At 49.3% G+C, this 120,253-nt stretch overlaps 1 protein-coding gene and 1 pseudogene across 2 annotated transcripts; both read right to left on the minus strand.

Annotated features, from left to right (window-relative positions):
- Positions 1-28,117: 28,117 nt before the first annotated feature.
- On the minus strand, positions 28,118-67,993 carry ING4 (inhibitor of growth family member 4). 2 transcript variants are annotated; one of them, XM_063962438.1, is made up of 8 exons: positions 67,830-67,993; positions 66,301-66,372; positions 61,606-61,772; positions 32,468-32,582; positions 31,793-31,901; positions 31,515-31,659; positions 31,136-31,197; positions 28,118-30,155 (listed from the first exon to the last, which is right to left on the minus strand). In XM_063962438.1, exons 1-8 carry the CDS (start codon positions 67,864-67,866, stop codon positions 30,116-30,118), a joined length of 747 nt encoding a protein of 248 aa, XP_063818508.1. In that variant the 5' UTR covers positions 67,867-67,993; the 3' UTR covers positions 28,118-30,115. The 2 variants fall into 2 exon arrangements, with proteins under 2 accessions (XP_063818508.1, XP_063818507.1); XM_063962437.1 differs by lacking the exon at positions 67,830-67,993 and adding an exon at positions 67,747-67,825.
- Positions 67,994-84,958: 16,965 nt separating this feature from the next.
- On the minus strand, positions 84,959-85,077 carry LOC134897000 (5S ribosomal RNA; annotated as a pseudogene).
- Positions 85,078-120,253: the final 35,176 nt, after the last annotated feature.

The following is a 120,253-nucleotide window of genomic DNA, read 5'->3' on the forward strand; positions in this document are numbered from 1 at the left end:
CATATGGCCCATCGTGTCACAAGATCGCAGTTTACCAGCATTACATAACACCACTATCCTACCGTCTTTTTTTCGTGGTAGAAACATCAAAGATGTGGTGGTCCACAATGACATCAGCCAGCACACCACTTCTACAGCCACTCATTTCCTTAGCAGGAAGGGTGGCAATTACCGTTGTTTGGGCTGCACCACTTGCAGTTTCTTGGAGACTGGCAACAGTTTCTCACATCCGAGATCTGGTAAAGTATTCAAGATACAACATCCAGTTACATGTACCACGAGATTCGTGGTTTATTATATTAAATGCCCTTGCAGTCTACTATATGTGGGCAAGACTACAAGGCAAATGAAGGAACGCATGACCCAACATAGGTCCAGTATACGTGCAGCCCTTGAAGGCAAAGAATGTGATCAGCCAGTTGCTCGACATTTTAGGGATTTACACCATAATTTATCCTCCATTAGGTACCGCATCATTTATTGGGTACCCCCTTGTCCACGAGGTGGGAACAGGGGCCATATTCTACTCCAGCGAGAAGCAAGGTGGATACATCTGCTACAAACGGTCCAACCATTCGGACTGAATAAATCATTAGCACTGAATTGCTTTCTATAATGTATTCCTGCTTTGTTGTATTCAGCTCAAGTAGCAGGTTTATTGAGACCACTAAAATTACACTTGTTATGTGTGGTCCATCTTGGCTACACTGTGCGCTTTAGTTTTTCTTGTAGTGACTAATCATCCTGATTAGTGTTTTAGACAGCTCATATAGTATTTGTCATGTTAGAGACTAGCTGCTTTAGATGTGCTTCTTGGTAATGCATTTTTGTCACAGCCCTGAATTGATCTTATCACTATAGTAATATTGCATATAATTAACACAGCAGTTTTCTATATATTCAATATTTCTTGCAGTTGCACAGATAGCACAGTGTGTTATACGATTAGACTGTAGTGTTTTATCCTAGGATTCAGGGCTGTATACGCGGCTGCATCATTGCTGTTTCTTTCCGTAGTTTGTTATCACTAGTTACCATGGTGATGGTCACTCCCCTCGCCTGCAGCCTCTGTGACGGATCCTGGGCGCCAGGGCGGCTGCCTATGACGTCACATGGATTCCGGAGCGGACGGCGGCTCCCCTGTGCACACGTGGTGAGTATACAGTTAGGTATATATATGTTATGTATGTCAGTATGTTTTAAAGTCTTGATAAAGGAGCACCGCTCCGAAACGTTGGCTATTCACTTGGTTTCCTGACTATTTATTCGTATGCTGGAGTGCCATCCATTCCACCTGACTCTTCAAATAAATATATATATATATATATATATATATATAAAAATATAAAGATGTTACGATTTGAAAAAACTGGAAGAAGACCGACTGAGGGCAGCTCAAGTAGAAAGGACCACTCTACTTCAAGCTCAACAGGATGATAAAAACGTAGATAGGAGATCGACTAGACCTTTTATAACCAGATACAATTAGGAAAATGGAAAAATTGTGAAATGCCTGAAGACCCACTGGCATCTTTTGTTGAAGTATCCAATTTTGGGACCTCAGTTACCCAACAAACTGGATGTAGTATTCAGAAGAGCATCAAACCTTAAGAACATGATAGCTCCAAGTAAACTAAAACAAGCAAAAGTTATTAAAACCCAGAATAGTTTTCTACCCTTGAGATCAGGTCTTATAGCATGCAACAGGTGTATTTGCTGTAAGTTTATTGATAGAAATTTTGAAAATTCAGTTAGAAGACCACGTATAGAAGGTGTCGCCACTTGCGACTCCACATAGGTGATTTATCAAATAAGTTGTGGTTGTAATCTACGATACATAAGGAAGACCAAAAGGTGTATAAAATTGAGGATACAGGAACATCTAAGAAACATTAAAAACAAAGTGAAAAATCAAAGTCTCCCCAGACACTATCAGGAACATCACAACTCAGATACAAAATGATTTAAGTGTACCTTATTGGAACATGTTAAACTAGACTAGGGGTGTAGATAGAGATCTGGTCCTCTCTAGAAGATAATCATATTGGATCTTCACTTTTAACACCCTTATTCCACATGGCCTGAATGAAACCACTGATATGGCGGCATTCTTGTGATGGTATTGGTATAATATATATAATATATAATATGGTTGAAATTGATTGAACTTATGTGGAAAAACATAAAAATATTTATATGGTTATTTTTTCCCCCTTATCTATGATAGTAAAATTAGGGATAGTATGGTACTTCTCTGTGGTTGTGATTGTAATATTGTGGACTATATTAGAGGCATATATAAATACATTTTTGATATATACATTTTTTATAAGATCTACCTATTAACGAGCTAATTATATTATTCACTTTTTATATTAGTATATATTTTATTATTATATTTTTTTCATATTTAATATATATCTTTATGATATATATTCTATATTAATTTATTTGTTACTACGATTTCTCACTTTGAACACAGTATTACCAATTGGGTCTATATTTATTAATTAAGTTTTATGTATGCACGCATTAAATATTATTGAGTATTTTTAATAATATAAAGATTAGTAATAGTTATTTTTTGACACACGTATTCACTGTAAAAGGCTTCCGGGTATTTGGAACGCACTTCCGGCCGTGGTGGAACGCAGGCCGGAAGTTGCGAGCCCGGACCGCACAGGGTGCGATGAAGGTTGCCCAAGGGTAATGGGATTATTATTCACCAGTGGGGACATTGGGGAGGCTCCTTATTGGGCCACTAAGCGGAGTTTAAGTATAACTCTGGTTCTTCTTAGATTGGCTACGAGCGGCCATTTACGGATGTTGGAACGCACTTCCGCCGGCGTTGGAACGCAAGCCGGAAGTGCGCCGGATAGCGGACTCATCGTCTATTAACGGGAGATCGTACATTAAGAAGGATAATCTAACCCTTCTTCCTGTCCCTATTGAGGATGGGTTAGGGCAGAGGTTCCCAAACTGTGTGCCGTGGCACCCTGGGGTGGCTCGGGACACTTGCAGGGGTGCCCTGGGTTGGTGGTCCAGGACCAATTCAAATTATTCTTGGTCAATATAATGGGCAAAACCAGTGCTGGTGGCTGCCAGTCATAAAATATGTGGCCAAACAGAAGCAAATCTTGTCCCTCACCACACAACTGACCCTAAGGATGACATATAAATGCAATCTACTTAATGTAATATTTCTTTCTAAATTTCTCAATAAGAAATTTTTGGCATAGGGGTGCCGTGAAAAAAAAAATCTGATATTCTAGGGCGCCGTGATTCAAAAAAGTTTGGAAACCACTGGGCTAGGGAGTAAAGTTTATAGTTGCGTTTCTACTGCTTTGGTTAGGCCACGGCCACTAAGACATTGTTATCAGACAGTGATGAATTATGGGTAGATATCTTAATGTTCGGGATATGATCTATATGCTTGGTTCTTTGGTGTTATTAATATTGTTAGCTTGGGTATGCCCCTTTATAAACATCTGGAGTTCTGTGGTTTGTTTACAAGTTCTAAACTATATTATAATATTTAATTGTACCAGACCAATAGGATTATTAGAGGAAGTGAGGTAATCGCTGGTCCTCTATATAATCCCAGTCTGAGCGTTGTCTCTCAGTTCCAGTTTGACATCCAAGTGAACAACAGTGAGGAGGTAAGCACTCTGAGTAGTTGTGTATTTTTTGTTTACTATTGAGAAAGTCACTACAGTACTCTTGTATAGTCCACAATTGACCGAATAATAAGTGAATGTAATAGAAGTTTTCACCTGGATGGAATGTATTCCCTTATAGTTGATGTAAATTTTCAGTGTTTTTTTGCCTGGTAATGACTGCTTCAAACCTGTTTTCATAGTTATTTTATATGCACTGTATTTAATACTGGGATATACTGGAATATTCGTTGTTAATCCCCAATTGAGGTATGTTATATATGTTTATATTCTAGAAAAGAGGTGAAATACTTTAAAAAAACTTTTATTGAAGCAGTGTAATACAATGTACACTAATGTATTTTAAAGAGACAGTACATATAAGAAGTACATCCAAGATTCTGATACATATCATTGAGAGATTAAAATACATGCAAGGACTACAAACATATCTGACAGTAAATCAAATACAAAGCAGGAAGGGTCAGGAGTCATGGTTGTCAATTTGAAATTGTCAGATAGTAACTGGAGGATCTTGAAGGAACACCCTAGTTTCATGCCATATGGAATTACAAAAACAACGTATAATGGCCTCTTTGGTGGATCTGGGTAATATCTCAATAAAACTTTCCCATGTGGCAAAAAAAAATGTCAGTGCAAGACTCTTTTTGAAGTGAGGCCTCCAACAAGTCCATGTGACAAATAAAGAACAGTTTATCTTTAAACATGTCTGAAGTAGGTATTGAACTTTTTATCCACATGTGTAAAATTGATTTTCGTGCGGCTGAGGATATTGCCAAAAGCAACTTCTTAACTTCTCTAGCAGCACGAGTAGCATGAGGCAGTAGGTCAAAAATTGCCCACTCAGGTGTGAGGGGAGCATAATTAACTAGATGTTATGATGCAAAACGCCAGACCTCCAACCAGAACCTCCTAAGCAGGGGGCAAGCCCAGAAGCAGTGGTAGAGGTCGGCGTCCTGTTGTCCACATTTAGGAAACCGGGTCTTCTAAAAGGCCCATTAAAAATCCTCTATGGGGGGGAGATGTAAGAACGGTGAGAAATATTAAGATACATCTCTGTGTACTTGCCTGCAGGGAATGTAGTGATTGAAAATTGTAACATTTTAAGTAAAACATCTACAGTGAGAGATGGAAAGTGTTCTAACCATTGAGCTATTCCAGTTTTAAAGGAAGAATGGTCCACCACTGACCTAGGACACTTACAATATGAGGAAATGGCTCCTCTAAATATAGGTGATTGTAGGAGCATCTTATCCAGAGGGTTGTCCCAATCACTTGCTGCTATTAGTTTGGACACTGTGCTCACATAGGCCCTCATTCCGAGTTGTTCGCTCGCAAACTGCTTTTAGCAGCATTGCACACGCTAAGCCGCCGCCTACTGGGAGTGAATCTTAGCTTAGCAAAATTGCGAACAAAAGATTCTCAAAATTGTGAATAGAAATTTCTTTGCAGTTTCTGAGTAGCTCCAGACTTACTCGGCAACTGCGATCAGTTCAGTCAGTTTCGTTCCTGGTTTGACGTCACAAACACACCCAGCGTTCGCCCAGACACTCCCCCGCTTCTCCAGCCACTCCCGCGTTTTTCCCAGAAACGGCAGCGTTTTTTCACACACTCCCATAAAACGGCCAGTTTCCGCCCAGAAACACCCACTTCCTGTCAATCACACAACGATCACCAGAACGAAGAAAAAACCTCGTAATGCCGTGAGTAAAATACCAAACTTCTTAGCAAATTTACTTGGCGCAGCGCGAACATTGCGCATGCGCAGTTTGCAAAAAATCGCTGCGATGCAATGAAAAAGAACGAGCGAACAACTCGGAATGAGGGCCATAGTGTTGAGCCTGAAGGAAAGCAAACTCCTGAGGCCCAATAAATGTATATTTGGCCACAGCCTCCATATAGAGAAGTGGTTTGTGGGAGGTGGGATTCATTAGTTGACCTATACGTCGAAGCCATTCCAAGTTCCACGTAGTAAATGGGTGATTGGCTTCCCCATTTTGGAAGTTTGGGTTCTGTAGGAAGGGTAGATGAATGGAGAAGTATTGGTTTCATTTATGTTTGTGTCGCAACAACAGCCACACTTTTCTAGTATTTATAAGGAGGGGATTATTAAGCACATGTGAAGGTACTTTTGTGTCTGTCGTGTGTAGAAAAGCTATCAACGATAGTTGAGGCATAAAACTCTGTTCTAATGGGATCTGGTCTCTAGGTTGACAAGACTAATGGGCCCTACTCACTGGCCGAGGTGCCCGACGGCCGACGAGCGACCCGGCGGCGGGGGGGGCAGTGACGGGGGGAGTGAAGCTTCTTCACTCCCCCCGTCACCCGGCTCCATAGACGTGCAGGCAAATATGGACGAGATCGTCCATATTGGCCTGCATGCACAGCCGACAGGAGACCAGCGATGAACGAGCGCGGGGACGCGCATCGTTCATCGCTTAAGTCTCCACACTGAAAGATATGAACGAGATCTCGTTCATTTATGAACGAGATCGTTCATATCTTTCAAAATATCGGCCAGTGTGTAGGGCCCATTAGGTCGACAGTGTCTAGGTCGACCACTATTGGTCAACAGTAAGTAGGTCGACATGGTTTCTAGGTCGACAGGGACTCTATGTCGACATGTAGTAGGTCGACATGAGTTTTTTCACTTTTTTTGGTGTCGTTTTCTCCGTACAGTGATGGGGAACCCCAATTAGTGCACCCTCGCATTGGCAAGGAAGGAATAACCTCTGCCTTTTTTGTATTTATTTGGCCGAAAGGAGTGCATCTGAAAGTGGTGAGCTTTCTTTTATTGTGGAGGAACATAAGGCAAAAATGACGACTTACCCGCGGTAGCAGTAGATACCAAATCAGTGAGACCCTCACCAAACAAGACACTACCTTTATACGGGAGAGACTCCATAGCTTTCTTGGAGTCAGCATCAGCATTCCTTTGATGAATCCACAATGCTCATCTAGCTGAAATTGCCAAGGCATTGGCTCTTGATCCCAAAATGCCAATATATCTCGGTGCCTCCTTTAGGTAGGCCGCAGCGTCCCCGATATAACCCAGTGTTAACAGGATGCTATCCCTATCTAGGGTATCTATATCAGATGACAAGTTATCTGCCCATTTTTCAATAGCAGTACTCACCCACGCCGATGCAATGGTTGGTCTGAGCAGTGGCGACGTAAATGGATTTTAACGTAGTCTCCTGTCTACGATCCGCAGGATCCTTAAGGGCTGCCGTGTCAGGAGACGGTAAAGCCACCTTTTTAGACAACCGTGATAGAGCCTTGTCCACAATGGGAGATGATTCCCACTTATCTCTATCCCCAGAGGGGAACGGATACGCCACCTGAATCCTTTTGGGAATCAGAAACTTTTTGTCAGGATTTTCCCACATTTTTTCAAAAAAGGTATTCAGTTCATGAGAGGGAGGAAATGTTACCTTAGGTTTCTTTCCCTTAACATACAGACCCTAGTATCAGGAACAGCAGGGTCCTCCGTGATATGTAACACGTCTTTTATTGCCACAATCATGTACTGGATGTTCTCTGCCAATTTTGGGTCGAATTTGGCATCACTATAGTCGACACTGGAGTCAGTGTCCGTGTTGGTATCTGTCTCTGCCAACTGAGCAAATGCACGTTTATGTGACCCCGAACGGGTCTGGACCTGTGATAACACATCCTCCACAGATTTCTTCCATGTCTGGTTCTGAGATTCAGATTTATCTAATCTCTTATTAATAAGAGCCACATTAGCATTCAACACATTTACCCAATCAGGAGTCGGCGGTGCCGACAGGGTCACTCCCACAGCCGTTTCTGTCCCTACCACAGTCTCCTCCTGGGAAGAGCACTCAGCCTCAGACATGCCGGCACATGTGTACCGACACCCACAGACACACTGGGCAAATAGGGGACAGACCCACAGTAAAGCCTGTCAGAGAAACACAGAGGGAGTTTTCCAGCTCACAACCCAGCGCTCAATCCCAGATCTGAAACTCTAATATAAAGCCCCAGACCAGTAGCGCTTTTATATTTGCACAAAATTATGTGCCGCCCCCCCCCCCCCCCCCCCATTTTGCACCCTGTTACTTTTACAGCAGTGTTTGGAGGAGAGGACCAGCGTCTCTGCAGCTTTGAAGAGAAAATGGCACTGGTGAGAGCTGTGAGGGCTACCCCTTAATGGCGCGCTTCAGCAACGCTATTTTCTTAATATATATTACTGGCGGGGGTTCGGATCTTGTGCCCAGGCACTCCAATCCACTCTTGCCAGCCTCAAAAAGAGGATTTTATGCTGCCCAGGGCGCCCCCCCCCCCCCCCCCGCGCCCTGCAGTGCCGCTGTGTGTGGGAGCATGGCGCGCAGCGCGATCGCTGTGTGGTACCTCAGAAAGCCGTCACTGAAGTCTTCTGATCTTCTACTCGCCTGTCTTCTGACTTCTGGCTCTGCAAGGGGGGTGACGGCGGGCTCTGGGAGTGAACCCCTAGGCGTACCTAGCGATCAGACCCTCAGGAGCTAATGGTGTCCTGTAGCCAAGAAGCAGAGCCTTTAAACTCATTAGAAGTAGGTCTAACTTCTCTCCCCTAAGTCCCACGATGCAGGGAGACCGTTGCAAGCAGCCTCCCTGAAAATAAAAAACCTAACAAAGTATTTTCAGAGAAACTCAGTAGAGCTCCCCTGTGTGTGACCAGTCTCCCTGGGCACAATTCTAAAACTGGAGTCTGGAGGAGGGGCATAGAGGAAGGAGCCGGTTCACACCTCTTCAAAGTCTTAAAGTGCCCATGTCTCCTGCGGATCCCGTCTATACCCCATGGTTCTTGAATTGTCCCCAGCATCTAGGACGTATGAGAAAACGAGTTTTATGGTAAGAACTTACCGTTGTTAAAACTCTTTCTGCGAGGTACGAGTATTGAAGGCATAGAACCTTATGAACGTGTTCCCGGAGGACCACGTAGCCGCCTTGCACAATTGGTCAAGGGTCGCACCACGTTGGGCCGCCCAAGAAGGTCCAACAGACCGAGTAGAATGGGCCATAATGTGAGCAGGAGCTGACAGACCAGCCTTCACATAAGCATGTGCAATCACCATTCTAATCCACCGTGCCAGGGTCTGCTTGTGAGAAGGCCAGCCACGTTTGCGAAATCCAAACAAAACAAAGAGAAAAATCAGATTTTCGAATAGAAGCAGTTCTCTTCACATAGGTACGGAGAGCCCGTACCACATCCAAAGACCGCTCTTTGGGAGACAAATCAGGAGAGACAAAGGCCGGAACCACAATCTCCTGATTAAGGTGCAACGAGGACACCACCTTCGGTAAATAAACGGGACGAGTCCGAAGTACCGCCGGGTCACGGTAAAAAATCAGATATGGGGAACTACAGGAAAGGGCACCCAAATCCGACACTCTTCTAGCCGAGGCAATAGCCAGCAAGAACACCACCTTAAGGGAAAGCCACTTAAGGTCAGCTGAACCAAGGGGTTCAAATGGAGGCTCCTGCAACGCCTCCAAAACCACCGACAAGTCCCAAGGAGCCACAGGCGGGACAAAGGGAGGTTGGATACGCAACACACCCTGAGTGAAAGTATGAACATCAGGTAAAGTCGCAATTGTTCTCTGAAACCACACCGACAAGGCAGAAATATGAACCTTGATGGAGGTCAGACGCAGGCCTAAATCCAGGCCCTGTTGCAGAAAAGACAAAACTTTGGCCGTACTAAACTTGGAAGCGTCATAATTGTTAGATGCGCACCAAACAAAGTAGGAATGCCAGACCCTATGGTAAATCCGAGCAGAAGCCGGTTTCCGGGCCCGCAACATAATTTTAATGACCTCTTCAGAAAAACCCTTAGCCCTCAAGACGGAAGCTTCAAGAGCCACGCCGTCGAAGACAGCCGTCGTAGACACAGGGGCCCTGAACGAGGAGGTCTGGGCGTTGTGGAAGAAGAATTGGACGCTCTCACGATAGGCGCTGCAGGTCTGAGAACCAGTGCCGTCTGGGCCACGCTGGAGCTATGAGAAGCAGAATTCCTCTTTCTTGCTTGAACTTCCGAATTACCCTGGACAGGAGTGACACCGAAGGGAACACGTACGGCAGCCGAAACCTCCACGGTACCGCCAGCGCATCCACGAATGCTGCTTGAGGATCCCTTGTCCTTGCTCCGAAGACCGGAACCTTGTGATTGTGTCGAGACGCCATCAGATCTACGTCTGGAAGACCCCACTTTTCCACTAGGAGTTGAAACACTTCTGGATGGAGGCTCCACTCGCCGGCATGCACGTCCTGACGACTGAGAAAGTCCGCTTCCCAATTCAGGACACCCGGAATGACGATTGCCGATATGGCCGGTAGATGGCGTTCCGCCCAATGTAGAATCCGTGAGACTTCCTTCATTGCTAAACGACTTTGAGTGCCGCCTTGATGATTTATGTAAGCCACTGTGGTGGCGTTGTCCGACTGCACTTGAACAGGACGGTTCTGAATTAAATGCTGGGCCAGGTTCAATGCATTGAAGACTGCCCGCAATTCCAGAATGTTGATCGAGAGGCGAGATTCCTCCTTGGTCCACCGACCCTGAAGGGAGTGTTGCTCCAGCACCGCGCCCCAACCTCTTAGACTGGCATCTGTCGTCAGCAGGACCCAGTTGGATATCCAGAAGGGACGGCCCCTGCACAATTGTTGGTCCTGGAGCCACCAGAGCAGCGACAGACGGACCTCCGGAGTCAATTAGATCATTTGAGACCTGATCTGGTGAGGCAGGCCGTCCCACTTGGCTAGAATCAGCCTCTGGAGGGGGCAAGAATGGAATTGAGCATACTTCACCATGTCGAATGCTGATACCATGAGGCCCAGCACATGCATCGCCGAATGTATCGACACTTGCGGACGAGAAAGGAAGCAACGAATCCTGTCCTGAAGCTTCAGGACCTTCTCCTGACACAAGAACAGCCTCTGGTTGTGAGTGTCCAACAGCGCTCCCAGGTGCACCATGCTCTGAGCAGGAATCAGGGAGGATTTCTTCCAGTTAATGAGCCAACCGTGGGCTTGTAGAAACCGGACCGTCATGTCCAGATGACGAAGGAGAAGTTCTGGGGAATTTGCCAGGATTAACAAGTCGTCCAGATACGGCAGTATCCTGACCCCTTGACAGCGGAGTACCACCGTCATCACCGCCATAACTTTTGTGAAGACTCGCTGAGCCATTGTTAAACCAAAAGGTAATACCCGAAACTGGTAATGGAGGTTGCCAATAGCAAACCTCAGGTATTGCTGATGTGACGCTGCTATAGGAATATGCAGGTAAGCATCCTGTATGTCCAGGGAGACCATGTAGTTCCCAGGTTCCAAGTCCAGAACTATAGAGCGAAGGGTTTCCATACGGAACTTGGAAACCTTCACAAACCTGTTCAATGCCTTGAGGTTGAGAATGGGCCGGGAGGACCCATTCGGTTTCGGGACTAGAAACAGCGGAGAATAGTACCCCCGGCCCCTTTGCGCAAGAGGCACCTGTACTACGACTCCTGTATCCAGGAGGGTCTGTACCACCGAATGCAGAGTGTTTGCCTTCGTCTGGTCCAACGGGACGTCTGTCTGGCAAAATCGATGAGGGGGTCAGTTTTTGAAGGCTATGGCGTAACCTCGAGTGACAACTTCCCGTACCCAGGCATCTGAAGTGGTCTTCAACCATTCCTGGGTATACCCTAGAAGCCGGCCCCCCACACTGGGATCCCCCAGGGGGAGGCCCGCCCCGTCATGCGGCAGGATTATCGGTCTTGGAAGCTGGCTGACGGGCCGCCCAGGCTCTTTTTGGCTTCGGCTTACCAGGTTTGAAAGTGCGGGCCTGCTTGTTGTATGCCTGGCCTTTTGCTTTACCTGAAGGACGAAAGGGGGCGAAAGGAAGTACCTTTAGCCTTCGACACAGAAGGAGCGGTACTTGGCAGACAGGCAGTTTTGGCAGTAGCCAAGTCAGCCACTATCTTATTTAAATCCTCCCCAAACAGAATTTCTCTATCGTCCTAAGTGGATGCTGGGGTTCCTGAAAGGACCATGGGGAATAGCGGCTCCGCAGGAGACAGGGCACAAAAAGTAAAGCTTTTACAGGTCAGGTGGTGTGCACTGGCTCCTCCCCCCATGACCCTCCTCCAGACTCCAGTTAGATTTTTGTGCCCGGCCGAGAAGGGTGCAATTCTAGGTGGCTCTCATAAAGAGCTGCTTAGAGAAGTTTAGCTTAGGTTTTTTATTTTACAGTGATTCCTGCTGGCAACAGGATCACTGCAACGAGGGACAGAGGGGAGAAGAAGTGAACTCACCTGCGTGCAGGATGGATTGGCTTCTTGGCTACTGGACATGAAGCTCCAGAGGGACGATCACAGGTACAGCCTGGATGGTCACCGGAGCCTCGCCGCCGGCCCCCTCGCAGATGCTGAAGCAAGAAGAGGTCCAGAATCGGCGGCTGAAGACTCCTGCAGTCTTCTAAAGGTAGCGCACAGCACTGCAGCTGTGCGCCATTTTCCTCTCAGCACACTTCACACGGCAGTCACTGAGGGTGCAGGGCGCTGGGGGGGGGCGCCCTGGGAGGCAAATGTAAACCTATATAAGGCTAAAAATACCTCACATATAGCCCCCAGAGGCTATATGGAGATATTTAACCCCTGCCTAAATACAATAAATAGCGGGAGACGAGCCCGCCGAAAAAGGGGCGGGGCCTATCTCCTCAGCACACAGCGCCATTTTCTCTCACAGAAAGGCTGGAGAGAAGGCTCCCAGGCTCTCCCCTGCACTGCACTACAGAAACAGGGTTTAAACAGAGAGGGGGGGCACTAAATTGGCGACATAAATATATTAAAGATGCTATAAGGGAGAAACACTTATATAAGGTTGTCCCTATGTAATTATAGCGTTTTTTTGGTGTGTGCTGGCAAACTCTCCCTCTGTCTCTCCAAAGGGCTAGTGGGGTCCTGTCCTCTGTCAGAGCATTCCCGGTGTGTGTGCTGTGTGTCGGTACGTGTGTGTCGACATGTATGAGGACGATGTTGGAGGAGGCGGAGCAATTGCCTATGATGGTGATGTCACTCTCTAGGGAGTCGACACCGGTATGGATGGCTTATTTAGGGAATTACGTGAGAATGTCAACACGCTGCAAGGTCGGTTGACGACATGAGACGGCCGACAAACAATTAGTACCGGTCCAGGCGTCTCAGAAACACCGTCAGGGGTTTTTAATAACGCCCATTTACCTCAGTCGGTCGACACAGACACAGACACCGACACTGAATCCAGTGTCGACGGTGAATAAACAAACGTATTCCTTATTAGGGCCACACGTTAAGGGCAATGAAGGAGGTGTTACATATTTCTGATACTACAAGTACCACAAAAAAGGGTATTATGTGGGAGTGAAAAAACTACCTGTAGTTTTTCCTGAATCAGATAAAATAAAATAAAGTGTGTGATGATGCGTGGGTTTACCCCGATAGCAAATATTGGCGTTATACCCTTTCCCGCCAGAAGTTAGGGCGCGTTGGGAATGAATAAGGCGCTCACACGCTTATCAAGTGGCGTTACCGTCGCCAGATACGGCCGCCCTCAAGGAGCCAGCTGATAGGCAGCTGGAAAAATATCCTAAAAAGTATATACACACATAAGGTGGTTATACTGCGACCAGCGATCGCCATCAGCCTGGAGATGCAGTGCTGGGTTGGCTTGGTCGGTTTCCCTGACTGAAAATATTTGATTGATATAGAGCATTTAATAGGATGCATTATATATTTATGTATGCGAGATGCACAGAGGGATATGTGCACTCTGGCATCAAAATAAGTGCGTGATCCATATCTCCCAGAAGATGTCATGGACACGACAGTGGTCAGGTGATACATATCCCATACGACACATGGAAGTATGGCCGTATAAAGGGAAAGAGTTATTTGGGGTCGGTCCAACGGACCTGGGGGTCTCGGCAACAGCTGGAAATCCAACCTTTTTACCCCAAGTTACATCTCAGCAGAAACAGACACCGTCTTTTCAGCCTCAATCCTTCCGTTCCCATGAGGGCAAGCGGGCAAAAGGCCAGTCATATCTGCCCAGACATAGAGGAAAGGGAAGTAGACTGCAGCAGACAGCTCCTTCCCAGGAAAGGAAGCCTTCCACCGCGTCTGCCAAGTCCCCAGCATGACGCTGGGGCCGTGTAAGCGGACTCAGGTTAGGTGGGGGTGTAGTCTCAAGAGTCTCAACGCGCAGTGGGATCACTCGCAAGTTGACCCCTGGATCGTACTAGTATTATCCCAGGGGTACAGATTGGAGAGTCGAGACATCTTTTCCTCGCAGGTTCCTGAAGTCTGCGTTACCAACGGCTCCCCCCAACAGGGAGGCAGTATTGGGAAAAATTCACAAGCTGTATTTCCAGCAGGTGATAATCAAAGTACCCCTCCTACAACAAGGAAAAGGGTATTAGTCTTCCACACTATATGGTGGTACTGAAGCCAGACGGCTTGGTGAGACATAGTCTAAATCTGAAATCTTTGAACACTTACATAAAGGTTCAAATCAAGATGGAGTCACTCAGAGCAGTGATAGCGAACCGGAAAGAAGGGGACTATATGGTGTCCCTGGACATCAAGGATTACCTCCATGTCCAAATTTGCCCTTCTCAACAAGGGTACATCGGGTTCGTGATACAGAACTGTCAATATCAGTTTCAAAAGTTGCCGTTGAATTATCCACGGCACCCCGGGCCTTTACCAAGGTAATGGCCGAAAAGATGACTCTCTTCAAAGAAAAGGGCATCTTAATTATCCCTTACTTGGACGATATCCTGAAAGGGGCAAGTTCCAGAGAACAGTTGGAGGTCGGAAAAGAACTATCTAAAGTAGTTCTACGATAGCACGAGTGGATTCTAAATATTCCAAAAATCGCAGCTGTGTTTTCCGATGATACGTCTGCTGTTCCCAGGAATGATTCTGGGCATAGTCCAGAAAAAGGTATTTCTCCTGGAGGGGAAAGCCAGGGAGTTATCCGACCTAGTCAGAAACCTCCTAAAACCAGGCCAAGTATCAGTGCATTAATGCACAGGAGGCCTGGGAAAAATGGTGGCTTCTTACGAAGCGATTCCATTCGGCAGATCTCACGCAAAACATTTTCAGGGAGATTTGCTGGACGAATGGTCCGGATCGCATCTTCAGATGCATCAGCGGATAACCCTGTCTCCAAGGACAAGGGTATCTCTTCTGTGGTGGTTGCAGGAGGCTCATCTACTGGAGGGCCGCAGATTCGGCATACAGGATTGGATCCTGGTGACCACGGACGCCAGCCTGAGAGGCTGGGGAGCAGTCACACAGGGAAGAAACTTCCAGGGAGTGTGGACGAGCCTGGAAAAGTCTCTTCACATAAACATTCTGGAACTAAGAGCAATCTACAATGCTCTAAACCAGGCGGAACCTCTGCTTCAAGGAAGACCGGTGTTGATCCAGTCGGACAACATCTCGGCAGTCGCCCATGTAAACAGACAGGGCGGCACAAGAAGCAGGAGTGCAATGGCAGAAGCTGCCAGGATCCTTCGCTGGGCGGAGAATCACGTGATAGCATTGTCAGCAGTATTCATCCCGGACGTGGACAACTGGGAAGCAGACTTCCTCAGCAGACACGATCTTCACCCGGGAGAGTGGGGACTTCATTCAGAAGTTTTCCTCATGATAATAAACCGTTGGGAAAAACCAATGGTGGACATGATGGCGTCTCGCCTCAACAAAAAACTGGACAGGTATTGCGCCAGGTCAAGAGATCCGCAGGCAATAGCTGTGGATGCGCTGGTAACACCTTGGGTGTACCAGTCGGTATATGTGTTTCCTCCTCTGCCTCTCATACCAAAGGTATTGAGGATTATACGGCAAAGAGGAGTAAGAACGATACTAGTGGCTCCGGATTGGCCAAGAAGGACTTGGTACCCGGAACTTCAAGAGATGGTCACGGACGATCCGTGGCCTCTACCTCTGAGAAGGGACCTGCCTCAGCAGGGTCCTTGTCTTTTTCAAGACTTACCGCGGCTGCGTTTGACGGCATGGCGGTTGAACGCCAGATTCTAAAAGAAAAAGGCATTCCTGAAGAAGTCATTCCTACCTTGATTAAGGCAAGGAAAGAAGTCACCGCAAAGCATTATCACCGCATTTGGCGGAAATATGTGGCATGGTGCGAGGGTCGGAATGCTCCGACGAAGGAATTTCAACTGGGTCGTTTCCTACATTTCCTGCAATCAGGATTGTCTATGGGTCTCAAATTGGGATCTATTAAGGTTCAAATTTCGGCCCTGTCTATATTCTTCCAAAAAGAATTGGCCTCAGTTCCTGAGGTCCAGACTTTTGTCAAAGGAGTACTGCATATACAGCCTCCTGTGGTGCCTCCGGTGGCACCGTGGGATCTAAATGTAGTTTTAGATTTCCTCAAATCCCATTGGTTTGAACCACTTAAGAAGGTGGATTTGAAATATCTCACATGGAAAGTGACTATGTTACTGGCCCTGGCTTCGGCCAGGAGAGTATCAGAACTGGCGGCTTTATCTTATAAAAGTCCTTATTTAAGTTTCCATTCAGATAGGGCAGAGCTGCGGACGCGTCCGCATTTTCTCCCGAAGGTGGTGTCAGCGTTTCACCTGAACCAGCCTATTGTAGTGCCTGCGGCTACAAACGACTTGGAAGACTCCAAGTTGTTGGACGTTGTCAGAGCTTTAAAGATATACATTTCAAGGACGGCTGGAGTCAGAAAATCTGACTCGCTGTTTATACTGTATGCACCCAACAAGTTGGGTGCACCTGCTTCTAAGCAGTCGATTGCTCGTTGGATTTGTAACACGATTCAACTTGCACATTCTGTGGCAGGCCTACCACAGCCTAATTCTGTTAAGGCCCATTCCACAAGGAAGGTGGGCTCATCCTGGGCGGCTGCCCGAGGGGTCTCGGCATTACAACTCTGCCGAGCAGCTACGTGGTCAGGGGAGAACACGTTTGTAAAATTTTACAAATTTGATACCCTGGCAAAAGAGGACCTGGAGTTCTCTCATTCGGTGCTGCAGAGTCATCCGCACTCTCCCGCCCGTTTGGGAGCTTTGGTATAATCCCCATGGTCCTTTCAGGAACCCCAGCATCCACTTAGGACGATAGAGAAAATAAGAATTTACTTACCGATAATTCTATTTCTCGGAGTCCGTAGTGGATGCTGGGCGCCCATCCCAAGTGCGGATTATCTGCAAGACTTGTACATAGTTATTGTTAACTATTTCGGGTTATTTTGTTTAGGGAGCCATCTTTCAGAGGCTCCTCTGTTATCATACTGTTAACTGGGTTTAGATCACAAGTTGTACGGTGTGATTGGTGTGGCTGGTATGAGTCTTACCCGGGATTCAAAATCCTCCCTTATTGTGTACGCTCGTCCGGGCACAGTACCTAACTGGAGTCTGGAGGAGGGTCATGGGGGGAGGAGCCAGTGCACACCACCTGACCTGTAAAAGCTTTACTTTTTGTGCCCTGTCTCCTGCGGAGCCGCTATTCCCCATGGTCCTTTCAGGAACCCCAGCATCCACTACGGACTCCGAGAAATAGAATTATCGGTAAGTAAATTCTTATTATCTCCCTTGAAAGGGAGTACCTCCAGGGTTTTTCTAGAGTCCAGATCCACAAACCAGGATCTCAGCCACAATATCCGGCGAGCCAGGACTGACGTTGTAGAGGCCTTATCTGCTAGGATACCGGCATCAGAAGTTGCCTCTTTAATATAGCGAGAAGCTGTGACAATATAAGACAAGCATTGTCTAGCATGGTCAGAGGAGATTTCAGCTTGTAACTCCAAGGCCCATGCTTCAATAGCCTCTGCAGCCCATGTAGCTGCAATAGTGGGCCTTTGTGCAGCACCCGTGAGGGTGTAAATCGCTTTTAGACAACCCTCCATACGTTTATCGGTAGGCTCTTTTAGAGACGTGACGGTAGTGACAGGCAGAGCTGAGGAAACCACCATCCTGGCCACATGTGAGTCCACTGGAGGAGGCGTTTGCCAATTCTTAGACAGCTCTGGCGCGAGGGGATAGCGAGCCAGCATCTTCTTTTGAGGCACAAACTTCGTACCCGGGTTTTCGCAGGGTTCCTGACGTATATCTACTTGGTGATCAGAGTGAGGTAAAACTTGTTTAACCACCTTCTGACGCTTGAACCTATCAGGTTTCTTAGGAGGGACGGATGGCTCGGGATCATCCGTAAGTTGTAGAATTAACTTAATAGCCTCCAGAAGATCAGGAACATCCACATGTGAATCACCCTCCCCATCAGCCGTATCTGAGTCAGAACCTGTGGGGTCAGTGTAAGTGCAGTCTTCATCAGACGAGGTGTCAGTGACAGCAGTGGATTGTGAGGAGACAAGCGCTCGCTTAGAGGACCCCTTGGACTTAGGCGAGCGATGGTCAGACTTTTTAGTGGTCAGGGACTGGTTCAACTTCTTTAACTGAGCAGATAAATCGTCCGCCCACGGCGGATTAGCTGCAGGGACCACATACGGTTGTACCAGCATCGGGGGTCCCATAGGGGGTGTTAGTTTATGAACTAGCGTATGCAGAAGCGTGGAAAAAGCGGCCCATGGTGGGTCATTATGTGCCTCCGTTGCCACAGTCCCACTGGGAGGCAAGGTGCCCCCAGAACCAGAGCCCACAGCTGCTATATTCTCCTCATAGTGATCTGTGGCGTCAGCAACACCGGCAGTGTGTTCAGCCCCAGAACCGTTACCCTCAGAAGCAGACATGATATAATTTGCTGTAGCAGGTAACACAGTACAATTGGCAGCAGCACAATACCTCGTATCCCAAACCCCTGCGCAGTGTAGTCTGCACAAGCAGGGATACAGGAGAGATATGGTGACTAAATCACAGAGAAAAATACGTATTAGAGTCTATCTTTGTGAAAAACCTATATCAATATAAAACCTGACGCACCAAGCCCCCTCAGGTTATAGAATATAGGGATAGCAAGTTGAGTGAAAGACACTAAATGGACACCACTCAGCTATCAAATGCACACAGATAGTCACAGTTTGTACAATGCAGAGGTTATTACTAACAATAATACTGCACTGGACTAGCTTATATATATATATATATATATATATATATATAGCTATATAGGCAATAGATATAACACTACACAGTAAGAACTGGATGTATATCACAGGGTAATTGTACTAGAAAACCCTGACTAAATGCACTCTTAACTAGCACTGACTGAAAAGGCAGGTAGAATACTTAAATGTCATGTAAAGGCACAGCGTTGACAACCAGGCGGCTTTACATAGGAGGATTTGCCCAAGCAGTCCCAGGAACAGTGAAGCTGAGGAATAATGGCGCCCAGACACTGACAGGGAGTGAGGGAGAGACAGATATGCAGCTCCAGGGCGGGAACATTTGCGGGAAATGGCGCCCTGGGGCTGGGGGAGGGGCTTCAGGTCTAAGCCTTATCCCCCTGCTGGCAAAACCACCGGGTACTGCGGGCTCTTAGTAAATTTGTTTTGAGAGAAAACCTGACCTGCGCCCATGCCCTGGTGATCTAGTGGGATCGCCTGTACTGCCACAGTGTCCACTGCCAGCGCGCGCGGCCCGTCTCCCACTGACCGCGCCGGATCGCAATAAAGACCGGGTCCCGCAAGTGGGACCCACTCACCACCTCCCGAAGAGCGGCCACGCGATCCTGGAGAGCCCCAGCCGTGTGTGTCTAACATGAAAAAAACCGGAGCCTCCGCTGTAGGTACTCGGCAACCATGGCTCGGGAGTGTACAGCGCCGCTGGGGAGAGCTGGAGCTGCAGCAGTGAATGTCTCCTGACGTTTACCACCGCTGCTGCCCTTGAAGTCTTCACTTTTTCTTCAGAAAAAAGCTCTTCTTAGGGCTGCCTGGAGCAGCCCCTCTGTTAAGTGCCTGCTTACTGCAGCACCAACTACAAAACTGAGCTCCTGTGCAGGGAGGCGGGGTTATAGAGGAGGCGGCACTGTGCATTCTGGGAACAGTCAAAGCTTTGAGCCTGTTGGTGCCTCGGATCATGATCCTACTCTACACCCCCATTGTCCATCCTTGTGGAGCCCAGTGTACCCCGCAGCAGAAATAAACAATAAACACGTAATAAAAGAACATTTTCAAGTGCAAAATCAATATAAAATTAACATCTCAAGGGAGACATGGTGAAGAGTAAATTATAGGACCTAACCATTGAAGAGAGGGTCACAAATGCAATACATCATAGAAAAGCATTTAAGGTCCTCAACGATTAGGTGACCTAGTAGAGGGGGAAGCCGGTGAGCTCAGAGGAGTAGATGAGGGTAAGAAGTGTTTGCGAGCATCATCTGGGTCATCAGATATTAGGGTACGCCCGTTGTCTGTGACCCGCACTTTAGCCGGGTACAATAATGCAAAGCGTTTTTGTGAGTACAGAGAGAATATCTTTGGCAGTTTGAGACATAGGGACTGGGTGTTCCATTTGGTAAGTGGAATCGGAATCCGCAGCCATATTTACTGCAGACTATGGATTCTGGGAGGAGGAATTACTTTGTTTATGAGATTTTGTCCTCCTGACCATATTATCTAAGGTGTTCTTATTTAAGAATTTCTCCATTAACCAGTAAGGTTAGCAAAATAAACCAAGAAAAGGCAAGGTTGGGCTCACAGCTAAATGATTCTAATACACGAGTTACATTGTTAGGAAGTGAAAGGGGGGAGCGTGCGTTCCAGGTGGAACACACAAGCTATATTGTAAATAAATTATATTTTATAGAGCCACAGCCAAATAAAAAACAGCAGTATAAGTATCTTAATAACGTAGGAGAGCTAATAATGTTAAAATATGGGTGCCAATTAGAGGTATATTTTGTGCACAGTATGAACCAATCACATTCCACCACAGGGTATAAATACCGGTATCCGTTCAGATGGTCGACCATGTTATGGTCGATAGTCATTAGGTCGACCACTATTGGTTGACATTGACATGGTCGACATGGACGCATGGTCGACACATGAAAATGGTCGACACATAAAAAGGTCGACATGAGTTTTTTTACTTTTTTTTCTTTTGGGGAACTTTTCCATACTTTATGATCCACGTGGACTACGATTGGAACGGTAATCTGTGCCGAGCGAAGCGAAGGCACCATGCGAGGGGACGCGGTGCACTAATTGGGGTTCCCAGTCACTTTACGCAAAAAATGACACCAAAAAAAGTTAAAAAACTCATGTCAACCTTTTCATGTGTCGACCTTTCATGTGTTGACCATTTTCATGTGTCGACCATGTGTCCATGTCGACCATGTCAACGTCGACCAATAGTGGTCGACCTAATGACTGTCGACCATAACATGGTCGACCATTCATACCGGAACCATAAATACCCTGGGACCTCTGAATCCACCACACACCTGGAAAAAGGCTCTCACGAGACGAAACGCCTTGGTGGCATCTGGGACAGACTGCGGCACACTAAATACGGAGAAAGGGACGCCTGAACAGCGGTGAAAGGGTGCTGACATCCCGGGCGGTACCTCAGTAACAACATATAAAACGCTGACAGGTGGGCTTCTGTTGACACCCTACTTTATTTGGTACGCATGCTCTACCTAGAGAATTGTGGTGGATTATATTTTCGTGTTGTATTTTGATTTACATGGAAGTTATTACATGTTATTTTAATTTGAATAAACTGTATTACACTATTATCTCCAATCTCTGCTCTGTTTGAGGAAAGTGGATAAGGGGAGAATAGTAGCCTAAAGAAGAGTAGGCCATCCCTAAATGCTGACGGGTGGGCATCTGATGACACCCCTCTAAATCTGGTACGCATATTTCATTCTGAATCTGTGGTGGATTTTATTGTCCTCGATCTATACGAGATCTGGATTTGTGGTTGATTTCACCTGGGCTTTTTCTATCGGACAGTACAACTGTTGAATAAACTGTACTGCACTATTATCCCAATTTTTTTGCTTTGTTTGAGGAAAATGGCTGAAGGTAGAACATTAGCCTAAAGAAGAATAGGCCAACAACAAACGCGGAAGGGTGGGCATCTGTTGTCACCCCACTAAATCCGGTATGCGCACTCTACTCAGAATTTGTGGTGGATTTTATTTTCTGACATTCTATTAAGGCTACTCTGGGATTTGTATCTGTGGTGGATTTCATCTGGGCATTCTTTATCGGGCAGCACATCTAAACTGTACTTCACTATTATCTCCAACCATTTGTTTTGTTTGAGGATTACGGACAAGGGACACTCTAATCCAAAAAAGGTTTTGACACTGACTGACCGCTGAAGATCCCCGGGTGTCCAAAAATTACAAGTTGTTTCAGAAGGGGCGCACATCTGCCATTTTGTATTTATTAAGGTGTACCTATAAAATGTGCACGGTTTGCGGTGCACTCAGACCCCTGGGTCTAGGGGGGCCACACATCCTGCAGCCATATAATTATACTTAACGCTCCGTCAGCCGACCACTAGATGCGGAAACCACAGGGAAAATGGCTGCTGCAGGCATTTACCCGGTGATACGCACAGCAGAGAGGTCCTTGGGAACAAGGCATGTTCTTGGAGACCAGTGCATACGCAGTAGACTCTTGCACAATGCTCCACCAGAGAGGAAGGAGCCCGTGTACTCTTAAACTGCCCCGGTAGGAGGAACGGAGGGCACCTGTCTGCAATCATTAGCACTCACATCCCGCCCTGTGTAAGATGCACAGATAACGTGCGTCAGGCATTAGCAGGTGTTTAACTGAAAGTATATACGTTGTGGTGGGACAATAATGGAGTGATGGGGGGACCAAATAGCCAGCGCAATACCACTGGCTGACCCCTGACACTTGACCCTGGAGCCCACCCTATGCACAGCCAGACATTAGGTTACGCCTTTTCTGGAGATAGTTATTATGCTTTTTTAGCCATGAACCTGCTGTGGTAAAACTACGAATTGAATGTATATTTAAAGAAACTGAAGGGTAAATAGATGCAAATATGAAAATGATTGGACCAAGTAAAGGTGCATATTCACTTGCAGAGAAAATGAGCGACATCGCTCTTTTCCCCCCTTCCTGAGCAACGTCGCTCATTTTCTCTGCAAGTGTGTATGCCGCCAGTGACGATCGATGCGTGGCCCCGCGGGTCGGCAACGATCCTCGCTGTTGACAGTGCATGCATGCTTAATCTGGACTGTCGTCCAGGAGCTGCATGCATGGCCGGCCGCTGCGTGATGTCACTGAGCAATATGAATGGTCGTATCGCTCAGTGTGTACGGACAGCTGCCGACTGCCCGGCCTGGGAGTGGAAACACCAGATGACGTCGCTCGTAGAGTGATTGTGTAGTGTGTATGCAGCTTTAGACCATACTTATGTATTTATGTGTAGCTTGTATTGTTATTCTGAATGCATCTTGTTCTCTGCACACCAATGGTTTTGAGAATATATTAATCTGTTAGATATTTGGATATAAATAAAGTGAAGCTGTAGCATTTTTCCTTGCATTAAAAACTGCACATGAAATACCAGCAAGTGGATTAATTGGAAAGATTTCCACGCACTAAGCATTGTGTGGCAATGTAGGGCACTTTGACTATTTATAGACAGTCACTAGAATGTCAGACCCACATCGATTTACTGATCAATGCAACGGTGCTATATCATTTACATGTCCTCCCTGGGGAGCGTTCATGCAATCAAAACAGCAGGGACAGATAAGGGATGGTGCGCCCCCTTGTGTTGCCAAAGAGTAATCTAATAGCGTATGTATTATGGAGAACATTTAATGCAACGTAAACCTGCACAAAGCATCTTACACACTCATTTATTAATGAAGACTGACAATTACTACTACTTGCTATTAATGTAATCAATGTTATTTTGTTTCTTTTGCCACGTTTCTTTTAAATGTGAATACTCTATATAGAATGTGCTAATAATAAGATTTTATTAATAATGGGGTTTTCCAGGTATGAATCCATAAAAGGATCAATATTATTACTACCAGTTATTGACAAAACTGATGATTGGCATTGTGCACGCTGATCAGCCAGAGACACTCAATCTATGAAACACATGACGGGCCGCTCCTGTGATGTCTCTTCCAGAGGCAGTCTGGAGCTTGGTAGTAAGGACTTACGATTTTTACGCGCCATGCGCTACGGCACTCGTCGGCCCTGTTATGTAGCTTGTATGGCATACCGCTTTGTGCCGGAGCTGCTGTTGCCCTATATGCTACCACCACAATAGCAGCACTTAGTGATCAGGAAGCACTGACCTGGAAAAGTGGTATCCTATAACAGCGCCATGCTGACCGTCCCTGAGCTCTCCAGTACAACCCATTCTACGGCTTATGCGTCTCTATAAAGATTGCATGGTTTCACGAATGAAGCACTTGATAGCAATAGACGTAGCTGAAACAGCCAAATATACTAATTAATAAAGGCGTCCGCTGGATTTTAGCCATGTAGCTTATATTTAAGGCTGCAATGATCCCTTTCCAGTAGCTGGATCCAAATATACCGTGCCTCTTGTGCCGTGCCAGAAATGCATGCCCTTATTGCAGTTTTGTTTGTGGTGAAACGCGTTACTGACACCATTTCTTGCTGTAATCTTTCCTTCTTGAGAAATAATTTCAGAAATGAATAAAGTAAGCAACTGAACACTTATCCAGAGTATAGATTGTATAAAAGTTACTATAAAGCCTTTATCGACTTTGTAACGCTAGATGCCCACTGGAACTATATATCTATTGTAATAGTTGGAGTGGGGTGGTGCGGCAGCCTGAAGAATTAAATGGCAGCTACAGAGCCATCCGTAAAACTTGTACGAGAGGGAAATTATTCCTTTCCACAACAAATTGTGGATGTGAACCCCCCCCCCCCCCCCTTCCCGAAAAAAAACAAAAACAAAGCCCAAAACAAATACAGTTAAACGCAGTAGCAGTAATCCCCTTCTGAAAAGTTTACAAACATATAATATTGGTCTAGGAGTCAGTCGCTAAAACCTCCATGCTCACAAACCCTGAGAGTAGGGCCAGAAAGTTTCTGGTGCTCACGAGCAGGGCCCCTCTCTAACATCCGCACCCTCATCATCAACCTCATATGTGCACGTGTGATGTTACAAATAATCGATAATTATTGCCAACCGCATCAAAGGGTTCCTTCCAAATTTGATTAACTCGGATCAGGTTGGATTCGTCCCTGGTCGCGAGGCCAGACAACACTACTAAAGTGTTGGATCTTACATATGTGGCATCAGGACGCAAGTCCCCAACTATTCTTCTTTCTACAGATGCAGAGAAGGCATTCGACAGGGTAGATTGGGACTTTCTTCTAGGAGTTCTGGAGCACTTGGGCTTGGGTCCAGGTGGTCTCCAAAAAATCTGAGCCTTGTTCACAAACCCTTCTGCCCGTGTCGACGGAGAGCTCTCGGACCCGAAATGTATTTCGAATGGCACTTGTCAGGGCTGTCCCTTATCTCCACTGATATTTGTTTTGTGCATGAAGCCTCTGGCGAGGGCCATTCGACAAAATGTGAATATCAGGGGATTGATGGTGGGTGATAGGGAACACAAACTTGCACTATTCGCAGATGATCTTTTAGCTGTAGTATCCCATCCTTTGACCTCGATCCCCAATCTCCTTCTGAAATTTTGACGATATAGTGCCTTAATTTTAAAATCAATTTATCTAAATCTGTAGCTTTAAATCTTACTTTAGACACAACTAGTCTTTAAGTACTTCACATGGCATCCGACACAACTTAAATATCTGGGAGGTTTTTTTGAAGAGGGCCATTTCTCAGATTTTTTTCCTCTAACTTCCCTCCTTTACTGACTAAACTTCAAACTGATCTTTCCTCCTGGGGTGCCAAACTAATTTCATGGGTTGGAGTTATTAAAATGAATATTTTACCTAGGGTACTCTACCTCCTTCAAACTTTACCTTAGAGATGGGTAGCTCACTACTGAGCCGCTCTTTTGAGCCGGCCCTACTAAGTGAGCCGTGAGCCTTTTCAAGTGAGCGGCGGTTCACTGACAGACTGTGTCTGTCTGTGTGATGAGATTATGAGAAGAAGAACTGACTCGCTCCCGGCAGGAAGTGGGACAGAGCCGGCGCAGTGAGCGGTGGTTCTTCACTGAGTCAGTGCTCACTTGAAATGGCTCACAGCTCACTCGTTTCAGGCAGGAGAACAGTCAGAGATTCAGCACTCACAGCACAGCAGCCAGGGATCATACTGTGTAATATCACAGTATCTATCTAGGAGATTCAGTGCACCAGCTGCTGTATAAACATACAGAATAGATAAGATGTCATAAAAACTGGAGCATTATCTGGAGTTTGCCAAAAAAAACCTATGCTTATAGTTGCATTATAGTCCTTGCCTAAATTAGAGATGGGTAGCTCACTATTGAGCTGGCGCAGTGAGCGGCAGTTCTTCACCGACACTGACTCAGTAAAGAACCGCTGCTCACTGCGCCGGCTCTGTTCCACTTCCTGCCTGTGAGCCATTCAAAAGAACCAACTCTTTTCCGTGAGCTGAACCGTTCAGAGCCGCTCACTGAAAAGAGCCGAGTTGCACACCTCTTCTTTACCTATTGCCATTCCACGTACCTGGTTTGATGCCCTCCAACCAAAAATCAGGGATTTTATATGGGCGGGACGAAAGCCTAGGTTCAAGCATGAAATTCTTTATAGAAGAAAACACTTGGGGGGCCTTGAATTACCACATTTTCTCTCCTACTACCAAGCAGTGCTTCTTTCTAGAATAATGGACTGGGGACGTCAGACAGACAGTAAACAATGGGTAGAAATTGAATTGGCTTCACTCCCATCCTCACACTCGGACTTGCCCTGGCTTTCATCGTTTCCTGTTACCTCTCATCCCTTAATAGGGCCCACTTTTATCTTTTGGCATCGTTTACGTTCTCAGCCCCTCTTATGCCGTTGTTTGGGAACCCAGCTTTTCTCGCCGGGAATGGGGAATTCGTCATTTAGGCAATGGCGTATCAAAGGTATACCGAGAGTAGACCAGCTAGTAGATTCGTCTGGCATATTAAGTTTTCCTTCAGTCCAAGCTCGCTGGGATTTACAAAATAACGATATGGAAATATCTGCAAATTAAACACTTTTTGACGGGTTTGTGCACACTTGTTGACTGCAGGCGGTCAATGACCCCATTTGAGAACTTGTGCCTCTCCCAAGCATATCCGCAACATACTCTCTCAAATATTCGATCAGGCTTTTACCTCAAAACCCAAATTTATGGTGGATTGGGAATCTGATTTGAATGGCCTGATAGGTGAGGATGATTGGCCCGAGATATTCAGGAATACGTTCTCTGCATCTGTTAGCGTGTTGGTGGTGGAGACCCATTATAAAGTCCTCTCCTGCTGGTACCGCTGTCCTAGTCTGTTAGCCAAAATGTATCCTGGGGTCCCGAGTGTCTGTTGGAGATGTTCAAGGGCGGTCGGAACCCCATTGCATATCTGGTGGGACTGCCCCCCTTCTTAAACCTTTTTGGCTCAAAGTAAAGGAAACGGCCAGCGCTATCCTACAGGAAAACCTGCCCTTTTGCCCCAGTTTTTGGTTGTTGAATCTTTTGCGTAAACCCAGATCTCATTATAAAAAAAACTTTGCTCCGCCATATTCCAAGTGCTTCCAAAGCCGTTATTCCAGTACACTGGAAGTCTCGTGTTATTCCCTGGATGTCTGAATGGTGCACGCGCTTAGACCGCTGCATGGCCATGGCTGATCTTGTTTCCTCCCTTGCATCCAAAAACCAAGCTTTAACTGTCACTTGGCTTCCGTGGCTGGAATATAAAGAAACAGACCACTACAAATCCATACAATAGGTATCGCTACTATGTCTAAAGGCTCCTTTGGTGTGATTCTCTCCCCCCCGACAGGATAATACGATTTGGCCCTGAGACAGGAGTTGTGAGGTTTTCTCTTTCTCTTTTCCTTTCTTCGTCTTTTTTCCCCCAATCTGTTCCTACTGCACTATACTTCTTTTGGTATATATATTATTTTATATGTTTCTGGTGTTTCTGTTGGTTTAAGAGTGCTGCTTACAAGATAGAAGACCTATTTTACATTGAAATTGGTTATAACTATGGACAGTTTGCTAGACACTACTTCTCTACATGAGATATTCTGTTTGTGATATTACTGTATATGACATAGTTATACAGTTATATTTCTTTTGTGAAGCAGAATTTAAAACTAAAATTATTTGCAAAAATTAAAAAAAAATCGATAATTATGACAAACCAGCTTCTGATGTACAGGATTTTTTTTTTTTTACCAAAATGTTGCAAAGACCAATAAATAAGCAAAAGGGAGGTGAGCTCCAACACGCAGGAATATTAACTCATTACATTTATACTGCGACACTCAGGGGGTACCAGTAATAATGACACAGCGCGCAATCGTTTACTATTAATTTATTTATGTTACCAGTAAGTCAGGAAAAAAACAAACATACATCGGACTGTAGAGTTGGCGCATGGAAAGAAATTAATGCGGGGGGCTATGGAGAGGAAGGGAGAGCTCACTCCATTATACAGGGACATACAAAATAGTGTTTTGTGATGAATACAGTGAAAGGCAGGTAAGACTTTGGCAGTCCAGTTGACCAAGCATCATATGTGGCTGAGCAGCAGATCCAAAGGTTTCCTACCCCAAAATAAATAACAGTAGGCCTCTCAGACACACGCAGCGCTCATAGTAACAGATGCATGCACACGCGCACTCACACTCCTGGCAATGCAAATTTTATAGGAGAGCATGCACAGCCCAACCTCACTTGTTACTGTAGTGTAAACATTTGGTATATAAATTCCAAGTACAAATAAAGGAAGACCGATAACTCAGCACCAAAATTCAGTAGTGGGAAAAGGCTGGGGGTCCAGGTCCGGAGAGAGAGGGAATGTAAGGGACCCGACCAGGTAAACGTGGGAGGGAAGGAAAAAGGCCCAGGTTAAAAGATAAAAGGGAAGAGAAGGAAAAATGAATGAAAATGTTATGCCTATACCACTGTAACGTACTTTGTATACAATGTATTCATAAATGTCACCAGGCGGGGCCACCCATACTCCTACTTTTGTTGTGCGCTGTTGATTATGTACTATGCCTCAAGGATGAGCGTCTATATGCAAGCTGAAGGCTAGAATCTTTTTTAGCAGACATGCTGGAGCCACACACCACAGGGTTCCTGCAAGTGAGCTGTGGACTGGTGTGAAGTGAAGTCAGTGGGAAGCACCTGGAGAAAAGGGGAATAAAAACACTCTAATGCAGGGCAGAGGGGTCTCTCTTCGGGATATTGCTGATTAGGAGTCACTACTCCGGTCAAACCGGTGTAGGATTGTACATGTGTGGACACTAAAGCCTCCGCAGTCTGTTTTAGTTCAGTCACTAGAAAGCGAGTAGAGCAGTGAAGAGCGTGGCTCAGTAGCTTAACTAGGTGATTTAGTTAACCCATGCTAAGGTAACCATTACCCCGGTATCCTGACAAGTGGATGGGAGCAATAAGGGATAGGGGGGCGAAGGGGGAGGAGCCAGCTGTGAATATTATTTTTTTCATTAATTCATTGTGCCACCCCGGTCTGCAATCTTCACACCCCAGCTGTCTAGATCTCCAGTGTCCCCTAGTGGATGATAGAAAAAGAAGGGCAGTGGGTGGGAGAGACAATGAAGAGATCCAGGTTAATACAGAGAAGGCTCCACATGGAATCAGGAGGGAACTCTATTGGCACCTGTAGTATTGATTAGCGTTTTGTACGCTGCAGTTTATTGTACTTTACATTCCTGTTTTAGCTCTCATTGTATAGATGTAAGTGTAAGTCCAGAGTGGTACAAAGATGGAAACAGAAGGTGGGACAGCTGGGGGCAGTGAGGTGAATGAGTGGCACACATTATATTATTAGGAAATAGAAAAATATTTCTGGAAAATTCACTTGGTAGAGAGTACGAAGCAACATCTAGAAGAGGGGCAGCCAACGTCCAGCTGCTGTGGAACTACACAATGGCAGGACACGCAGGCATGTGTAGTTCCAGAGCAGTTGGGAGAGCGACACATGGTGAGAAGTCACGGACAGCTGGGAAAGATTAGAAGAGAAAGTAACCGCAAAGCCATGTCTACAATAGAATGTGGCGAGCAGAAACGCAAAGCTAGAAGTGGGAAGAGGAAGAGCAATTGGCACATGAAGAGTACAGAATGATGAGGCTGCTGTCCAATAACCATCCCAAACATACCGGGCGTTTCCCTCCCCATACACAGCCATATGACAGACCCTGGGAAGAAATGTCTAATACTGTCATTAACACGAAATGTAACTTGTCCTCCTAGGAAACACAAAGAGATGTAGGTACCAGCCTCTCCCACATTCTCTCTGCCCTCCCCCATAGGGAGCCTTTGATGGGTATCTCATTTCTTCTTTCTCTCTTGAGTACAGCGTGGACAGTACCTGCGTGAGAAAGAGAGATTGATGGGAACACAGTGACAGTGAAAGGTATATAGAGGATGAGGCTGATGGAGGACAACAGAGAAGAGAAAGAAGTTCAATTATATGAAGAGCCACCACAAAACTGGCATGTAAGGAGGGCAAAGAGACAACAATAGATCAAAAAGATGGGTGTGGTGGTCCCGAGGAGCTAGCAAGACAGAGGGGGCAGTGGCACTAAGGAGGAGCTAGCAAGACAGAGAGGGCAGTGGCACTAAGGAGGAGCCAGCAAGACAGAGAGGGCAGTGGCACTAAGGAAGCGCCTGCAAGACAGGGCGGTGGCACTAAGAAGATAGCAAGACAGGGTAGTGGCACTATAGAGAAGCTAGCAAGACAGGACGGTGGCACTAAAAAGAAGCTAGCAAGACAGGACGGTGGCACTAAAAAGAAGCTAGCAAGACAGGACGGTGGCACTAAAAAGAAGCTAGCAAGACAGGACGGTGGCACTAAGGAGGCGCTGGCAAGACAGTGCGGCGGCACTAAGGAGGCGCTGGCAAGACAGTGCGGCGGCACTAAGGAGGCGCTGGCAAGACAGTGCGGCGGCACTAAGAAGGCGCTGGCAAGACAGTGCGGCGGCACTAAGGAGGCGCTGGCAAGACAGTGCGGCGGCACTAAGGAGGCGCTGGCAATACAGTGCGGCGGCACTAAGGAGGCGCTGGCAATACAGTGCGGCGGCACTAAGGAGGCGCTGGCAAGACAGTGCGGCGGCACTAAGGAGGCGCTGGCAAGACAGTGCGGCGGCACTAAGGAGGCGCTGGCAAGACAGTGCGGCGGCACTAAGGAGGCGCTGGCAAGACAGGGTGGTGGCACTAAGGAGGAGCTGGCAAGACAGGGTGGTGGCACTAAGGAGGAGCAAGGGAGTATGTGGAGGATACACAGTAGTGGTTTTGCGTATGAGACATTAAAATGGGAAACATCACATCATCACTGGAGAAACAACTAACCATTTCCCACGGGGTTTTGTTGCAAGTCCAACGCAGGCAAAATGAAACCATTCAATTGAACACTGAGGGAATGAAGTGGATGTAAGTGTGAGCACAACTACCATAAGCACAATAGGTCATTATACATTTCACAAGCTCTACTGAGAGAGACAGAGAGGAGACTGCGAATGAGTCCTCTCACGTCCAATTAGCAGAGGATGGAGACACAGGATGCCAAAGCACCAACGACATTCAATTAATTATAGTTATATGGAGAAGAAACTATGGGTTCTACAACATAATATATATAGCCAGAATAGATACGGGATTAATTAGTTTACCGGCCACTGGACACATGCTCACACCCAATAAGAGTCACTACAGATACAAATACACTCACATCTGGGTTATCACAGCCGATCATCTCTCCATAGGACACTTGATGGCACAGGCAGTATGTAGGTTCATTGGGGTCCACAGGCATGTCCAGCACATCAGACGGGTGCACCTTCCCAAAATTAGTAGCAGGAGCCCCATATTCCACCCTGCGAAGAAAGACAGAGGAACGCATTGCTGCAATGTACTTAAGCATACTTTTCCCACTGCCATATCCAAGGATTGATTCCACCCAAAGTCAATGAAAGCCTCTATTATGCCCCAAGAAAATAGATCACTTACGTCTGAACCAGTTTGATCTTCTTCTGCCCACTCTTTGCTGTCTCATCATCTGAGTTCTTCACCTTTGACCTGACCTTTGGGACTTTCTTCTCCTTTTGACCTCTGCCTTCTGCAGGAAGGATAATCAGAGTGTTATCCCAATGTAGGGACAGGAACAAAGGGGTGTAGGGGCCAGATCTGGGGGTAAGAAAAAAGAAGTGATGGTTTATTGGGAAAGCTTGAGGGCTAAGAATGCTAGAGTTCGATATGCCCCATGGTGGAAGCTCAATCTGTAGGTCTTGACAAAGGCTAAAACAACGGTTAGACAAAGAATACAGGGCCATAGATATATATCAGGAAGAAGGTCAGAGATACATGGAGGTGACGAGTAACGTACATACACCGACAGAACAACCAGTAGGATGCAGATAACTAGACAGATGTGGCCATGAAAAAATTAGAAATTGCGGGGTCAAAAAGCAAAGCAGTCATGGCGGAGATACAGAGGAGATCCGGGAGGATGGGGAAAAAAACCTAAATAGTTCCAGAGCAAGAATTTATTAGTCTGGGAAAAGGATATACAGCAGCGGGGTGGTGATAGAACACAGAGAACCCATGAAAGGTGAAGCGGAGGTTTTAGGATAAGTCTTGGGGCAGGTAAAGAGACTAGCCAGGGGGTGGGGGTCAGCCGCTCACTCTTTTTGCCTTTGCTAGAGCAGCTGTCATAATCACTGGATTCAATGTGTTTCTCCTTCAGATCAGCTTCAAACCGAGCAAGGTCTGTGTCCAACCTCCGAATGTGTTTGTCTACCTGGGGAGAGAGGAGAAGATGAAACATGGGAGGCCAAATGGAACCTATCTAGACTCCGTCCCTTCCTCAAGTGTGAGGTTACTAAAATCCGTTATTTGTGCCTTTGTCATCTCTCTTTGGTCTACCTCTCTCAGACATCCTGATTGCAGCAGATCATCTTATCTTTATATTCATCACTAGGAGTCAACCGCTCCTGACCTTAACTCCTCACATTAATCTTCAAAGCATTTTAATTAGAAATAGGAAAATAAGATTTTAAACCTACCGGTAAATCTTTTTCTCGTAGTCCGTAGAGGATGCTGGGGACTCCGTAAGGACCATGGGGAATAGACGGGCTCCGCAGGAGATAGGGCACTTTAAGAAAGACTTTGGATTCTGGGTGTGCACTGGCTCCTCCCTCTATGCCCCTCCTCTAGACCTCAGCTAGGGAAACTGTGCCCAGAGGAGACGGACAGTACGAGGAAAGGATTTTAGTTAATCCGAGGGCAAGATTCATACCAGCCACACCAATCATACCGTATAACCCAGTTAACAGCATGAACAACAACATAGTCTCGGTTCAAACCGATGAAACTATAACATAACCCTTATGTAAGCAATAACTATATACAAGTCTTGGAGAAGAAGTCCGCACTTGGGACGGGCGCCCAGCATCCTCTACGGACTACGAGAAATAGATTTACCGGTAAGTAAAATCTTATTTTCTCTAACGTCCTAGAGGATGTTGGGGATTCCGTAAGGACCATGGGGATTATACCAAAGCTCACAAACGGGCGGGAGAGTGCGGATGACTCTGCAGCACCGAATGTGCAAACAGGAGGTCCTCCTCAGCCAGGGTATCAAACATAGAACTTTGCAAAGGTGTTTGACCCCGACCAAGTAGCAGCTCGGCATAGTTGTAGTGCCGAGACCCCTCGGGCAGCCGCCCAAGAAGAGCCCACCTTCCTAGTGGAATGGGCCCTAACCGATTTAGGCAATGGCAATCCTGCCGTAGAATGCGCCTGCTGAATCGTGTTACAGATCCAGCGAGCAGTAGTCTGCTTTGAAGCATACAGAACAAACAGAGCTTCAGTATTCCTGATCCTAGCTGTTCTGGTCACATAAAACTTCAAAGCCCTGACCACATCCAGGGACTCAGAATCCTCCAAGTCCTGTGTAGCCACAGGCACGACAATAGGTTGATTCATATGAAAAGATGAGACCACTTTTGGCAGAAACTGAGGACGCGTCATCAACTCTGCCCTATCCACGTGAAAAACCAGGTAGGGGCTTTTATGTGATAAAGCCGCCAATTCCGAAACACGCCTTGCCGAAGCCAAGGCCAACAACATGACCACTTTCCAAGTGAGATATTTCAACTCCACTCTTTTGAGTGGCTCAAACCAAGGTGACCTGAGGAAACTTAATACCACATTAAGATCCCACGGCGCCACCGGAGGTACAAAAGGAGGCTGAATATGCAGCACCCCCTTCACGAATGTCTGTACTTCAGGAAGAGAAGCCAATTCTTTTTGAAAGAAAATGGACAAGGCCGAAATTTGGACCTTTATGGACCCTAATTTTAGGCCCAAATCCACTCCTGTTTGCAGGAAGTGAAGCAGACGACCCAAATGGAACTCCTCCGTAGGAGCAGCCCTGGCCTCACACCAAGAAACATATTTTCGCCATATACGGTAATAATGTTTCAATGTCACGTCCTTCCTAGCCTTTATTAGCGTAGGAATGACCTCCTCCGGAATACCTTTTTCCGCTAGGATCCGGCGTTCAACCGCCATGCCGTCAAACGCAGCTGCGGTAAGTCTTGGAACAGACCGGGCCCCTGCTGCAGCAGGTCCTGTCTTAGAGGAAGAGGCCACGGATCTTCTGTGAGCAACTCTTGCAGATCCGGATACCAAGTCCTTCGTGGCCAATCTGGAACAATGAGGATTGTTCTGACTCTGCTTAGTCTTATTATTCTCAACACCTTGGGTATGAGAGGCAGAGGAGGGAACACATAGACCGACCTGAACACCCAAGGTGTCACTAGAGCGTCCACCGCTACCGCCTGAGGGTCTCTTGACCTGGCGCAATACCGCTTTAACTTTTTGTTGAGACGGGACGCCATCATGTCTGAGGCAGTCCCCCCCGACCCACGATCTGTGCGAAGACTTCTGGATGAAGTCCCCACTCTCCCGGATGCAGGTCGTGTCTGCTGAGGTAGTCCGCTTCCCAGTTGTCCACCCCCGGGATGAATACTGCTGCTAGGGCGCTTACATGGCCTTCCGCCCAGCGAAGAATCCTGGTCGTTTCTGCCATGGCCACTCTGCTCCTTGTGCCGCCTTGGCAGTTTACATGAGCCACTGCTGTGACATTGTCCGACTGAATCAGAACCGGTTTGTTCCGAAGCAATGCCTCCGCTTGGCGTAGGGCGTTGTATATGGCCCTCAACTCCAGGACGTTGATGTGGAGACAAGTCTCTAGATTTGACCAGAGACCTTGGAAATTTCTTCCCAGTGTGACTGCTCCCCAACCTCAGAGGCTTGCGTCCGTGGTCACCAGGATCCAGTCCTGAATTCCAAACCTGCAGCCTTCTAGGAGGTGAGCACTGTGCAGCCACCACAGGAGAGATACTCTGGCTCTGGAAGACAGGGTGATCCTTTGATGCATTTGTAAATGGGACCCGGACCATTTGTCCAGTAGATCCCATTGAAAGGTCCTCGCATGGAACCCTCCGAAGGGGATGGCCTCGTACGATGCCACCATCTTCCCCAGGACACGCGTGCAGTGATGCACTGAAACCTTTTTTAGCTTTAATAGGTTCCTGACCAGGGCTATGAGCTCCTGAGCCTTTTCCATCGGAAGAAAAAAACTTTTTCTGGTCTGTGTCTAGAATCAGACCCAGAAAGGTCAGGCGCGTTGTAGGGACTAGCTGGGACTTCGGTGTATTGAGAATCCAGCCGTGCCTTTGCAACATTCTCACCAACAGCGACACGCTGTCCAGCAACTTCTCCCGAGATCTCACCTTTATGAGGAGATCGTCCAAGTATGGAATAATGGTGACCCCCTGCTTGCGCAGGAACACCATCATTTCCGCCATTACCTTGGTGAAAATTCTCGGGGCTGTGGAAAGCCCAAACGGCAACGTCTGAAATTGGTAATGAGAGTCCTGTACTGCAAATCTCAGGAACGCCTGGTGAGGAGGGAAAATCGGAACATGAAGGTATGCATCCTTTATGTCCAGGGACACCATCCAATCCCCCCCCTCCAGGCTGGCGATGACCGCTATGAGCGATTCCATCTTGAACTTTTTCAAGTACAAGTTCAGGGATTTTAGATTCGAAATGGGCCTGACCGAACCGTCCGGTTTCGGGACCACAAACAGGGTTGAGTAATACCCCTTTCCTTGCTGGAGATGAGGAACTTTGACTATCACCTGTTGAAGATACAATTTTTGAATTGCAGTCAACACTAACTCCCTCTCTGACGGGGAAGCTGGCAGAGCCGATTTGAAAAACCGGCGAAGAGGCACGTCTTCGAATTCCAGCCTGTATCCCTGAGAAAATAGGATTTTGGTACTTACCAGGTAAATCCTTTTCTTTGAATCCATAGGGGGCACTGGAGTACTCTTGGGATATGGACGGGCTTCCGTAGGAACAGCACTGAATATTTAAATTTAGAACACTCCACCCCTCCATATCCCCGAGTACCTCTCAGTGTTTTTTACTGAGCCGAACAGGAACTATAGAGATGTTGACAATGGAGTATTACATATAACATAACTGACAATAACGAAGTTAACACATAACGTTACTGACAACTAAACAGTTGACACCCTAACCAGCACTTGTAATTTGAACCAGTCGGTGAAAGTGTGTTACCATAAGATCCTCAGAACTCACCACAACTAGGTAAAACTGCTCTGGGTGGGCGTCCAGTGCCCCCTATGGATTCAAAGAAAAGGATTTACCTGGTAAGTACCAAAATCCTATTTTCTTCATCATCCACTAGGGGTCACTGGAGTACTCTTGGGACGTACCAAAGCTTCCCCCGTGGGCGGGAGAGCTGTTTGGCACTTGTAACACTAGGCGGCCAAAGCTAGATGCTGATGCCGCAAACGTATCAAACTTGTAAAAGCGCACAAACGTGTGCACTGAAGACCATGTAGCCGCACGGCAAAGCTGCGTCGTAGAAGCTCCCCGACCAGCTGCCCATGAAGTTCCCACAGAACGTGTGGAATGAGCGGTTACTGACGTAGGCGGTTGTAACCTAGCATGAAGGTAAGCCTGACGTATGGTCAGTTTTATCCATCTGGATAAGGTTTGTTTAGACGCTGGCCAACCCATCTTGGCCGCATCATAGAGAACAAACAACGTTCGGGATACATAAACGCGTAATGCGCGTACCACATCCAGAGTTCCAGAATGTGCTGTCAACACAGGAACTACTATTGGTTGATTGATGTGAAAAGATGACACTACCTTTGGTAAGAAAGCGGGATTCGTCCGAAGTTCCGCTCTGTCATCATGAAACACCAAATACGGTGACTTGCATGACAAGGCACCCAAATCCGAAACACGCCTTGCCGAAGCTAAGGCTAGAAGAAAAATTGTTTTCCAAGTGAGAAACTTTATATCCACTTGCTGTAAGGGTTCAAAATATGAAGACTGTAAGAACTCTAAAACCAGATTCAAGTCCCATGGCGCTGTAGGTGGAATGAATGGAGGCTGTACTCTGAGGACACCTTGGAGAAAAGTGCGTATAGACGGCAATAGAGCCAATCGTCTTTGAAAGTAAATTGACAACGCAGATACCTGCACCTTCAGTGTAGATAAACGCAGGCCTCCATCTAACCCTGTTTGTAGAAACAACAAAAGGCGGCATAACTTGAAAGATGCTGTCGGAAACTTCCGAGTTTCACACCAACCTATATAGGCACGCCATATTCTGTAATAATGAGCTGCCGTAACCGACTTCCTAGCTCGTAACATGGTTGGTATAACCGAATCTGGAATGCCCTCTCTTCTTAAGAGGGCGGTCTCAACAGCCACCCCGTCAAACGCAGCCGCGCTAAATCGGGGTAAAGGAACGGACCTTGTTGTAACAGGTCTGGACGTAGTGGGAGCGGCCAAGGATCGTCTGCAAGTAGTCCTTGGAGATCCGAGAACCAAGCTCTCCGAGGCCAATGAGGCGCCACTAGTATGACTGTGACCGACTCTCTTTTGATCCGTTGTAGCACCAGAGGGAGCAACGGAAACGGTGGAAACAGATACACAAGACTGTACGGCCACGCGACAGTGAGAGCATCCACCGCCACTGCCTTTGGATCTCTTGTTCTGGACACATACTGGAACGTTTGGTGATTGTGTCGAGACGCCATCAGGTCCACCTGAGGATAACCCCATCGCTGAACCAACATGTGAAACACTTCTGGATTTAATGCCCATTCGCCTGGATGAAAATCCCGACGACTGAGATAATCCGCTTCCCAGTTGTCCACTCCCGGAATGAACACGGCCGACAATATCACCTGGTGGCATTCCGCCCAATTGAGGATTCGAGCTACTTCCCGCATTGCCATGCGGCTTCTCGTTCCTCCTTGTTTGTTGATGTATGCGACCGCCGTCGCATTGTCTGACTGCACTTGGACAGGCTGAGAGCGAAGCATGTGCACTGCTTGTCGTAGCGCATTGTAAATTGCGCGGAGTTCCAGGACATTTATAGACAGCAATTTTTCGTGATCCGCCCAGAGACCCTGGAGCTGACAATTTTGAATTACCGCTCCCCAACCTCTGAGACTGGCGTCCGTAGTTAGAATTATCCAATTCCAGCCTCCGAACCGTCTTCCTGCGGTTAAATTGTGTTCCTTGAGCCACCAGAGCAGAGATACTCTTGCTCTTGGCGACAACCTCACCCTGTGGTGAATCTGCAGATGCGAGCCCGACCACTGGGCAAGCACATTCAGTTGAAATGGACGAGAGTGAAATCTTCCGAACTGAAGCGCCTCGAAAGCTGCCACCATTGTGCCTAAGAGGCGAATGCACAAGTGTACCGACACTGTGCGTGGCTTGAGCACTAATTGTACGAGATGGCGTAGAATTTGTACTTTCTGCTGTGGTAGGTAAATTCTTTGATTGACCGTATCGAGAATCATACCTAGGAACTGAAGGCGTTGAGACGGAATTAGATGTGATTTCTTGAAATTGACAATCCAACCGTGGTGAACCAGTACATCGTATGTTAGCAGCGCATGTTGGAGAAGTATCTGTTGAGACGGAGCTTTGATGAGCAGATCGTCTAAATATGGAACTATTGTCACTCCTAGGGATCTGAGATGAGCTATCATCACAGACATCACTTTGGTGAATACCCGAGGCGCTGATGACAGGCCAAACGGTAGAGCCTGAAACTGGTAATGGTTCTGGCGTATTGCAAACCGTAAGAATTTCTGATGAGGCTGCCAAATTGGAATGTGTAAGTACGCATCCTTGAGGTCTAGCGCAATCATAAATTCCTTTGGCTCTAAACCCGCAATCACCGAACGCAGAGACTCCATCTTGAATCTGTAGTAAGTTACGTACTGATTGAGCCCCTTTAAGTTCAATATTGGTCTGACTGAGCCATCCGGCTTCGGTACCACAAACAGACTTGAATAATAAGCCTGACCCTGTTGGTGTACAGGGACCGGAATCAAAACTGCCGAATCCAGTAGGGACTGAATGGCAATTTGCAGAACCGTCCTCTTGTCGTCCGACAGAGGCAATCCTGTCTTGAAAAACCGCAGCGGCGGAAGACAGTCGAACTCTATTTTGTAACCTTTTAACACTAAATTGCGGATCCACCCATCCGCGGATGTGTGGAACCACGCCAAATGGAACGTCTGAAGGCGTGCTCCCACAATCGGAGAACCGAGATGGGCTGGTAGCCCGTCATGCCACTGGCTTGTCGGTAACCTTAGCGTCCTGGCGAGTTGTGTTGGTTTGTTGGAAACCACGTCCGCGACCACGTCTAGCAGGCGTGGCTGATCCTCTGCCACGTCCTCGAAAGGGCTGAGGTCTAAAGGATTTGAACGAAGGTCCAGCGTACCTTCTTCTTGATACCGGTGGAGGCAATGGTAAGAAAACAGACTTACCTCCCGTAGCCTCAGCAATCCATGCGTCCAATTCAGGACCAAACAACTTCTTGCCATCGTAAGGCAACGCCTCTATACCTCGTTTGACCTCTGCCTCCGCATGATAAGCACGCAGCCAGAGTGCTCTTCGTGCCGTAACTAGCGACGATGAAATACGAGAAGTGAGCTGACAGACGTCAGTAGACGCTGTACAGAGATACTCTACAGCCTCAATCATTTGATTTACAAGAATTATCAGGTTTTCGTCATGTAAAGCAGATTTGAGTTCTATAAGCCATATTATGAGCGCCTTAGTGACCCAAATGCCAACCAATCCAGGTCTCAGCATCACACCTGCTGCTACATACATGGATTTTAGCATAGTTTCTATCTTGCGATCTGAAGGATCTTTAAGCGTAGTAGCTGCTGGCACTGGTATGGTTAATTTCTTGGTAAGCTTTGACACTGAAGAATCAACTACTGGTGGATTCTCCCATGTACATGTTACCGAGTCTGGAAACGGGTAACTAGACTTAAATCTGAGAGGTATAGAAAACCGTTTATCTGGATTCTGTCGTGTTTCTACTAACATCTGATTAAGAGATTCCGACACAGGAAAACTTATTGGAGTTTTTTTGTCGTTTAGTAAATACGACCTGATCATTTGTGAGAGGCTCCTCAGTTTCAGTAAACTTCAGAGACTGACGTACCGCTCTGATGAGATCATCAATGCCGGAACTGTTAAAATCCTCGCCATCTGACTCCACTTCGCCCTCCTCACCCTCATCTTGTTCCGTGAGGTCTGGCATGGAATCGTCAGAATGCAACATAGCAGACACTGGAAAATCATAAGACATATGAAATTTATCCCGTTTACCCAAAATGGATTTGGACCTTACGCAAGGCTGAGACGCCTCCGGTAGTTCTGGCGGTCTCACCCTAGACTCAGATCTTACCGTTTCCCGCTCCTGACGAGCGGCGGTCAATTCTGATTGTAACCTATCCAGTACATTTACTAACATACCCCACGGAGGGTCCGGTGAGGAAATTGGTTGTAAAACAGGAGCAGAAAATAAGAATTTACTTACCGATAATTCTATTTCTCGGAGTCCGTAGTGGATGCTGGGGTTCCTGAAAGGACCATGGGGGATAGCGGCTCCGCAGGAGACAGGGCACAAAAAAGTAAAGCTTTAGGATCAGGTGGTGTGCACTGGCTCCTCCCCCTATGACCCTCCTCCAAGCCAGTTAGGTACTGTGCCCGGACGAGCGTACACAATAAGGGAGGAATTTTGAATCCCGGGTAAGACTCATACCAGCCACACCAATCACACCGTACAACTTGTGATCTAAACCCAGTTAACAGTATGATAACAGCGGAGCCTCTGAAAAGATGGCTCACAACAATAATAACCCGATTTTTGTAACTATGTACAAGTATTGCAGATAATCCGCACTTGGGATGGGCGCCCAGCATCCACTACGGACTCCGAGAAATAGAATTATCGGTAAGTAAATTCTTATTTTCTCTATCGTCCTAGTGGATGCTGGGGTTCCTGAAAGGACCATGGGGATTATACCAAAGCTCCCAAACGGGCGGGAGAGTGCGGATGACTCTGCAGCACCGAATGAGAGAACTCCAGGTCCTCTTTTGCCAGGATATCAAATTTGTAGAAATTTACAAACGTGTTCTCCCCTGACCACGTAGCTGCTCGGCAGAGTTGTAATGCCGAGACCTCTCGGGCAGCCGCCCAAGATGAGCCCACCTTCCTTGTGGAATGGGCCTTAACCGATTTAGACTGTGGCAGGCCTGCCTCAGAATGTGCAAGTTGAATTGTGTTACAAATCCAACGAGCAATCGACTGCTTAGAAGCAGGCGCACCCAACTTGTTGGGTGCATACAGTATAAACAGCGAGTCAGATTTTCTGACTCCAGCTGTCCTGGAACATATTTTCAGGGCCCTGACAACTTCTAGCAACTTGGAGTCCTCCAAGTCCCTAGTAGGTGCAAGGCACCACAATAAGCTGGTTCAGGTGAAACACTGACACCCCCTTAGGGAGAGAACTGGGGACGAGTCCGCAGCTCTGCCCTGTCCGAATGGACAAACAGATATGGGCTTTTTTGAGAAAAAACCACCAATTTGACACTCGCCTGGTCCAGGCCCGGGCCAAGAGCATGGTCACTTTTTATGTGAGATGCTTCAAATCCACATATTTGACTGGTTTTAAACCAATGTGATTTGAGGAATCCCAGAACTACGTTGAGATCCCACAGTGCCACTGGAGGCACAAAAAGGGGTTTTGTATATGCAATACTCCCTTGACAAACTTCTGGACTTCAGGAACTGAAGCCAATTCTTTCTGGAAGAAAATTTACAGGGCCGAATTTGAACCTTAATGGACCCCAATTTGAGGCCCATAGACACTCCTGTTTGCAGGAAATGCAGGAAACGACCGAGTTGAAATTTCTTTGTGGGGCCTTCCTGGCCTCACACCACGCAACATATTTTCGCCACACGTGGTGATAATGTTGTGCGGTCACCTCCTTTCTGGCTTTGACCAGGGTAGGAATGACCTCTTCCGGAATGCCTTTTTTCCCTTAGGATCCGGCTTTCCATCTCCATGCCGACAAACGCAGCTGCGGTAAGTCTTGGAACAGACATGGTACTTGCTGAAGCAAGTCCCTTCTTAGCGGCAGAGGCCATAAGACCTCTGTAAGCATCTCTTGAAGTTCCGGGTACCAAGTCCTCCTTGGCCAATCCGGAGCCATGAGTATAGTTCTTACTCCTCTACGTCTTATAATTCTCAGCACCTTAGGTATGAGAAGCAGAGGAGGGAACACATACACCGACTGGTACACCCACGGTGTTACCAGAACGTCCACATCTATTGCCTGAGGGTCTCTTGACCTGGCGCAATACCTGTCCCGTTTTTTGTTCAGACGGGACGCCATCATGTCCACCTTTGGTATTACCCAACGGTTTACAAACATGTGGAAAAAAAAAACTTCTCAATGAAGTTTCCACTCTCCCGGGTGGAGGTCGTGCTGAGGAAGTCTGCTTCCCAGTTTCCATTCCCGGGATGAAAAACTGCTGACAGTGTTATCACATGATTTTCCGCCCAGCGAAAAGTCCTTGCAGTTTCTGCCATTGCCCTCCTGCTTCTTGTGTCGCCCTGTCTGTTTACGTGGGCGACTGCCGTGATGTTTTTCCCACTGGATCAATACCGGCTGACCTTGAAGCAGAGGTCTTGCTAAGCTTAGAGCATTATAAATTTACCCTTAGCTCCAGTATATTTATGTGGAGAAAAGTCTCCATACTTGATCACACTCCCTGGAAATTTTTCCCTTGTGTGACTGCTCCCCAGCCTCTCAGGCTGGGCTCCGTGGTTACCAGCATCCAATCCTGAATGCCGAATCTGCGGCCCTCTAGAAGATGAGCACTCTATAACCACCACAGAAGAGACACCCTTGTCCTTGGATATTGGGTTATCCGCTGATGCATCTGAAGATGCGATCCGGACCATTTGTCCAGCAGATCCCACTGAAAAGTTCTTACGTGAACTCTGCCGAATGGAATTGCTTCGTAGGAAGCCACCATTTTTACCAGGACCCTTGTGCAATGATGCACTGTTTTTAGGAGGTTCCTGACTTGCTCGGATAACTCCCTGGCTTTCTCTTCCGGGAGAAACACCTTTTTCTGGACTGTGTCCAGAATCATCCCTAGGCACAGCAGACGTGTCGTCGGGATCAGCTGCGATTTTGGAATATTTAGAATCCACCCGTGCTGATTGTAGCAGTATCCGAGATAGTGCTACTCCGACCTCCAACTGTTCCCTGGACTATGCCCCTATCAGGAGATCGTCCAAGTAAGGGATAATTTAGACGCCTTTTCTTCGAAGAAGAATCATCAATTCGGCCATTACCTTGGTAAAGACCCCGGGGTGCCGTGGACAATCCAAACGGCAGCGTCTGAAACTGATAGTGACAGTTCTGCACCACGAACCTGAGGTACCCTTAGTGAGAAGGGCAAATTTGGGACATAGAGGTAAGCATCCCTGATGTCCCGGGACACTATATAGTCCCCTTCTTCCTGGTTCGTTATCACTGCTCTGAGTGACTTCATCTTAATTTGAACCTTTGTAAGTGTTCAAAAAAAATTTTTTAGAATAAGTCTCACCTAGCCTTCTGGCTTCAGTACCACAATATAGTGTGGAATAATACCCCTTTTCTGTAGTAGGAGGGGTAATTTAATTGTCACCTGCTGGGAATACAGCTTGTGAATTTTTTCCCATACTACCTCCTTGTCGGAGGGAGACTTGGTAAAGCAGACTTCAGGAGCCTGCGAAGGGGAAACGTCTCGACATTCCCATCTGTACCCCCGGGATACTACTTGTAGGATCCAGGGGTCCTGTACGGTCTCAGCGCCATGCTGAGAACTTGTCAGACGCGGTGAAACGCTTCTGTTCCTGGGAATAGGCTGCCTGCTGCAGTCTTCTTCCCTTTCCTCTATCCCTGGGCAGATATGATCTTATAGGGACGAGAGGACTGAGGCTGAAAAGACGGTGTCTTTTTCTGCAGAGATGTGACTTAGGGTAAAAAACGGTGGATTTTCCAGCAGTTGCCGTGACCACCAGGTCCGATGGACCGACCCCAAACAAGTCCTCTTCCTTTATACGGCCATACTGTGCCGTTTGGAATCTGCATCACCTGACCACTGTCGTGTCCATAACATCTTCTGGCAGTTATGGACATCGCGTTTATTCATGATGCCAGAGTGCAAATATCCCTCTGTGCATCTCGCATATATAGAAATGCTCTATAGTCAATAAAATACTGTCCCTGTCAAGGGTATCAATATTTTTAGTCAGGGAATCCGACCAAGCCACCCTAGCTCTGCACATCCAGGCTGAGGCGATCGCTGGCCGCAGTATAACACCAGTATGTGTGTATATACTTTTTATTATATTTTCCAGCCTTGTCAGCTGGTCCTTGAGGACGGCCCTATCTATAGACGGTACCGCCACTTGTTTTGATAAGCGTGTGAGCGCCTTATCCACCTTAAGGGGTGTTTCCCAACGCGCCCTAACTTCTGGCGGGAAAGGGTATACCGCCCATATTTTCTATCGGGGGGAACCCACGCATCATCACACACTTTATTTAATTTATCTGATTCAGGAAAAACTATGGTAGTTTTTTCACATCCCACATAATACCCTCTTTTGTGGTACTTGTAGTATCAGAAATACGTAACACCTCCTTCATTGCCTTTAACGTGTGGCCCTAATAAGGAATACGTTTGTTTATTCACCGTCGACACTGGATTCAGTGTCCCTGTCTGTGTCTGTGTCGACCGACTAAAGTAAACGGGCGTTTTAAAACCCTTGACGGTGTTTTTGAGACGTCTGGACCGTACTAATTGTTTGTCGGCCGTCTCATGTCGTCAACCGACCTTGCAGCGTGTTGACATTATCACGTAATTTCCTAAATAAGCCATCCATTCCGGTGTCGACTCCCTAGAGAATGACATCACCATTACAGGCAATTGCTCCGCCTCCTCACCAACATCGTCCTCCTACCTGTCGACACACACGTACCGACACACAGCACACACACAGGGAATGCTCTGATAGAGGACAGGACCCACTAGCCCTTTGGAGAGACAGAGGGAGAGTTTGCCAGCACACACCAAAAACGCTATAATTATATAGGGACAACCTTATATAAGTGTTTTCCCTTATAGCATCTTAATATATATATAAGCATATCGCCAAATTAGTGCCCCCCCTCTCTGTTTTAACCCTGTTTCTGTAGTGCAGTGCAGGGGAGAGCCTGGGAGCCTTCCCTCCAGCCTTTCTGTGAGGGAAAATGGCGCTGTGTGCTGAGGAGATAGGCCCCGCCCCTTTTTCGGCGGCCTCGTCTCCCGCTCTTAACGGATTCTGGCAGGGGTTAAATATCTCCATATAGCCTCCGGAGGCTATATGTGAGGTATTTTTAGCCAAAATAGGTATTCATTTTGCCTCCCAGGGCGCCCCCCTCCCAGCGCCCTGCACCCTCAGTGACTGCCGTGTGAAGTGTGCTGAGAGGAAAATGGCGCACAGCTGCAGTGCTGTGCGCTACCTTTAGAAGACTGAGGAGTCTTCTGCCGCCGATTCTGGACCTCTTCTTACTTCAGCATCTGCAAGGGGGCCGGCGGCAAGGCTCCGGTGACCATCCAGGCTGTACCTGTGATCGTCCCTCTGGAGCTGATGTCCAGTAGCCAAGAAGCCAATCCATCCTGCACGCAGGTGAGTTCACTTCTTCTCCCCTAAGTCCCTCGTTGCAGTGATCCTGTTGCCAGCAGGACTCACTGTAAAATAAAAAACCTAAGCTAAACTTTCCTAAGCAGCTCTTTAGGAGAGCCACCTAGATTGCACCCTTCTCGGCCGGGCACAAAAATCTAACTGGCTTGGAGGAGGGTCATAGGGGGAGGAGCCAGTGCACACCACCTGATCCTAAAGCTTTACTTTTTTGTGCCCTGTCTCCTGCGGAGCCGCTATCCCCCATGGTCCTTTCAGGAACCCCAGCATCCACTAGGACGATAGAGAAATGGTATTCTGAACCGAATTCACAAAACATACTGTACATGTGGTAGATCCATCCGGTAATACACTGTTACAGACTTTGCAATTATGCTTTTTAGTTTTTGCTGGTGCCTTACTCATTATGGCGACAGACAAAACAATACACAAACACAGACACTTGCACGACTCAGTAAAATAGCAGTAAGGTGTCTCTGTATATAAATCTGGCCAAGTGCAGTACACGTGGCCAGTACTATGAAATGTGATCCCAAATTCCCACTAACACCCCTGCGCCTCCGGTGGAGTAGAGATGTAGTACTGGAACGTTCTGGAATCACAGAGGAAAACACAGGAAGCATGGTTAAACATGGCTGCCATGCATGCTTACACATATAATCCTAGTGCTGGTTACAAACTTCACTGATTATAACCCTGCAAATAACCCTGCAGCCTATCATCTGGTGCTGCAGTATTTCTTATGCCGCTTATTGCCCCCTTATTTATTTATTTATTGCCCCCCCCTGCCTCACCCTTGTGTAATGGCTGCCTGCTCTTTCCGAATCAGAGCAGCGGCAGCGCAGCGTGTGGGGCCCCAGCGGGTATCGCCGAGCGCTGTGTCTGAGCCCGGGTGAGCAGCGCGTCAACCAGCGGTGGGACCCGGAGCAGTAGCGGCGGCCGGCTCCGTGAGCGAGAGAGCTGCGGCGCCGGCACCCTCTGAGCGGCAGATCAGCGGCGGCCTGTGTGCGGAAGAACTGCTGTGGCCGTCGCCATGTGGGGAGGGCGGCTGAGTGGGGAGAGCAGCGGCGGGACGGGCGGCTAAGTGGAGCGAGCAGTGGCGCTTAACAATGTCCCCACACCTCGGGGCGGCAGCGGGAGCTGACCGCCCCGTTCACATATCCTGCAGCTTGTGAGGAGGCTCCGACGGGGCTTCTGAACAAGCGCCGGCCAGCCTGTGCAGGAGGATCTGTGTGTGGCTGTGAGGGAGCTCTTTCAGAGAGGCCCGACACGCCCCTGCTGCTATCAGCAGCTGTACTATCCCTGACCCTGCCTTTTGGAAGGGGGAAAGGGATGTAAAATAGAAAGAATAAAATCAAATAAAAATAAAAATTCTTCAACGTAATCGTGACTTGTGTCACAGAGCTGTTGCTACGTCGAGCACAGAAAAAACACTGAGAGGTACTCGGGGATATGGAGGGGTGGAGTGTTCTAAATTTAAATATTCAGTGCTGTTCCTACGGAAGCCCGTCCATATCCCAAGAGTACTCCAGTGACCCCTAGTGGATGATAAAGAAACAATCTCTATAGCCCAGGGATCCACCAGTGAGTGAACCAAGACCTGGCTGAAAAATCGAAGACATGCCCCCACTTGAGCCGACTCCCCCCGGGAAGCCCCAGCGTCATGCGGTGGATTTTGAAGATGTAGGGGAGGACTTCTGCTCCTGGGAACTAGCTGCATGCAGCTTTTTTCCCTTGCCTTTTCCTCTGGCAAGGAAGGACGATCCCCGTACCTTCTTGCTTTTATTGGAACGAAATGACTGCATTTGATAATGAGGTGCCTTTTTAGTATGCTGCGGGGGGACATAAGGTAAGAAATTCGATTTACCGGCCGTAGCAGTAAAGACAAGGTCCGTGAGGCCTTCTCCAAACAACTCCTCCCCCTTGTAAGGCAACGACTCCATATGCCGCTTTGAGTCGGCATCCCCCGTCCACTATCGAGTCCACAAGAGTCGCCTAGCAGAAATAGACATAGCATTTATTCTGGAGCTTAGTAAACAAATGTCTCTTTGAGCATCCCTCATATATAAAGCAGCATCTTTGATATGCTCTAGGGTCATTAGAATGGTATCCTTATCTAGGGTGTCAAGTTCCGTAGATAAGGAATCTGTCCATGCTGCGACAGCACTACAAACCCAGGCCGATGCCATAGCCGGTCTAACGATAGTACCTGAATGTGTGTAAATGTGCTTCATGGTAATTTCCTGCTTACGATCAGCAGGATCCTTGAGGGAAGCCGTATCCTGCGAAGGCAGTGCCACCTTCTTGGATAAGCGTGTCAGCGCCTTGTCTACCTTAGGCGAAGATTCCAATCGTATCCTGTCCTTTTGTGGAAAGGGATACGCCATAAGATTCCTTTTGGGAACTTGTAGTCTCCTATCTGGAGATTCCCAAGCCTTTTCGCACAAGTCGCTTAGCTCAAATGAGGACGGAAAAGTGACCTTAGGCTTTTTCCCTTTATACATGTGTACCCTCGTGTCAGGGACAGGGGGTTCCTCAGTGATATGCAAAACCTCTTTAATGGCCATAATCATGTAACGAATGCCTTTTGCCACCTTTGGTTGCAATTTTGCATCCTCATAATCGACACAAGAGTCAGTATCTGTGTCAGTGATCTAGTGCGTATTTGAGACCCCGACGGTCCTGGTGCCACAGGGACAGGCATGGTCTGACTACCTGACTGATCCCTAGCTTCAGCCTTGTCTAACCGTTTATGCAGTAAATTTACATTTGCATTCAAGACATTCCACATATCCACCCAGTCCGGTGTCGGCATTGCCGACGGCGACCTGACAATCATGCACTCCCCCTCCTCCTTAGGTGAGCCTTCCTCGTCAAACATGTCGACACACACGTACCGACACTTCACACACACAGGGAATCTCTTTTCTGAAGACAGGTTCCCCTTGAGGCCCTTGGAGAGACAGAGAGAGTATGCCAGCACACACCCCAGCGCTATATAACCCTGGAGAAAAACACAGACTGTTTACCCAGTAGCGCTGCTTAATGTGTAAACGCCAATAATGTGCCCCCCCCTCTACTTTAAAACCCCCTTACACCGTGTGCCAAGCAGGGGAGAGTCCGGGGAGCTTCCTCTCAGCGGTGCTGTGGAGAGAAAATGGCGCTGGTGAGTGCTGAGGGAGAAGCCCCGCCCCCTCGGCGGCGGGCTTCTGTCCCGCTCAAACTTACTAAAAAATGGCGGGGGCTCTTTTATATACATGTACAGTGCCCACCTGTACATGTATATAGACTTTTGCCATATGAGAGGTGTTTTATTGCTGCCCAGGGCGCCCCCCCCCTGCGCCCATACAGTGACCGGAGTGTGTGAGGTGTAAGGGAGCAATGACGCACAGCTGCGGTGCTGTGCGTTACCTCAGTGAAGCACCGAAGGCTTCTGCCGCCTTAGACGTCTTCTGACTTTGTTTCTTCTGGCTCTGTGAGAACGGCGGCGCGGCTCTTGGGGTGAACGCCCAGGACGAACCTGTGTTCACTCCCTCTGGAGCTAATGTGTCCAGTAGCCGAGGAAGCAGAGTCTATCTTAGACAAGAAGGTCTGCCCCTCTCTCCTAAGTTCCTCGATGCAGGGAGCCTGTTGCCAGCAGTGCTCCCTGAAAAAGAGAAAAAAATCCAAACAAAAATGCTTTCTAAGCAGGAAACTCAGGAGAGCTCCCTGCAGTGCACCCATTCTCCTCTGGGCACAGTCTAAAACTGAGGTCTGGAGGAGGGGCATAGAGGGAGGAGCCAGTGCACACCCAGAATCCAAAGTCTTTCTTAAAGTGCCCTATCTCCTGCGGAGCCCGTCTATTCCCCATGGTCCTTACGGAGTCCCCAGCATCCTCTAGGACGTTAGAGAAAACTATAACATAACCCTTATGTAAGCAAAACTATATACAAGTCTTGCAGAAGTAGTCCGCACTTGGGACGGGCGCCCAGCATCCTCTACGGACTACGAGAAAAAGATTTACCGGTAGGTTTAAAATCTTATTTTCTCTAACGTCCTAGAGGATGCTGGGGACTCCGTAAGGACCATGGGGATTATACCAAAGCTCCCAAACGGGCGTGAGAGTGCGGATGACTCTGCAGCACCGATTGAGCAAACAGGAGGTCCTCCTCAGCCAGGGTATCAAACTTATAGAACTTTGCAAAGGTGTTTGAACCCGACCAAGTAGCAGCTCGGCATAGTTGCAGTGCCGAGACCCCTCGGGCAGACGCCCAAGACGAGCCCACCTTCCTAGTGGAATGGGCCTTAACAGATTTTGGTAACGGCAATCCAGCCGTAGAATGCGCCTGCTGAATCGTGTTACAGATCCAGCGAGCAATAGTCTGCTTTGAAGCAGGGGCGCCAACCTTGTTGGCCGCATATAGGACAAACAGTGCTTCTGTTTTTCTGACTCTAGCCGTTCTGGCCAAGTAAATTTTCAAAGCCCTGACTACATCAAGGGACTCTGAATCCTCCAAGTCTCGCGTAGCCACAGGCACAACAATAGGTTGGTTCATATGAAAAGATGACACCCCGCAATTCCGCTCTATCCATATGGAAAACTAGATAGGGGCTTTTATGAGACAAAGCCGCCAATTCCGATACTCGCCTAGCCGAAGCCAAGGCTAACAACATGACCACTTTCCAAGTGAGATATTTCAACTCCACCGTTTTAAGTGGTTCAAACCAGTGTGACTTAAGGAAACTCAACACCACGTTAAGGTCCCAAGGTGCCACCGGAGGTACAAAAGGAGGCTGAATATGCAGCACTCCCTTTACAAAAGTCTGTACTTCTGGGAGAGAAGCCAAATCCTTTTGAAAGAAGATGGATAAGGCCGAAATCTGAACCTTAATGGAGGCTAATTTTAGGCCCAAATTCACTCTAGTTTGTAGGAAGTGAAGGAAACGGCCCAGATGGAATTCTTCCGGAGGAGCATTCCTGGCTTCACACCAAGCAACATATTTTCGCCATATACGGTGATAACGTTTAGCTGTCACGTCCTTCCTAGCCTTTATCAGAGTAGGAATGACCTCATCCGGAATGCCCTTTTCCGCTAGGATCCGGCGTTCAACCGCCATGCCGTCAAACGCAGTCGCGGTAAGTCTTGGAACAGACAGGGCCCCTGTTGCAACAGGTCCTGTCGTAGAGGAAGAGGCCATGGATCTTCTGTGAGCATTTCCAGTAGATCCGGATACCAGGTCCTTCGTGGCCAATCTGGAACGATGAGAATTGTCTGTACTCCTCTTGTCCTTATTATTCTCAACACCTTTGGGATGAGAGGAAGAAACACATGGACCGACTGGAACACCCACGGTGTCACTAGGGCGTCTACAGCTACCGCCTGAGGGTCTTTTGATCTGGCGCAATACCTCTGCAGCTTTTTGTTGAGGCGGGATGCCATCATGTCTATCTGGGGCAGTCCCCACTGACTTGCAATCTGTGCGAAGACTTCCTGATGAAGTCCCCACTCTCCTGGATGCAGGTCGTGCCTGCTGAGGAAGTCTGCTTCCCAGTTGTCCACTCCGGAATGAACACTGCTGACAATACTCTTACATGATTTTCCGCCCAGCGAAGAATCCTGGCGGCTTCCGCCATTCTGCTCCTTGTGCCGCCCTGGCGGTTTACATGAGCCACTGCGGTGATGTTGTCTGACTGGATCAGAACTGGTCGGTCGCGCAGTAAGGTCTCCGCTTGACGTAGGGCGTTGTATATGGCCCTCAGTTCCAGGATGTTGATGTGAAGACAAGTCTCTTGACTTGACCAAAGACCTTGGAAGTTTCTTCCCTGCGTGACTGCTCCCCAACCTCGGAGGCTAGCGTCCGTGGTCACCAGGATCCAGTCCTGAATGCCGAACCTGCTTCCCTCTAGAAGGTGACCACTCTGCAGCCACCACAGGAGAGATACCCTGGCTCTGGGGGACAGGGTGATCAACCGATGCATTTGTAGATGTGACCCGGACCACTTGTCCAATAGGTCCCATTGGAAAGTCCTCGCATGGAACCTGCCGAAGGGAATGGCTTTGTATGATGCCACCATCTTTCCCAGGACTCGAGTGAAGTGGTGCACTGACACCTGTTTTGGCTTCAATAAGTTCCTGACCAGAGTCATGAGTTCCTGAGCTTTTTCTATAGGAAGATAAGCCTTTTTCTGGTCTGTATCCAGAATCAAGCCCAAGAAAGTCAGACGAGTTGTAGGAACCTACTGCGACTTCGGGATATTGAGAATCCCGCCGAATCCTTCAGTGAAAGTGACACACTGTTCAGTAACTGCTCTCTTGATCTCGCTTTTATGAGATCATCGTCCAAGTACGGGATAATTGTGACACCTTGCTTGCACAGGAGCACCATCATTTCCACCATTACCATGGTGAAAATTCTCGGGGCCGTGGAAAGCCCAAACGGCAACGTCTGAAATTGGTAATGACAATCCTGTACCGCAAATCTCAGGTACGCCTGATGAGGTGGATAAATGGGAACATGAAGGTATGCATCCTTTATGTTCAGAGATACCATAAAATCCCCCCCTTCCAGGCTGGCGATGACCGCTCTGAGCGATTCCATCTTGAACCTCTTCAAGTGTAGGTTCAGGGATTTTAAATTTAAAATGGGTCTGACCGAACCGTCCGGTTTCGGGACCACAAATAGGGTTGAGTAATATCCCCTCCCTTGTTGAAGCAGGGGAACCTTGACCACCACCTGTTGAAGATACAATTCACAAATTGTATTTAACACTATCTCCCTTTCCGGGGGAGAAGCTGGTAGGGCCGATTTGAAAAACCGGCGCGGAGGCACCTCTTCGAATTCCAGCTAACCCTGGGAAACAATTTCTATTACCCAGGGATCCACCTGTGAGTGAACCCAGATGTGGCTGAAAAGTCGAAGACGTGTCCCCACTGGGGCGGACTCCTGTAGCGGAGCCCCAGCGTCATGCGGTGGATTTTGTAGAGGCCGGGGAGGACTTCTGTTCCTGGGAACTAGCTGTGTTGTGCAGCTTTTTTCCTCTGCCCTTACCTCTGGCAAGAAAGGACGCACCTCGTACTTTCTTGTTTCTTTGTGATCGAAAGGACTGCATTTGGTAATGTGGTGCTTTCTTAGGGTGTGTACACACGGTGAGATCCCTGCTATGTTCGATTTTGACTATGCGATTTCCCTTGAACTCCCCCAGAGCACAGATTGTACAGATTTTGACTATCTGTACTTGAGATTTTGTCTATGTACGATTTTGACTAAGTGGCAATTTTGACTATACTTTGTACTAGATTGTACACTAGATAGTCAAGATTGACTTGCCTGCACAGTCTATCTAGCCCTACGATACAGACCCCACGGGAGCGCGCATCGGGATCTAATCTGTATCGCAAGCTGCCTAGCACCATGAGATATGCACTAACTTTTCATAAGATTTTGACTATATAGTCAAAATCTCACAGATTTATCTCACAGTGTAGAAAATTTGATTTACCAGCTGTAGCTGTGGAGACCAGGTCCGAGAGACCTTCCCCAAACAATTCCTCACCCTTGTAAGGTAAAACCTCCATATGCCTATTTGAGTCGGCATCACCTGTCCATTGCCGGGTCCATAGGACTCGTCTAGCAGAAATGGACATCGCGTTGACTCTAGAACCCAGTAGACTAATGTCTCTTTGAGCATCTCTCATATATAAGACCGCATCTTTTATATGCCCCAGGGTCAATAAAATGGTATCCTTATCTAGGATTTCAATATCCGCTGATAAGGTATCTGTCCATGCTGCTACCGCGCTACAAACCCAGGCCGACGCAATCGCCGGTCTGAGTAAGGTACCAGAATGTGTGTAAATGGACTTCAAGATAACCTCCTGCTTGCGGTCAGCAGGGTCCCTGAGGGTAGCCATATCTTGGGATGGCAGCGCTACCTTTTTGGATAAGCGTGTTAATGCCTTATCCACCCTAGGGGAGGATTCTCACCGTATCCTGTCCGTTGGCGGGAAAGGATACGCCATAAGAATCCTTTTCGGAATCTGCAGTTTTTTGTCTGGAGATTCCCAAGCTTTTTCACATAATTCATTCAACTCATGTGAGGGGGGGAAAGGTGACCTCAGGCTTCTTCCCCTTATACATGTGTACCCTCGTGTCAGGGACAGGGGGTTCCTCTGTGATATGCAAAACATCTTTTATTGCAATGATCATATATCGAATACATTTAGCCACTTTTGGTTGCAATTTTGCATCATCGTAGTCGACACTGGAGTCAGAATCCGTGTCGGTATCTGTGTCTACAATTTGGGATAGTGGGCGCTTTTGAAACCCCGCAGGCCCCTGCGACATAGGGACAGACATGGGTTGACTCCTGGCTGTTCCCTAGCTTCAGCTTTGTCTAATCTTTTGTGCAATAAATTTACATTAGCACTTAAAACCTTCCACATATCCATCCAGTCAGGTGTTGTCGTGGTCGACAGAGACACCACACTCATTCTATCCTCCTCCCCCTGAAAGCCTTCTACCTCAGACATGTCGACACACGCGTACCGACACACCACTCAGGGAATCCTCTTATCTGAAGACAGTTCCCCCACAAGGCCCTTTGGAGAGACAGAGAGAGTATGCCAGCACACACCCAGCGCTATATGACCCAGGAAAAAACACTATATAAATATATGTTTACCCAGAAGCGCTGTTTGTACATGTATAAATGCGCCAAATTATGTGCCCCCCCCCCCCTTCTTCAAAACCCTCTTTCACCGTAGTTAAGCAGGGGAGAGTCCGGGGAGCTTCCTCTCAGCGCTGTGCTGTAGAGAAAATGGCACTGGTGAGTGCTGAGGGAGAATCCCCGCCCCCTCGGCGGCGGGCTTCTGTCCCGCTCAAATATACTGAAACTGGCGGGGGCTCATTATATATACAGTGCCCAACTGTATATATGTCTATTTTTGCCAGAAAGAAGTTTATATGCTGCCCAGGGCGCCCCCCCTGCACCCTTAAGGTGACTGCCGTGTGTGAGGTGTATGGGAGCAATGGCGCACAGCTTCACCGCTGTGCGTTACCTCAGTGAAGATCATGAAGACTTCTTTTCTTCTCATACTCACCCGGCTTCTATCTTCCGGCTCTGTGAGGAGGACGGACGGCGAGGGTGAGACCTGCGTACCGATCCCTCTGGAGCTAATGGTGTCCAGTAGCCCAAGAAGCAGAGCCTTGAAACTCACAGGAGTAGGTCTGCTTCTCTCCCCTCAGTCCCTCGATGCAGGGAGTCTGTTGCCAGCAGGCTCCCTGAAAATAAAAAACCTAACAAAATACTTTGACAGGAAACTCAGGAGAGCTCCCTGTAATGCACCCAGTCTCTTCTGGGCACAGTAGTAAACGGAGGTCTGTAGGAGGGGCATAGAGGGAGGAGCCAGTGCACACCCATACCTAAAGTCTTTCTTGGGGTGCCCATGTCTCCTGCGGAGCCCGTCTATCCCCATGGTCCTTACGGAGTCCCCAGCATCCTCTAGGACGTTAGAGAAAGTATAATATGGGAAGGATTAGGAGGAGCTTGTGCTGTCACTTTTCAGCGCCCACTCTTCCAGCACCACCTATACCACAATGTCACCCATTGTATGAGAGAAATAATTCTTAGATTGTAAATTGGGCAGGGCCATCTTCACCTTGTTTCACATCGCTCTGTGCATTTAGTTGTTCTCATGATTCCCTTTAGGTGCAGCAATGTGTATTATATTAGATCCCCCCCCCCCTCCCCCCATTAATACAGTATCTGATTGGAAAGGACCAATCAGGTGCTAGATTAGGCGAGTCTTTCAAAGCACTGAGGAGGTGGGGCACTACGGAAAGGACTGTCCAAAGGTGACAGCAAAGATCCATTTCATAAGCAATGGATAATAGGATTACAAAATTACACCACATAATTATATTTAACCAAATAATAAATAAGAATTTACTCACCGGTAATTCTATTTCTCGTAGTCCGTAGTGGATGCTGGGAACTCCGTAAGGACCATGGGGAATAGCTAGCTCCCAAGGAGGCTGGGCACTCTAGAAAGATTTATGACTACCTGGTGTGCTCTGGCTCCTCCCACTATGACCCTCCTCCAAGCCTCAGTTAGGACACTGTGCCCGGACGAGCAGACATAATAAGGAAGGATTTAGAATCCCGGGTAAGACTCATACCAGCCACACCAATCACACCGTACAACTCGTGATACTATATCCAGTTTGACAGTATGAAAACAACTGAGCCTCTCAACAGATGGCTCAACAATAACCCTTTAGTTAACAATAACTATTTACAAGTATTGCAGACAATCCGCACTTGGGATGGGCGCCCAGCATCCACTACGGACTACGAGAAATAGAATTACCGGTGAGTAAATTCTTATTTTCTCTAACGTCCTAGTGGATGCTGGGAACTCCGTAAGGACCATGGGGATTATACCAAAGCTCCCAAACGGGCGGGAGAGTGCGGATGACTCTGTAGCACCGAATGAGAGAATTCCAGGTCCTCCTCAGCCAGAGTATCAAATTTGTAGAATTTTGCAAACGTGTTTGCCCCGACCAAGTAGCTGCTCGGCAAAGTTGTAAAGCCGAGACCCCTCGGGCAGCCACCCAAGATGAGCCCACCTTCCTTGTGGAATGGGCATTTACAGATTTTGGCTGTGGCATGCCTGCCACAGAATGTGCAAGCTGAATTGTACTACAAATCCAGCGAGCAATAGACTGCTTAGAAGCAGGAGCACCCAGCTTGTTGGGTGCATACAGGATAAACAGCGAGTCAGATTTTCTGACTCCAGACGTCCTGGAAACATATATTTTCAGGGCCCTGACAACGTCTAGCAACTTGGAGTCCTCCAAATCCTTAGTAGCCGCAGGCACCACAATAGGCTGGTTCAGGTGAAACGCTGACACCACCTTAGGGAGAAACTGGGGACGAGTCCTCAATTCTGCCCTATCCATATGGAAAATCAGATAAGGGCTTTTACATGATAAAGCCGCCAATTCTGACACTCGCCTGGCTGAAGCCAGGGCCAATAACATGACCACTTTCCACGTGAGATATTTCAGATCCACGGTTTTTAGTGGCTCAAACCAATGTGATTTTAAGAAACTCAACATCACGTTGAGATCCCAAGGTGCCACAGGAGGCACAAATGGGGGCTGAATATGCAGCACTCCTTTCACAAATGTCTGAACTTCAGGTACTGAAGCTAGTTCTGTACTTTAATGGCGCCTAGTTTTAGGCCCATATTCACTCCTGCTTGCAGGAAATGCAGAAATCGACCTAGTTGAAATTCCTCTGTTGGGGCCTTTTTGGCCTCGCACCATGCAACATATTTCCGCCATATGCGGTGATAATGCTTTGCCGTAACATCTTTCCTGGCCTTAATAAGCGTAGGAATGACTTCTTCCGGAATACCCTTTTCCTTTAGGATCCGGTGTTCAACCGCCATGCCGTCAAACGCAGCCGCGGTAAGTCTTGGAACAGACAGGGCCCCTGCTGAAGCAGGTCCTGTCTGAGCGGCAGAGGCCATGGGTCCTCTGATATCATTTCCTCAAGTTCCGGGTACCAAGTCCTTCTTGGCCAATCCGGAACCACGAGTATCGTTCTTACTCCTCGCCATCTTATTATTCTCAGTACCTTTGGTATGAGAGGCAGAGTAGGGAAACACATAAACCGACTGGTACACCCACGGTGTCACTAGAGCGTCCACAGCTATCGCCTGAGGGTCCCTTGACCTGGCGCAATATCTCTTTAGCTTTTTGTTGAGGCGGGACGCCATCATGTCCACCTGTGGCCTTTCCCAACGGTTTACCAACAGCAGGAAGACTTCTGGATGAAGTCCCCACTCTCCCGGGTGTAGGTCGTGCCTGCTGAGAAAGTCTGCTTCCCAGTTGTCCACTCCCGGAATGAACACTGCTGACAGTGCTAGTACGTGATTTTCCGCCCATCGGAGAATCCTTGTGGCTTCTGCCATCGCCATCCTGCTTCTTGTGCCGCCCTGTCGGGTCACATGGGCGACTGCCGTGATGTTGTCTGACTGTATCAGTACCGGCTGGTTTTGAAGCAGGGGTCTTGCCTGACTTAGGGCATTGTAAATGGCCCTCAGTTCCAGAATTTATATGTAGGGAAGTCTCCTGACTTGACCATAGGCCCTGGAAGTTTCTTCCCTGTGTGACTGCTCCCCAGCCTTGAAGGCTGGCATCCGTGGTCACCAGGACCCAGTCCTGTATGCCGAAACTGCGGCCCTCTAGAAGATGAGCACCCTGCATCCACCACAGTAGAGACACCCTGGTCCTTGGAGACAGGGTTATCATTGGATGCATTTGAAGATGCGATCCCGACCACTTATCTAAGAGGTCTCACTGGAAGGTCCTCGCATGGAACCTGCCGAATGGAATTGCTTCGTATGAAGCCACCATTTTTCCCAGGACTCGTGTGCAACGATGCACCGATACCCTTTTTGGTTTTAGGAGGTCTCTGACTAGAGATGACAGCTCCTTGGCTTTCTCCTGCGGGAGAAACACTTTTTTCTGTTCTGTGTCCAAAATCATCCCCAGGAACAGTAAGCGAGTGGAAGGAACCAGTTGTGACTTTGGAATGTTCAGAATCCAGCCATGCTGTTGTAGCACCTCCTGAGATAGTGCTACTCCGACCAGTAACTGCTCCCTGGACCTTGCCTTTATAAGGAGATCGTCCAAGTATGGGATAAATAAAAACTCCCTTTTTTTTTGAAGGAGTATCATCATTTCTGCCAATTACCTTGGTAAACACCCTCGGTGCCGTGGACAGTCCAAACGGTAGTGTCTGGAATTGGTAATGGCAAACCTGTACCACAATCTGGAGGTACTCCTGGTGAGGAAGGTAAATAGGGACATGCAGGTAAGCATCCTTGATGTCCAGGGATACCATGTAATCCCCCTCGTCCAGGCTTGCAATAACCGCCCTGAGCGATTCCATCTTGAACTTTGTTATGTAAGTGTTCAAGGATTTCCATTTTAAAATGGGTCTCACCGAACCGGCTGGTTTCGGTACCACAAACAGTGTGGAATAGTAACCCCGTCCTTGTTGAAGTAGGGGCACCTTGACTATCACCTGCTGGGAATACAGCTTGTGAATTGCCTCTAGCACAGCCTCCCTGCCTGAGGGAGTTGTCGGCAAGGCAGATTTGAGTAAACGGCAGGGGGGAGACGCCTCGACTTCCAGCTTGTACCCCTGAGATACTACTTGAAGGATACAGGGATCCACCTGTGAGCGAGCCCACTGATCGCTGAAATTTTTGAGGCGGCCCCCCACCGTACCTGGCTACGCCTGTGGAGCCCCCGCGTCATGCGGTGGACTCAGAGGAAGCAGGGGAAGAATTTTGATTCTGGGGACTGGCTGTTGGTGCAGCTTTTTCCCTCTTCCCTCGTTTGACCTTTTTTGAAGCCGAAAGGACTGTACCTGATAATACAGTGCGTTTCTTAGGCTGTGAGGAAACCTGAGGTAAAATATTTTCATCCCAGCTGTTGCTGTGGATACGAGGTCCCAGAGACCATCCCCAACCAATTCCTCACCCTTATAAGGCTCTATGTGCCTTTTAAAGTCAGCATCACCTGTCCAGTGTCGGGTCTCCAATACCCTCCTGACAGAATGGACATTGCAATAATTCAGGATGCCAGCCGGCAAAATATTCCTCTGTGCATCCCTCATATATAAGACGACGTCTTATGTTCGCAAAATAGTATCCCTGTTTGAAAGGGGTACAGACCACGCTGCAGCAGTCTGCAGGTCTCAGTCTAGTACCTGAGTGTGTAATTACAGACTTCAGGATAGCCTCCTGCTATTTATCAGCAGGTACCTTCAAAGTGGCCGTATCCTAAGACGGCAGTGCCACCTTGACAAACGTGTGAGCGCCTTATCCACCCTAGGGGATATCTCCCAGCGTAACTTATCCTCTGGCGGGAAAGGGTACGCCATCAGTAACTTGTTAGAAATTACCAGTTTCTTATCGGGGAAACCCACGCTTTTTCACACTTCATTCACTCATTTGATGGGGGGACAAAACACTGCCTGCTTTTTCTCCCCACACATAAAACCCTTTGTTTTTAGTGGTACTTGGGTTAATGTCAGAAATGTGTAACACATTTTATATTGCCGGGATCATGTAACGGATGTTCCTAGTGGATTGTGTATATGTCTCAACCTCGTCGACACTGGAGTCAGACTCCGTGTCGACATCTGTGTCTGCCATCTGAGGGAGCGTTGATGGCCTTTGAGACGTCTAGGCAGGCGCGGGCTGAGAAGCCGGCTGTCCCATAGCTGTTACGTCATCCAGCCTTTTATGTAAGGAGTTGACACTGTCGGTTAATACCTTCCACCTATCCATCCACTCTGGTGTCGGCCCACAGGGGCGACATCTCATTTATCGGCATCTGCTCCGCCTCCACATAAGTCTCCTCATCAAACCTGTCGACACAGCCGTACCGACACACCGCACACACACAAGGAATGCTCCAATGAGGACAGGACCCACAAAAGCCCTTTGGGGGGACAGAGTGAGAGTATGCCAGCACACACCAGAGCGCTATATAATGCAGGGACTAACTGAGTTATGTCCCCTATAGCTGCTTTTATATAATTTATACTGCGCCTAAATTTAGTGCCCCCCCTCTCTGTTTTAACCCTGTTCTGTAGTGTAGACTGCAGGGGAGAGCCAGGGAGCTTCCCTCCAACAGAGCTGTGAGGGAAAAATGGCGCCAGTGTGCTGAGGAGATAGGCTCCGCCCCTTTTTCGCGGCCTTTTCTCCCGCATTTTTATGGAATCTGGCAGGGGTTAATATACATCCATATAGCCCTGGGGGTTATATGTGATGTATTTTTGCCAGCCAAGGTGTTTTTATTGCAGCTCAGGGCGCCCCCCCCCAGCGCCCTGCACCCTCAGTGACCGGAGTGTGAAGTGTGCATGAGGAGCAATGGCGCACAGCTGCAGTGCTGTGCGCTACCTTGGTGAAGACTGATGTCTTCTGCCGCCGTTTTTCCGGACCTCTTCTTGCTTCTGGCTCTGTAAGGGGGACGGCGGCGCGGCTCCGGGACCGAACACCAAGGACTGGGCCTGCGGTCGATCCCTCTGGAGCTAATGGTGTCCAGTAGCCTAAGAAGCCCAATCCGGCTGCAAGCAGGCGAGTTCGCTTCTTCTCCCCTTAGTCCCTCGCTGCAGTGAGCCTGTTGCCAGCAGGTCTCACTGAAAATAAAAAACCTAAATCTATACTTTCTTTCTAAGGGCTCAGGAGAGCCCCTAGTGTGCATCCAACCTCGGCCGGGCACAAGATCTAACTGAGGCTTGGAGGAGGGTCATAGTGGGAGGAGCCAGTGCACACCAGGTAGTCATAAATCTTTCTAGAGTGCCCAGCCTCCTTCGGAGCCCGCTATTCCCCATGGTCCTTACGGAGTTCCCAGCATCCACTAGGACGTTAGAGAAATAATATTTATTCATAAAGCGCATTTTTCCAAAAAGGACTCAAAGGTGGGAATTCAATTGTTTCTCCCCGCAGCCACCACTAGATGGCTGCTGCACAATCACAACCCCCACGGCAGTAGTGTCCTGCAGCTTGCATGGAGGAGATATAGAATGACGTGTGAGGGATACCGGGTGGGCTGTACCTGCAGCACGTGACTCACCATCTCATACGTCTGCATGGCCAGCTGCACCTTGTCATCACCATACTCCTTGCACTTGCCGTACGCTTCCTGCACTTGTCTGAGGAGCTGCAGCTTTTCCTCTGCGCTCAGAGTGCGGGCACCGCTCATATACTGGCAGGACAGGCGGTCTATATGACATTTCAGATCTGTCAGAATGAATAAAAGGTTCACAGAGTCACTGAGCAAGAACAGTCAAGTTATAGAAAAAGTCAGTTTTATTACTTCATAAAGTGTGCGCTCAGTTTGCGATTCCCTGTGAACTCACTGACAACAGACAATCCCCAGGGCACACCATGCACAGGTCAGTGAGAGCGGGCAGTCACTAGGACACGCTAGGTGCAAGTCAATGAGAGCGGGCAGTCACCAGGGCATGCCACGCACAAGTCAGTAATGAGAGCGGGCAGTCACCAGGGCACGTCACGCGAAGGTCTGTGAAAGCCGGCAGTCACCAGGGCACGTCACGCGCAGGTCAGTCAGAGCGGGCAGTCACCAGGGCACGACACGGGCAGGTCAGTCAGAGCGGGCAGTCACCAGGGCACGTTTATGGGCAGGTCAGTCAGAGCGGGCAGTCACCAGGGCTAGTCATGCGCAGGTCAGTGAGAGCAGGCAGTCACCAGGGCACGTCATAGGCAGGTCAGTGAGAGCGGGCAGTGACCTGGGCACGTCATGCGCAGGTCAGTGAGAGCAGGCAGTCACCAGGGCACGTCATGCACAGGTCAGAGAGAGGTCAGCGAAATCGGGCAGTCACCAGGGCACGTCATGCGCAGGTCAGAGAGAGCAGGCAGTCACCAGGGCACGTCATGCACAGGTCAGTGAGAGAGGTCAGCGAAATCGGGCAGTCACCAGGGCACGTCATGCGCAGGTCAGCGAGAGCGGGCAGTCACCCGGGCACGTCATGCGCAGGTCAGTGAGAGTTGTCAGTCAGAGCGGGCAGTCACCAGGGCACGTCATGCGCAGGTCAGCGAGAGCGGGCAGTCACCAGGGCACGTCATGCGCAGGTCAGCGAGAGCGGGCAGTCACCAGGGCACGTCATGCGCAGGTCAGCGAGAGCGGGCAGTCACCAGGGCACGTCATGCGCAGGTCAGTGAGAGCGGGCAGTCACCAGGGCACGTCATGCGCAGGTCAGTGAGAGCAGGCAGTCACCAGGGCACGTCATGCACAGGTCAGTGAGAGAGGTCAGCGAAATCGGGCAGTCACCAGGGCACGTCATGCGCAGGTCAGAGAGAGCAGGCAGTCACCAGGGCACGTCATGCACAGGTCAGTGAGAGAGGTCAGCGAAATCGGGCAGTCACCAGGGCACGTCATGCGCAGGTCAGCGAGAGCGGGCAGTCACCCGGGCACGTCATGCGCAGGTCAGTGAGAGTTGTCAGTCAGAGCGGGCAGTCACCAGGGCACGTCATGCGCAGGTCAGCGAGAGCGGGCAGTCACCAGGGCACGTCATGCGCAGGTCAGCGAGAGCGGGCAGTCACCAGGGCACGTCATGCGCAGGTCAGCGAGAGCGGGCAGTCACCAGGGCACGTCATGCGCAGGTCAGTGAGAGCGGGCAGTCACCAGGGCACGTCATGCGCAGGTCAGTGCGAGTGGGCAGTCACCAGGGCACGCTATGCGCAGGTCAGTGAGAGCGGGCAGTCACCAGGGCACGTCATGCGCAGGTCAGTGCGAGTGGGCAGTCACCAGGGCACGCCATGCGCAGGTCAGTGAGAGCGGGCAGTCACCAGGGCACGTCATGCACAGGTCAGTCAGAGCGGGCAGTCACCAGGGCACGTCATGCGCAGGTCAGCGAGAGCAGGCAGTCACCAGGGCACGCAATGTGTGGGTCAGTAATGAGAGCGGGCAGTCACCAGGACAAGTCATGCACAGGTCAGAGAGAGCGGGCAGTCACCAGGGCACGTCATGCGCAGGTCAGTGAGAGCAGGCAGTCACCAGGGCACATCATGTGCAGGTCAGTGAGAGCGGGCAGTGACCTGGGCACGTCATGAGCGGGCAGTGACCTGGGCACGTCATGCGCAGGTCAGTGAGAGTGGTCAGTCAGAGCGGGCAGTCACTAGGGCACATCATGCGCAGGTCAGTAAGAGCGGGCAGTCACAGCGGGTAGTCACTAGGGCACGTCATGCGCAGGTCAGTGAGAGCGGGCAGTCACCAGGGCACACCGTGCACAGGTCAGTGAGAGCGGGCAATCCCCAGGGTACACCATGCACACGTCAGTGAGAGCGGGCAATCCCCAGGGCACACCATGCACACGTCAGTGAGAGCGGGCAATCCCCAGGGCACGTCACGCGCAGGTCAGTGAGAGAGGAAAGTCACCAGGGCACGTCACGCGCAGGTCTGTGAAAGCCGGCAGTCACCAGGGCACGTCACGCGCAGGTCAGTAAGAGCGGGCAGTCACCAGGGCACGTTCATGGGCAGGTCAGTCAGAGCGGGCAGTCACCACGGCACGTCATGCGCAGGTCAGTGAGAGCGGGCAGTCACCAGGGCACGTCATGCGCAGGTCAGCGAGAGCGGGCAGTCACCAGGGCACGTCATGCGCAGGTCAGCGAGAGCGGGCAGTCACCAGGGCACGTCATGCGCAGGTCAGTGAGAGCGGGCAGTCACCAGGGCACGTCATGCGCAGGTCAGTGCGAGTGGGCAGTCACCAGGGCACGCCATGCGCAGGTCAGTGAGAGCGGGCAGTCACCAGGGCACGTCATGCGCAGGTCAGTGCGAGTGGGCAGTCACCAGGGCACGCCATGCGCAGGTCAGTGAGAGCGGGCAGTCACCAGGGCACGTCATGCACAGGTCAGTCAGAGCGGGCAGTCACCAGGGCACGTCATGCGCAGGTCAGCGAGAGCAGGCAGTCACCAGGGCACGCAATGTGTGGGTCAGTAATGAGAGCGGGCAGTCACCAGGACAAGTCATGCACAGGTCAGAGAGAGCGGGCAGTCACCAGGGCACGTCATGCGCAGGTCAGTGAGAGCAGGCAGTCACCAGGGCACATCATGTGCAGGTCAGTGAGAGCGGGCAGTGACCTGGGCACGTCATGAGCGGGCAGTGACCTGGGCACGTCGTGCGCAGGTCAGTGAGAGTGGTCAGTCAGAGCGGGCAGTCACTAGGGCACATCATGCGCAGGTCAGTAAGAGCGGGCAGTCACAGCGGGTAGTCACTAGGGCACGTCATGCGCAGGTCAGTGAGAGCGGGCAGTCACCAGGGCACACCGTGCACAGGTCAGTGAGAGCGGGCAATCCCCAGGGTACACCATGCACACGTCAGTGAGAGCGGGCAATCCCCAGGGCACACCATGCACACGTCAGTGAGAGCGGGCAATCCCCAGGGCACGTCACGCGCAGGTCAGTGAGAGAGGAAAGTCACCAGGGCACGTCACGCGCAGGTCTGTGAAAGCCGGCAGTCACCAGGGCACGTCACGCGCAGGTCAGTAAGAGCGGGCAGTCACCAGGGCACGTTCATGGGCAGGTCAGTCAGAGCGGGCAGTCACCACGGCACGTCATGCGCAGGTCAGTGAGAGCAGGCAGTCACCAGGGCACGTCATGGGCAGGTCAGTGAGAGCAGGCAGTGACCTGGGCACGTCATGCGCAGGTCAGTGAGAGCGGGCAGTCACCAGGGCACGTCATGGGCAGGTCAGTCAGAGCGGTCAGTAACCAGGGCACGTCATGCGCAGGTCAGTGAGAACGGGCAGTAACCAGGGCACACCATGCACAGGTCAGTGAAAGCAGGCAATTCCCAGGACACACCATGCAAAGGTCAGTGAGAGCGGGCAGTCACTAGGACAAGCCACGTGCAAGTCAGTGAGAGCGGGTAGTCACCAGGGCACACCATGTGTGGGTCAGTAATGAGAGCGGGCAGTCACCAGGGCACGTCATGCGCAGGTCAGTAATGAGAGCGGGCAGTCACCAGGGCACGTCATGCGCAGGTCAGAGAGAGCGGGCAGTCACCAGGGCACGTCATGCACAGGTCAGTGAGAGAGGTCAGTGAGAGAGGTCAGTGAAAGCGGGCAGTCACCAGGGCACGTCATGCGCAGGTCAGCGAGAGCGGGCAGTCACCCGGGCACGTCATGCGCAGGTCAGTCAGGGCGGGCAGTCACCAGGGCACGTCATGCGCAGGTCAGTGAGGGCGGGCAGTCACCAGGGCACGTCATGCGCAGGTCAGTGAGGGCGGGCAGTCACCAGGGCACGTCATGCGCAGGTCAGTGAGAGCGGGCAGTCACCAGGGCACGTCATGCGCAGGTCAGTGAGAGCGGGCAGTCACCAGGGCACGTCATGCGCAGGTCAGTGAGAGCGGGCAGTCACCAGGGCACGTCATGCGCAGGTCAGTGAGAGCGGGCAGTCACCAGGGCACGTCATGCGCAGGTCAGTGAGAGCGGGCAGTCACCAGGGCACACCATGCACAGGTCAGTGAGAGCGGGCAGTCACTAGGACACACCATGCACAGGTCAGTGAGAGCGGGCAGTCACTAGGACACACCATGCACAGGTCAGTGAGAGCGGGGAGTCACCAGAACACACCATGTGCAGGTCAACGCGAGCAGGCAGTCACCAGGACACATCAGGTGCAGCTTCAGTGAGAGTAGGCAGTCTTCTGCCATACTACATGCAGGTAAGTGGGTGTAGTCCAGTGTGTAGGTAAGTGACAGCAAATGCTCCATAAGCAGAAACATAGCAAATGAACAGACGTCCACACCCACCTTCTGTTCTCTGGTCCAGGTCTCTCATCAACTGGAAGTTTCTTTGCAGCTCAAATGGCAAATTTTCAATACCTGTGAAGGATTATCGGTCATCATATATGCCCATGTCACCCAATTAAACCTCCACCCTTTCTGTCAGACCCTTATAGGATTTCTACAAGACAGCCCACTTGATACCACACCCTTACGTGCCTAACAAGATAATCCCTCCCACCTACCCTGCATACTAGTCATCTTGATAGATCACCTCTCTACATTCTGGTCTTAATAAATAACCTTCTCTACGCCAGCCTATAGGAAATCACCCCCTCCCTCCCTCCATGCCTGCCAGCCCACCTGGAGATCTGCCCCTCTATCCATGTCAGTCCCCAGGATATCCGCCACCTTTCTCCATGCCCAGAATGCCATCACCTCCTCTCCCCATGCCATCCCGCCAGATATCCCTTACCCCTCAATGTGCCAGCTGCCCGGGCACCCCATCTCAATGCCAGCCTCCCAGGATATCCCTTCTCTGTATGCTAGTACCCAGGACACCCCAGCTCTTGCATGTCAGTCCCCAGGAAACCCCACTCTTTCTGCATGCCAGTGCCCAGGATACCGACACTCTTTCTCCATGCAAGTCCCCAGGATACCCCACTTTCTGCTACCGACACCCTTTCTCCATGCCAGTGCCCAGGATACCACACTTTTTCTGCATGCCAGTCCCCGGGATACCCCACTCTTTCTGCATGCCAGTCCCCGGGATACCCCTCTTTCTGCATGCCAGTCCCCAGGATATCCCACTTTTTCTGCATTCCAGTTCATAAATAACATCACCTTATCTCTCCATGCCAGTTCCCAGGATATCTCCCCCCTCCCCCTCTATGCCAGCAGCCAGGCTAACCCCCCTCTCTCCATGCCAGCACCCAGGATAACCCCCTTCTCCATGCCAGCACCCTGGATAACCCCCCTCTTTCCATGCCAGCACCCAGGATAACCCCCCTCTTTCCATGCCAGCACCCAGGATAACCCCCCTCTTTCCATGCCAGCACCCAGGCTAACCCCCCTCTCTCCATGCCAGCACCCAGGCTAACCCTCCTCTCTCCATGCCAGCACCCAGGCTAACCCTCCTCTCTCCATGCCAGCACCCAGGCTAACCCTCCTCTCTCCATGCCAGCACCCAGGCTAACCCCCCTCTCTCCATGCCAGCACCCAGGCTAACCCCCCTCTCTCCATGCCAGCATCCAGGCTAACCCCCCTCTCTCCATGCCAGCATCCAGGCTAACCCCCCCCTCTCTCCATGCCAGCACCCAGGCTAACCCCCCTCTCTCCATGCCAGCATCCAGGCTAACCCCCCCTCTCTCCATGCCAGCACCCAGGCTAACCCCCCTCTCTCCATGCCAGCACTCCGCACATATAAGGTGCTCAATATGTCTCTCAGGGCTCCAGCTCATCCCTAACACTAACATGTAGTCAGATCACCGTGTACAGAACACATTCCCGTCCGACCACTCCACACAGGACCCGTCCTCTCACTACCCATCGCTTACTGTCCAGATAATGCTCCAGGTACATGCCAGCCGCCATCTTCAGCGACAAAGGGGCGACTTCCGTCCAGCGGACTCAGCGTCTCTCTGGCGTTTTCCCCGTCGCCATCTTGACTGTGGCGCGAGACATGATCCCCGCTCCAGCCACTGAACGGCAGTTGCAGGGTCGTGGCCACTAGAGGCCACAGCGCCGCCCGACGTGCTTGCCCCTTCTACAGGAGGCGGGACGCCATTTTGCCAGAGACCGTGGTCCATGGCTGCAGTCATTGTTCCACAATCCGCACAATGCATTGAGTAGGGTTCCCGAATCTACTAGTCCACAGGTTCTCAAACTCGGTCCTCAAGACCCCACACAGTGCATGTTTTGCAGGTCTCCTCACAGAATCGCAAGTGAAATAATTAGCTCCACCTGTGGACCTTTTAAAATGTGTCTGTGAGTAATTAATACACCTGTGCACTTGCTGGGTTACCTGCAAAACATGCACTGTGTGGGGTCCTGAGGACCGAGTTTGAGAACCCCTGTACTAGTCAGTCAGCAGTAATGAGTATATTTATTTCAGGGCCGGTTCGGCCCGGGCAGGAAAAGGGGCGTGGCCAAATACAGGGGCGTGGTCAGTTACGCCCCCTGTACATTGCTAGCGCCGCTTGAATGCTGAGCGGTGCGCGATGACGTCATCGCACCGCACAGCAAAAGGTCCTCTCCACGAACGGAAACTAAACGCTGTGAGTCTAGTTCCCTTCGTGGAGAGGACCTTTGCTGTGCGGTGCGCGATGACGTCATCGCGCACCGCTCAGCAAAGTTACTCTCCACGAAGGGAAACTAGACGCATAGCGTCTAGTTCCCTTCACAGTAGGCGGACTGGGACGTGGTGGTAGCCACGCTTGATAGGTGGTGCTAGACACGCCCATTGGGTGGTGTTAGACATGTCCAATAGGCGGTGCTAAACACGCCCTTCTAATCGTGCACCCCCTAATAAAATGTCCTGCGCACGCCTATGTAGGGGCCCATGATTAGAGCTGTGGCCAGCCTCCAAAGTGGGTGTGGCCAGCAACCACAGAGGTTTGGCTAACCATTATAGAGTACCTCAGGCATGTCCAAACTGCGGCCCTCCAGCTTTTGTGAAACTACATATCCCAGCATGCCCTGATAGAGTTTTGCTGTCAGAGAATGCTAAAGCTGTGTCAGTGTATGCTGGGATGTGTATTTTCTCAACAGCTGGAGGGCCGCAGTTTGGACATGCCTGGAGTACCTGGTCTGGACTCCTTGATAATTTATATAGTAATTAATGCTAGTGCATGCATGATAATGTGCCAGATTAATGACAACAATGTACTGTAGAGAATACATCATAATCCTATGCAGTATAAGGTAACATATGTATAATATATAATGCAAGTGCACAGTCTAGAACCTGATCCCTAGAGCAGGAGTGGCCCCCAGGCAGAGGGGCCTACCGGTGGTTTCCCCTGTACCCCTGTGGGCCAGTCCGAGTCTGGCGCTGGGTTGTGAACTGGCTGCTCCTAAACTGTGTCCCTCTGACAGATTTTACTGTGGGTCTGTCCCCTATAAGTCCCAGTGTGTCTGTGAGTGTGTTGTACACGTGTGTAAGACATGTCTGAGGCAGGGAGTTCCTCCCCGGAGGAAACCATTTTAGGGACACAGAGTTGTAATGTGGTGGCGCTGCCGGCACACCACGAGCCTGCATGGGTGAAAGAAATACGTGATAGTATGCATCATATCAATAGGAGATTCGATACGTCTGAATCTCATGCTGAGTGCTGGAGAAAATCTGTGGAGGATGTGATTTTTCAGGGCTCTGTTCTTCCATCCGCAGGCGACCCCTCTGGGTCACATAAGAGACCATTTGATCATATTGTGCATACTGATACCGACATGGACACTGATTCTTGTGTCGACGATACGGACTCCAGAGATATAGATCATAAATTGGCAAAAAATATACAATATATGATTGTAGCTATAAGGGAAGTTCTGGAAGCCACTCCTGTACCTCAGGAGAAGGCTTATTTCTATAAAGAAAAGAAATCTAAGGTCACTTTCCCGCCCTTCCCACAAGCTTAATACTCTCTTTGAAGGGATGTGGGTGAATCCCGAAAATAAATTTCGTATTCCCCTAGAGAATTCAGATAGCTTATCCTTTCCCGGGGGAGGACAGGAAAAAATGGGAGTCACCCCCTGTGTTAGACAGTGCTCTGTCCAGGTTGCAAAGAAGGTAATTCTCCCTGCACCTGGCACGGCTTCACTAAAGGAGACGGCAGACCGCAAAATGGAGACTACATTGAAATCCATTTATGTTGCAAATGGTACGCTACTCAGACCCACAATTGCTTGCGCATGGGTGAGTCGTGCTATTGGAAAATGGTCAGAAAGCGTGTCATCAAAAATTGACACGATTGATAAAGATGAGATACTTCTTAAGTTAGGGAATATCAAAGACGCTGCCGCCTACATGCTAGAAGCGATGAAAGATATAGGACTCTTGAGTTCACAAGCCGCTACCATAGCAGTATCGGCTCGGCGGGCGTTGTGGATTCGCCAGTGGAACGCGGATGCTGATTCCAAAAGAAATATGGAGGCTCTTCCATATAAAGGTGTGGCCTTATTTGGCGATGGACTGGATGCGTTAGTCTCGGCGGCTACCGCAGGTAAGTCGACATTTTTGCCCTATGCGCCTGCACCGGCAAAAAAGACATATCACCCTCACATGCAGTCCTTTCGGCCCAGTAAATACAAAAAAGCGAGAGGTACCGCCTTCTTTGCAGGTAGGGGAAGGGGAAAGGGAAAGAAGCCCACAGCGGCTCCAGGTTCCCAGGAGCAGAAGTCTACCCCTACTTCTGCCAAATCTACAGCATGACGCTGGGGCTCCCTTGCGGGAGGCCGCTCGGGTGGGGGCACGTATAAAACTGTTCAGTCAGGGTTGGATTCAATCTGGCCTAGATCCTTGGGTTTTACAAATCGTGTCCCAGGGGTACAAACTGGAGTTTCAAGACGTTCCCCCATGCCGATTTCTGCTGCGGGGTACACTGGGCTCCACAAGGAATGACATAGGGGTGTAGAGTAGGATCTTGATCCGAGGCACCAACAGGCTCAAAAGCTTTGACTGTTCCCAGAATGCATAGTGCTGCCTCCTCTATAACCCCGCCTCCCTGCACAGGAGCTCAGTTTTGTAGTTGGTGCTGCAGATAGCAGGCACATAACAGAGGGGCTGCTCTGGGCAGCCCTAAGAAGAGCTTTTTGAAGAAAAGTGAAGACTTCAAGGGCTGTAGCAGTGTGTATATGTCTAGTGACATTCACTGCTGCAGCTCTATCTCTCCCCAGCGGCACTGTACACTCCCGAGCCCTGGTTGCCGGGTAACTACAGCAGGAGGCTCCGGTTTTCTTCTGGTCAGGCACACACGACGGGGGCTCTTTGAGATCGCGTGGCCACGCTTCGGGAGGTGGTGAGTGGGTCCCGCTCACGGGACCCGTGCCTTATCGCGATCCGGCGCGGCCGGTGGGAGGCGGGCCGCGTGCGCTGGACACTGTGGCAGTACAGGCGATCCCACTAGATCACCAGGGCATGGGTGCAGGTCAGGTTTTCCCTTAAAACCTTTTTAGTAGCCCACAGTACCTGGTGGTTTTGCCAGCAGAGGGGATAAGGCTTAGACCTGGAGCCCCTCCCCCAGCCCCAGGGCGCCATTTCCAGCAAATGTTCCCGCCCTGGAGCTGCATATCTGTCTCTCCCTCACTCCCTGTTAGTGTTTGGGCGCCATTTCTCTCAGCTACACTGTTCCTGGGACTGCTTGGGCAAATCCTCCTGTGTAAAGCCGCCTGGTTGTCAGCGCTGTGACTTTACATGACACTTAAGTATTCTACATGTCACTTAGACATTGTTCGTTAAGAAAGAGTGCATTTAGTCAAGGTTCTCTGGTACAAGTACCCTGTGATATACATCCAGTTCTTACTGTGCAGTGTTATATCTATTGACTACATAGCTATATATAAGCTGGTCCAGTGCAGTATTATTGTTAGTAATAACCTCTGCATTGTTTAACTGTGACTATCTGTGTGTGCATTAGCTTGCTGAGTGGTTTCCATTTCGTGTCTCTCAACTTGCTATCCCTATATTCTATAACCTGAGGGGGCTTGGTGCTTCAGGTTTTATGATTATATAGGATTTTCACAAGATATACCTGAACCCGCTCATCTCTACTTAATACGTATTTTTCTCTGTGATTTTAGTCACTATATCTCTCCTGTATCTCTGCTTGTGCTGACTACACTGTGCAGGGGTTTGGGTAAGAGGTATTGTGCTGCTGACAATTGTACTGTGTTACCTGATACTGCAAGTTATATCATGTCTGCTTCTGAAGGTAACGGTTCTGGGGATGAACACACTGCCGGTGTTGCTGACGCCACAGATTCCTGTGAGGAGAATATAGCAGCTGTGGGCTCTGGTTCTGGGGGCTCCTTGCCCCCCAGTGGAACTGTTGCAACGGGGGTACAGAATGACCCACCGTGGGCTACTTTCTCTGACATCCTAAGTGGATGCTGGGACTCCGTAAGGACCATGGGGAATAGCGGCTCCGCAGGAGACTGGGCACAACTATAAAGAAAGCTTTAGGTCTAACTGGTGTGCACTGGCTCCTCCCACTATGACCCTCCTCCAGACTTCAGTTAGAATCTTGTGCCCGGCTGAGCTGGATGCACACTAGGGGCTCTCCTGAGCTCCTAGAAAGAAAGTATATTTTAGGTTTTTTATTTTACAGTGAGATCTGCTGGCAACAGACTCACTGCAGCGAGGGACTAAGGGGAGAAGAAGCGAGCCTACCTAACTGGTGGTAGCTTGGGCTTCTTAGGCTACTGGACACCATTAGCTCCAGAGGGATCGAACACAGGACCCGACCTCGATCGTTCGGTCCCGGAGCCGCGCTGCCGGCCCCCTTACAGAGCCAGAAGCATGAAGTGTTCCGGAAAATCGGCGGTAGAAGACTTCTGTCTTCAACAAGGTAGCGCACAGCACTGCAGCTGTGCGCCATTGCTCCTCATGCACACCTCACACTCCGGTCACTGACAGGTGCAGGGCGCTGGGGGGGGGGGGGCGCTCTGAGGGCAATATTATACACCTTGGCTGACAAATCTACACCATATATAGTCAGGAAGGCTATATAGGTGTAAAAATACCCCTGCCAGAATTCCAGAAAAAGCGGGAGAAGTCCGCCGGAAAAGGGGCGGGGCCATCTCCCTCGGCACACAATGGCGCCATTTTTCCCTCACAGCTCCGCTGGAAGGACGCTCCCTGGCTCTCCCCTGCAGTGTCAAGCTACATAAGGGTAAAAAAGAGAGTGGGGGGCACTAATGTAGGCGCAGTATATATATAATATAAGCAGCTATAAGGGAAAAAACACTCATTTATAGTGGGATCCCTGTGTTATATAGCGCTCTGGTGTGTGCTGGCATACTCTCTCTCTGTCTCCCCAAAGGGCTTTGTGGGGTCCTGTCCTCTGTCAGAGCATTCCCTATGTGTATGCGGTGTGTCGGTACGGCTGTGTCGACATGTTTGATGAGGAGGCTTATGTGGAGGCGGAGCAGATGCCGATAAATGTGATGTCACCCCCTGCGGGGTCGACACCTGAGTGGATGGTTCTGTGGAAGGTATTACGCGACAGTGTCGACTCCTTGCATAAAAGGTTTGACGACATACCAAATATGGGACAGCCGGCTTCTCAGCCTGTGCCTGCCCAGGCGTCTCAAAAGCCATCAGGGGCTCTAAAACGCCCGCTACCTCAGATGGCAGACACGGATACTGACTCCAGTGTCGACGACGATGAGACTAATGTATCTTCCAATAGGGCCACACGTTATATGATTGAGGCAATGAAAAATGTGTTGCATATTTCTGATGTTACCCCGGGTACCACAAAAAAGGGTATTATGTTTGGAGAGAAAAAACTACCAGTTGTTTTTCCTCCATCTGAGGAATTAAATGAAGTGTGTGAAGAAGCGTGGGCTTCCCCCGATAAGAAACTGGTAATTTCTAAGAGGTTACTAATGGCGTACCCTTTCCCGCCAGAGGATAGGTCACCTTGGAAAACATCCCCTAGGGTGGATAAAGCGCTCACACGCTTGTCAAAGAAGGTGGCACTACCGTCTCCGGATACGGCCGCCCTGAAGGAATCTGCTGATAGAAAGCAGGAGGCTATCCTGAAGTCTATATATACACACACAGGTGTTATACTGAGACCAGCTATTGCTTCAGCATGGATGTGCAGTGCTGCAGCTGCGTGGTCAGATTCCCTGTCGGAAAATATTGATACCCTAGACAGGGACACTATATTGCTAACAGTAGAGCATATTAAAGACGCACTCTTATACATGAGGGATGCACAGAGGGATATTTGCCGGCTGGCATCTAAAATAAGTGCAATGTCCATTTCTGCCAGGAGAGGGTTATGGACTCGGCAGTGGACAGGAGATGCAGATTCTAAAAGGCACATGGAAGTTTTGCCTTATAAGGGTGAGGAGTTGTTCGGGGATGGTCTCTCGGACCTCGTTTCCACAGCAACAGCTGGGAAGTCTACATTTTTACCCCATGTTCCCTCACAGCCAAAGAAAGCACCGTATTATCAGGTACAGTCCTTTCGGCCCAATAAGGGCAAGCGGGTTAAAGGCGCGTCCTTTCTGCCCAGAGGCAGAGGAAGAGGTAAAAAGCTGAAGCATATAGCCAGTTCCCAGGAGCAAAAGTCCTCCCCCGCTTCCTCTAAGTCCACAGCATGACGCTGGGGCTCCACAGGCGGAGCCAGGTACGGTGGGGGCCCGTCTCAAAAATTTCAGCGATCAGTGGGCTCGCTCACGGTTGGATCCCTGGATCTTTCAAGTAGTATCTCAGGGGTACAAGCTGGAATTCGAGACGTCTCCCCCCCGCCGTTTCCTCAAATCTGCCTTGCCAACAACTCCCTCAGGCAGGGAGGCAGTGTTAGAGGCAATTCACAAGCTGTATTCCCAGCAGGTGATAGTAAAGGTGCCCCTACTTCAACAAGGACGGGGTTACTATTCCACAATGTTTGTGGTACCGAAACCGGACGGTTCGGTGAGACCCATTTTAAATTTGAAATCCTTGAACACGTATATAAAAAAATTCAAGTTCAAGATGGAATCGCTCAGGGCGGTTATTGCAAGCCTGGACAGGGAGATTACATGGTATCACTGGACATCAAGGATGCTTACCTGCATGTCCCCATTTACCATCCTCACCAGGAGTACCTCAGATTTGTGGTACAGGATTGTCATTACCAATTCCAGACGTTGCCGTTCGGTCTATCCACGGCTCCGAGGGTCTTTACCAAGGTAATGGCCGAAATGATGATACTCCTTCGAAAGAAGGGAGTTTTAATTATCCCGTACTTGGACGATCTCCTGATAAAGGCGAGGTCCAGGGAGCAGTTGTTGGTCGGGGTAGCACTATCTCGGGAGGTGCTACAACAGCACGGCTGGATTCTAAATATTCCAAAGTCACAGCTGGTCCCTACGACACGTCTACTGTTCCTGGGGATGGTTCTGGACACAGAACAGAAAAAAGTGTTTCTCCCGGAGGAGAAGGCCAAGGAGCTGTCATCTCTAGTCAGAGGCCTCCTAAAACCAAAACAGGTGTCGGTGCATCACTGCACGCGGATCCTGGGAAAGATGGTAGCTTCCTACGAAGCAATTCCATTCGGCAGGTTCCATGCAAGAACCTTTCAGTGGGACCTGTTGGACAAGTGGTCCAGATCGCATCTTCAGATGCATCGGCTGATAACCCTGTCTCCAAGGACCAGGGTGTCTCTGCTGTGGTGGCTGCAAAGTGCTCATCTTCAAGAGGGCCGCAGATTCGGCATACAGGACTGGGTCCTGGTGACCACGGATGCCAGCCTTCGAGACTGGGGGGCAGTCACACAGGGAAGAAACTTCCAAGGACTATGGTCAAGTCAGGAGACTTCCCTGCACATAAATATTCTGGAGCTGAGGGCCATTTACAATGCCCTAAGTCAGGCAAAACTCCTGCTTCAAAACCAGCCGGTACTGATCCAGTCAGACAACATCACGGCGGTCGCCCATGTAAACCGACAGGGCGGCACGAGAAGCAGGACGGCGATGGCAGAAGCCACAAGGATTCTCCGATGGGCGGAAAATCACGTGTTAGCACTGTCAGCAGTGTTCATTCCGGGAGTGGACAACTGGGAAGCAGACTTCCTCAGCAGGCACGACCTCCACCCGGGAGAGTGGGGACTTCATCCAGAAGTCTTCCAACTGATTGTAAACCGTTGGGAAAGGCCACAGGTGGACATGATGGCGTCCCGCCTAAACAAAAAGCTAGAAAGATATTGCGCCAGGTCAAGAGACCCGCAGGCGATAGCTGTGGACGCTCTAGTGACACCGTGGGTGTACCGGTCGGTTTATGTGTTCCCTCCTCTTCCTCTCATACGAAAGGTACTGAGGATAATAAGGAGAAGAGGAGTAAGAACTATGGCCCTCATTCCGAGTTGTTCGCTCGCAAGGCGAATGTAGCAGAGTTACACACGCTAAGCCGCCGCCTACTGGGAGTGAATCTAAACATCTTAAATGTGCGACCGATGTATTCGCAATATTGCGATCAAAACCGAGTTAGCAGTTTCTGAGTAACTCCAGACTTACTCTGCCTGTGCGATCAATTCAGTGCTTTTCGGTCCCGGCTGACGTCATAAACACACCCAGCGTTCGCCCAAGCACTCCCACCGTTTCTCCAGACACGCCTGCGTTTTTTCCGGAAACGGTAGCGTTTCCTGCCACACGCCCCTAAAACGCCGTACATCCGCCCAGTAACACCCATTTCCTGTCAATCACAATGCGTTCTCCGGAGCGACGAAAAAGCCGTGAGTAAAATTACTTTCTTCTTAGTAAAGTTACTTGACGCATGCGCAGTGCGAACATTACGCATGCGCACTAAGAGAATTCTCACTGCGATGCGATGAAAAATACCGAGCGAACAACTCGGAATGAGGGCCTATACTCATTGTTCCGGATTGGCCAAGAAGAGCTTGGTACCCGGAACTTCAAGAAATGATGTCAGAGGACCCATGGCCTCTGCCGCTCAGACAGGACCTGCTGCAGCAGGGGCCCTGTCTGTTCCAAGACTTACCGCGGCTGCGTTTGACGGCATGGCGGTTGAACACCGGATCCTGAAGGAAAAGGGCATTCCGGAGGAAGTCATTCCTACGCTGATTAAAGCTAGGAAAGAAGTAACCGCAAACCATTATCACCGCATATGGCGAAAATATGTTGCGTGGTGTGAGGCCAGGAAGGCCCCAACGGAGGAATTTCAGCTGGGCCGTTTCCTGCACTTCCTACAGTCAGGGGTGACTATGGGCCTAAAATTGGGTTCCATTAAGGTCCAGATTTCGGCTCTATCGATTTTCTTCCAGAGAGAACTGGCTTCACTACCTGAAGTTCAGACTTTTGTTAAGGGAGTGCTGCATATTCAGCCCCCTTTTGTGCCTCCAGTGGCACCTTGGGATCTCAACGTGGTGTTGGATTTCCTAAAGTCACATTGGTTTGAGCCACTTAAAACCGTGGAATTGAAGTATCTCACGTGGAAAGTGGTCATGTTGTTGGCCTTGGCTTCGGCCAGGCGTGTATCAGAATTGGCGGCTTTGTCATGTAAAAGCCCTTATCTGATTTTCCATATGGATAGGGCAGAATTGAGGACTCGTCCCCAGTTTCTTCCTAAAGTGGTATCAGCTTTTCATCTGAACCAACCTATCGTGGTGCCTGCGGCTACTACAGACTTGGAGGCTTCCAAGTTGTTGGACGTAGTCAGGGCCCTGAAAATCTATGTTTCCAGGACAGCTGGAGTCAGAAAGACTGACTCGCTATTTATCTTGTATGCGCCCAACAAGTTGGGTGCACCTGCTTCAAAGCAGACTATTGCTCGCTGGATCTGTAGTACGATTCAGCTTGCACATTCTGCGGCTGGACTGCCGCATCCTAAATCAGTGAAAGCCCATTCCACGAGGAAGGTGGGCTCTTCTTGGGCGGCTGCCCGAGGGGTCTCGGCTTTACAACTTTGCCGAGCAGCTACTTGGTCGGGGTCAAACACATTTGCTAAATTCTACAAGTTTGACACCCTGGCTGAGGAGGACCTAGAGTTTGCCCATTCGGTGCTGCAGAGTCATCCGCACTCTCCCGCCCGTTTGGGAGCTTTGGTATAATCCCCATGGTCCTTACGGAGTCCCAGCATCCACTTAGGACGTCAGAGAAAATAAGAATTTACTCACCGGTAATTCTATTTCTCGTAGTCCGTAGTGGATGCTGGGCGCCCATCCCAAGTGCGGATTGTCTGCAATACTTGTATATAGTTATTATTTAACTAAAGGGTTATTGTTGAGCCATCTGTTGAGAGGCTCAGTTGTTGTCATACTGTTAACTGGGTATTGTATCACGAGTTATACGGTGTGATTGGTGTGGCTGGTATGAGTCTTACCCGGGATTCAAAATCCTTCCTTATTGTGTCAGCTCTTCCGGGCACAGTATCCTAACTGAAGTCTGGAGGAGGGTCATAGTGGGAGGAGCCAGTGCACACCAGTTAGACCTAAAGCTTTCTTTATAATTGTGCCCAGTCTCCTGCGGAGCCGCTATTCCCCATGGTCCTTACGGAGTCCCAGCATCCACTACGGACTACGAGAAATAGAATTACCGGTGAGTAAATTCTTATTTTCTCCACGCTTCTACATACGCTAGTTACTAAACTAACACCCCCTATGGGACCCCCTATGCCGGTGCAACCGTATGTGGTCCCCGCAGCTAACCCGCCGTGGGCGGATAATTTGTCTGCTCAATTGAAGAAGTTGAACCAGTCCTTGACTACTAAAAAGTCTGACCCTCGCTCGCCTAAGACCAAGGAGTCCTCTAAGCGAGCTCTTATCTCCTCACAATCCACTGCTGTCACTGACACCTCGTCTGATGAAGATGGCGCTTACACTGACCCCACAGATTCTGACACCGATACTGCTGATGGGGAGGGTAGTTCACATGTGGATGTTCCTGATCTTTTGGAGGCTATTAAATTAATTTTACAGATTATGGATGATCCCGAGCCATCCGCCCCTCCTAAGAAACCAGATAGTTTCAAGCGTCAGAAGGTAGTTAAACAAGTTTTACCTCACACTGACCACCTAGTGGATATACGTCAGGAACCCTGGGGAAACCCGGGAAAGAAGTTTGTGCCTCAAAAGAAGATGCTGGCTCGCTATCCCATCGCGCCAGAGCTGTCTAAAAATTGGGAAACGCCTCCTGCAGTAGACTCACATGTGGCTAGGATGGTGGTTTCCTCAGCTCTACCTGTCACTACCGTCACATCTCTAAAAGAGCCTACGGATAAACGTGTGGAGGGTTGTCTGAAAGCGATTTACACCCTCACGGGTGCTGCACAAAGGCCCACTATTGCAGCAACATGGGCTGCAGAGGCTATTGAAGCATGGGTCCTAGAGTTAGAAGCTGAAATCTCTTCTGACCATGGTAGACAATGCTTGTCATATATTGTCATAGCTTCTCACTATATTAAAGTGGCGGCTTCTGATGCCGGTATCCTAGCAGCCAAGGCCTCTACTACTTCAGTCCTGGCTCACCGGATATTGTGGCTGAGATCCTGGTCTGTGGATCTGGACTCTAGAAAAACCCTGGAGGTACTCCCTTTCAAGGGAGATATTCTGTTTGGGGAGGACTTAAATTAGATAGTGGCAGACTTGGCTACTGCCAAAACTGCCTGTCTGCCAAGTACCGCTCCTTCTGTGTCTAATGCTAAAGGTACTTCCTTTCGCCCTTCAGGTAAAGCAAAAGGTCAGGCGTACAACAAGCAGGCCCGCACTTCCAAACCTGGTAAGCCGAAGCCCAAAAGAGCCTGGGCTGCCCGTCAGCCAGCTTCCAAGACCGATAAGCCTGCCGCATGACGGGGCGGGCCTCCCCCTGGGGGATCCCAGGGTGGGGGGGCCGGCTTCTAGGGTATACCCAGGAATGGTTGAAGACCACTTCAGATGCCTAGGTACGGGAAGTCATCACTCGAGGTTACGCCATAGCCTTCAAAAACCGGCACCCTCATCGATTTTGCCGGACAGACGTCCCGTTGGACCAGACAAAGGCAAACACTCTACATTCGGTGGTACAGACCCTCCTGGATACAGGAGTCGTAGTACAGGTGCCTCTTGCTCAGAGGGGTCGGGGGTACTATTTTCCGCTGTTTCTGGTCCCGAACCCGAATGGGTCCTCCCGGCCCATTCTCAACCTCAAGGCATTGAACAGGTTTGTGAAGATTTCCAAGTTCCGTATGGAAACCCTTCGCTCTATAGTTCTGGCCTTGGAACCTGGGGACTACATGTCTCCCTGGACATACAGGATGCTTACCTGCATATTCCTATAGCAGTGTCACATCAGCAATACCTGAGGTTTGCGATTGGCAACCTCCATGACCAGTTTCGGGCTTTCCCTTTTGGTTTAACTACGGCTTCACGAGTCTTCTAAATATAAAATACAATAAAAACATATGAACAAAATTTAAATGTGTCAACACCTTGATCATGAGATGTATAAGCTGCAAATTCTCAATCTGCTTGTTGAGAATGGGAACCACAGAGTCCAGAATTGATGTAATTGGAGTGTCCACAGTTCCAGATAAACAGCCGATTAGTGTGTGGCTTATAATGAGTGTCTTGAGAGATTTTCACAGACAGGTGGGCGACTGAATCAATGTAAATTGGATTACCTTCTCCTAGGGCTGGTCCGTACCGAGCGTCCTCGGTATTGCGGTCCTGCAATGCCCAGTGTCCGTCTGCGCGGCAAGGAGATGACTGTGTGATAACCAGGCAAGCAGCGGTAAATAGTGTAGTTTCAGCCGCGTTCTGAGAGAAGATGTCAGAAGCCGTGCACGGGGCCGATGCGTGGGGCTGGAACGGCCAGATGGCTCTGCGAGCAATTCACTGCCTGATCCGTGGTGGTCTCCACAATATACTGAGAAGAGTAGCTGACGGCCGTATGTTGAGCCGAGAAGTGCAGCCGGTGTGGAGCCGGGATGTCTGTGGTTCAGTGGGCAGTCTGAGCCAAGATGTGAGGCCGGTGTGGAACCGGGATGTCCGTGGCTCAGTGTGCAGCTTGCTACCTGATAGGTAGAATGATCAAGGTGTGCAAAGAGGCGGGGTCCTGACGCGTTTCGTCACAGATCATGTGACTTTGTCAAAGGTATATCCAGCCTCAGAAGTGATCAGTATTTAAAGCATCAGTGTAACAATCAACATGTGTCAATAATTAGATAATTAATCAATCTAATGCAAAACCAGGTATACGTCAGCTCATGGGGATTTCACTCTCTGATGGTACAGATAATTATAAGCCCTAAATTCAATAGACCTAATGTAAAGAATAAATATAAACTAAATATGAAGGGATAAGGGATAATAAAATAAGATTTTACTCACCGGTAAATCTATTTCTCGTAGTCCGTAGTGGATGCTGGGAACTCCGTAAGGACCATGGGGAATAGCGGCTCCGCAGGAGACTGGGCACAACTAAAGAAAGCTTTAGGTCACCTGGTGTGCACTGGCTCCTCCCACTATGACCCTCCTCCAAGCCTCAGTTAGGACACTGTGCCCGGACGAGCTGACATAATAAGGAAGGATTTTGAATCCCGGGTAAGACTCATACCAGCCACACCAATCACACCGTATAACTCGTGATACTATACCCAGTTAACAGTATGAATATAACTGAGCCTCTCAACAGATGGCTCAACAATAACCCTTTAGTTAGGCAATAACTATATACAAGTATTGCAGACAATCCGCACTTGGGATGGGCGCCCAGCATCCACTACGGACTACGAGAAATAGATTTACCGGTGAGTAAAATCTTATTTTCTCTGACGTCCTAGTGGATGCTGGGAACTCCGTAAGGACCATGGGGATTATACCAAAGCTCCCAAACGGGCGGGAGAGTGCGGATGACTCTGCAGCACCGAATGAGAGAACTCCAGGTCCTCCTCAGCCAGGGTATCAATTTTGTAGAATTTAGCAAACGTGTTTGCCCCTGACCAAGTTGCAGCTCGGCAAAGTTGGAAAGCCGAGACCCCTCGGGCAGCTGCCCAAGATGAGCCCACCTTCCTTGTGGAATGGGCTTTTACAGATTTTGGCTGCGGTAGTCCAGCCGCAGAATGCGCCAGCTGAATTGTGCTACAAATCCAGCGAGCAATAGTCTGCTTAGAAGCAGGAGCACCCAGTTTGCTGGGTGCATACAGGATAAACAGCGAGTCAGTTCTCCTGACTCTAGCCGTCCTGGAAACATAATTTTTCAAGGGCCTGACTACGTCCAGTAACTTGGAATCCTCCAAGTCCCTAGTAGCCGCAGGCACTACAATAGTTGGTTCAAGTGAAAAGCTGATATCACCTTAGGGAGAAACTGGGGACGAGTCCTCAATTCTGCCCTATCCATATGGAAAATCAGATAAGGACTTTTATATGACAAAGCCGCCAATTCTGATACACGCCTGGCCGAAGCCAAGGCCAATAACATGACCACTTTCCGCGTGAGATATTTTAGATCCACGGTTTTTAGTGGCTCACACCAATGTGATTTTAAGAAACTCAACACCACGTTGAGAACCCAAGGTGCCACTGGAGGCACAACCGGGGGCTGAATATGCAGCACTCCTTTTACAATGTCTGAACTTCAGGTACTGAAGCTAGTTCTTTTTGGAAGAAAATCGACAGAGCCGAGATCTGTACCTTAATGGAGCCTAATTTTAGGCCCATAGACACTCCTGCTTGTAGGAAATGCAGAAATCGACCTAGTTGAAATTCCTCTGTTGGGGCCTTTTTGGCCTCACACCAAGCAACATATTTTCGCCATATGCGGTGATAATGTTTTGCAGTTACATCTTTCCTGGCTTGAATCAGCGTAGGAATGACTTCCTCCGGAATGCCCTTTTCCTTTAGGATCCGGCGTTCAACCGCCATGCCGTCAAAACGTAGCCGCGGTAAGTCTTGGAACAGACAGGGCCCCTGCTGCCGCAGGTCCTGTCTGAGCGGCAGAGGCCATGGGTCCTCTGATATAATTTCTTGAAGTTCTGGGTACCAAGCTCTTCTTGGCCAATCCGGAACCACGAGTATCGTTCTTACTCCTCGCCTTCCTATTATTCTCAGTACCTTTTGTATGAGAGGCAGAGGGAGGAACACATAAACCGACTGGTACACCCACGGTGTTACCAGAGCGTCCACAGCAATCGCCTGAGGGTCCTTTGACCTGGCGCAATATCTTTTATAGCGTTTTGTTGAGGCGGAACGCCATCATGTCCACCTGTGGCCTTTCCCAATGGTGTACAATCCTTTGGAAGACTTCTGGATGAAATCCCCACTCTCCCGGGTGGAGGTCGTGTCCGCTGAGATCTGCTTTCCAGTCGTCCACTCCGGGAATGAACACTGCTGACAGTGTTAACACATGATTTTCCGCCCATCGGAGAATCCTTGTGGCTTCTGCCATCGCCATCCTGCTTCTTGTGCCGCCCCGTTGGTTTACATGGGCGACTGCCGTGATGTTGTCTGATTGGATCAGTACCGGCTGGTTTTGAAGCAGAGGCCTTGCCTGACTCAGGGCATTGTAAATGGCCCTCAGTTCCAGAATATTTATGTGTAGGGAAGTCACTTGACTTGACCAAAGTCCCTGGAAGTTTTTTTTCCTGTGTGACTGCCCCCCAGCCTCAAAGGCTGGCATCCATGGTCACTAGGACCTAGTCCTGTATGCCGAACCTGCGGCCCTCTTGCATGGAACCTGCCGAATGGGATTGCTTCGTAGGAAGCTACCATTTTTTCCCCAGGACTCGCGTGCAATGATGCACCGATACCTGTTTTTGCTTCAGGAGGTCTCTGACTAGAGATGACAGTTCCTTGGCTTTCTCCTCCGGGAGAAACACTTATTTCTGTTCTGTGTCCAGAACCATCCCCAGGAACAGTAGACGTGTCGTAGGAACCAGCTGTGACTTTGGACTGTTTAGAATCCAACCGTGCTGTTGTAGCACTTTCCAAAATAGTGCTACCCCGACTAGCAACTGCTCCTTGGACCTTGCCCTTATAAGGATATTGTCCAAGTACGGGATCATTAAAAACTTGGTAAACACCCTCGGTGCCATGTACAGTCCAAACGGCAGTGTCTGGACTTGGTAATGGTAATCCTGTACCACAAATCTGAGGTACTCCTGGCGAGGATGGTAAATGGGGACATGCAGGTAAGCATCCTTGATGTCCCGGGATCCCATGTAATCCCCCTCGTCCAGGCTTGCAATAACCGCCCTGAGCGATTCCATCTTGAACTTGAATTTTTTTATGTATGTGTTCAAGGATTTTAAATAAAAAATGGGTCTCACCGAACCATGCGGTTTCGGTACCCCAAACCGTGTGGAATAGTAACCCCGTCCTTGTTGAAGTAGGGGCACCTTGAGTATTTGTATTGGGAGAAATACCGCACTGGTGGATAGAATATAATGAAATAAATCAAAAACAGCCAAAATTCGTAGATATAAGGAAACGCTAAGTTTTCAAATATGGTTTGGCGGTGCACCCAGAGTCAATGAAACTGTAAGGAAACAATGAGGAGAAAAAAGAGACTCTTTTGTGGGCGCACTCTTTACTATTAAGACAATAATGTAGATATTATATAATTAGAATACGGAGAAAATCTAGATATAAAATATAACTTTTATTAGCATCATAGAATAAAAGGGTGTATAGTCGTCAAATAAGGTGACATTCCAATGTATACAAAAATTATTATTATGTTGATCCTCAGTAACACAAACTGATAATATGTAAATAATTGTACAAATAGTAACAGGTCAATGCTAAAATTAGCATAATTGGTCCCGATTGCATAAATCTGGTAGGAATGCCATGAAAGATAAATGAAATATAACGCCTAAGGAAGATTCTAGGGCTGCCTCAGCTGGTTGGTCCTATGACCGTGCCAAATCTAATTGTAGTGGTAATTTGCTCGCTGATTAAACAAAGAATAGAACAGGTGAAGAAAAGATAGCAGTGTGAATCTGCTGTCAGCGTTAGACTCAGAGCGTGATGGACAAATGTAAGCTCTACAACACCGGGTATTCCTCAATGGTCACCCACTTGAGTACTGACCCAGCCCGACACTGATTAGCTTCCAAGATCGGACGGTTTCGGGCGTTTACAGTGTGGTATGATAGTAGAGGATTGCAGATGACAGCGAGGGCTCTGGAATCACTGATGAGAGTTCACTAAATATTTGGTAGAAAGATAAAGATGGATCTGCTGCCAATGTTAGACAGGGGTGACCCCTGAATCAGTGGTGAGAGTCCACGAAAAAGAAATAAAGGATGAAAAGCCGATAATGGTACCAATCAACTGTACATGCAAATTAGTATATACATACCAGTTTATTACAACTGGAGTTACTGTTATGTATACACATTAACAAATGATAGAGAGTGAAGAATTCTTCACCCGAGTACAATAAACCCAGTAACAGAATTTTGAAACTGTAACAGTAAGGTTGCCAGTGCTCCCTGTTTGAGCTCAAAAGAGGAATAAATTATACTTTATAATTGTTGCTGATATTGGGTCACCCAGGACCCACTAACCTAAAGATCTGGAAATGCAAAGGAACATGGTATAAGGCTTTTAAATGTAACAGCAATGTTGCAAAATGCTCCCTGTTTGTGTTGAAAAGGGAAAAAAGATACTTTGTAATTATTGCAGGAATCACAATCACAAAGGACCCGCAAATCTATGGATATAACTAACGTGTATCCAATAGTGAATGAATAACATTAAGTTGTATCAATTAAACTAGATGAAGAATGGATAATAAATAGATATATAGTTAAATAAATAAATATATACATAAATGAATTTCTCCGTATTCTAATTATATAATATCTACATTATTGTCTTAATAGTAAAGAGTGCGCCCACAAAAGAGTCTCTTTTTTCTCCTCATTGGCACCTTGAGTATTACCTGCTGGGAATACAGCTTATTAATTGCCTCTAGCGCAGCCTCCCTGCCTGAGGGAGTTGTCGGCAAGGCATATTTGAGGAAACGGCGGGGGGGAGACATCTCGAATTCCAGCTTGTACCCCTGAAATACTACTTGAATGAAACAGGGATCCACCTGTGAGCGAGCCCACTGATCGCTGAAATTTTTGAGACGGCCCCCCACCGTACCTGGCTACACCTGTGGAGCCCCCGCGTCATGCTGTGGACTCAGAGGAAGCGAGAGAAGAATTTTGATTCTGGGAACAGGCTGACTGGTGCAGCTTTTTCCCTCTCCCCATGTCTCTGTACAGAAAGGAAGCGCCTTTGACCCGCTTGCTTTTCTGAAGCCGAAAGGACTGTACCTGTACCTGTGAGGAAACCTGAGGTAATGGATACGAGGTCCCAGAGACCATCCCCAAATAATTCCTCACCCTTATAAGGCAGAGTCTCTATGCGCCTTTTAAAGTCAGCATCACCTGTCCAGTGACAGGTCTCTAATACCCTCCTGACAGAATGGTCATTACATTCATTTTGGATGCCAGCCGGCAAAATATCCCTCTGTGCATCCCTCATATATAAGACGACGTGTTTAATATGTTCTCATGTGTGACAGGGTCACCGACCACGCTGCAGCAGCACGATCTGCAGGTCTCAGTCTAGTACCTGAGTGTATAAATACAGACTTCAGGATAGCCTTTTTATCAACAGGTACCTTCAAAGTGGCCGTTCCTAAAACGGCAGTGCCACCTTTTTTGACAACCGTGTGAGCGCCTTATCCACCCTAAGGGATATCTCCCAACGTGACCTATCCTCTGGCGGGAAAGGGTACGCCATCAGTAACTTTTTAGAAATTACCAGTTTCTTATCGGGGGGAACCCACGCTTTTCACACACTTCATTCATTCATCTGATGGGGGAACAAAACACTGCCTGCTTTTTCTCCCCAAACATAAAACCCTTTTTTTTTTTTTTTTTTTAGTGGTACTTGGGTTAATGTCAGAAATGTGTAACACATTTTTTATTGCCGGGATTAAGTCACGGATGTTCCTAGTGGATTGTGTATATGTCTCAACCTTGTCGACACTGGAGTCAGACTCCGTGTCAACATCTGTGTCTGCCATCTGAGTGAGCGGGCGTTTTTTGAGCCCCTGATGGCCTTTGAGACGCCTGGGCAGGCGCGGACTGAGAAGCCGGCTGTCCCACAGCTGTTACGTCATCCACCCTTTTATGTAAGGAGTTGACACTGTCGGTTAATACCTTTCACCTAACCATCCACTCTGGTGTCGGCCCCACAGGGGGCGACATCACATTTATCGGCATCTGCTCCGTCACCATATAAGCCTCCTCATTAAACATGTCGACACAGCTGTACCGACACACCGCACACACACAGGGAATGCTCTGACTGAGGACAGGACCCCACAAAGCCCTTTGGGGAGACAGAGAGAGAGTATGCCAGCACACACCAGAGCGCTATATAATGTGGGGATTAACACTATAACTGAGTGAAATTTCCCCAATAGCTGCTTGTATATATAATATTGCGCCTAAATTTAGTGCCCCCCCTCTCTTTTTAACCCTTTGAGCCTGAAAACTACAAGGGAGAGCCTGGGGAGCTTTCTTCCAGCTGCACTGTGAAGAGAAAATGGCGCCAGTGTGTCTGAGGGAGATAGCTCCGCCCCTTTTCGCGGACTTTTCTCCCGCTTTTTTCTGGATTCTGGCAGGGGTATTTACCACATATATAGCCTCTGGGGCTATATATTATGGTATTTTTGCCAGCCAAGGTGTTAATATTGCTGCTCAGGGCGCCCCCCCCCCCCAGCGCCCTGCACCCTCAGTGACCGGAGTGTGAGATGTACATGAGGAGCAATGGCGCACAGCTGCAGTGCTGTGCGCTACCTTGGTGAAGACTGATGTCTTCTGCCGCCGATTTTCCGGACCTCTTCTTGCTTCTGGCTCTGTAAGGGGGACGGCGGCGCGGCTCCGGGACCGAACACCAAGGACTGGGCCTGCGGTCGATCCCTCTGGAGCTAATGGTGTCCAGTAGCCTAAGAAGCCCAATCCGGCTGCAAGCAGGCGAGTTCGCTTCTTCTCCCCTTAGTCCCTCGCTGCAGTGAGCCTGTTGCCAGCAGGTCTCACTGAAAATAAAAAACCTAAATCTATACTTTCTTTCTAAGGGCTCAGGAGAGCCCCTAGTGTGCATCCAACCTCGGCCGGGCACAAAATCTAACTGGGGCTTGGAGGAGGGTCATAGTGGGAGGAGCCAGTGCACACCAGGTGACCTAAAGCTTTCTTTAGTTGTGCCCAGTCTCCTGCGGAGCCGCTATTCCCCATGGTCCTTACGGAGTTCCCAGCATCCACTAGGACATCAGAGAAATAATGAATACACATAATTAAGGAAATAAATAAATCACAGATAGAGATGACATGCCTGTCTGAGTGTACATAAATAGCCATTAATAAAAGATTATACAACAAACATAGATAAACATAATAACACCAACAATAAAAGGAAAAAAACGAGATACAGGTAATGAATTTCCATAGCCTGTATTAAAATTAATATAATGGAATATGTAATGATATAAAATTGTATAGGAATTTTATGGTGATGTTGGGCATCGAACACCCTATCAGGCTGAAATGTATTAACATCTACAGTCAGAGAGTCAACCGCATATCCATTGCGCCACAGGGCTCTTAAATAAGTTCCACTGGAGGGGATGGTGTAAGTAGTTAAAAATAACTAATATATATAGCAACTATGTGCCAGAATCCCAAAAATAAAAAATATAAAGATAATAATAATAAAAATGAATATAAAAGTGAATAGAAATACCATGTCTATCTGAGTGTACATGATTAGCCATTAATAATAGATAATAGATTGTATACCAAATATTAGTGAACATAATAATGATAACGAGAGAGACGGAATCCAGAAAAATTTCTATGACTTATATCGGAATTATTATAACAGGAAAGTGAACGATGATGATGAATATATAAAAATTTGTAGTGGTGTCGGAAATCAGACACCCAGAATCGAACACCCAGTCAAACTGGAATAGATTGAAATCTATGATAAGAGAATCGACCATATATACATTGCGCCACTGGCGCTCTCAGATGAACTCCACTAGAAGGAATGAAATTAACTAATATATGTAAAACAACTGTGTCTCAAAATCAAATTAATGATATATAGAGAATGTATATATAAACCGTAGGGTATTAACATAGATCCATTTCAATGGATTCATTGAGTCCTTCAGGGGTAAGGGTCCTAAGTTTATGAATCCAATAATTTTCTCTAAGGCAGAGTTTCCAGTATCTATCACCACCACGAGGGGTGGGGAGTATGGTCTCAATGCCAATGAGTTTAATGTCTTCAGGATTCTTATGATGTATTTCTGAAAAATGACGGGAGACACTGTGAAAAAGAAACCCTTTAAGAATGTTACGTCTGTGTTCTAGGAATCTAATGCGTAGTTTACGTGTAGTTCTACCTACATATATGAGATTACAGCTGCAGACCAGCGTATCTGGACGACTTGTTAATCCTGGCAAATTCCCCAGAACTTCTCCTACGTCATCTGGATAGGACTGTCCGGTTTCTACAAGCCCACGGGTGGCTCATCAACTGGAAGAAATCCTCCCTGGTCCCTGCTCAGAGCATGGTGCACCTGGGAGCGCTATTGGACACTCACAACCAGCGGTTGTACTTGTCTCAGGAGAAAGTCCTGAAGCTTCAGGACAGGATTCGTTGCTTCCTTTCTCGTCCACAAGTGTCGATACAGTCGGCGATGCAGGTGCTGGGCCTCATGGTGTCAGCATTCGACATGGTGGAGTATGCTCAATTCCATTCTCGCCCCCTCCAGAGGCTGATTCTAGCCAAGTAGGACGGCCTGCCTCACCGGATCAGGTCTCATATGATCTCATTGACTCCGGAGGTCCGTCTGTCGCTGCACTAGTGGTTCCAGGACCAGCGATTGTGCAGGGGCCGTCCCTTCTGTATATCCGACTGGGTCCTATTGATGACAGATGCCAGTCTAAGAGGTTGGGGCGCGGTGCTGGAGCAACACTCCCTTCAGGGTCAGTGGACCAAAGAGGAATCTCTCCTCTCGATCAACATTCTGGAACTGCGGGCGGTCTTCAATGCGTTGAACCTGGCCCAGCATTTAATTCAGAACCGTCCTGTTCAAGTACAGTCGGACAACGCCACCACAGTGACTTACATAAATCATCAAGGCGGCACTCAAAGTCGTTTGGCAATGAACGAAGTCTCACGGATTCTATATTGGGCGGAACGCCATCTACCGGCCATATCGGCAATATTCATTCCGGGAGTCCTGAATTGGGAAGCGGACTTTCTCAGTCGTCAGGACGTACACGCCGGAGAGTGGGGCCTCCATCCAGAAGTGTTTCAACTCCTAGTGGAAAAGTGGGGCCTTCCAGACGTAGATCTGATGGCGCCTCAACACAATCACAAGGTTCCGGTCTTCGGAGCAAGGACAAGCGATCCTCAAGCAGCATTCGTAGATGCGTTAGCGGTGCCGTGGAGGTTTCGGCTGCCGTACATGTTCCCTCCGGTGTCACTCCTGCCCAGGGTAATTCGGAAGTTCAAGCAAGAAAGAGGAATTCTGCTTCTCATAGCTCCAGCGTGGCCCAGACGGCACTGGTTCTCAGACCTGCAGGGCCTATCGTCAGAGCGTCCAATTCTACTTCCACAATGCCCAGACCTCCTCGTTCAGGGCCCCTGTGTCTACCAAGACCTAGCCCGGCTGTCTTTGACGGCGTGGCTCTTGAAGCTTCAGTCTTGAGGGCTAAAGGGTTTTCTGAGGCTGTCATTCAAACTATATTGCGGGCCCGGAAACCGGCTTCTGCTCAGATTTACTATAGGGTCTGGCATTCTTACTTTGTTTGGTGTGCATCTAACCATTATGACGCTTCCAAGTTTAGTATAGCCAAGTTGTTAGCCTTTCTTCAGCAGGGCTTGGACTTAGGTCTGCGTTTGGCCTCCCTCAAGGTTCAAATATCTGGTTTCAGAGAAAGATTGCGACCTTACCTGATGTGCATACCTTCACTCAGGGTGTGTTGCGTATCCAACCCCCCTATGTCCCGCCTGTGGCTCCTTGGGACTTGTCGGTGGTTTTGGAGGCGTTACAAGAGTCTCCGTTTGAACCTCTTGGTTCAGCTGATCTTAAAGGGCTTTCCCTTAAGGTGGTGTTTCTGCTGGCTATTGCTTCAGCTAGAAGAGTGTCGGATTTGGGTGCCTTGTCTTGTAGTTCCCCATATCTGATATTTCACCGTGACCAGGCGGTTCTTAGGACTCGTCCCGGATATTTACCTAAGGTGGTTTCTTCGTTCCACCTTAAACAGGAGATTGTAGTTCCGGCACTTGTTTCTCCTGATCTGTCTACCAAAGAGCGGACTTTGGATGTGGTACAGGCTCTCCGTATCTATGTGAATAGAACTGCTTCTATTAGGAAATCTGATTCTCTCTTTGTGCTGTTTGGATTTCACAAACGGGGCTGGCCTGCTCACAAGCAAACTTTGGCCAGATGGATTAGAATGGTGATTGCACATGCTTATGTGAGGGCTGGTCTATCAGCTCCTGCTCACATTACAACCCATTCTACTCGGTCTGTTGGACCTTCTTGGGCGGCCCGCCGTGGTGCGACCCTTGAACAATTGTGCAAGGCGGCTATGTGGTCCTCTGTGAACACGTTCATAAGGTTCTATGCCTTAGATACTGCCGCTTCCCAGGATGCTTCCTTGGTAAAGCAGATATTGAAACCATCAAGTGTGTCGATCCATCGGTGCATTTGGTTGTTGGGGAAGATGGTGGCGGCCTACGAGGCCATACAGTTTGGCAGGTTCCATGCCAGAGTATTCCAGTGGGACCTGTTGGACAAGTGGTCGGGATCCCACTTACACATGCACCGGAAGATAGTCCTGTCGTCAAAAGCCAGGATTTCACTCCTGTGGTGGCTACACAGTTCGCACCTACTAGAGGGACTCAGGTTCGGGATTCAGGACTGGGTCCTGGGTAGCCACGGATGCGAGTCTCCGAGGCTGGGGAGCTGTCACTTAGGGGGAAAGCTTCCAAGGAAAATGGTCAAGTCAGGAAGCCTGCCTTCACATAAACGTGCTGGACTTGAGAGCCATTTACAACGGCCTTCTACAAGCGGTACATCTTCAAGATCATCCCGTGCAGATCCAGTCGGACAATGTAACAGCAGTCGCGTACATAAACAGGCAGGGCGGAACGAAAAGCAGAGCGGCAATGGGAGAGGTGACAAATATCCTCCGCTGGGCAGACAGGCATGTACAAGCTCTGTCGGCAATATTCATTCCGGGAGTAGACAACTGGGAAGCAGACTTCCTCAGCAGACACGATCTCCATCCAGGAGAGTGGGGCCTCCACCAAGAAGTATTCGCAGAGGTGACAAGTCTTTGGGGAGTTCCTCAAGTAGACATGATGGCATCTCGTCTCAACAAGAAGCTTCAGAGATATTGTTCCAGGTCGAGAGACCATTAAGCAATAGCGGTGGATGTGCTAGTGACCCACTGGGTATTCCGGTCAGTGTATGTCTTCCCTCCACTTCCGCTGATCCCAAAAGTTCTCAGGATCATAAGAACAAGGGTTCGAGCAATCTTCATTGCCCCGGACTGGCCAAGGAGGGCTTGGTACCCAGATCTTCAGCAGTTGCTCATGGAAGATCCTCGGCCTCTTCCACTTCACGAGGACCTGCTGCAGCAGGGGCCGTGCGTGTATCAAGACTTACCGCGGCTACATTTGACGGCATGGCTGTTGAGCGCCGGAACCTAGCCCGAAAGGGTATTCCGAAAGAAGTCATTCCAACACTTATTCAGGCCAGGAAAGGAGTAACGTCGAAACATTACCACGTATTTGGAGAAAATATGTGCCTTCGTGTGAATCCAAGAAGGCTCCTACGGAAGAGTTTCACTTGGGACGTTTTCTCCATTTTCTGCAGGCTGGTGTGGAGGCGGGCCTCCGATTGGGGTCAATCAAGGTCCAGATTTCGGCCTTGTCAGTGTTTTTCCAAAAACAATTGGCCTCTCTTCCAGAGGTTCAGACCTTCGTGAAAGGGGTTCTGCACATCCAGCCTCCATTTGTGCACCATGGGACCTTAATGTGGTGTTGCAGTTCCTTCATTCGGATTGGTGTGAGCCTCTACGAGAGATAGAGTTGAGGTTTCTCACTTAGAAAGTGTTGATGCTTTTGGCATTGGCATCCGCACGGTGGGTGTCTGAATTGGGGACCTTGTCTCACAAGAGCCCTTACCTGATCTTCCATGAAGATAGGGCAGAGTTGAGAACTCGCCACCATTTTCTTCCAAAGGTGGTTTCATCTTTCCACAATAACCAACCTATTGTGGTGCCAGTAGTTACTGACACGTTCACTGAATCAAAGTCTCTAGATGTGGTTAGAGCTTTGAAGATTTAGGTCGCTAGAACAGCTCGAATTCGGAAAACAGAGTCTTTGTTTGTCCTGTATGCTCCCAACAAGATTGGGTGTCCTGACCAAGTAGCTGCTCGGCAACTCTGCAATGCCGAGACACCCCGGGCAGCCGCCCAGGACAAACCCACTTTCCTTGTAGAGTGGGCCTTTACCGAACTTGGTAACGGCAATCCTGCCATGGAATGAGCGTGCTGAATGGTACCTCTGATCCAGCGCACAATAGTCTGCTTAGAAGCAGGACATCCAATCTTGTTGGGGTCATAAAGAACAAACAAAGCTTCAGTTTTCCTAATCCGAGCCGTTCTTGCAACATAAGTCCTCAACGCTCTGACGACATCCAAGGACTTAGAAATGGCTGAGGTGTCAGAAGTCACTGGCACCACAACAGGTTGGTTGTTATGGAAAGTAGACACAACCTTTGGAAGAAAGTGCTGACGTGTTCACAGTTCAGCCCTATGTTCATGAAAGATTAAGTAAGGACTCTTGTGAGACAGAGCTCCTAACTCAGACACTCGTCTGCCTGATGCCAAGGCCAACAGCATGACCACTTTCCAAGTGAGAAACTTCAACACCTCTTGCAGAGGCTCAAACCAGTCCAATTTAAGGAACTGCAACACCACATTAAGATCCCATGGCGCCGCAGGAGGCACAAAGGGAGGTTGGATGCGCAGAACCCCCTTCACAAACGTCTGGACCTCAGGAAGGGAAGCCAACTGTTTCTGAAAGAAAATGGACAAGGACGAAATTTGGACCTTGATAGACCCGGCCTAATCTTAAGCCAGCATCCACACCCGCCTGTAGAAATAGGAGAAGACGTCCTAATTTAAACTCCACCGCAGGAGACTTCTTGGATTCACACCAAGATACATATTTTCTCCAAATACGATGGTAATGTTTGGATGTTACCCCTTTCCTGGCCAGAATAAGTGTGGGAATGACTTAATTGGGAATACCCTTACGGGCTAGGATTTGGCGCTCAACAGCCATGCCGTCAATCGCAGCCGCAGTAAGTCTTGATTGTCACGATCCGGGTAACTGGACATCAGTATTTACCTTTCAGGTGTCTCCTGAGGCTGGCCCAGCGTTCCAGGGTGGGATCCTATCTGCATTGTCGGCGTGTGGGATGCCGATGTCTTCACTTCACATCTCCTCCCTGTGATCCCGCAGCGCTGTCACAGCAGCCTCATAAGTTTAGATTCCAAGAATGGCGCCTCCGCTGCCATTACTACTGTTTCTCATGTGGAATATTCAAAGATAGCGTCTCCTGCCCTCCGCGGCCTCCGCCGCCATTACTACTGTTCCCACATGGAATCACAAACACACTTTCCCTCCAAAGGCTAACAAGGGCGCATTCATGTTTTTCCAGTCACATGTTGTTGATTCATCCTATCCGCTGCGCTCTGGACTCTGCTTAATCAGCCAGCCAATTCCTGCTTCCCAGCAGGTATATATATCCTGTTCCTGGGCTGGAAAGATGTCAGTGCTTCAGTTGTCAAACCCTGTGATACAAGTCTCTCCTGTTTGTGTTTGTTCAGCTTTGTTCCAGGTTTTCCAGCTCCTGTGTTCAGCTCCACTAGAGACCCGCACCAGCTACCATCTGGCGATGCAGCCTGACTCTGCAAGTGTTCCAGCATTGCATCCAGCTATTGGCAGTGATCCAGTACCGGCTTCCAGCGGTGCTTTACCTTGCCAGTCATCATCGGTGTTCCGCCATCGATCTCGTCATCATCGTTGTAACATCATCGATAGCCAGTCACCATCGGTGTTCCATCATCGATCTCTCCAGTCACCATCGGTGTTCCATCATCAATCTCTCCAGTCACCATCGGTGTTCCATCATCGATCTCTTCAGTCACCATCGGTGTTCCATCATCGATATCTCCAGTCACCATCGGTGTTCCATCATCGATCTCTCCAGTCACCATCGGTGTTCCATCATCGATCTCCAGTCACCATCGGTGCTCTGTCATCGACCCCCAGCATCACCAGTGTTCTTCAATTGATCTTCTGCTACATTGGTGTTTTAACTTCAATTTACAGTTCTGTATTGGTGCTCCTTCCTGCGAACTCTCATCAGTGAGTTCAGTAGCACCCTCACCACCTGTGTCGGTTCCATCCGGCATTCCTGGCAGTTCATAAGTGCTCACCTCATTCAGCATTCTATCAGCATCTCCAGGTTCCAGTGTGTCATCTGCTGGTCATTTCCTACGCATATCATCTATCCAGCGGATAGCTGTTTGTTTCTGGACTTATCATCTCCAGGTCTTCTAAGACGGTATAGTGTGATACCATTCTCAACAGCATCCTATTATTCCTGTAGCTAAGGAACTGTATTGCTAATATCATGCTTCAACTCCATATTGCTGAGCACCACTGTCTTCCTTGAGCTGTCAATGTGCAAGTGAACTGTGTTTAATAACCATCTTAAACTTTTACAACGTTGTCTTGGTCACGCCTTTGGGCATCTATGGTAAAGGTTCCCTGCATGTCCAAAATCCTATACTGCCTCCCAGGTTCACATATACCGCAGCCCCTACAACGGAGGCTTCCTCTGGTCAGCACCAACCCTCAGTTGTAACATTGATAAACAAACGGCCCCTGCTGAAGCAGGTCCTCGTGAAGAGGAAGAGGCTGAGGATCTTCCAGTAATAACGCCTGAAGATCTGGATACCAAGCCCTCCTTGGCCAGTATGGGGCAATGAGAATTGCTCGAACCCTTGTTCTTCTGATGATCTTGAGAACTTTTGGTATTAGTGGAAGTGGAGGGAACAGATACACTGACTGAAACACCCACTGGGTCACCAGTGCATCCACTGCTATTGCTCGTGGGTCTCTCGACCTGGAACAATATTTCTGAAGCTTCTTGTTAAGACGTGATGCCATCATATCTACTTGAGGAACGCCCCAACGATCTGCTACCTCTGCAAAGACTTCTGGGTGGAGGCCCCATTCTCCTGGATGGAGAGTGTGTCTGCTGAGGAAGTCTGCTTCCCAGTTGTCCTCTCCAGGAATGAAAATTGCAGACAGAGCTTTTGCATGTCTTTCTGCCCAGAGGAGTATCTTTGTCACCACTGCCATTGCCGCTCTGCTTTTTGTTCCGCCCTGGCGGTTTATGTAAGCTGCTGCCGTTACATTGTCTGACTGGATCTGTATGGGACGACCTTGAAGAAGGTTTGCCGCTTGATGAAGGCTGTTGTACACAACTCTCAATTCCAGAATGTTTATGTGAAGGAGTACTTCTTGACTTGACCATCGTCCTTGGAAGCTTTCCCCTTGCGTGACTGCTCCCCAACCTCGGAGGCTTACATCTGTGGTCACCAGGATCCAAATCTGAATCCCGAACCTGCGTCCCTCCAGGAGGTGAGAACTTTGAAGTCACCACATGAGTGAAATACTGGCTTTTGTTGACAGGATTATCCTCCGGTGCATGTGTAGGTGCGATCCGGACCACTTGTCCAGTACGTCCCCCATTGGAACACCCTGGCATGGAATCGGCCAAATTGTAGAGCCTCGTAGGTCGCAACCATCTTCCCCAGCAGGCGGATGCACTGATGGATCGATACGTGTGCTGGTTTTAAAACTTGTTTGACCATCCTCTAGTTTTCCAGAGCCTTTTCCACCGGTAGGAATACTTTCTGTGCTTCCGTGTCCAATATCATTCCCAGAAATGATAACCTAATTGTGGGTTCCAATTGTGATTTTGGAAGGTTTATGATCCAACCGTGCTGTTGAAGCACCGTCAGGGAAAGTGCAATGTTCTGCACTAGTTTCTCCCTGGATCTCACTTTTATGAGGAGATCGTCCAAGTATGGGATGACTGACTCCTTTCTTGCGAAGAAGAACCATCATCTCCGCCATCACCTTGGTGAATATTCTCGGAGCCGTGGAGAGCCCGAAAGGCAATGTTTGGAACTGGTAGTGGCAGTCCTGCACCGCAAACCTCAGGTATACCTGATGCGACGGGTAGATGGGAACATGTAAATAAGCATCTTTGATGTCCATCGATACCAGAAATTCCTTTTCCTCCAAGCTGGAGATCACCGCTCTCAGGTATTCCATCTTGAATTTGAACCTTTTCAAATAAAGGTTCAGAGTCTTTAGGTTTAAAATCGGTCTGACCGAGCCATCCGGTTTCGGCACTACAAACAGGCTTGAATAAAACCCTTTTTCCTGTTGTGACTCAGGAACTATGGAAATTACGTTGTTTTGACATAATTTCTGTATTGCGTTCAGCACTTTTGCTCTGTCCTAAACAGAAGTTTGTAAGGCTGATTTGAAAAATCGGCAATGGGGGAAGGTCCTGAAATTCCAATTTGTACCCTTGGGATACTATCTGCAATACCCAAGGATCCAGATCTGAGTGAACCCAGACCTGTCTGAAAGACAGTAGACGTGCCCCCACCCGATCGTACTCCCGCAGGGGAGCCCCAGCGTCATGCTGAAGTTTTAGCAGAAGTAGCTGTTGACTTCTGCTCCTGCGAGCCTGATGGTGTTGTAGATTTTTTTTACCTCTTCCTCGCCCTCTTCCTGCGAAGAAGGGGGTACCCTTTGCCTTTTTGGGCCGAAAGGATTGCATCGTGTGAGAATGAAATCCTTTCCTAGGTGAAGCAGCGCGGAAGGCAGAAATGCTGACTTGCCTGATGTAGTTGTTGAAATCATGGCATCCAGCTTGTCTCCAAAGAGGGCTTCTCCATGGTAATATTTTTTGATTCCACATCAGCATTCCATTGGTAGATTCACAGCGCCCTGCGGGCTGAAATCGCCATAGCGGAGGATCTTGAACTCAGCAACCCAATATCCTTCATAGCTTCAACTAAGTAACCTGCAGCATCTTTGATATGGCCGAGAGTTAGGACTATTTCATCCCTGTCAACTGTGTCTATGTTAACAAGCAAGTTGTCAGACCATTTTTCCACAGCGTTACCTACCCACGCACAAGCAATGGTGGGCCTGAGCACCGTTCCGTTAGCCGTTTATATGGATTTTAGGGTTGTTTTTTAAACATAGTTTTTATACGTTGGATCACAGAAAGCAGCAGAAACCAACATATAGCACATACAACATAGAACAGTACTAAAACAGTCTAGGAGTTGGTATATAAAGAGAAGACTAAAAAGAACAAAAATTATCCGTTTTTGACCCATAAAGTGGGCAGTATAAGACAAAAAGCATGGCAGTTAGCTAAGAGGCCAACTGATGTAGATTAGAGAGTAAAAAAGAAGGTAGTAGAGAAGAGGGAAAGAGGAGAGTGGGAGATATATAAGAGCAGGATAGGGTAGAATAAGATCCCCGGGGGGGGGGGGGGGGGGGGGTGGTTCCATTAGGCGTAGCACATGGTATTACTAATTAAAAGGCGAGGGAGCATGTTGGGTGGACAACCATGGACTCCAAATTTTATCAAACGACTTAGAGGAACAGTTTACGATACGTCATGTAGTCCATACGGTAGACGTACCAGATGCGGGCGATTATAGATTGCATGGAGGGCGGAGCGGGATTTTTCCAGTCTGCGGCCACAATTGACATGTCAGTGCAGAGACTATATGACGCAACAGTTTATTTTGAGATTTCGATAACATTGGCAGGTTTAAGGGGAGGAGAATATATTTAGGATCGTAAGGAACAGAAGTCTGCAGTAAGCTAGAAATAAGATCAATCACGTCTTTCCACACAGTCACTATTTTAGGGCATGACCACCATATATGAAGAAAGGAGCCCTCTGCGCCACATCCTCTCCAACAGCTATCCGATGTATCCAGGTACATTCTGCTTAAACGAGTTGGTACATAATACCATCTATATAATAGTTTATAAACATTTTCTTTAATTCTAACGCATATGGAGCTAGAAGCTGCGTTATCCCAGACTTCAGACCATTCCTCATCATCTAAAGTTGAACCCAGATCCAATTCCCATGCTCTCTCATGAGGATCACGTTGAGAGGATGGTTCCCCATTGAGAGTGGTATATAAGAGAGAAATTAGGCCATTGGTAGAATGACGCCGGAGACATACTGCCTCGAACGTAGTAAGGGGTCTGCTAGAGAGAACGTGGCTCATTGAGGAATGAAAGTGCCTAAGTTGCAAGAATTGATAAAAATGTCTGGAGGGGATGTCCGTATCTTCCTGAATCTTGGAAAATTGAAGAAAACTAGAATCTTTGGTGATATCATTCAGGTACAATATACCTCTATCCTGCCAAGGGGCAAATAATGGCTATTGTGTACCGGGGGAAATGCAGGGTTATGTAGTATTGGTATGATGGGGGAGGGGGTTGGGGCCAAGCCAAATTTCCTATTGGCAAAGTCCCAAACCGTTAGTGAGCGGGAAACTATGGGGTGGGACTACACATTTCGAGGGCGGCAGGATTTCGTGAGCCAAAGAAGAGAAGAGAGAGTAAAGAGACCTAATTCAGCAGCTTCTATAGATACCCAGACCCTTCGAGACTCGGGGTTGCACCATTGTACACATTGTGAGAGTTGCGTAGCTAAATAATATCTTTTAAAATCCGGGATGCCCAGACCGCCACTACATGTGGGGCGCTGTAATAATTTTAGTCGAACTCGGGGACGCTTATTTGCCCAAATAAATTGCGATGTGTGAAACTGTAAGAATTTAAAGGCAGATGGAGGGATAAAAATCGGTAGGGTTTGAAATAGATATAGTATCCGAGGGAGCACGTTCTTCTTCACTGAGTTCACCCTACCTATCCATGAGATAAAGAGGTTGGACCAAGAAGACAGATCTGATTTAATTTGGTCTAAAAGTCTAGGGAAATTAGCTTGGTAAAGTTGATGATGGCTATGCGTTTAAAAAATGCCTAGGTATTTAATTTTTTGTTTGTGCCATTGAAATGGAAAGGAATTTTCCAAATTGAGCCTAATCGGGCCAGGGATGTAAAAATTCAGCACTTCAGTTTTACTCGCGTTGATTTTATAACCGGAATGTTTGGAGTAGAGATCAATTTCAGAAAGAAGTGGTTGCAACGACTGAGTTGGGGATCCAAGGGATAAGAGAACATAGGGGGTCATTCCGAGTTGTTCGCTCGGTAAATTACTTTGCATCGCAGCGATTTTCCGCTTAGTGCGCATGCGCAATGTTCGCACTGCGACTGCGCCAAGTAAATTTGCTATGCATTTAGGAATTTTACTCACGGTTTTTTCTTCGTTCTGGTGATTGTAATGTGATTGACAGGAAGTGGGTGTTTCTGGGCAGAAACTGGCCGTTTTATGGGTGTGTGAAAAAACGCTACCGTTTCTGGGAAAAACGCGGGAGTGGCTGGAGAAACGGAGGAGTGTCTGGGCGAACGCTGGGTGTGTTTGTGACGTCAAACCAGGAACGACAAGCACTGAACTGATCGCAGATGCCGAGTAAGTTTCGAGTTACTCAGAAACTGCACAGAGATGTCTTATCGCAACATTGCGAATCTTTCGTTCGCAATTTTAAGAAGCTAAGATTCACTCCCAGTAGGCGGCGGCTTAGCGTGTGCAAAGCTGCTAAAAGCAGCTTGCGAGCGAACAACTCGGAATGACCCCCATAGTCAGCATACAAAACAATTTTATGTTCAGAAGGGCCCACCCGCACCCCAGCTATATCCGTATTAGCACGGATCCTAGCTGCCAGCGGTTCCATTACCAAGGCAAACAGCAAGGGGGAGAGTGGGCATCCCTGTCTGGTGCCATTAGTGATTCCGAAAGTAGAGGAGGTGAGGCGATTAACAAAGACTGTGGCAGTAGGGGATCTATAAAGCGCCTAGACACCTTCCAAAAATTTGCCAGAGAAGCCCATCCTTCTGAGTACCGAGAAAGCGAAGGACCAAGATATCCTATCAAAAGCTTTCTCGGCATCCAGTGCTAGTAACAATGATGGTAGCTTTTGTTTATGAATAGAATAAATTAAATCTATGGCTCTCCTGGTATTATCGGAGGCCTGACGGCCAGAGATATAGCCCACTTGGTCTGGGTGTATCAACTGTGTGAGTAGGGGAGCCAAGCGGTTGGCCAAAATTTTTGCATAAATCTTAAGGTCAACATTCAGTAATGAGATCGGGCGATAATTGGAACATTGCGTGGGATCTCTCTCTGGTTTCGGAATCACCACGATTGCAGCTTGCACCGTTGCCGGCGCAAACGATGCTCCCTCTAGAACAGTATTAAAAAGCGAAGTGAGATAAGGGGCTAATTCCGTAGTGAATGTTTTGTAATATTGGGCGGTGAAGCCATCTGGGCCAGGCGCAGCCGACGACTGCATAGATTTGATAGCAGCAACCGTCTCCTCCAACGAGATATTCTCATTGAGAAGAGAAATCTGCCGCTTCGTCAGGCACGGTAAGGGGGTGTCCAATAAGTATGAACATACTCCCTCTGGACCGGCAGAGGAGAGAGGAGGGACAGGGAGATTATACAAGGAGCTATAAAAGCTCCGGAATTCCTCTACCATCAGTTTAGGGTCATAAGTGAGCGCATTTAATGTATCAGAGTGCAGTTTTTCTATCATTCCAGTAGCTCGTTTACTTCTCAGCTTATTGGCTAAGAGGCTGTCTATTTTATCTGCTTTATCATAGAATTTTTGACCGAGCTTCTGTAGTATAGCTGCTGCTCTTCGTGACAAAAGAGTATTCAACTGCCCCTTGAGGTTGTCTATCTGGGACAGTAGAGGATCACTCGGGGCATTCTTGTCTTGAGCTAAGAGCGCAGAAATTTGAGATTCCAATGAGGAAATTTCCTGTACTGCTTTCTTACGTATGGCTGAGGCCTTAGAAATAAAATGACCACGAATAGTGGCTTTGTGTGCCTCCCAAACAAGACTAGGAGAAACTTCCGGGGAGATATTCTCCTCAAAAAAATATTTTAGGGTTGATTTGGTGTCTGAGAGAGTGGAGGGATGCGCAAGAAGGGTGTCGTCTAGGCGCCATTTGCGTGCCGTATTGGGGGTTCTGTAGAGTTCCAATCGAATATATACCGCTGCATGGTCTGTCCACGAACAGGGAGTGATGCCTGCATCAGAAATCAATGTCGTGAGTGATTGAGAAACATGGATCATATCTATACGAGAGTAGTGCTGGTGAGGTGCGGAGAAATGGGTGTAGTCCCTAGCAGTGGAATGTTTAAGACGCCAGGTGTCATGTAGATTAAGTCTTGCAAGGGAGGATGTTAAAGTGAGAGAGGTTTCAGTTGGGGATGCGTCTTTCTTGCTCTTCGGGGGGTTGGATTTATCCAAGAGAGGATCTAGCACAGTATTAAAGTCCCCACCTAGAGTAATATGGCCCTGCGCTACTCTATGAATATGTAGAAAAAGGGTGCGAAAAAAACGTGATTGATCCTGATTAGGGGCGTATACTGACACCAGTGTGAGGATTTCTGTGCGAAGCGTGCCGACTACTATGATATATCGGCCTTCAGGGTCAGCAATGGTAGTAGTATGTACAAATGGGATGTTACGGTGAATCAATATAGCAACCCCCCGTTTTTTACAGTCAGCAGAAGCAAAAAAAGTTTGGGTAAACTGTTTACCTTGAAGCCTAGAGTGTGTACCAGTGAAGTGGGTCTCCTGGAGGAAAACCACATCTGCCTTTTCTCTCCGACAGGCGGATAACGTCACTGTACGTTTCTTGGGAGAGTTAAGCCCGTTAACATTCACAGAAAACACTTTAAGCGCCATGTGATACCAAGGAATGGTAAAGAATCAATAGAAACCCATCCCGAGGAAGAAAAGAAAAGAAGGAAAAAAAGGAACAGCAAGAAATCAGGAGCAGAGATGCAGACAACGAGAAAGTAATAAAGGACCAATACGGGAAAAAACCCTGAAACGGAGGGCCCCATTCAAGGACCGCTGCACAGTTATTAAACTATTAAACATTAATACTCTAAACAACAATTAAAGGGAGCACGGGGGTAGCGGGAACAAAAATAACCCAATACAGGAGAAGCAGGTCCGCCCGGACCACGGTAGTGGAATGGCCGAAAATTCAGCAAGATAACCCAAAACATACAGTAAAAAGAAAAACGTACTGTGTCATAAAGAAGGGGGGGGGGGGGGGGAGACGGAGGGGTAGGGGGGTGAAGGCAAAAGAAGGGGAGGGGGGAAGGGGAAAAAAAAAAGGGGGGGGGCAAAGGGGAATAAGGCGACAAGAGCAAGCTCAACGTAATAACATAAAACTAAGCATAACACATAACAAACATTAAAGTTTGGTAAGCAATATCAGAACTAATAATCATTCGCAAGGGGAGAAATAAATAAATAAATAAATAAAAATAAAAAATAATAAAATAAAAAGGACAACAACAGGGAGACCAGAGTCTCCACCCGTCAGCATAGAACATGGTATAGGGGGATACATCCCTAAAACAGTGAGAACTATCTGATTAGCTCTGAAAGTGTCCGCTAAGATCAAGGGGGGTCATTAGTGCCGTTGCGATGACGAGTTACCCTTGTCCATTCAGGGGGAGGAATCATGGGGCGTTTTGGCCCAGAGCAGGAGGCAGTCTCACCATCATCTAACGGGATAGGGAGGAGACCAAGTTTAGCCAACAAATCCTGACCCTGAGTCAAAGTTTTAACGGAGTGAGTGGAGTTGTTCGCCGTAACCTGTAACATAAAAGGAAATCCCCATCTATAGCGAATTTGATGCTGTCGTAGTATCCTAGTAACTGGTTGTAGATCTCGTCGTTTTTGAATGGTAGACGGGGCCAGATCCAGAAAAACCTGCAGTTGCATATCTCGGAAATCGATAACTGGGGAGTCTCGAACCGACATGAGGATCCGTTCCTTTGAGCGAAAATAATGTAGACGAACTATAACATCCCTGGGCGGTTGAGACGGAGCAGGCTTCGCCCGGAGCGCTCTATGAGCTCTATCACAAAGACAGTCGCCATCCGAGAGATCAGGCAATACGTGTTGAAACAAGTCTTTCAAAAAGGATGGTAGAGCGGAGCTAAGAATTGACTCCGCCACGTTGCGTATGCGCAAATTATTGCGACGGGAGCGATTCTCTTGATCTTCTTGACGTTCTTTGAGATCCTCCATCTCATCGTGAAGTCTAGAGAGTTCCGAGTCAAGACGTTGCTGAGAGCGGCAGAGGTCATCCGTCTTAGATTCAAGAGCGTCTGTACGAGTACCAAGGCCCGTAAGATCAGACTTGAAGTCGGCAATAGCCGTGGAGAGTTCTTGTTTAAAGGCAGATTGAACCCCCTCGAGTAAACTGGTCATAACTGCTTGGATCTGCGGATCTATACCCGTCTCAGAAGAACAGGGGGAGGAAGGAGAGTCCGTAAGCAAAGCAGGCGGAGGGCCCTTAGATTTCGAGCCAAAAAAATTTGTGGGGGCCTGTGTGTTTTTCTTATTTTTTTGCGCCATTACGGAGGATTGATAGGGCAGACGGGGAATCACAAATGTAAAAGGAGACACAGATGTTGCTTGTAAGAAGTATGTTAAGTAGAAAATGGGAAAGGCATAAAGAAACCCACCGCGGTCCAGGTAGGACAATTCGTGCTACTAGGCGAGCATTCCGGGTAGATGAAGGGCAGTCAGTGCCCTAGGTAGTAGGCGGCTGCAGTGTCGCCCCTGAACTTGTTTCTCCACTGGCCAGGAGGAGCAAAAACTGTCAGAGGTGGGAATAGGGATCAATAAACGCACCGGAATCTCCTCAGGGCAGTCAACAGATAGTTAGCATCGCCAAAGATGGGTGGTTGCAGTGTGGTCCAGGGGTCGTTTCCTTGCAGGTCAGAGGGAGCAAGGACCTTGTGGCGCCAGGGGGGAGAAACAAGAGCCCCACTATTGAAACTGCAATATAGCTGTCAGCAAGCAGCACAGGGAGCCAGCAGCTGCAGTGTATGCCAGAGCTGTGCTCCTCTCAGGGCGGCTGGCAATGCAATGTGACCCAAAGACCTGCTGTCCCTTAGAGCAGCCGTCAGGCAGGGTGAAGCACCAGGAGCAAGTGGCAGCTATGTGGCTCCGGCGCTTATCTCCCACCCGCCGAAGAGAGCAGGGACTATGCAGCGCTGGGGAGAGCGGCTTTATCAGCGCTGAGATGATCCCGGCACCAGCGGCGATCCCTTCACCCCAGCAAACCTGCGGGCCCCGGCCGGGTTGTGATCCCGTATGATGTCGCGGGATCTTGTAGCTCCGTCCTCCCGTTTAGAAATGGCCGCCGCACTCACAGGCACCCGGGGCCTTAGAGCAGGGACCACAGGGCCGGCGTCCACAGTGTTTCCTTGCAGTCGGGCACGGGTTCAGCAGCGGGGATCACGGTACCCGAGGGTCTAGTCGCCGGCGTCCGCAGCACCCCCGGTGGCAGGTAATCGAGGTCCCGGCCTGATGCCGTCGAACAGGCCGCAACCCGCAGGAGCCGGGAAACCGGCTCCCCGATTCCGCAGCTGGAGTCCACCAACACCAGAGGGGTCTAGTGTATATGAGCACAGTCGTGGGGGGCCACAAAGCAGGGGCAATAAACTGTATAAAGGGGGATTCAGAAGCCCAATCTCAGGAGCACTCTGAGAGTGCTTCCTATCCGTTCAGCCACCAAGCCACCCCCCCCCATCCTTTAGGGTTGTTTCTAATTTACGGTCAGCTGGATCTTTTAAAGAGGCTGAACCAGGGGCAGGCAAAACTATTTTCTTAGACAGCCGAGAAACTGAGGTGTCTATCATTGGGGGTGTCTCCCATTTGTGCCTGTCTTCCTCAGGGAAATGGTACGCTACACGTATCCTTCTGGGAAGGGTACATTTCTTCTTAGGGTTAGGCCAGGATTCTTCAAAGAACACATTCAAATCCTTTGAAGGAGGAAAAGTCACAACCTGCTTTTTATTTAATTTAAAATAATCCTTTTCCTCAGGGACAAGTGTTGTTTCAGGAAACCCCAACACTTCCTTTATAGCAACTATCATACATTGTATGCTTTTGGCTAATTTGGGGTCTACCCCTCTCAAATCCCCAGTGTCGACGTCAGAGTCGGAATCTGTGTCTGTGTCCCCTTGCATTATCTGGGCCAAAGACCTTTTCTGGGAACTGGATGGGACCCGAGTGGATGATATGGAGGGGTCAGTAAACAGTGCATCCTCCACAGACTGCCTCCAATATTTAGTCTGTTGTTCAGACTCAGAGAATTTTGACATATTCTTTTGCAACATTCTCACCCACTCCGGCTCCTTCTGAGAGGGAAGGGCCACCACATTACCCTCTTGTGCATCTAAAATGGGTTCTTCCTGGGAAGAACCCTCCCCAATGTCTGACATGTTACACACTTGTATATACACACACACACACACACACACACACACACGGGAGCTATTGGGGACAGACCCACACTAAAGTTTGTCAGAGACACACAGAGGGATATGCCAGTCCACACACTGCGCCTTATTGTGAATTGTGGAAATATTACCCACTTACAGCGCATATTCCAATAATAGGCCCACAGACCTAATTATAATGAACACACTGCCCCTTTTATAACACCCTGTACTTGTATCAGCGTTGTCATGAGGAGAAACAGCGTCCAGGAGCTTCACACTGGAGTTTCTGCAGGAGAAAATGGCACCCAGTGAGTGTTCTGGCAAGTCTGAGAAGCCCCGCCCTTCAGCCTCAGCAATGTAATATTTATACTGGCTGGGGATGGCACATCAGCGGCTGTGCATGTATGTACCCTTTTTGCCAGTGAGAGTAAGGTTTTAAAACATGCCCTCAGAATGCACCCCGCGCTCTGCATCCTTGTGCTGAGAGACATGGCGCGCAGTATCCCGCCGCTGCGCGTGTACCTGTATGCCGCCAACGATGACCGGAGGATCCCCTCTCTGCAGGACTCCGGTAATATACTCACCAGCCTTCTGACTTCTGCCTCTGTTAGGGGGTGGCGGCAGTGCTGTGGGAGTGAACGCTGGCCAGGCTTGGGGTGTGTTCAGTACCCTTCAGGAGCTAATGGTGTCCTGTCAGTGGAAGCAGAACCATTAACTAATTGAGAAGTTGGTTCCTACTTCCCCCCCTAAGTCCCACGAAGCAGGGAAGCTGTTGCCAGCAGCTTCCCTGTAAAATAAAAACCCTAAGAAAGTCTTTTGCCAGCAAAGCTCTGTAGAGCTCCAGTAGTGTGCATCCAGTCTCCTGGGCACATTTTCTAAACTGAGGTCTGGAGGAGGGGCATAGAGGGAGGAGCCAGTTCACACTGTTGAAAAGTCTTAAAGTGCCGAAGGCTCCTGCGGAAGTCTATACCCCATGGTACTAAAATGGACCCCAGCATCCACTAAGACGTAGGAGAAATTTAATTTATAATTTTTTTGTTTTGCACCAAATTTAGCAACAGCTCTGCAACATTTTATTGCCCCTGGAGAGGCGTCAGGAATACAGGTAAGATCTCCGACATCTTTGGCTAGCAAAACCATACCTGTGAGCTCTACATTGAATACGGCTCAACAAACCTGCCTTATAAAACACCACGTAATGTTGGCCAGCAGAATGGATTTGCACATAATATATATTTTACAGTGCAGCCACCTTGCTGCATAATCGATGGGTGGGGATAAGAGTTGGTGCTTTGCCCAATCAATGTGACCTCTATTTGGATTGGATCGCACACTGAGCGATGTCATCCTCCAAAAGACCAGGTGATCAATGCCGTCATAAATTGTCTGCGTCGCATTAGACAACCAGGTCTATGCCCTGCACCTTTCTTTGTGATTTATCCTGTAAAATAAACCTAGGTTGTCTAATCTGTAACCAGTTGATCGTTATAGGACTCTTACGTGTCCTGGGTTTAAAGGGGCAAAATACAAAACCAGGCACGGCATCTTCCCGAAAGTGCTACATAGTAAATGTACCCTTTAGACCAGGGGTGTCAAACTCAAATTCATCGGGGGCCGCATCAGCAGTTTGGTCCCCATCAAAGGGCCGGTTGTATCTGTAGGTCTATCCAAAATTTACCGCTCCACCTGCCTTATATGTGCCCAGCCATCTGCCCCCTTTTAAAGTGCCCAGCCATGTGCCCCCTTTTATAGTGCCCAGCCATGTGCCCCCTTTTATAGTGCACAGGTCCCCATTTTACACATTGCGGCAGGCACAGGTCCCCATTTTACACATTGCGGCAGGCACAGGTCCCCATTTTACACATAGCGGCAGGTACAGGTCCCCATTTTACACATTGCGGCAGGCACAGGTCCCCATTTTACACATAGCGGCAGGTACAGGTCCCCATTTTACACATTGTGGCAGGCACAGGTCCCCATTTTACACATTGTGGCAGGCACAGGTCCCCATTTTACACATTGCGGCAGGCACAGGTCCCCATTTTACACATAGCGGCAGGTACAGGTCCCCATTTTACACATTGTGGCAGGCACAGGTCCCCATTTTACACATTGTGGCAGGCACAGGTCCCCATTTTACACATAGCGGCAGGTACAGGTCCCCATTTTACACATTGTGGCAGGCACAGGTCCCCATTTTACACATTGTGGCAGGCACAGGTCCCCATTTTACACATAGCGGCAGGTACAGGTCCCCATTTTACACATAGCGGCAGGTACAGGTCCCCATTTTACACATTGTGGCAGGCACAGGTCCCCATTTTACACATTGTGGCAGGCACAGGTCCCCATTTTACACATAGCGGCAGGTACAGGTCCCCATTTTACACATTGTGGCAGGCACAGGTCCCCATTTTACACATTGTGGCAGGCACAGGTCCCCATTTTACACATTGTGGCAGGCACAGGTCCCCATTTTACACATAGCGGCAGGTACAGGTCCCCATTTTACACATAGCGGCAGGTACAGGTCCCCATTTTACACATAGCGGCAGGTACAGGTCCCCATTTTACACATTGTGGCAGGTGGTGGAAGGAGGGAGAGAGAGAGAAAGAGAGGAAGGGAGAGGGGCTGACTTACATTTGAAGCGGTTCTCGCCGCTCTTCAGCCGCCTCTCCCTCCTCGTCTGCGCGGCTCCCTTCTCCCTCCTCCGACGGGGTTTCGTTGAATGACGCGTTTGCGCCGTGACGTCACGACGCAATCGCGTCATTCCGCGAAACCCCGCCCCCCCCCGAGCTGGGCACTCGGGAGAAGGGGGTTTCATGGCGGCGGCACCGCGGGCCATCAGACGAGGTCTGGCGGGCCGGATTTGGCCCGCGGGCCTTGTCTTTGACACCCCTGCTTTAGACTGTGTCACTAGCCCCTTAGTAGGGATCAGTACGGGATCCCGTCGGTCGGAACACCGATCGGCACAATCCCGACAGGGGGGCGAGCGCAAAGCAGCCCTTTGCGGGCACGCTGCGCTCGCCACGCTGCGGGCATGGTGCCTCGCCACGCTGCATGGACACCCACAGAGGGAGAATATGTCGGGATTGTGCCGGTAGGGATCCCGGTGTTGGTATTTCGACCGCCGGGATTCCGTCCGGTGGGATCTTGAGCGCATCCCCCTTAGTAAGCCAGTTCCTATCTATACAATGTTGTTAGGGCAGGTAACACAGGACCAAATCATAATTGGGTGCAAGACTCAAACTGCAGAGACTCCGGCAATTTTAGAGCGCCGACTGGTTTTAAATGATTACGCATAACCACCTCAAATTTGACATAAGCAATTGCAACAACCACATAATGTACCTTCTTGTTGTTTACAGGACTTCCAGTAAAAGATGGACTCTAGGTGGCAGCACTGAGAACACACCATTGATATTAGGCGATTGCTTCTGCAACTTTATGCAAATACCTCCACAAGCAGTTCCCTGGTGTACAGCCGTGCGTCTCAGTGTGGATCAAGACGCCCTCCTTGAGCAGCTTTAGTCGTGCAGATTGTCCGTCAGCGTGTGGCCTCCAATGTGAGCCATTATACATCTGTGTTCACAACCAGTTCAGCATCATGCCTCTCCCATAACACATCAATAAGACGGTACATCTCCGAGCAAACTGTGTCCATCATCCATATTTTAGGCCCAGCGTGTTTATTTGTACTTTAGCTGCCCTACAAGACTCTGAGGCCAGTGAGATAAGTTGCATTCATTAATGAAGGCTAAAGGCCATTACTGCTTGTCGACTGGCATGCACTGCACACCTTAATGCCTGACGTACATGACACAGATTGCAAATCTTCACACGCTCTATAATGGAGTACCTGCACACTGTACATCAGGGGGTGCAACTAGCCGCCATCATACATGTGCACATACAAAACTGCGGATGAACCAGAGAACTGAAGATGCTAGTTGGGAACTTTCTTTACAGGAAAATGGAAGTAATAACAGTAGAGTATGAAGGGGGGGGGGGGGGGGGGACTGGATGAAGTGGTGTGATGACATTGGGTGCTGCCGACACAGTGACAGTAACAGCCAGATCATACAGCTGGGGGTTCCATGAGAGACATGTGTTTTATAGAAATAAAAGGTCTCTGCCCAAAATAAAATAATGCAGTGGCTAAATAAGCAAAGGACAGAATATTTAACATTATGGCTTAAAAGGCTCACAAGCGCTAATCAGAGGTTACTCATTATTCTGCTGTTCTAAAGCATCAAGCGTCGATCGTCAGCTGTACCGCCTCTCCCTCATTTCACATACGGCTGCCGCTCACACATCCTACACACGTCACAGGGACCCGCTCCCTCCACCTGCACACGGGGAAGGGCCCCACTTACTCCACCTGTCCATGCCGTTGGACAGGCCGTTGCCACATGCACAAGCTATCAAAGGGCACCGCTTCCTCCACCTGCCCATGCCATAAAGAACTCACTCCTGTCACCTGCGCATTCCACGGGGGCCCCACTCCCGGCCCCTGCCCCTACCACTGCCACCAGCATACGCCATAGGGTTCCTCTTCCACCACCTGTGGAAGCCCACATGCACATGTCACAGGGCCTCTCTCCCTCCACACGCCACAGGGACCAGCTCCCGCCATCTTTACACGCCACAGGGACCTGCTCCCGCCTACCTTCACACGCCACAGGGACCTGCTCCCGCCACCTTCACACGCCACAGGGACCAGCTTCCACCTACCTTCACACGCCACAGGGACCAGCTCTCGCCTACCTTCACACGCCACAGGGACCTGCTCCCGCCATCTTTACACGCCACAGGGACCTGCTTCCGCCTACCTTCACACGCCACAGGGACCTGCTCCCGCCACCTTCACACGCCACAGGGACCAGCTCCCACCTACCTTCACACGCCACATGGACCAGCTCCCGCCTACCTTCACACGCCACAGGGACCTGCTCTCGCCTACCTTCACACGCCACAGGGACCAGCTCCCACCTACCTTCACACGCCACAGGGAGCAGCTCCCGCCACAGGTACCTGCTCCTGCCACCTTCACACGCCACAGGGACCTGCCCCCGCTACCTTCACACGCCACAGGGACCTGCCCCCGCCTACCTTCACACGCCACAGGGACCTGCTCCCGCTACCTTCACACGCCACAGGGACCTGCTCCCGCTTACCTTCACACGCCACAGGGACCTGCTCCCGCCTACCTTCACACGCCACAGGGACCTGCTCCCGCCTACCTTCACACGCCACAGGGACCTGCTCCCGCCTACCTTCACACGCCACAGGGACCTGCTCCCGCCTACCTTCACACGCCACAGGGACCTGCTACCGCCTACCTTCACACACCACAGGGACCTGCCCCCGCTACTTTCACACGCCACAGGTACCTGCTCTCGCCTACCTTCACACACCACAGGGACCTGCCCCCGCTACCTTCACACGCCACAGGGACCTGCCCCCGCTACCTTCACACGCCACAGGGATCTGCCCCCGCCACCTTCACACGCCACAGGGACCTGCTCTCGCCTACCTTCACACGCCACAGGGACCTGCTCCCGCTACCTTCACACGCCACAGGGACCTGCCCCCGCTACCTTCACACGCCACAGGGACCTGCCCCCGCCACCTTCACACGCCACAGGGATCTGCCCCCGCCACCTTCACACGCCACAGGGACCTGCCCCCGCCACCTTCACACGCCACAGGGATCTGCCCCCGCCACCTTCACACGCCACAGGGACCTGCTCCCGCCTACCTTCACACGCCACAGGGACCTGCCCCCGCTACCTTCACACGCCACAGGGACCTGCCCCCGCTACCTTCACACGCCACAGGGATCTGCCCCCGCCACCTTCACACGCCACAGGGACCTGCCCCCGCTACCTTCACACGCCACAGGGATCTGCCCCCGCCACCTTCACACGCCACAGGGACCTGCCCCCGCCACCTTCACACGCCACAGGGATCTGCCCCCGCCACCTTCACACGCCACAGGGACCTGCTCCCGCCACCTTCACACGCCACAGGGACCTGCTCCCGCTTACCTTCACACGCCACAGGGACCTGCTCCCGCCTACCTTCACACGCCACAGGGACCTGCTCCCGCCTACCTTCACACGCCACAGGGACCTGCTCCCGCCTACCTTCACACGCCACAGGGACCTGCTCCCGCCTACCTTCACACGCCACAGGGACCTGCTACCGCCTACCTTCACACGCCACAGGGACCTGCCCCCGCTACTTTCACACGCCACAGGTACCTGCTCTCGCCTACCTTCACACACCACTGGGACCTGCCCCCGCTACCTTCACACGCCACAGGGACCTGCCCCCGCTACCTTCACACGCCACAGGGATCTGCCCCCGCCACCTTCACACGCCACAGGGACCTGCTCTCGCCTACCTTCACACGCCACAGGGACCTGCTCCCGCCTACCTTCACACGCCACAGGGACCTGCTCCCGCCTACCTTCACACGCCACAGGGACCTGCTCCCGCCTACCTTCACACGCCACAGGGACCTGCTCCCGCCTACCTTCACACGCCACAGGGACCTGCTCCCGCCTACCTTCACACGCCACAGGGACCTGCTCCCGCCTACCTTCACACGCCACAGGGACCTGCTCCCGCCTACCTTCACACGCCACAGGGACCTGCTCCCGCCTACCTTCACACGCCACAGGGACCTGCTCCCGCCATCTTTACACGCCACAGGGACCTGCTCCCGCCTACCTTCACACGCCACAGGGACCTGCTCCCGCCACCTTCACACGCCACAGGGACCTGCTCCCGCCACCTTCACACGCCACAGGGACCTGCCCCCGCTACCTTCACACGCCACAGGGACCTGCCCCCGCTACCTTCACACGCCACAGGGACCTGCCCCCGCCTCCTTCACACGCCACAGGGACCTGCTCTCGCCACCTTCACACGCCACAGGGACCTGCTCCCGCCACCTTCACACGCCACAGGGACCTGCCCCCGCTACCTTCACACGCCACAGGGACCTGCCCCCGCTACCTTCACACGCCACAGGGATCTGCCCCCGCCACCTTCACACGCCACAGGGACCTGCCCCCGCTACCTTCACACGCCACAGGGATCTGCCCCCGCCACCTTCACACGCCACAGGGACCTGCTCCCGCCTACCTTCACACGCCACAGGGACCTGCCCCCGCTACCTTCACACGCCACAGGGACCTGCCCCCGCTACCTTCACACGCCACAGGGATCTGCCCCCGCCACCTTCACACGCCACAGGGACCTGCCCCCGCTACCTTCACACGCCACAGGGATCTGCCCCCGCCACCTTCACACGCCACAGGGACCTGCCCCTGCTACCTTCACACGCCACAGGGATCTGCCCCCGCCACCTTCACACGCCACAGGGACCTGCTCCCGCCTACCTTCACACGCCACAGGGACCTGCCCCCGCTACCTTCACACGCCACAGGAACCTGCTCCCGCCACCTTCACACGCCACAGGCAGAAACTCCTGCCACCTGTACAAACCACAGGGACCCGCTCCCTTCACATGCCACAGGGACAAACCCCTGCCACCTGCACGCGCCACAGGGCCCTTCTTCCATCACCTGCACACACCACAGGGACCCGCTCTCGCTACCAGCACGTGCAGCCACAGGGCCTCAAACAATTCCTCCATTTAAGAAGCATAACATTACTTGCCAGCTGCACAGAATTTATAAAACACCATGTATGTGGAGGTTTATTTGCATACAGTATTCTAAACAATGGGAACAGGAGAGTACTCCAGTAAAGTTGGAAGGAGGTAGATGAAAGCCTCGCACCTCACAGCAGCAGATGGCGGATTTAAAAAAAAAGTATATATAAAAAAAATAAAAAAAAAAAAAATAAGAATTTACTCACCGGTAATTCTATTTCTCGTAGTCCGTAGTGGATGCTGGGAACTCCGTAAGGACCATGGGGAATAGCGGGCTCCGAAGGAGGCTGGGCACTCTAGAAAGATCTTAGACTACCTGGTGTGCACTGGCTCCTCCCACTATGACCCTCCTCCAAGCCTCAGTTAGGTACTGTGCCCGGACGAGCGTACACAATAAGGAAGGATTTTGAATCCCGGGTAAGACTCATACCAGCCACACCAATCACACCGTACAACTCGTGATATGAAACACAGTTAACAGTATGAAACAATAGAGCCTCTCAACAGATGGCTCAACAATAACCCGATTTAGTTAACAATAACTATGTACAAGTATTGCAGATAAACCGCACTTGGGATGGGCGCCCAGCATCCACTACGGACTACGAGAAATAGAATTACCGGTGAGTAAATTCTTATTTTCTCTAACGTCCTAGTGGATGCTGGGAACTCCGTAAGGACCATGGGGATTATACCAAAGCTCCCAAACGGGCGGGAGAGTGCGGATGACTCTGCAGCACCGAATGAGAGAACTCCAGGTCCTCCTCAGCCAGGGTATCAAATTTGTAGAATTTTGCAAACGTGTTTGCCCCTGACCAAGTAGCAGCCGCCCAAGATGAGCCCACCTTCCTTGTGGAATGGGCATTGACAGATTTTGGCTGTGGCAGGCCTGCCACAGTATGTGCAAGCTGAATTGTACTACAAATCCAACGAGCAATAGTCTGCTTAGAAGCAGGAGCACCCAGCTTGTTAGGTGCATATAGGATAAACAGCGAGTCAGATTTTCTGACTCTAGCCGTTCTGGAAACATATATTTTCAGTGCCCTGACAACGTCTAGCAACTTGGAGTCCTCCAAGTCCCTAGTAGCCTAGGCACCACAATAGGCTGGTTCAGGTGAAACGCTGACACCACCTTTGGGAGAAACTGGGGACGAGTCCTCAATTCTGCCCTATCCATATGGAAAATCAAATAAGGGCTTTTACAAGACAAAGCCGCCAACTTTGATACTCGCCTGGCAGAAGCCAAGGCCAATAACATAACCACCTTCCACGTGAGATATTTCAGATCCACGGTTTTTAGTGGTTCAAACCAATGTGATTTTAAGAAACTCAACACCACGTTGAGATCCCAAGGTGCCACAGGAGGCACAAACGGGGGCTGACTCTGCAGCACTCCTTTTATAAATGTCTGAACTTCAGGTACTGAAGCTAGTTCTTTTTGAAAGAAAATCGACAGAGCCGAGATCTGTACCTTAATGGAACCCAATTTAAGGCCCATAGTCACTCCTGCTTGCAGGAAATGCAGAAATCGACCTAGTTGAAATTCCTCTGTTGGGGCCCTTTCGGCCTCACACCATGCAACATATTTTCGCCATATGCGGTGATAATGAGTTGCTGTAACCTCTTTCCTGGCTTTAGTAAGCGTAGGAATGACTTCCTCCGGAATGCCCTTTTCCTTCAGGATCCGGCGTTCAACCGCCATGCCGACAAACGCAGCCGCGGTAAGTCTTGGAACAGACAGGGCCCCTGCTGCCGCAGGTCCTGTCTGAGTGGCAGAGGCCATGGGTCCTCTGATATAAATTCTTGAAGTTCTGGGTACCAAGCTCTTCTTGGCCATCCACGAGTATCGTTCTTACTCCTCGCCTTCTTATTATTCTCAGTACCTTTGGTATGAGAGGCAGAGGGGAGAACACATAAACCGACTGGTACACCCACGGTGTTACCAGAGCGTCCATAGCTATCGCCTGAGGGTCCCTTGACCCGGTGCAATATCTTTTATAGCTTTTTGTTGAGGCGGGACGCCATCATGTCCATCTGTGGCCTTTCCCAATGGTGTACAATCCTATTGGAAGACTTCTGGAGGAAGTCCCCATTCTCCCGGGTGGAGGTCGTGTCTGTTGAGAAGATCTGCTTCCCAGTTGTCCACTCCGGGAATGAACACTGCTGACAGTGCTAACACATGATTTTCCGCCTATCGGAGAATCCTTGTGGCTTCTGCCATCGCCATCCTGCTTCTTGTGCCGCCCTGTTGGTTTACATGGGCGACTGCCGTGATGTTGTCTGATTGGATCAGTACCGGCTGGTTTTGAAGCAGAGGCCTTGCCGGCCTCAGGGCATTGTAAATGGCCCTCAGGTCCAGAATATTTATGTGTAGGGAAATAACCTGACTTGACCAAAGTCCCTGGAAATTTCTTCCCTGTGTGACTGCCTCCCAGCCTCAAAGGCTGGAATCCATGGTCACTAGGACCTAGTCCTGTATGCCGAACCTGCGGCCCTCTTGAAGATGGGCACTCTGCAGCCACCACAGTAGAGCTACCCTGGTCCTTGGAGACAGGGTTATCAGCCTATGCATCGGAAGATGCGATCCGGACCACTTGTCCAACAGGTCCCTCTGAAAAGTTCTTGTATGGAACCTGCCTAATGGGATTGCTTCGTAGGAAGCTACCATTTTTCCCAGGACTCGCGTGCAATGATGCACCGCTACCTATTTTGGCTTCAGGAGGTCTCTGACTAGAGATGACAACTCCTTGGCTTTCTCCTCCGGGAGAAACACTATTTCTGGTTTATGTCCAGAACCATCCCCAGGAACAGTAGACGTGTCATAGGAACCAGCTGTGACTTTGGACTGTTTAGAATCCAACCATGCTGTTGTAGCACTTTCCAAAATAGTGCTACCCCGACTACCAACTGCTCCTTGGACCTCGCCCTTATAACGAGATTGTCCAAGTACGGGATAATTACAACTCCCTTTTTTTGAAGGAGTATCAACATTTCGGCCATTACCTTGATAAAACACCCTCGTTGCCATGTACAGTCCAAACGGCAGTGTCTGGACTTGGTAATGGTAATCCTGTACCACAAATCTGAGGTACTCCTGGCGAGGATGGTAAATGGGGACATGCAGGTAAGCATCCTTGATGTCCCAGGATACCATGTAATCCCCCTCGTCCAGGCTTGGAATAACCGCCCTGAGCGATTCCATCTTAAACTTGAATTTTTGTGTTCAAGGATTTTAAATATAAAATGGGTCACACCGAACCATGCGGTTTCGGTACCCCAACCCGTGTGGAATAGTAACCCCGTCCTTGTTGAAGTAGGGGCACCTTGAGTATTACCTGCTGGGAATACCGCTTATTAATTGCCTCTAGCACAGCCTCCCTGCCTGAGGGAGTTGTCCGCAAGGCATATTTTAGGAAACGGCTGGGGGGAGACATCTCGAATTCCAGCTTGTACCCCTGAAATACTACTTGAAAGAAACAGGGATCCACCTGTGAGCGAGCCCACTAATTGCTGAAATTTTTGAGACGGCCCCCCACCGTACCTGGCTACACCTGTGGAGCACCCGCGTCATGGTGTGGCCTCACAGGAGGCGGGGGAAGAATCTTGATTCTGGGAACAGGCTGACTGGTGCAGCTTTTTTCCCTCTACCCTTGTCTCTGTACAGAAAGGAAGCGCCATTTGTTTCTGAAGCCGAAAGGACTGTACCTTTGTCTGTGAGGAAACCTGAGGTAAAATTATTTCTTCCCAGCAGTTGCTGTGGATACGAGGTCCCAGAGACCATCCCCAAATAATTCCTCACCCTTATAAGGCTCTCTATGCGCTTTTTAAGTCAGCATCACCTGTCCAGTGACAGGTCTCTAATACCCTCCTGACAGAATGGACATTACATTTATTTTGGATGCCAGCCGGCAAAATATCCCTCTGTGCATCCCCCATATATAAGACGACGTCTTTAATATGTTTTTATGTTTGCCAACTAGTATCCCTGTTTGACAGGGTCACCGACCACGCTGCAGCAGCACTATCTGCAGGTCTCAGTCTAGTACCTGAGTGTGTAAATACAGACTTCAGGATAGCCTCCTGTTTTTTATCAACAGGTACCTATTAAAGTGGCCGTATCCTAAGACGGCAGTGCCACCTTTTTTGACAAACGTGTGAGCGCCTTATCCACCCTAGGGGATATCTCCCAGCGTAACTTATCCACCTGGCGGGAAAGGGTACGCCATCAGTAACTTTTTATAAATTACCAGTTTCTTAACGGGGGAACCCACGCTTTCACACACTTCATTTATTCATCTGATGGGGGAACAAAACACTGCCTGTTTTTTCTCCCCAAACCTAAAACCCATTTTTAGAGGTGCTTGGGTCAAAGTCAGAAATGTATAACACATTTTTTATTGCCGGGATCACGTCACGGATGTTCCTAGTGGATTGTGTATATGTCTCCACCTTGTCGACACTGGAGTCAGACTCCGTGTCGACATCTGTGTCTGCCATCTGAGAGAGCGGGCGTTTTTGAGCCCCTGATGGCCTTTGAGACGCCTGGGCAGGCGCGGGCTGCGAAGCCGGCTGTCCCACAGCTGTTACGTCATCCACCCTTTTATGTAAGGAGTTGACACTGTCGGTTAATACCTTTCACCTATCCATCCACTCTGGTATCGGCCTCTGTTCTGTCACCATATAAGCCTCCTCATTCAACATGTCGACACAGCCGTACCGACACACCGCAGACACACAGGGAATGCTCTAAACGAGGACAGGACCCACAAAAGCCCTTTGGGGGGACAGAGTAAGAGTATGCCAGCACACACCAGAGCGCTATATATATACAGGGACTAACTGAGTTATGTCCCTAATAGCTTTTATATAATATACTGTATACAGTGCCAATTTTAATGCCCCCCTCTCTTTTCCCTCTTACTGTACTGTAGAATTGCAGGGAAGAGCCAGGGAGCTTCCATCCAGCCGAGCTGTGAGGGAAAAATGGCGCCAGTGTGCTGAGGAGATAGGCTCCGCCCCTTTTTCGCGGCCTATTCTCCCGTTTTTTATGGAATTCTGGCAGGGGTATTTACCTCATATATAGCCCCTGGGGCCATATATTGAGGTATTTTAGCCAGCCAAGGTGTTTTTATTGCTGCCTCAGGGCGCCCCCCCCAGCGCCCTGCACCCTCAGTGACCGGAGTGTGAAGTGTGTGAGAGGAGCAATGGCGCACAGCTGCAGTGCTGTGCGCTACCTTGGTGAAGACAGAGTCTTCATGCCGCCGATTTTCCGGACCATCTTCTTGCTTCTGGCTCTGTAAGGGGGACGGCGGCGCGGCTCCGGGACCGAACATCAAGGCTGGGCCTGCGGTCGATCCCTCTGGAGCTAATGGTGTCCAGTAGCCTAAGAAGCCCAATCCGGCTGCAAGCAGGCGAGTTCGCTTCTTCTCCCCTTAGTCCCTCGCTGCAGTGAGCCTGTTGCCAGCAGGTCTCACTGAAAATAACAAATTCTAAGACTATAACTTTCTAAGAGCTCAGGAGAGCCCCTAGTGTGCATCCAACCTCGGCCGGGCACGAAATCTAACTGAGGCTTGGAGGAGGGTCATAGTGGGAGGAGCCAGTGCACACCAGGTAGTCTAAGATCTTTCTAGAGTGCCCAGCCTCCTTCGGAGCCCGCTATTCCCCATGGTCCTTACGGAGTTCCCAGCATCCACTAGGACGTTAGAGAAAAAGATTTTCTTGATGAACCTCCGAAGATGAACTGATCAACAGTAAGCAGAAAAGAGGGACAATAAACCAGACCAGGTTACTAAAGTGAGGCAACAGGGCAGGGAGCAGGATAGTCAGGTGTGGAGAGGGCGGTACAGAGACAGGTGGACAAGAGAGATCAGGTCAGTCAGAGGAGTAAAGACAGGAAGGAGATAGGTCAGAGACAGGGGGGGGGCAGAGTCAGATACTAGGCTGGTCAGGAGAACATGTCAATCAGT

The sequence above is a fragment of the Pseudophryne corroboree genome, chromosome 3, assembly GCF_028390025.1.
Source record: "Pseudophryne corroboree isolate aPseCor3 chromosome 3, aPseCor3.hap2, whole genome shotgun sequence".
NCBI lineage: Eukaryota > Metazoa > Chordata > Amphibia > Anura > Myobatrachidae > Pseudophryne > Pseudophryne corroboree.

Coding starts and splice junctions, on each gene's coding strand:
- ING4 (XM_063962437.1), bottom strand. CDS start 67,822: ATGGGTAGTGAGAGGACGGGTCCTGTGTGGAGTGGTCGGACGGGAATG. Junction 31,660..31,792: donor AAGATCAAACTGGTTCAGAC/GTAAGTGATCTA, acceptor CTTTCTTCGCAG/GGTGGAATATGGGGCTCCTG. Junction 30,156..31,135: donor ACAAAACCCCGTGGGAAATG/GTTAGTTGTTTC, acceptor TTTCTCACGCAG/GTACTGTCCACGCTGTACTC.